The 114,243-nt window shown below is 37.2% G+C and overlaps 2 protein-coding genes across 2 annotated transcripts; both read right to left on the reverse strand.

Moving 5' to 3' along the window:
• Positions 1 to 2,083: 2,083 nt before the first annotated feature.
• CPA3 (carboxypeptidase A3) lies at positions 2,084 to 29,446 on the reverse strand. Its single transcript, XM_015072535.3, has 11 exons — positions 29,308 to 29,446; positions 29,134 to 29,209; positions 26,007 to 26,131; positions 16,903 to 17,005; positions 16,697 to 16,798; positions 15,301 to 15,402; positions 13,900 to 14,010; positions 12,668 to 12,758; positions 11,451 to 11,653; positions 9,533 to 9,617; positions 2,084 to 2,740 (listed from the first exon to the last, which is right to left on the reverse strand). Exons 1-11 carry the CDS (start codon positions 29,373 to 29,375, stop codon positions 2,553 to 2,555), a joined length of 1,254 nt encoding a protein of 417 aa, XP_014928021.1. The 5' UTR covers positions 29,376 to 29,446; the 3' UTR covers positions 2,084 to 2,552.
• Positions 29,447 to 33,766: 4,320 nt separating this feature from the next.
• Positions 33,767 to 67,244, reverse strand: CPB1 (carboxypeptidase B1). The gene is made up of 11 exons (XM_027061634.2): positions 67,089 to 67,244; positions 66,901 to 66,976; positions 60,238 to 60,362; positions 52,235 to 52,334; positions 52,046 to 52,147; positions 51,097 to 51,198; positions 48,373 to 48,483; positions 48,193 to 48,283; positions 47,123 to 47,325; positions 35,960 to 36,044; positions 33,767 to 34,139 (listed from the first exon to the last, which is right to left on the reverse strand). The coding sequence occupies exons 1-11, from the start codon at positions 67,196 to 67,198 to the stop codon at positions 33,952 to 33,954; spliced, it is 1,293 nt and encodes a 430-aa protein (XP_026917435.1). The 5' UTR covers positions 67,199 to 67,244; the 3' UTR covers positions 33,767 to 33,951.
• Between the last annotated feature and the right edge of the window lie 46,999 nt (positions 67,245 to 114,243).

Consider the following 114,243-nt stretch of genomic DNA (forward strand, 5'->3'; position numbering starts at 1 on the left):
CATGTCTTTTTATCTTAGCTAGCCTAGGGGATAAGACAGACAGAGCATGGTACCTTACAGTCAACAAGGCACGTTTCTGTTGCTAATAAGCTCTGCTCAGATCTGCTGTGGTCTATAGCTCTGTTTACCTGTTTACCTATTTTGGTCCTTCCTTCCTGTGAAAGCAGCTTTCTGCTATTGTACTAAATTGGGGGGCATTTCCACGCTGAATATCCAATCTTGTTTACCTAATCTTGGATGCTTTCATTCTGAGGCTTCCTATATGCCTTGTTGACCTATGGGTGCAAGCTCAAGGAATTCCTAAGCGTATTCCCCACGTGACACTATGCCAAAGCTGTTCAATTATGGTGAAGAATAGTCTTGTTAGGTTTTTTTGGTTTTTAGCTACTCAAATGATTTTTTATCTGATTGAGAAAAGAAATATTAAACTACATAATAGCTCAAATAGAATGGTATATAAAACTTGTATCTTTTATAATCTGAATAATGGATGGGCACAGAAGATACTCAATAATTGGGATTATCTTTCTTACCTCCTCCACCTAAAGACCTAATGGAATTAGAAATATTTATGTGAATTTTAAGGTTAGAATTTCTTTTAGTCTTTTTTCAGATGAGTAAATGAATGTGAATGAGTGAATAATTTCCATATGGTATGTTTGATGAAACAGATTTACTTCACATTTTTTCTTCTTCTAATTCTTTCTTTTTTTTTTTTTTTTGAGAGCGAGAGAGTGAGCATGTCAGTGGGGGAGAGGGACAGAGAGAGAAAATCTTAAGCAGGGTTCACACTCAGCATGGAGCCCAACAATGGGGCTCAATCCCACAACCCTGGGATCATGACCTGATCCAAAATCAAGAGTCGGAAGCTCAACAAAATGAGCCACTCAGACACCATTTTCTGAGCCGGTTTGCTAAATATTTAGGTATAGATATTATATTTTTTTTTTATAAGAGGCAATGTAATCTCATAATCACAGTTTTGCCTTTTACTTTCTTGAATCTGTCAGCTTTTCCCCCTCTGCCTGTAAAACAACTTTGTTAGTATATATTGGTTTCCTCTGGACAGTTTTGCATGGGAAACTTTTACCTATTTCACAACTATCAGAAATACCATCACCTTATAGATTTGATGGCATTCTTTCTTTTATGGACCCATAAAGAATTAATGAGGATGTCCCAGATTATTTATCTGGTTTCTCAAGATCTTTGAGGATCTTCAAAAATTTTTGAGAGTGTTATGAGAAGGCAGTTTATAGGAAGTCAAGCAACTCTACTTGTCTTTCAGATTCTGGTCAGGCATCTGTGTTCTGGATTTCTAGAAAGTAGATACTACTGTTGTCACATGATGAGGCATTGAAAAATCTTGGTTGGAGAAAAGATATTTGTAACTCTTATCTTAAACAATAGGAACTATAGACAGTATGAAAGTAATAAGTTACTCTCATTGTCCTTGGTCAACAAGACTTTCTCACTTATACTTGTACTACATTTCCAGGCTTTTCCCCCATCCATTATAAGGGGCAGGGCTCACAGTTGACCAGACTGTCTTGGCTGTGTCTATTACTACCAAGAGATGTTTTGGCAAGTAGTTTCCTCAGATTATGACAGGTTAAATTATACCATTTTGAAATTAAAAAAAATTTTTTTAGGTGTTCATTTATTTATTTTGAGGGAGAGAGAGCACAGTTGGGGGGAGGGGCAGAGAGAAGGTAAGACAGAATCCCAAGCAGGCTCTGCACCATCAATGCAGACCACAATGCGGGGTGCAAACTCAACCGTGAGATCATGACCTGAGCAGAGATCAAGAGCTGGACGCTTAACTGACTGTGCTACCCAGGTGCCCCTAAACTATTTTGAATTTAATGTACATTATGTTGATGAGAACTGGATTGTTTGTTTGAAGCTCTGAGATTCATCTCAGTATGAACCACTTTATTTCCTACTAGGATATCCTTTTGCTATTGTGAAGATATAAACAATGTCTACTTCTATTAAAAAGAAATATATGTGCAGGCAAAATATGTTTTTGAATTGAAGATATTATTTCTTATTAACAGACTGCATGAGACACATTAATGCTTGATTATTAGTGCTAATAGAGAAATATAGAGAGTATAGTTTATCAAAAGACAAGATGCATTTTGGAATATAATTTAATTTTAGTATATTAATACATGAAATGATGAAGCCATATGGAAAGTCTGATTCTGGAGAAACTGAAGGTTCTCATTTCTGTGTATCATGTTTCGCAGATGTACGTATATCCCGCTGTATATCATGTTTCAAAATACTCAAAATAATACTTTTTGATGGTTTCAAACTTTATTTGGATCAAAGAAAGGTTGTTGAAAGCTTTCACTTAAAGCTGTTTGTTAAGGTGCTATTGAGAGTAAATAAAAACAAAAAGAAGTAACATAGAACTTAAGTGAGCAAGAGAGGGACCTATTCAGGTAATGTGGAAGCTATATCTAGGTATAATTGAAGGTTGACTTTCTGGCAGAAGGCATAAAGAAACATTATTTGGCTTATTCCAAACTGAGGCCAATTCTTTAGGAAGTATGCTTGAGGATATGCTTCGCAATAAATTTAACAGCTAGCAAGGTCTCTTTACAGGTCGGCTTTATCTGAGATTCTGGAAGGAGAAAACAAAATTTGCCTTTATCTCGGAGCTCAAAGGCAAATGTGTGTTTGATGCCCAGGTTGTAAGCCCAGTCTAAAGAAGAACCTGATGTCGGGTCTGTAAAACATAAGCAATAAATATTTAATTAGAAACAAATGCTAATGTTTTTCTTGAAATGGAAATTCACTGGTGTAAAATTAGCAATAAAAAATAATTATGTGTACAGTTAATTGCAGTGAGGAATGGGAGTAGTGGTCTATATAGTATAGAGTGTAGAATAAAACATAATCATGGTTTTGGGATCCACCACTCATTTTAAATATGTGCTGCATTTTCAAAATTACATTTTGTTTGGGCCAGTACTCTAAATAAATTGAGTTTGTTTACTGGGCACACAGTGTTGCAGATGGAGGTGGTCTGGGCAAGTGCAAGCAGCTGTGTAAACCAACTAAAGAGGGGGTCACTGGTCACTGAAAACTCAACCAAAAAAAAAATCATGCATACAAGCTAGGCAAAATTATGTTCTTCCTAATAGTTCAGGTCCCTTTTTATTCATATTGCTTGGGTGAACTATTTTCTGGTTAGAAGACCAAGAAAGCTTAAATCAATTATTTTAAGGATGTATTTAATCCCCTAATCCAACTTTTCAATGTCAATTTTTATGAGATTTACTAAGAATGTTATTATTTGAAAATCTAAACAGACATCTAGAAGTTATATACATATAAGGTTTATACAAGTGCATGTGTATACTATAAATGCATTTATGTATATTTTCATTTGCGTAATAGAAAAACTACTTTTTTGTATATAAAATAATTTATGTTCCAGGACAAGTGATGAGTTTAACTGATATTAATATTTTAGGTTTGGAGGATGAAAACTCAAAGTTGTGATGAAGAAAGAAGAAATATTTTGGTAGAAATAGACAGGGTTGGCTCTTAAATTATTCAACAAATATTATTTTATTTATTTATTAAACAACTTTTTTTAACATTTATTATTGAGAGACAGAGAGAGACAGAGCATGAGCATGGGAGGGGCAGAGGGAGGAGGAGACACAGAATACGAAGCAGGCTCCAGGCTCTGAGCTGTCAGCACAGAGCCTGACATGGGGCTTGAACCCCCAAGCCACGAGATCATGACCTGAGTTGAAGTTGGACGCTTAATAAACTGAGCCACCCAGGCGCCCCAATTCAAGAAATATTATTAAACCTTTAATATGCATGGTGTACTATACTTGGTACTGTGGAGGGTGGGTGTGTTCAGGTTACAAAGGTAAAGATGATGTTGGTATCTTTGGGAACTTACAATTTAGGGGAGAGAAGTCAAAGATGCAAATCAATAGAGACAGGGAAGACTATGTAAGTACCATAAGAAAGGTAACAGTATAATCTTTATGTTGACTCTTATGTAGATTAAAAAAAAATTATGTCTGGTGAGGAGGTTGACATTTTATGCTCAATGCCTACTAAATACCGCCTTTATGATGGAGAACCTTGAAGAAAAGCTAGTGTTTTTCCAGATGGAAATGGAAGAAAGGCATTCTGGCCAGTGAGCTACAAAGATGGAAAAGCATGGAGGCCTTTTTATGATGAGAGAGAGGTTCAGCTGGACTGGAACAAATGGAGAAGTGAGAGTTTGTGGGCAAAGCTCAGAAAACCTGATAAATCAGGGCAAGGTGTTTTGTTTGGGAGGCAATAATAGTTATTTTAGTGCCATACTTAGGACTGGAAAAAGTAGAAACTGGTTAGGAGGTATTGTGAAATGAAAGCCTGAACTTGTGTAGAGTCATCACATTGGGCATAGCATTGAGTGGTCCATGTCACAAATACTGGAATGGAAGAGTCACAAAATCTGATCAAAATGATTGAGATTTCAGTCTGGATGGCTGAAGACAATCCACACATTATTAATAGAAATAGGAACTCAGAGAGGATAGTGATGAGGAAAAGAAAGGATAAAGGAGGAGAGACAAAAGGATGTTTAGCATCAACCACATTTAGGACGGAGCTTGAGAAAATGAATTTTGAAGTCATTGGGAGAAACATCATAAATGTTGTTTAGAAAGCAGCTCCCACACATTCAGGGTCATTATCTTTTCTTGGTGAATTGATCCTTTTATCTTTATTAATGTCCTTCTTTGTTTCTAGCAAAGTTTTTTGGTTTGAAATTTACTTTATCTGATATTTAATATGACTACTTCTCTTTTGATTAATGTTTGTATGGTATATCTCTTTCTAGCCTTTCAGTTTCAACCCATCTGTGTTATATTTGAAGTAAGTTTATTGTAGGCAGTGTATTATTGAATCATTTTTTTTAAATCCACTCTGCCAATCTGTCTCTATTTAATATCTTTGGTTAAGTTTTGATATGACTTAAGTCTACCATCTTATTTTTTTGATATTTGATACTGTTTGATATTTATTGTCTGATATTTGACTCTCTGTTTTTCATTCCTCTCTTTCTCTTTTCTTTTTCTGGTTAAATGAACATTTTAAGGATTCCATTTTGATTGATTTATAATAACATTTTTGAGTATATTACTTTGTAAAGTTTTCATAGTGGTTGCTCCAAGTATTACAATATACATACATAATTTATCACAATCTGCTGATATCAGTGTTTTACCATGTCAAGTGACATATAGAAATCTTGCACTTAGTTTCTTTTTATATTTCTACTTTTTAAATATAGCTGTCTTCAGTACTTCTGAATATGCATTGAGCATCACATCAAATGGTGTTATAATTTTCATTCCGCCATGATGAAAAGAAGATAGTCATTCATTTGTTCATTAATTCATTACATAATCCATTGTTCTTGTTTTCTTTCTACAGTTTCAAGCATTCTCCTATTACCATTTATTTCTTATTTGGAGAACCTCCTTTAGTCATTTTTATTTTGTTTTAATGTTTATTTACTTGAGAGAGAGAGAATTTGTATGAGTGGAGGAGGGACAGAAAGAGGGCAGAAAGAGAGGGAGAGAGAGAATCCTGAGCAGGCTCCTTGTTCAGTGCTGACCCTAACACGGGACTCAATCTCATGATCATAAGATCATGACCTGAGCCAAAATCAACAGTTGTACACTTAACCAGGGCTCAATCCCACAACTCTGGGATCATGACCTAAGCTGAAATCAAGAGTCAGATGCTTAACTGACTGAGCCACTGAGGCACCCCTCCTTTAGCCATATTTAAAGGGTAGGTGTTTGGGTGATGAAATTTGTCTGAGAATGTCTTTATTTCCTCTACTTTTCTTTCCTTTTTTTTTAGTTTATTTATTTATTTTTCGAAACAGAGAGGGAGCACAAGTGGGAGAGGGGCAGAGAGAGAGAAAGGGAGAGAGAGATATTCCCAAGCAGGCTTGTGCTGTCAGCAGAGAGTCCAACCCAGGGCTTGATCCCCATGAATCTTGAGATCATGACCTGAGCTGAAATCAAGAGTTAGAGACTTAACCAAATCAGTCACCCAGGTGCCCCTATTTCCTCTTCATTTTTGAAGGATATTTTTGCTGAATATAGAGTTTAAGGTAGATAGTTCTTGTCTTTTAGTACTAGAAAAATACCGTCATTTCCTTTTGGCTTTACATGGTTTCAACAAATCTATCATTTGAATTGTTTTTTTCCCCCCCTCTGGATTGTTTCTCTCTGGTTGCTTTCAAAAGTTTTTTCTTTGTCTTTAGTTTTCAGAATTTTAAACATTTTTTTTAATGTTTATTTTTGAAAGGGGGGGTGTGCAGAATGCGAGTCGGGAGGGGCAGAGAAAGAGGGAGACATAGAATCTGAAGCAGGCTCCAGGCTCTGAGCTGTCAGCACAGAGCCTGATGCAGGACTTAAACCCACAAACTGTGAGATCATGACTTGAGCCCGTCGGACGCTCAACTGACTGAGCCACCCAGGTGCCTCTAGTTTTCAGAATTTTAATTATGATGCACTCAATGTGAGTGTTTTTAGTTTATCCTGTTTGGCATTCACTCAGCTTTTTGATATATTGGTTTATGTTTTTAGGAACTTTTATAAATTTCAGTCTTTATTTTTCCATATTTTTTTTCCATTCTCACTCTCCTTTTCTTCTGAGATTTTGATGTTTTGAATGTTGGATCTTCTGTTATTGCACCTCAGGTCCCTGAAGCTTTGCTCATCTTTTTTCAATTTGTTTTCTCTCTTCAGATTGGCTTATTCTTTCTTTAAGTTCACTGATTCTTCCCTCCATCATATTCATTCTGCTATTGAGCCTTTCCAGTGAATTTTTAAATATTTTAAGTTTTTGTATTTTCCAGTTCTGTGATTTCCATTTGGTTCCTTTTTATGTCTTTCTTTCTTTTCTTTCTTTCTTTCTTTCTTTCTTTCTTTCTTTCTTTCTTTCGGTGAGATTTTCTGTATTTTCATTTGTTTCAAGGCTATCTAATTACTTGTTGAAGTATTTTAATGATGGTGACTTTGAAATTCTTGTCAGATAATTCTAACGTGTAAATCATCTCAGTTTTGGCATCTGTTGATTGTCTTTTCTCTTTCATGCTGTTACTTTCCTCATTATTGGTGTGATAGTGATTTTTGATTGTATTTGGACATTTTGGCTATTATGTTAAATCTTAAATCTTAACTGATACCTATTTTAGCAGTCAGTCACTGTGTTTAGGATTAGCATTCAGGCTCTGGTCTTCTGTGACTTGTGGTTCCGATGACAATATGGTTGTCAGAATCTTTGCATTGCTAATTTGGTCTGGTTGATTCCCCTAGTGCTGCTGTCTCCCATTGATTGCTGCAGGTAACTACTACCTGAGTGAAAAGTGATCCCCCTAACTTGGCCACTGGTGCCTTCCAGGTGACAAGTGCAGTCTCAAGCCTTTAAGGAAAGAGAGCACTTCCCTGATGGGAAAGAAGCAGAAGGAGGAGGAGGGGCCTGAAGAGAGAATCTTCTGATGTATGTGTGAAGTGTACCTGTTTTTTTGAAAATGTCAACTTTTAGAGGCAGTTGGCAGAGACCAAGTAGAAAAGGAGGAGGGCGAGGCAAACCAGGAGAGTTCATTGTTAAGGAAGGCCAAGGGATGGCAAGAAGAAGGGGTATCGACAGGGTCCAGCATTGTAGGGAGTTTGTGGAGTGTGTGAGCTGAGATAACTGTAGTGGCTTTAGTGATTAAGAAGGCTGCCATTTTTAGCTAGAGTTGGGTTTAAGTTCATTAGAAAAAGGCATATAAAAATAAGAGTTTGGTAGCAATGGAGTTAGGGTAAGTAGGAATTGTGTCTTGTATGGTGGTTTAGAGTATGTTAGATGTTTTAATAAACTTGGTCAATTTCTAGATGTACTAGTTCTCCATTTGCAGTTAAGTAAACTGTTGTGATGTTAAAGAGTATGGCTATTCTGTTTTGGCAAATTTATGTGACATTTCTCATTAAGATTAATAGTGGTTATTGAGAATGAATAGAATTTGTGATTTTTCATAATTATGTGATGTTACTAAGTTTAATAAGTTTTCTTTTATGATACCACTTTTTGTATCTTTAAAACCTTAAATTTCAAGCAAAAACTATATAAGGCATGAAATAAATGCAACACCGAAAGCTTCTCACTTTAAGAATACATTTTTCTAGGACTTAATCTATTGACTGTGTTACTTAGCCTTTTATTTGTGTACATCTGTACCTACTAAAATATGTATATATATTTATAAAAACCACTTGCTAAATACCAGGCACCCTATTAAGTGCTTTATGTATGTTAACTCATTTCATAAATTCCTATCACAACCTTAGGATTTAAGTACCATTTGCTGTTTTATAGAAGAGGAGACTTAGGCAAGGAGAGATTAACAATTTGCTCAAAGGCACTATCTAGTACATAGTTGAGTAAGGAATCAAACCCAAGCTGCATATCTTCAGTTTGTGCTATTAACCATTGTACTATACCACCTACTGTATGTCAATCTATAGTTCTCCCAATTGGAAGTCTTCTTGGACTTGTGCAAGATAATTTTTTTGTTGTTGACGGCATTTTCTTAATATATTGATATTAAAAAAAGTCTACTCCTTTCAAGGCACATTAGGTACAAGGAACTTACTGCAATACAGTCAAAACAAGTCAAAATAAAACAACCAAATTAGAAATCTGGTTTTAGTCCACAGGAGTCTACATAACATAATGCTTGTGGCTTAACATGTGTCTTTTGAAAAAAAGCATTATTGACATGCATAAACATAATGACCTGCACTTTTATGTCAATACTAAGTTCTATTTGAAACAAAAGCTAAACTAGGGATATGTGGGCATAAGTTGAAATTGAAGATGTGGTACTTAGACACTAAAACAAAAGCAACAGAACTAGAACCTTTACATCCTATTTCTTAATCCACCATATAGATTTCAGTTTAACACAATAGGAAGGGACTAGTGAAAGAGACATTAAACTGATTTTACGTGATCAAAGTGGCTGAAACTTTTGGCCAGCCCATTTTCCCACCAGGAGCTAGGGAGGAAGACTGTGTTTGCATAGGGACAAGGCCAAAAAAAGAGAGTCCAATTAAAAACAAAACAAAACAAAACAAAACAAAACAACCACAGAAAACTGTTGAGTTTGCCCCAACTAATTCTCATGAGTTCCAGTGAGGATAAATGTTGGTTGGGAACAGGAAGGTGGATGAATTAAATCGCAAACTTATCTTGATAAAACAACTTCCATTGACCTTGTATCCTTGTAAAAGTTCAGTATAATTTGTTTCTAGAAAAATCTTATCCCCACAAAAGGGAAAAATGTGTTCCCTAGACTCACATATAATTCAGAATCACCTGTTAAAACTGAGGTTTAAATTATCATTTCTAAATGTTCTGATTTACAAGTTCTAAAATTTTCTTTAATATATAGAAAAAAGAATTAGGGAAAATGGCACAGTAAACAATAAGAAAGACTTACAGATAGTTGATGCTATTGGGCCATAGATGTAGCGGGTTTCATACCGAGTTGATAGAACATCAGTGCCGATCTTTGCAACTTTGGCCTGGAGAAAAAGGGAAGTTAGTGTTGGAATAATAGGAAACTATGTAAATGCTGTTAATTTATTGGGGATTAAAAAATAAATTGTACTGTTTTTTTGGCAATTGAAGATGAAAATAAAATCAATGGTTGTGAGAAATTTATTTTTGGGAAGATATATTGTCATTGTAAAGACAATGTGAAGACAAATGTGAAATAAGTTATAAACAGTCATGTCATGTCTCATTTTGTATTTCTACCCTTTCTTTTCTCTGTCTTCTTCCTCTCACCCTTGTTTCCTCCCTTCTCCCCCCTCCCCCTGCTTTCTTGTTTTTGTCCTTTCTTCTAAAAATAATATTCTTTCTACTTCCTCTCAGATATTTTTTGGCTTCAGATATTTGTCTTTTCCAAAGTCAGTTTCTCCCATGTTCCTGTTTCCTTTGTTTTTATGGGCATCATATCATCGTAGGACTTTCTCCACATTGGATTTTAGCATGCCAAGGGAAGAAAAAGATGGTTGACTCCTCTTTAAAATAGTCGTTAAATTAGAGTTTCTCTTCCAGAGTTAATGCATTTCATGACCTTTAATACACATTAGTGTTTTGTGCAATGAGAATGATTATTGGAATGAATTTTAGTGGAATATAGTCACTAACGTATTTGTACCCTAAATGAAGATTTACTTTTAGTCTGTAATGTATGTAACCAAAAGATAAATTTTTTTTCTTAATCAGTTTAGTTGCTGTGTAGGAACTCTTTACTCAAAGTGGTTTGTTATGTGTATTTGTATTTTTAATTCATAATACCATTTTTTAAGGGCAGATTGAAATTGCATTGCCGTATATTTTTGTGAACTAATCAAACTAATGGAGTTCAGATTCTCAGCTATTTTGGTTCAATAAATGACTATTGGCCGCATATTGCTTGCATATTTTCTTTGTTGTATATATACAGATGGTTTTAATGACTAGTTTAAATCTCTGCTTCAACTGAAATTAAATGCTGTTGTGCTGAATACAATTGGCTGAAGTCAAAATGACAATTGTGACTTCTTTTAAAAAAATATACTTTTAAAAATATGAGGCAATATTGGAACCATCCATAGCTTTTACCAAATGTGTTATATTTATCAGCCCCCATGGGATCTGGGACACTGAACTTTATCTACTTTATTTCCTTTCTTTTACAGCAATTAACAATATCCCTTTTTATGGGTTTTTGTCTATTCATACTTCCAGTTCTTGTGACGCATTGGAACCCATATGCAGAGTTTTCGTTTGTTTTAAGCTAACATGATCAAATCAGTTTTTATGCAAAGGAAAAGGATACATAGTAAATTTTTGTTCTTGAAAGACAGTGCATTCTCAGTGAGGAGGCTTTACAAACACTTATAATGTTCTTTCTTTGGATAGTAAAAGAATTAATATTGTTTCCAAGTTGATCAGGAGGATAAAAATACAATGAATCTTCTTAAATATGGCATCTTAGGGACAGGAATAGCAGATATCTTTGCTGTTCTGTTAGACTTTTGCTGTGTGTGGTTTTATAGTATGACCCATGATGAATGTTTGGATAACAGTTTATGCATTCATGGAATTCTCCTCTGGATTGCCCACACATTTTTTCCTACTGGCTTTATCTTAGAATCACATTGAAAGATTTTACATCCTTTTATCACATGAAGAATTAGTTTAGGAATTATGATTTTAACTCTAAGGTAAACTTTATTAGTTCTTTTCTTTGGTATGAAAGTGTGAAGTTCTTTCACCGTAATGCAGTTGTTCATAAAGAACAGTTGTTCGTGGGAGTCAGTGGTGGTGTGTGTCAGTGCATAAACCATAGGTTTTTTCCTACATACCAGGTCCTTGTAGTTAGGTGGCAGTTTTGATGTATATCCATAGGGAAACAATAGCATCTGGGAGTAGGAATGGAAGGTGATATAGGCCTTGATTGATTTCAGGTGGCTTCGAATGAAGTCAGTGACAGCTTTGGTCTCTTTCTCGGACTCTGGTTCTGGGCCCCGATAAGTTTCTGCACATGGGTCCTTGGTGTTCGGAAAAGCTGCAGTGGATGTGGAGGATGAGATCGCAGTTTGCTCCCCATCAGTAAAGATCCTGTCTCTTCTGATGTGGACTTGCAAAATGTTTTAAATGTTTTCATTTCCCAGGTTTACAGGGCTGCCTCAATCTCTCTGGTGTCATAGTCATTGCAGACCAACTTTTTGTACATACAACTCATAGGGTGACAGACCCAGCCCAATGGAATATTCTTAGCCTTGTTTATTTTGCCTCTGTTTCCCAGGGTCACAGGAATAATACATCAGAAGCAGCCCAGGGCCTGGAGCCAGATAGACCCCAGTTCCAGTTCAACCCTACTCCACAATTTGTTGGGGACTGGTGTGAATTTCATTTTTTGAGCCTGAGTTTCTTCATCCTGGTTCAGCAGACAGCTCTCACTTAGGGATAGCTGCTATTCTCATAATTTTTATGGTAGAATAGAATTAAGAGCTGAGGTGGTATTTTCAACAAAATTAGTTACAGAAAAAATTTATGAATTGGGGTAGTGGTAATTTTTCCTTGACTGTAATGATGAAGTCATATTTGTCTAGCAACTGTCATCTGATGTAGCAGACTTCTGCTTATCATTGCATTTCTGTTAAGCCTTTTCACTTTCTTTGCCCCCAGCTGTTTCTTTTCACAAACATCTGAAGAGCTATCTCTGTGTTGGTTTTAACCACTGGTATTTCTTGGCTTTTATCAGACCAGGAAGAGGAGGGACCCGAGACCTCTCTTCAGATTATCTGAATTTTTATGCATCTGGATGTGTCTGATTTTTAGCAAGCTAGATATATTAAGTAAGAGATGGTTTGATAAACAACCCCATCCCTACTTCCTCCCATATAACAAAACATTCATAATGTTTCTAAGGTAGGGATGATTATCTTTATTTTTTAGATTAGAAAATTAGCACTCAGGGAATACATAATATTTGCTGAGATAAATAAGTGGTTTAACTGAGTTTGGTGTCTGAACAGTCTTTATAGCTCTTTTTCTTGAGATCAGGTCTACTACTCACAGTTCCATGAGGCATTAAAGTTCCTGTTGAGGTCAGTGCCGATGCAGTTGGAGTTTTGGTTCTTGGAACGATTTTTTCTCCACATGCGATTCTGCAGGATTGAATGATGGAAGTGTTTACATCAGATCAATTTGCATTTTTCAGTTTGATCATTTCAGATCCTCTCTGCAGGTGTCTACAGTTTTATTTGAAACATACCTAGTTAACTTGAAGCTCTTTATTATGAAGAAAAATATATTGTTTTCTTATAACTTGTAACATTTTCAGCAACATTGTTTTTTATATTAATATTCTAAGGCCTTGATAGGATAATTTAGTTAGCTTTAAAAACTGTTGATTAGTTCTCGGTACTAGAAAATTATCAACAATGTTCTGAAATTACCTATGATTTAAATTATAACTTCATTACATTCTTCACCATTTATAGATTTCAGGTATAATACAGGTCAAATTGTGACTGTTAGAGCATAATTTCCAGAAAATAACTGGATGTGATAGTATCTGTCTGAAAGTTCAGTATGAATCTTTTTTAACAGCAGTGAGTCAATAAAGGATTCCGTTAAAGGACAGATTATTTGTGTCAGTCTTTATTTTTTGATACAGTTATTCCACATCAAATTCTGTTACAGATAGATTGGAATACAGTGCCTTTTGCTTTGAGGTCAGTGTTCATAATATCTTTTTTTTTTTTAAGTTTTATTTATTTATTTTGGGAGAGAGAAAGAGACAGAGCATGTGAGAGGGAGCGGGGGAGGGGCAGGGAAAAAGGGAAAGAGAGTAGGCCAAGCAGGCTCTGTGCTGTGAGCACAGAGCTCCATGTGGGTCTTGATCTCACGAACCACGAGATCCTGACCTGAGCGGAAATCAAGAGTTAGATGCTTAAGTGATTGAGCCACCCAGGTGCTCCAGTGTGTTCATAATGTCTTTAAATGACTTTTATTTTTAGGTGGAATGTGCTTTTGCCATATCCTATGACATACATTTCCTTTATAATTATTGCTTAATTTCATTTTCCTTACCAGCTTCAGCAGCAAAAATTTCTTATTATTTCAAGGACACCTACTGCAACCAGGAAATCATGCTTGCCTTAGTCTGAAATTGAAATTCTTAAAAATATATTTTTCTGAATTAGAATTAACTGGCTATCCAACTTAATACATAGCAATCAATGTGCATTCAAGTTGGTAAATACTATATTGTCCAAATGTGAACAAGAGACCATAGAGCGTTACCTGTGTCCATGACCAAATATATCCATCAACATTGAATACAGGAAGAACATAGAAATTCATTCGGTCCAGGAGTTTGGTCATAATTTTGTTTTTGCCATAAGTTTTGGCTGCCTGTAGGAGTAGGAAAAAATTAAACTATTGGTGTAAAGTTTAACACCATGTGGAAAGCTGTGGTTATAATAGTAATAACTATCACTCCTTAAGTCATTTACTCAAGTTCACATGGTTTCAAACATATTTCCCCTAAATAGCATAAAAATAAGTGACCCATATAAAAGTCACTTATTCAGACTAGTGAAATTAATTGAACTGAACATTCTTTAAAGGATCATTTTGTCAAGGCAGTAGCATTCCGCATACAGCATGCAAGATGTTTTATAGGAAGAATGGAGGCCAAGTGAAAAATTAGCAGTACCTATTGTTCTAAATGGATTCTTTCCCTCACATCCTCTAGGTAAATATAGATTGAGTTTATAAACATAGGAATCTGTAACTATTGGAGAGAATTCATAAATTAATTATAAACAGGATTAAATAAAAATGTTCCATTAATAAAAGGCTCAAGCATTTAGATTGGCCAATCAACTCCTTTTCTCTTATCAGATTGAAATTTATCTAATTATCTGTACTTTCTATGGCTACCTAAAATCTCTCTCATTCCTGGAAAATCTCTTCCAGGTACGTCTGTTCCAGAGCCAAGAGATTTTTTGCAGCCCTATCACATGTATTCCTTTGTAGCTCTTGGCCCTCAGCTAAAACAAGTGTAGAGATAAATCAGTTCTCCTGGCAGATTCGTTCCTAGTGAAAGTATCTACGCCCAGAAAGCCATTGTCATTCATATTACATCAGCATGTTGTATGCAAACGCTGGCAGAAAAGAGAAAGTTATTTGATGGTGGGAGTCAGAATAGACTAGAATGAGAGGAACAACAACTTACAAACTGAATTTGCCTTTAAAAAAAGTGAGTTATTTTTCACTTGGAAAGGAAATTAACTATGAAAATTCCAAGTGCCAATTGATTGGCCAATTAATTATCTAAACAGGAGCTAGAGGTCTATATGCTTTGAGCTCACTGAAGAAAGGCAAAGATTGTAGCTTGTAATATGAAGATAGTTTCAGATCATCCATACTTCACTATAGGAGAAACCATATCATGCCCCCCCCATTCTTTTACTTTTATAAACTGTCAGCTGGAATTCAAGAATTTTGAAGGAAGGTGTCAATTTTATAAAAACCCCAACGATGAGTAAAATCCAGAGCATTTATTTCCTGACAGCACCAAATGTGGGCCCTTCTAGTTAAGTGGAACTGCATTCATTTGGAAAGGGGTGTTGCCACTCCGTGAAGTGCTGGAGATTTGACAATCAAAGGAGAATTGTATGAGCGTTCCGATTCACTTACCTGATAGACAAACCACTGGCAGAATGCTGGGGAGATCCATTCTCGTGCATGAATGCCACAATCCATAAAAATAGCCTTTCTCCTTTCATCCCTTTTCCCAATCTATTTAAAATTAAACTTGAGATATTATTTTGCATGAACTCACATATTGATCCCTTGTTGTCCAATAACTCATTCCTGTGCTCAAAGCAATTCTTTCCCCTGCCTTCTGTTGAATAACTGTTTATGCACATATTGTTTTCAGGGAGGATCACTTCACTCTATATCCTGAAGTGTCTATACATAATTCATAATCAATTATATAGTATATCTTGTAAAAAAATTTTTCCTAGTGTTAGAGTTGTTTTTATGGTTTTTAAAACAATCACAATATATTGTTTTTCTATTTTATTGTTAATATCCTTTGGTTTGAGAAATAGATGATAGGTTATTTTGTTTTGGCCATTTCCTTTTGTTTTTCTGGCGTCATAAATGGGATGTTTAGCCTGGGGTGGAAAAGATTTTGTAGTTGTGTTTGCAGTGGGGAAGAGGAATGGTGGCTGGATATTTGAAGGGCTGTCATTTTGAAGGGAATTTAGATTTGTTTTGGCTAGTTGGAGAGAGTGAATGGATGGGAATTCAGGGTAAGGAAGGGCTTCTCATTTATTAAGGGGATGCTTCAGGGAGCAGTGTCTCTGGATGTGCAAGCATCCAGCAGCAGCTGAATGGCAATTGTCAGCTCCATTATAGAAGGGAATTCTCTATTAACATAGGATTGAAATGCCTCACTTACTGTTCTGGGACCCTATGAATCTGTGATATTTAAACTTCTCTTAACTTAAACACTTAAACACACTCTGACTTAAACACTTAGTCATCAGTTTCACTGAATTTTAATGGATGGAACACTATTTTATACACCAGGCACATCATAAACTCTTATAATAAAGATATGGGACAAGGTATTTGTCTGAGTTTGTCCGTTGTGTCTCACAAATGGTTTATTCAAGGACTTTCTTGGTTTCACCTAAAACCACCTATCACTTCTATTTTTGAATGGACATTTAGAGCTTATATGTTCTTCAAAAAGATAAGACTTTATTGTCTCAAAATTCACTAGCTGTGTCAAAGTAACTTTAAAATTTTTTTTTATCGTTTATTTATTTTTGAGACAGAGACAGAGCATGAACGGGGGAGGGTCAGAGAGAAGGAGACACAGAATCTGAAACAGGCTCCAGGCTCTGAGCTGTCAGTACAGAGCCTGACGCGGGGCTCGAACTCACGGACCGCGAGATCATGACCTGAGCTGAAGTCGGCCGCTTAACCGACTGAGCCATCCAGGCGCCCCTCAAAGTAACTTTTAAATTAGTGTTTTTTCAACAATATTAAGAATCAGTAATTCTTGAATTATTTTTACCTTGAGAACATATAGTGGATTATCTTCAACAGTGGTTCCAATTTTAATACGAGAGACCATTTCAGGATGCCTATGCACCATTTTTTCAGTCCAAGCAACAATCTTAAGAGCAAAACCAATTTTGAGGAATTAGAATAAAAAAAAATAAATGAGAACAAATATTGAGGGTTACAGTTTTTTTGAAGTACAGGCATTTTATACTATACCTTGTCCCAGTTATTGTATTTTGCATAGCTGTGCCTGCCTGGGATATCTTCTTTAACATCAAACTGTTTTTCAATCTCTTCTTGTAGATCATGGATCAAGATTCTGTGTGACAGGGGAATGATAAAATACACATTTACTGGAGGAAAAAAACCCACAGTTATCTTTCATTTACAGAAATTTTCTCTTCCTTCTGCTCTATCTTTGATTAGGGTTGTCCTGTTTCTTCATTATTCTCTAACCATCTCTTTTATAAATGTCGTATGTATGGCTTCATATCGTCCCATTTATCTGGAGCTGTGCTGTTCAATGTGGTGGTCTGGGCACACATGGCTTTAGAGCACTTAAAAATGGGGCTTGTCCAAAAAAGAGGTTGCCGATATGTAAAATATGCACTAGATTATGAAGACTTTGTAAAAAAATTATGTAAAATACCTCACTAATGAGTTTTATATTCATTGCATGTTGAAAAATAATATTTTGCAGTATTAGATTAGATTTAATATTAGATTAAATAAAATATATTGCTGAATAAATTTTGCCTGTTGCTTTTTAACTTTTTTAATGTGGCTACTAGAATCTTTAAAATTGGACATGTGGCGTGCATTATATTACTGTTGGTCAGCCTTGATTTGTAATCACTCTCTAACTTTCTTCAAATGCACACATTCACATACGCACAATACAGGCAATAGTGGATATTCTTATGTACAAATTTGCTGACCATCCCTTATCACTTCACACTTCCAGAGCTGAATAACAACTTCCAGAAACTTGAATAACAATAATAGTAAGCACTTATTTAGCACTTACCATGTGCTAGTCATTGCTCTAACCACCTTATATACATTAACTCATTTAATTGTCACATGAAATTATTACCCCCATTTTACAGATGAGAAAACCAAGGTACAAAGTGTTTAAATAACTTGTCCATAGCTGTAGAGCTGGAAAATGGTTAGGCTGATAGGGAGCGGGTGAAATAAGATGCAGGAAGAATTCTTAGGAGGCTAATATTGGGGATCCAAAAGTCTTATACCTTTACCCTCTTCTCTATTTTCATCTTATTCCTGAGTTATTTCATCTCATCACCTCATTCAGTTCCGTGGCTCTAATGGTGACCTAATGGTTTCCCACATTTGTGTTTCCAGTTCTGGACTCTCCCCTGAACCTACCACTGCCCTAGCTCTTCCCCTGCCTCTCCCGGGGCTTATGCGTCCAATTGCCTACATGACATTTCCACTTGATTATCCATTTTTTTCATATGTTCCATTCTTTATTTTACATACATTGTTTTATTTTTATCTTGCTAATATTATTACATACATTTTTTTTACGTACATTACATACATTATTTTTATCTTGCTAATATTACTACCCTTTTACAGATGGGGTCATTGTTGCTTATAAAGCTTAAATACCCATAATTTGTGTATGTTGGGGTTGGGAATTTGAATGCAACCTTGTCTGACTTTAAGATTTATATTTTAAAAATGCCATTGTCATCTCATATGTACACAAATATTTTTGTATATTTTGTCTGTTTTGGGATTTTCTCTTGTGCTCCACTGATCTGTTTTCCTGCTCTTGTGTAAGAACCAAACCATATTAAATTATAGTTTTAATATTGAATTTTAATATTTAATGTAGTGTCTCCTTATTCTTGTTTCCAAATTTTTGAGTAATTTTACCTGTTCTTAATAAATTTTTTTTTCAGGATCATTTTAGAAATTAATAGAATTATTAGAAAAATATAGGCTCTTCATTAGAATATATTAAATTAAGAATAAATTTGAGAAGAATCTTATTAATAATGGACCATAATATAGCTATCTTGATTTTTCAGTAAAATTTTGTATATTTTGTGTATTTATTTTTATTAGCCTTGTGAGTGGCTTTTTTTCTCACTAAACGTTTGAACTGGTTATTATTCATATATTAAAAAACTTATTGCTTTGGTTATACTTATATATTAGCTACCTTATTAGTTAAAAAACTATGTTTTTACTTCCAAGGATTTTTTAGCAATGTCTTTATGGGTTTTATAAGGGTTTTAGGGTAGTTATTTCTTCTGTAAAAAATTATGCTTTGTACTTTTTTCCAGTAACTATTTTTTCCCCTTGCTTTATTGCATTGGCTAAACTCTGAACAATGGAAAATAATAGTGGTGAAAGAGGGCATTCTATTTTTTTTCCCGGTTTCAACAAGAAAATCTTTCACCACAGTATATAATGTTGACTGCCATTTGAGATTAATATGGCAATGTCTATTGATACGATCAAATTATTATCCATTGGTGTACAGTTGCATTGAATTTTATATTAGATTCCTTAATGTTAAATATATTACAGCCATAAGAGATTAACAAACACCCTCACATAAAGCTTCATTCTTCTTATTTAAAATTTTTTTAAGTGTATTTATTTATTTTGGGAGAGAGAGAGAGAAAGAGAGAGAGAAGCAGAGAGAAGCAGAGAGATGAGAGAGAGAAAATCCCAAGCAGGCTCTGCTCTGTCAGCACAGAGCCTGATGTGGGGCTCGATCTCAGAAACCGTGAGATCATAACCTGAGCTGAAATCAAGAGTCAAATATTCAACTGACTGAGCCACCCAGGTGTCCCCATATTATTTTAGATATAATTATTAAAAAGCTTATTTAATCTAGAAGGAATACATTGGACATAGGTAAAATGGCTTGTGGGAAGCAAGCATACTATCAGTCAGTGTTAGCTTAAGGAAAATAAACTACATAAATAGAAGGATTTAGCAAACATAGGTCAGTGGTCCTTTGGTGCAAATCCAAAGACCCAATATATTTTAATAATGTAAATAGCCCTTCTGGTTATCATCCTTTTATAGCACAGTGTGAAAATTTATGTTGGTAATGGTAATCCCTCAACTATATTAACCTACAGTATTCACTATATTTTACAGGGCCGATGGAGATCAATGGCTTATAATAAAAATACTTCAGTGAAATATTTAAAATCAGGGATGTTTTGAATTTGTACTTGAGAAGTTTCCTTATTTGGATTATCATATTTGCCATTGACTTCTTATAAAAGCATTACTGCTGTGGATGAAATGCATGTGTATTTTCCCTCTGTTAGCAGTAAGTCCTATATAGGAAGATACTATTTTTTAACATTCATTCTAGTAATTTAGGACAGTATCATGCACTCTTACCTCCATAAATCCTATTATGTATGGAAGTGGTGACCTGGTCGGAAGAGGCGCTATGGTCATTTCTGGGTTCCAACCCCATTGTGGCTTATACTTTATGTGATATTGGGGGAGGGAGGTTAACTATCTCTCTGAACCTCCGTTTACTCACTTTTACAATGGAACCAAACATCAGCCAGGATTGTGGTGAGGATGAAATGAATTGAACTGTGGGAAGCAATTGGCAAGCCATAGGTTCCCAGGGAAGTTGGGTCAGAAAATTGGCAACCAATTCACAGACTTAACGTGTCTTTAAACAAGGCTTTGGCGGTATGTAGTTGTTTGACTCTGATACTTTGATTTCTTACGATAATGAACTGTGACACCGTAGCACCAACTCTACTTGTCGGTTTCTTCTTGCTGATTGACTGGCTGATCTGAGTTTGGAGACAGAAGATAAATGAGGTATACTTCTAATTAGAGTTTATTTAGAACATGACACCAAGTACTACTCATGAATATTGATTCCCATTAACATTACTGACAAACACATTATTATGCACATTATATCTAATTCACTGTATGCTTGGCTTTTTGACTTATGATGAATCTGGGATTTCTCAGAAGAAAAATTGTGACAACAGATTTGGAGTCACGTTGCACTAAAGCTCATGAAGCCTGAGAGAACCATTGGAAATTACATTATGGGTGGTCACTATAGACAATGAATTCCTTTAATTAATTGTTTTAAGTTCTAAAGACGGTGTGAGGCTTTTGCTCTACCTGCATTTATGGAAGTAGAAGAACCAGGCAAAAGAGAAATTTTATGGTCCCAGAGGTTGATTCGTAACATAAGGCAGTATTAATTAGTCACAGGGAGCTCGTATCTAAGAATATTTTTAGACTTACACATATCAATTTAGCCTCTGTGATAACAACAGCAAAAGAAAATCGTGCGAGCTAAAATACGACCTTTCCACAAAGCAGCTGCATGAGGACATGAGAATGGTGCCAGATTGTTGCTGATAGGGACTAGAAATTAAGCCTAAGGCTGGAAATTAAGAGCCAGGGCCAGATGTTATTTTCATGAGCCCTTCCACTAACCAGCAGCCAGGCTTAAGCAGATGAAACCAAATTACTTTCTCCCAAATATTATTTTAGTGTTCCAAGATTTGCTTAATTTGTTAAAGAAATTCCTAAATGTAGATGAAAGGATAAATAATTATCCCTGAGGATTTAATGATGGAAATGGCTAATGTTTATTGAACCTGTATTATGTGCCAGACATTCAGCTCAGCATGGTATTTACATTCTGTCATTTAATTTTCAAATCATCACTATTAATTTGGTACCATTTTCACTCCCAAAAGTTAGATAGAGGTTTCCAAAGCTGACATAACTGTTAAAATGCAGAAGTTGGGATTTTAACCTAGAGGTGTCTGACCTCAGTGTTCTCGAGCCATTATACAACTGTGCCTCCAGGCACAAGGAGCGAAATTCCCTGGGTATCGCCCTCAGATCTGTAGTCTTAGTCTGCTGAGTACTATGCAGCATTCGCCCAGCTGATCAACTGTCCTGGAAGGCTGTTCTCCAAGGTCAGGAAATAGATAAGAAGTTCAGAGAAGAGGCAGGATGAATCCTATTTTGACAATTTCAATACTCCCTCCATCTGTTAGTTTTAAAGAGTAACAGAGAAATGGAGAATGGTAGGTCAATGTATGTGACTGCCATAGGCTCTGGTGTGTGTGTGTGTGTGTGTGTGTGTGTGTGTGTGTGTGTGTGTGTGTGTGTATGTGTGGTGTACATGCAGTGGGGAAGCGTGTTCCAGGGAGGCAGAGTCATTGTTTTGTGCCTTATAAACTGGTCTGGCTTGCCTCTACTCCTTCATGCCAATGTTCCATCAGGATAGGGGCTATTCAAATAGCATGATTTCATGTTTCCACAAGATCCCATTTGTCCCTAGTAGCCCCCTGAGTTACCATGTATCCAACTTTGCATTTACTGACATGGATTTCTCAACATTTGAGGCATACCTCTGTGTTGGATAATAAACTTTAAGGCACTAATTTATTCACTAGGAGGGAAGGGGAGCATGTGGTGATAGCCTTTAGTTATCCCTTATTATACAGTGTGTATGTGTGCATGTGTGTGTGTGTGCACTCATTTAAACACATGTATAAGTGGTCTTTCCCCCACTTACATAAGTAGAAGTAAAGGAACCAGGCAAATGGCGATTTTATGGTCCCAGTCACTCTTTGTGAAACCTCTATGAAATACCATTATAAAGATGAAGAAAATGAGGTTAAGAGAAGTTAAATAAATCATCAGTGTTTAAGTAGCTAATGTGTGGTTTAAATGGTACTTGACTTGGACAGCCTCATGGAGAATCCAAATTCTTATTTACCACACTCTTCTGCTTTCCACCATGACCAACATCTCTTTGCCATTTGTATCAGGTATAACTATACCTGCTTTACTCTTGGGCAAGTAATATATAAAAATGTAGAGAAGAAGGAAGAATGAATGGGACAAGACATTAGAATGGTTTATTTGATTGAAAAACTTATTTGATAGGACTGTGTATATACTTGGAATATGAATTTGTGTCTGACTAAGCTTTATTAGGTAATTGGACATTAATCTGAAGTGTTGATGAGTAAGTTTGATATAGAATAGTCAGTTCAATGTGGATTTCTTTTGCATTTCCCATATAATCTTATGTGCATCTTAGTAAGATTTCACTTAATTATATAATTTGAGTTTTACTATATTTGTGTTACATCATATATATTGATAGTTGTTTTCTGAATTACCTTTCATTACCAGTTCTTTATTTTCTGATTTTAACTCTTGGTCAAAGAAAAGATGTATCTTTTGCATATATAATCCTAGGTGTATTTTAGTAGGATTTCACTTAATTGTATAATTTGAGTTTTATTGTGTTTCTGTTACATCATATATATTGATAGTTTTCTGAAATACCTTTCATTAACAATTCTTTATTTTCTAATTTTAACTTTTGATCAAAGAACAGATAATCTAAAATGTATCTGAAATACAAATATCTAAAAGGTAAAACAATTAGTAAAAACATTAGGGTTTTTAACTGCTGACTCTAATAAATATGGTGTCTGCTCCTTTAGACTCAGTCCAATAGGTGTGCTTTTCTTTAGACATTTATTTCACCAGTCTACTCAGATTTGTTGGTATGTATATGTTGTTTGTTTTTTGGACTTGCTCTTTTATGATTTTGTAAAAGTATAAACAAAAATGGAGCAAACATGCTACTTTAAAATCAAATCTGTCTTAGTAATTTAATTTTCTAAAAAAAATTACACAGATACTTTAAAGAGTGGTTTATATGCACTGTCTAATGAAGGGTGTCTAAGTAAATCATTGTGTCAAACCAGCCTCCTAATATGGTTTTATTCAGACTGCTTCCTGGGTCCACCAGATGTTTCTGTTCTTAGAACACTCTTCTGTTACTGACTGGCACCAAGTAACACATATAATTAATATGCAAATAAAATTATCTATATAATTAGTACTTGGAGACAAGATTTAAGTAGTCCTTGTCTGCACAGATCACTTTACATATTTATATTTCTGAGGAAGGTAACTATCTAATTATGTGGCTTTCCCACAACTGTGGCTAATTTGGACCAATTTCTAGAAATCATGTCCTAATTAGATAAAACTAATTTTTATTGGTAGTTTAACACTTTGGGTCTTGAAGTAGATAGCAAAGAAGTATTTTGGCATAAGACAAAGTGAAAAGCACACTATATTTGTGAGGATCTGGATTTAGACCTCTGTTTGAGTCAGAATTGTTTCAGGCTAGGAGAGACCTGGAAGTCCAAAGAGGAGAGAGAGAGGTGCTACCTGCCTAGTTATCTTCTGTCACAGTGATTTATTCCACTGTCCATACTCATGTCAGGCAACTAGCTTTTTGTCTACATTACCAGAATATTAAGGAAGACATAATACTTCATTTTTCTGCTGCTATTCAAATCATATTAAACCAAATTGACAAACTAAAATTTATTTTAGCTTAGGATGGATACTTAGTAAGTATTAGTTGATCACAGGAATTTGTGGCAGGTCTATAGTAATGAAGTAAAATGAATATAGTAATTGAGGCACACATTTAAGAAGACTGGCTGTGAAGTGAATCAAGAGACATGGTCACCACGGGGTATCCAGGGTGGAGGGGTGATTTCTTTTAGATGCAAGAATGAAGACCATCTGAACTTTAGCATAAGCAGAGTCTATAATACAGTACCAGTTTCTGAGATCTTCGAGGTACATTTAAAAGTGTCTATTTCTAATTTTAATGGTGAAATTTTAATGGTGAATAGAAAAGTATGTATTGATACATTACAAAGGGTTAAATGCTTATATAAATTAATTTTGAATATGTGCTCCTCAATTATTAACTTCTACATTTGTTTCATAATCTCTTTAAACAACAGCAAAAACAAAGACAATGATCAACAACAATCACAGATAATGGCCTGCTAACTTTTTAATCCATTAAGCTATGAAAAAGAATTTTGCTTACTTGTCTTATATTTGTCTTTCCTTAATTTTAATTGAGTTTATATTTATTGAGGATACTGTAGCAATATAAACACAATCAAGTCATGATAAGCAGCAGTAAATCCTGCTCTGCAATGTCTCAGCCAGAAGAAGGCTTTTTTAGTTATTGCTCGATGTTGGGTAGCAGAGGCATGAAACAGCAATTCAAAAAGAAAGAGCTAGTGTTTAGCACTGTTTTGAGTGGTGAAGGTCTCAGTAAAGGGAATTGCTGGTGGGTGCCTGGGTGGCTCAGTTGTTTAAGTGTCCAACTCTTAATTTCAGCTGGGGTCACGATCTCACTTTTCTTGAGATTGAGCCCCATGTTGGGTCCTGTGCTGACAGCATGGAACCTGCTTGGGATTCTCTGGGATTCTCTGGGATTCTTGGGATTCTCTCTCAGCCCCACCCCCACTTGCCCTCTGCCTCTGTCTCTCTCAAAATAAATAAAAAATATATATATTTTAAAAGGAATTGCTGAGATGACAGGAGCTGGTGGAGTGAAAACAGGACCCCTCACTACATCAAACACATTTTTTTATGTCCCCTATGAATCTTTTTTTCTTTTTTTTAAATATGAAATTTATTGTCAAATTGGTTTCCATACAACACCCAGTGCTCATCCCAACAGGTGCCCCCCTCAATGCCCATCAAACACATTTTGTTTTTTATGTTATGTCTGGGTCTGTGATATTCATGTCTGAGCTCCCTTGTTCACTGCCCCAGGGCCTAGACTGTGCGTGGCCCATGGTTGGTGCTCAGTGAGTTTTAAGTTTCCCTTATTTCTCTGTGGGACCATAATGACTCATTTCTGTCTCTTTGGCCATTTGAGAATTCTCTCCTGTTGAATTTAAGTCTTAGTCAATTGCATTGCTTTGCTTTCTCTGAGGAAGAATTTATTTCACAAAGAATTATTTATTATATATCTTATATTCCCACATCTCTGACTTAAAGATGAGCACAGTTATTTGGGTCTCCTTTTATTTAGCAGGCGAATTCAAATTCTCAAGAATGAGGTGCTCACCATAGTGCCTGAGCTGTGTTGATTACCTGTCAGAGGTGATGAGTGTGGTTAAACCATCTATGCCTGCAGCAGTGCATGATATCCTTACTAGGGGATGGGTTTTGGAGATGGCGGATATAGGTAATTGCCCTTTTTGCAGATCAGAACAAAAAAAGATGGGAGTTGATTGGCCAAGTTTGATTTTATCCCCTCTATAATTAGGCCTCAATAGTCTGGAAGTAACTATAAATTTTATCTCACAGAGCTTTTATTTTCTTGGCCCAATTAAATATAATACTTCCCTCTCAATTTCAAGATTCCTCAAACTTTGAACATCTAACACATTGGAATATTTCATAGGACTTACTCATAGTGCATTTTATTTTGATCCAAAGAAGACTGGATGGACTGGGATTCCTTTTCACTAACTCGGAAATCTATTGTCATATTAGCAGCTACGTGGTGAGCGGCATCTGGATACCAGAAGTCAAGCTGTGGAGATGAGTTCAATGTTAGTCACAGTTCCTTGTTCACTCAACACGTATTTCTTAAGAAATAATTATGTGTCATATACTACAAAGAGAATTTGGGGTTCAATGTGGCTAAGGTATTGACTCTTCTCTTAATAAGCTTATGAGAGTTTGCAAATATACTGTTGAATATTAGGGAGTGAGAAAGAAACCATTTGTACTGATCACTTTTTCAGGACATAGATAGTATGTATAAATGCAAAAAAAAAAAAAGAGTAGCTTTTGGTTTATTTGTTTGATTCTACCATCTTGGGGTTGATTGGAGTTGTTTCACAACTGATTTAGCCATAGAATCTGACTCTAATTGGGAATATAGATCAAAAAATGGCTCTCCCACCCTGCCCCTGAGTCAGGCCTCAAAACCAGTTGCCTCTGTAAACTTTGAAATTCCTAGAAGGTTTGTGTCCAACAGAAGGCATAATCGCCAGCCCTGTCATTTTTCTAGCAATATGTTCTTGGGCAATACTAAGACTCCTTGGGTTTCACAGGCACCTGGGTGGCCCAGTGGGTTAAGCATCTGACTCTTGATTTTAGCTCAGGTCATGATCTCACAGTTGGTGAGTTCCAGCCCTGCATCAAGCTCTGTGCTGATAGCATGGAGCCTGCTTGGGATTCGCTCTCTTCCCCTTTCTGCCCCTCCCCTGTTCATGCTCTATCAAAATAAATAAATAACACTTAAAAAAAAAACAAACCTCTTGGGTTTTAAGTCTCTTCCCCAAAAATAGGGTTAAGAGGACTCCATCAGGGGTGTTGTAAAGATTGTGAAATGCGTATGAGGTCTGGGACATGCAGGCATTTAACAACTGTTGATTCCCTTCTCTTTTTCTTCCTTTAGCTGAGAATCTCAGAAATTCGGTGAATGGACCCAAAAGGATGACATTTGGATTAAAATAAGAGAAGATTTCAGTTCTTGTTGTTGTTCTTCAAAACCATGCTCAAGGAGTGCCTGGGTGGCTTAGTTAGTTGAGCATCAGGCTCTTGATTTTGGCTCAGGTCAGGATCTCACAGTTCGTGGGTTTGAGCCCCACGTTGGTCTCTGCGTTGATGGCATGGAGCCTGCTTGGGATTCTCTCTCTCTCCCTCACTCTCTGCCCCTCCCCCACACGCTGGCATGCTCTCTCTCCACAATAAATAAATAAACTAAAAAAAACCCATAATTGTGAAAACAAATGAAACACAATTCCCCAACTTGGGAAATGTGAAGGAAAGGTGCATTTTCCACCCACCATTCCAAGCTTGTAGACATGTCTAAGTCCACCTGGATATTTTGTAGTTGATTCGCATTCTACCTCTAGGCCAGCCAGTTATGTGCTAGTATGAGGCTGCTATGAACCAACCAATATTTATTGGTTTATTTTTATCAGATTCCTACAGCATAAATTGGACATATGAGGGATGCAGTATGGTTTAAAGTCATTTTTGGTGTTCATGGAGCTTGAAGAGTGAGGAAAAGGGTGGTGGAGCAGCAGACCGTAGAGCCTAGCAGTTTGGCAGGTTATGAAGGACTTCAAATGCCACACCAATACCAACAGAAACTTCTTTAACCATGCTTATTATGGCCAGGAGCCCTTCTGAACATTACCTCTTAGCTTACTTAGCCTTTATAACAACCTTAGGAAGTAGGTATGATTATTATCCTCAAATTACTGAGGAGGAGACTCAGATCCAGAGAGGTTAAGTAACTTGCCTAAGGCCACAGAGCTAGCGTATGGCTAGTATTCGAAACTCTGAAGGCCATGCTCTTTCCACACTAGGTGACATCTCACTAAAAAGCTTCAGGTGCAGGAATATAATAATCAAGTTTTAGAGCAATCAGGTTGCAGTGCAGACTTGGTTTGTGGGAGGCAGGGCTAGAGGCTATTGAAGGATAAGAGGCTATTGAAAGTGTCCTGGTAAAATGTAGGGCAGACATGAATTTGGCAGTGGCAAGGGAATGAAAAGTGTGGATTTGAAACACATTTGGGAATTAGAAGAGCAGAACTTTTGACTGGTTTGATGTGGTGGTGAGGGTGTGTGTGACTGGAATAAATCCCAGATTCAGTTCTGGGTTTAAGTCTGCTGTGTCGTTTAGGTCATTTAAGTAACTGTCTTTGAACTTCAGTCCTTTTGTTTAAGTGGGTTTATGCCACTGACACTGAAAATCTGGTGGAGAATTTGAAGTGACATGTATCAGGTGGCTGGCACAGTGTATGGGAGCCGCTGAGTAAATGATAAAGTGACTGTGTTAGCTCATTGGATTTTATTTTATTCTAAATGCTTATTTATTTGTTCTGAGAGAGAGAGAGAGAATGAGCTGGGAAGGGGCAGAGAGAGAATCCTAAGCAGGCTCCATGCCCAGTGCAGAACCCAATGTGCTGCTCGATCCCACAACTGTGAGACCATGACCTGAGCCGAAATCAAGAGTTGGATGCTTAACCGACTGAGCCTCCCAGGTGCTCCTAGCTTTTTGGATTTTAAAATAGTGATTGAACTTTAGGACTTGAACTTTAGATTCAATTTTAAATAGGATTGAACTTTAAAACTTTTAAAATGGACCTACTCTTGGGAAGGGTCACATCTTGGTATTATCAACCATTACTTTGATGTTATCAGTTAACCAGATACCTGTTATCATAATTTTAAGAGAAACTATGCCACTGGTGGAGATCAGGGTGGCAAAGAGGAGGGAGGGGAAAGAGGCCCCCATAAAGGTATCACAAGTGCCTGACTCCTTATTTCACAATTTTACCTAGAAAAAGCTGTTGTTTGCAAAGCTTTGGGGAGGGAAAACAGGACTGGCAATTTGGGAAAAAAATAAGCAAAAACAAGGGAAGTAGCGGCAATTGGCTGAATTATCCAAAGTAGCTCCTGCCACTTCTTCCATCTTTGTTTCGGGAAGCTCCGTGTGCGTTAAAAATAAAATACAAAAGAGGCAGCTTTTAGAGAACAGAAAGAAAAGATAAAATAACCCTCTAAATGCTTTACCTGGTTGGTTTGGGCCAAGTCCTTTATGATGTTTGCTTGTTTTTCATCCTGGAGCTTCACGCGGAGCACTTTCTCCCTTTGAGAATGCAAGAAGATGAAACACATGAACTGTAAAGCAGCATTCCTTCACCCTCATCCTATACAGAGCCTGGAACACAGGGTGGGGAGATTTACCTGTCGAAGCGGACAGGAGCAATTGCAAGGGTAGTAGCAATCAGACCCACAGGCAGGATGAACCGCATGGTCCTTCTGTGCCTGCCCCAAGACCCTCTGCCAGCTTTATGCCTCAGCTCTTATCTGGACGAGCAGCTGATTTCCTGTGAGGGTTCTCTGGTGGATGAAACGTCCCTCCCCCTGTGTTTGCTAGTTGGGGAGGGAGGGGTGAGAAAAGCACTAACACTAAACGCCCATTTTGTGGCAGATGCAATGTTACGCTACTCACCTACCTTTTACAATTGGGAATACCCATTTTACAGATGGCAAGCAAAGTAATTTTTTAGGAAATAACTTGCCCAATGTAGCAGAGCTAGTATGTTCACAGAGTTGAGATTTGAACCCAGTTCTTTGTTCTCAAATACGGCTTTTCCATATGTTTGAATTGAATGATGGAAGAAATCCATTTAAATTTGCACTTGGAACCTGAGGTGAATTGGGGATCTGGCTACGGAACCTTGGCGGGTGGTCCTTAATAACATAAAATATGTTTTTGAAGCTACATTGTAACTTATCAAAACACAGAATATTTTGAATGTATTAAAAATACTATAACCTCAAAAACATTGATGTTTCGTCATCTGTGAAATGGAGATGCAAACTGGATTCTGGCAAGAGGCTGTGAAGGCTAAATGCGATACCATCTGTGAAGGACTTGGTGGATGGTAGGTGCAAAAAAATATGCCCGTGCCTTCTAAGCACTTGGTAAAAAGACTTACAGTTGGCCACTATCAACTGGAGTGTCAGTAAATATCATGTGCTGGGTGAAAGTGATGGCTGTGTTTTTTAGAGGTGAAATATCTTTCTGTTTTTGTTTTACTGGGGGCTACTTCAGGAAAGTTTTTTTATGTTACAGCTTTTCTTTTTGGAGTTTTGTTTTCTGACTCTTCAAGTAATAAATTCCTACTGAAAATAATTGAGCAAAATACAGAAAATTTGAAGGAAGGTAGAAATCACCCTTAATCCTAGTATTCTTATATATTTTCTTAAAGCCATTTTGTGTGTGTGTGTGTGTGTGACTAGTTTTAAAACTGTAGAGAAGGCTTGTGTGTCTGTTTTTCAGGTTAAGTAGGAAGGATGCTTGTATTTTATTTGGAGGAAAGGATCCTGCCATCTCTCAGGCTAAGACTCTATAAATAATCTTGGACTTCTTAATATCTGTTACATATTTCTGTTCCCTGTTTCTAGAATAGGACATTGACATGTGATGCTTTTTTTTTTTTTTTAAGACTTCCAAATCCTCCCTGATTTAGTTAGCCTCTAAAGAACAGATACAATAGATGGATTTCAAGAATATTCTGGAGCTGTTTCTCAGAACTGCTGTGATTTCTTGGCAGGCATAGTTCTGTATAATCTTGTATTATCGCCTCAAAATTTACAAAAGATCTTGGCACATGCATGCTATAGGATGAATAGCTATTGGACAGCGTGTCATTTTAGGATTGACTGTGTAAGGTGGTGTGATGTTTCATAGATCAAATTAATCTCTTTCGAAAGATTTAATGTTGAATGCCTCACACAACAAAAATTTTCCACCCTTCTGGATCTTTGAACTCCGTGGAGTTTTGCAGTAGTATATGCCTAGCTGCAGTTTAAAATATTGCTTTATTTTTTAAACTATGTATTTTGTGCATATATTTAAACATTATCACAAAAAAGATGTATCTTAGAAAATGAAAGTGAAGATTCTCTTGTGATTTTACTAGAGTCTTTCAAATGATTCTCCAAATCAAATCCAAGACGCTTCTGGATTACCTTTAGATATATCATAAAGGATGTGTTGAAAGAAAAATGTGTTGCCTTTCATTGTGGATATTGAATATTGCAGCTTCCCTGCAAAATGCCGCAGAAATACTTGTCTTCATTCGTTGAAGGGAAGGTGGCATTTCTGGACAAAGATGTGGGTGTGTGATTCAGCCAGTGTGAGAGCTGGCTAGAGGGGGAGTGACCACCTGCTCAAATGAGGTGACCTAAGAGGCTCATCAAGACCCCATTTGGCCCCCAAATAACCTCATTGACTGTCATGATTCCTTCTGTTTTTCTTCTGTGCCTGAAATTTTCTTTTGATCAACTCATATAGGTTATGTGGCAAAAACCGGTGACTACACGGGATGTTATTCTAGATACGTAGAATTCCCATATTCCAGACATGCTGCTTTGGCAGGGTGAGAGCTTGGGACTGAGGAAGGACTCAGAGCCTCTCCTGGGATCTCAGTGTGGGAGAAATTTAAAGGAGGGAGGAGCAGAGGTGCCCTTACGGCCAGAGGCTTCTGGGTAGGCCGGTTTAGGCAGGAACCCTGGACAGTTTCTGGTCCACCTGGCAGGAGGTCATATGGTATTGCACTGGGAAGGTCTAAAGCAGAAATCTCTTTGTTTTTTTTCTCAGTTTAGCTCAAGCAAGTGGCACCCCTAGCCAGAGAGCTGTTGGCTTTCAGTCAGCCAGAGGTATAGCAAAAATGTTTCTGGTACGAGAAATCTTGGATACATGGGAATTTAAATGAGATCTTATTTGCGTATTTACTTTCCTAGTCCTTATTTGTCTTAAAAATTCCTTGGAATTTTTGACAATTTCTAATTTAAAGCACTTAATTTAGAGACTTTGGAGGGTTCTTTATGGTTTACACACATGACTTCTGAACTTTGGGTCACAGCATCCCTTAGTTTGAGGTCAGTGTTACTTGCTAGAGGTGGATTATGGGAGTGTTTTGTGGAACTACCTGTGGATTGAATGGTATACCTTCAGCAGTGTAACTTCACTTAGGTAACTCTGGCTGAGTTAGCTTTCTAATTCCCAACATGGATATAATTTAAACAACATGGGGGAAAGATAATTTAGCTAAATTGCATCTATGTTTTTATTACTGCCAGTAGTGCTTGAGAATTCATGGGAATTTCTTTTTTTGCACTTACGTGTCTGTTTCTCTGCTTCTTTAAATGATGTATTACTAAATTATTTTGCTGAGGATTGCTGGACGAATTGTAGCAGCAGCACTGCTACCACCTAGTGGACAATTAATGCAATTAATCATTCTTTGGCTTGACAACTTCGAAACACACCTCGGTGACTTCAAAGGGTTCTGGTTTTGAATAGAACAGTATCAAAAATATTTTAATATATTTTGCCAGATATGGAATCCTATTTTACTTGAATCCACACAGAAAGCAATTAGCTCATATTTTAAAGTAGAGTACTAAAGTAGATTATAAATTAAGAGATGCCTGCAAATTGTAACTAGATACCTATTATTATATTTTAAAATTTGAACTTCGCATAATACTCTCTAACATTACCATGTTCAGTTCCATTTCTGGGAAACTTCAAATCATGGAATAATTTTTGCCTCTTTTGTTTCAGGCCTAACAGGTGCACCCAGGGTTCCTGACACCCTCTTGTTTTATTTCCAACCTGCTTTCCACACCTTAGCTGGCTGGTGTTTTAAAAACTCTGGTCGTGTCATTTGCAATCTAATGTTTTCAATGGCTTCCCATTGTTCATATACTGATTTTTCTAAATCCTTAACCTCTTTGCTGTGCCTTATGGCCTTTACTTCCCTCCTCATCCCCTGAACAAGCCCTTCTTCGCTCAACTCTCTAGGTTCCTCCCTCTCTGACTTTCTTCTTACAGGTTCTGAATAGTCATAGGGTTTGGAAGAGGCACTCCCTTCCTCCAGCTACTTGTGACTTATTCTTCAAGTTCCAGCACTCCCTGAGAGAGCCTCCCCCCTGCCCCCCATCAGGGAGGTAGATCTTTTAAATGGTCTTTTTATGTAATTTGTCTAGCACTTACTTGCTTAGTGTAAATTAAATCATGAACTATTAAATAATTAGTTTAATAGGTAATTATTTCATGTCTGTCTTCCCAAATGTCCATTGAAGGCAGAAATGTCTTCCTTTTTCATTGCTCTGTCCCTGATTGCTTACCAAAGTGTTTGGCATGTAGTAGACAGTTCATAAAATAAATGAGCTGAGGGACACCTGGGTGGCTCGGTTGGTTAAGTGTCTGACTCTTGGTTTTGACTCAGGTCATGATCTCACGGTTCGTGAGATTGAGCCCCATGTTGGACTCCGTGCTGGCAGTGTGGAACCTGCTTGGGATTCCTCTCTCTCTCTCTCTCTCTCTCTCTCTCTTCCTCTCTTTCTCAAAATAAATAAACTTAGAAAAAAATAAATGAACTGAGATGAAATCTAAACCAAGATGGGGTCTTTCACCAAACTGAGTTTTCTTAAATTTCCCCTTATATTTCTCCTTCCTTATATGCCCTCATTATAACCTGTGCATGTCTGCAGTCTTCCAGAGTTGGCAAATACCCTGAGGACTTTTAACTCCTATATGGCTGATCCTCATCAACACCCTGTGTGGCTTGCTTAGTCATTTGTTCACATCATTTCTTTTTTCTAAAGAAGTAGGCAATTTGTCAGGTTTTATAATTACAATAGATTCACTTTTATTATTACAAGTATTAAAAGATCCAAGTAGTTTAATAGACTGATAGCATAAAAGAAAGATTAGGATCTGGAAAATTTACAGGGAAACAAAAATAAGAGCTCAGGATTGAAAATAAATGAAGAGTGAGCACTTGGAAATAAGGCTGTCAGCATTTTCTACTAGTATGGATGTTCCATGACGTATCTGGCAAGATACTTGATGGCTAGCATCGTTTCTTCACAGGTTGGCCGAATTTGGGATTCAGGGAGGACAAAGCCATATCTGCCTTTATCCCGGAGTTCGAAAGTAAAAGAATATTTGATTCCTTGGTCATAAGCCCAGTCATCAGAGCCCCCAGCAGCAGGATCTGCAATGTGCAAACAGCAGAAAAACAGAAAAACAAAAAACCAAAAAACTTAAAATCCAGGAAGAAAATTAAAAAAACAAAAAAACACACACCATCTTTCATTTGTAATTACAACTGTTTTACAGGGCAAAATATTCTAGAAAACTGGATTATAAAGGCTATGGGGGTGTTTTAAAAACTCAGGACAATCTTACCTTTACTCTTGATTATAGTGGGAATGACATGTTTCATACTCCAGGAAGTATGTAATTTATAATATAATATAAACTTCCCACTGTGCTTGTATGCTATAGTAGACTATAACATATGTAATTTGTTGACAAAATGTATATAGTTTCTGGAAAAAGAGTATTTGTGTCCTGGGAAAATAAGGTAAGCTTCGTGATGACTGGTGATCGGCAAGAACTCTAAATCCCGAGGAAACAGGGCTGAATGATGAAATTGGAGCATCTTGAGGGCAGTGCTGTGCCTTTATATTGGTTTCCTCAGGGCCTAGCATATGGTCTGGCATAGATTGGGCATTTATTCAGCTATTCATTCAATAACAGTTATGATGTTACTGCCACGTGGATTTTATATTTATTCAGTCATTAGCTCATTTGTTCATTCATTCATTGATTAATTCATTCTTTGATCTGTTTATTCCGTCAACAGTTGTACAGCCCTCACTGGGCAGCAGGCCACGGGCTGTACTCTGGAGGTGCCAGGATAGAGGCAAGATGTGACTTCTGCCCTCCGAGGTTTAGGGTATAATGGAAAAAGAACCTTCATTGAATTAGTCTGAATAAAACATGCAAGAAATTCACAATATATGACTAAGTGGGCTATTTCTGTTGGAACCCTGTAAGAAAACAGTATGCCCCATATGATTCAGAGCAGTTGAAAAAAGTCCAAGAGTACAGAGAACTGTATTCAACATAAAACCTAAAAGAAAACAACAACCCAGGATTGGAGCCTCTCCAGCTGCACAGGAGGCCCTGTGATGACAGGACTGGCCCTTTTCCCTTGTATTTTTAGTCCTTTCAGATCTGGGGCAAAAAGAAATCATGCACAGGCAAAGGAAAATAGAAGTAGAAGTGGAAAGTGGGGCCTGCAGGATGTGCCTTCCCAGTGACACTCAAACTCTGTAGCATCTAAGTGAAATCTGAACTCTGGGGTCCAGCCCCTACCGAACCCTCTTGCTGTGTGTCTCTTGACATTTGCTCTAACACACCGAGTGACTGGTCAGAGGGGCTCACATCTATCCCTGGAAAGTGGCTTGAGCCCGAATTAGCCCTCACACCTGCAGTCTGTTTAGTCAGGGAAACACTCCTTCTTCTGCTTGTCATCAGCAGTTGTCCTTCCAGGTAAAGCTTCTGAGTCATTCTCCTGGGTGGTCATCCCTGATACCATGGGATGGGCTATTTGGTCCTAGGTGGTGCTCCTTCTTTGCTCATCCTCTGTCCTAGCACTTAGCATCCCTATATTTAGTTTTCCTGCTTCCCTACTGTGGGTTCTTAGAAGACTGTGCTGGTTCCCCCCCACCCCCTTCCCTTTCTCCTTCTCTCTTGCCTTCTCTCCATCCTTCCTTTCTTCTCTAGCACCTAGTGTGGGCCTGGCACATAGTAGTGGGAGCTCAATGGATGTTTATAGAGAGCAAATGTTTTTATGGGTTGAAAGGGATATTTTTTCTGAACAGAAAACTGACGACACGTTGTATAAAAAATTCACTGTCAGGCAAAAGCCACATGCTTCAGATGATCTAAGGAAAGTCTCTGGGAACCATTTGTCGCCTTTTTAGGCATGCGGTCTCTTTGCACAGTTCTGAAGCCAAGACTCACAGATTGTTGTAGCTCCTGGGCCATATGTGTACTTGGTGCCATACAGTGTGGCAAGTTCTTTTACGGTAGCTTTAGCCAGGGCATTCTGCAAAAGAACCAGCAGTTAGTAAATAAGTGAAAGCACACACTGACAAACAAACAAGTATCTGTACATTATTTTTAAGACATTGAAGAGACACAAGACACAGTTTGGGTTCGTTTTCTACTTACTCAGGGCCCATTCTGAGTTTTTAGCTGACCTAGTCACGTGATCCAAGTCATTCTTGGGTGAGGATGTCTTACCTCATGCCCTCTCCAGGCACTCACTCCGAGCTTCCCTCTGTTCCACACAGAACGTGTTGTGTTGTGGCAACACCATTTGCTGGCCTCTGAGTTCTCAGTGATTTTTTTCTGTGTTTTATCTCCATGTCTTCAGGGTCCAGGCCAAGGCTTACCACTTAGTGGTTGTCCAGGAACTAATTGTTGGAACTCTGAGGACAATTAGCACTCTTGCCCTCTTATTTAAGAATTAGGTCCTTACATTTATTTCAAATCATTGTTGCAGTAACCGGCAATAAGTTCTATTTTAGTCGGAGGACAATCTTTTACTTTCTTTTCTTTTTCATTTACATAGAACTTAGTGTGTCTTTTCCCCCAGGTATTCTTATTTAGACTTGTTAAACTTTTTTTTTTTTAAACCTTAGTTCAGGCTAGAGAAATGAAGCTACAGTAATCTGTAACTGTCCCAGATATCACATTCATTGATACAGTAAAATGTCACTGTGTATTAAGAATTAGGCTATGTCTGAGGATTAGTGTGGCAAATCTGTATTGTCTCTGGTGCTTGTACAAAGAGAAAAGCTGGAGACAAGGAGGTCTTTGTGGTTGTGCAAAGAGGTTGTCTACCTAATGCAGGCAAACAAACAAATCAAATACGTGCAAAGTAACCCCAAACAAAACAAAACAAAACAAAAACTACCTGGAAATGTGGTAGGTTATAAAGTCAAGATAAAATAGTATTATATGAACTGGGGTATGAGTATTAAAAACTACACATATGAACGATTGGATATTCAATATAGTGTTTGCTGCCAGCATAGAGATTTTTAGGAATTGGCAGTTCCAGGGATGAGGGTGGTTCTGGCTTTGAAGATTTTTAGACTGAAGAATTAGACAACATCTATTTCAAAACGAAGAACATTCGAATTCCAGAATTTAAAAAAGTGGCAAGTATTAATGTGTGTGTGTGTGTGTGTGTGTGTGTGTGTGTGTGTGTGTGTGTGTTTTAGAAGCAGCATCGTTCTCTTCAAGGATCCACTGCTTTTCTGTTCCCCTGCACCCAACTACTCAAGGGCAAGGGCTCTATACCCCCAGTCCTCCCTAACTCCCTAACATCCACTGACATACTGCATATTTAAATGAATCACTTGAAAAGGAAGGCCTGACTTGGCTGTCTTGGGAATAGATTTGAGAATCTGATTGTTTACTACAGAATTAGCCATAATTCATTCTGGTTATGAAACTAGCCATATTTCATACTTTGGCATCATGATTATGTCTCGTACATATGCTTGGAAAGCTGTGAGGTTGGTGATGAAATCAAAATACTCCGGGTATTGCAAAGTAGGAACTTCCCTTTGTCCTTGTTCTAATATCAAAACCAGTTTAGTGGTATCTTATGTCAAATTGACCAGAGCATGGCTATAAAACTTCAGGGTTCCAGCTCCTAAATTGCTAATGCTTTATTAACCAAGTGGTAAATTGGAAAATTTAAAAAGAATTATAAAATAGAATAATTCTATTTTTTTAGTTTTTCTGGTTTGGTCCACTGAAATGGGGTAATCAGTTTCTTGGAACTAATTTATTGTTCTCAGAGTTTGGGGACAGTGACTTGAAACTTATAGGGTTTCACTTCCCTTTTTTTCCCCACCTGGTAAACGAATATATGCTTTCTCTTACTGCATGGAATCTTTCACTGTTGTGGTCTAAATGTGTAGCCCTGTTGTTTGAATCTTATTCTGACCAACATACTAGAGCCAGGTCTCGTCTCTACCCTCTAGTACAGGGCCTACTGCAGACTGAAATGAGAATAATCTATTCACAATTGCATAATGCTCAGAATAGATTTGAAACCATCTTTTACAGATGTGAAACATGGTGAGGTACTAATTATTTTTGGTAAGTAAATTGTATATTTTCTCCTCCTCTGTAATTTCATTAACTTGCATTCATCTGAGGATGTCTGTAGTTATTTTTCTATAACGCAGAACCTCAGATCCTAAAGAACTCTTATTCCTTCCCTACTTACCTTTCTTAGGCTTTTCATCTGTTCTGGGTTTTTTTTTTCCCTGTCTTTAAGCCTTGAATTATTACTTTTAGCTAGAGATACAATTCTAATAAGTTCTGAGGGTCTCAGGTTCAGCATTATGACTATGATTAACAGTACCGTATTGTACTTGAAGGTTGCTATGAGAATAGAGCTTTAATGTTCTCACCATAACAACAAAGCAACAAAATAGCAACAGCAACAAAATGATAATTATGTGAAGTAAAGGATGTATTAGCTAATGTGGTGTCCATTTCTCAATGTATATGTGTATCAAATCAACACACTGTACCCCTTAAACCGATACAATGTTATATGTCAATTATATCTCAATAAAGCTGGAGAAATAAAGAAGTGTGATTCTTCGGGATTAGTTCCAAACATGAACAGTTATGAAGACTAGAGGAGATTTAAGACAAGAAGGTCACTGTCATTATCTATTAAACTCCTGAGTGCCTGTTGACCTTCAAGTCTCTTAATAAGGTTATTGGTATGACATAATATTTGAGTTATCTGACAAAACCGAAGGGGCCTACTTGTGATCTGTTCTCTCTTTTGACTTATCAACTTACCATTGTAGTCATAACTACCATTAGGGCCACACAAAAATGTGCAGTTTACCTTTCCTCAAAGTGATAATAGCCAAGTGCTTTCTAAGACTTCGTAAGCATCTTCTGGAAGCGGTTGTTCTGCCTTTGTTGCAGACTCCAATATCTCAGATTGATGTTAGTTTAAAAAGGATGTTAATTTGTTCCTGCCACTGGTGCACATTGCAGGAACCTTTAGTTTGTGTCAGCCTTTGCTCTCCTTGTCCTCAGTTGCTCTAACCTCTTGATACCTACTCATCACTCATCTTCTGAGTGTCACCTCATCACCACATCTCTCAGTGGCTTTCTCACCTTCTGTTGAAGTCCGGCCTCCTTTTGGGCATAGAGTGCGAGCTAGGCCCTCCCTCCTCTCCCAGTCTGCACCCCTTGCTGTGCATTCCTCTTCCTTCCGAGCTAGGTTTCCCTGAGCTACTTCTTACCTGTGCCTGCCTCTTCTTACCCCCATCACATTGGGTATCCTTCTCCCTTTGTTGAGGTTCTCTTCTCATCTTTGTTGATTTGGAGAATTACTGTTGTCCTTCCAGATTCAGTTTTAGTGTCACCTTCTCTGTGAAGTTGCCCCTGACTCTCTTAGAGAGCATTGATTCACCCTTCTTTTGTGAAAGCTCATACCACTATCAGAGTTCCTGTCACTCTATTCTATAATGAATTGTTTTTTTGCATCTATTTGCCCCACCCCTCAGGCAAGCCCCCCTGTGGAAAGGGATTCTTGGCTATTTACTTTGTATCTGCAGCAGATTGTATAGCATCTAGCACATGGTTGGTTGATTGAGTCTTATCCTAGGACTTTGGGGTGTTACAGATGGGCCTGATTTGGGTGGGTGTGCAGGATGCTGAGCTCTGTAAAGGCTGGGACATGTGTGAGTGGAGATTGGGGATGTTTGTGGGGAGGGTGGTGGTACCATGTAGTGATAGTTGATGGGTTGCCACAATTACACGATACATCTGCTGTGCATTTTACTTATTTCCAGTAATTAAAAAAAAATGAAGTGTGTGGACCCTTTCTCTCAGCCTCTCCAAAGCTAAGAGACAAAAAAAAACCTAGAACAGACATTAATTGACCAAAATATCATATTTTAAATTCCAATGATCTTAACAAAAATCCCTGGAATCAGTGTGGGTCTTTTCTTTTGAAGAGTTCAAATACTTTCACAAATGTTACTCATTTATCTTTCCAACACTATCTGTCCACATTTCATCAGCATAGAATTTTCTAGCAAAATGGAATGCCACGTGGGGCAGCACGCTCAGTGGGAATGTTCCAACCAAGCTGGGTGACTGACCCCAGCCAGGAATGGTAAAAGAGAGATAATTCCTGCATTCGCTAAAATGTTAGAGTGGTAACTCCTTTCCCTTGTACATTTCTGTAAAAAGGGACTAAGACAGCTGACGAAAGACCCGCAGAAGCAATAGCACATCAGAAAGCATGATCCACATCTTGAAACTCCAATTAAAGACTCTTTCTATACAACCTGTTATTTGAGGGACATCTTACATCCTTGCTCAATGGGTTCAAAATAAGAACTAACATTTACATAAAACCTTAGACTTTACAAAGAGCTCTTGATAAGAGCTAGATATTTTTATCCCCATTTTACAGATAAAAGAACTGAAACTCAGAGAGGATAAAAGAACTTTCCCAAGGGCATGCAGCCCCATAAGTGGCTGACTTGAGCTAGGTTCTTCTTGCTTTAAATCCTGTGCTCTTTTTCACTTCTCCTTGTGGCCTTCGAATACTTCAAAAGAAGTGTTGCTGGAGCTGGTTTTACCAATTGTAAAGAACAGAAGGAAGCTAAATATAAATCAGCCTCAGAGAAAACTTTGCTTTCAGTCAAGGCCAAACATGGCCAGCCTTTATTAATCCTTAGATATGAGTTTCCTACCATGTCTTATGCATGTTCTCTTTTGTCACCTGTTTTCTTAAAAAGAGGCCTTGGTCATAGAGCAAAAGACAGAGAGAGTCTAAAGTGTCACATCTAACTCAAAGCCCAAGAGACAAAAGACCAACTAGTGTAATGTTTCTCAGGCTCTGAGCTCCAGGGGGCTGGTAAGATGAATAAGGCGAGGGTGTTCTTTTCCACTGACCTGCGTTCCCAGATAACATGTGATCAGGAAGCCCCTGTCTCATGGCTGTGCCCATGGTCTTCACTGCAAGCCAGAGTCATGGGAGGCGGGGGGCTGCCTCTTCGGGTCTTCCGCTGGTCCATTATTCCAGTACAAGGAAACAAAAGTTCCAAACTGACTATGGGGTATAAGCCAATTCGAAGGAAATTTTCTCCAGAACTTTGTTTCTAATTGGAAGTTCTGAGTTTAATTATTCCTCTGGGTGAATACATGTGATAATGGAAGCATCAAAATGATCTTTAACTGCCGTTTCCTTCCTTCTGTTCTGTGATAATGGGTAACTTACACCAAGGGACCAATGAGGAATTTAACTTTTATAATTTTGATGCAAGAGGAGAAGCCTGCAAGGCCCATAGGCAGGCACTGAGGAGAAGGCCTTTGGGACTTGAAAAGACAAACATGTTTCTGAGAAAAACAGGAGGGTAAACAAGTGCAGGCTCTGGTTGCGAAGCCCGAGATTAGAGAAAGGCAAGGAGTTAGGGGAAAGGCTTGGCTTGGGAGAGCTGGGCCTGCCCGTCTTGGCAGAGCTCATGGGGAGAGTGGGAATGCTTGCACTGATGTAAAGCAGTTTTTTCTTTGGCTGATCTACATACATACTTTTCAGCTCTTTAAAATCAAGGAAAATGTGAAGGGTGAGTCAGCTGAAGTTGCAAAGTCTAGAGTGTGTGTGTGTGTGTAGGTGGTACTTCTTCCAAATAAATATTAAAAAATAAATGCTGTATAATGAGAATGTACTGTGTCTTTTGCACTTCAGATTTGCAGAACACTATAAACTATTTGTGAGGAGGGTGAAAGCCAGGGGCCTTGAGCCAGGAATGTGACTTTGTTCTTATCTTAGTTTTAAAGCAGGGTTTCTCAACCTCAGCACTCTTGACATGTGGGCTGGATGATTCTTTGTTGTGGGGGCTGTCCTGTGCATCGTAGACTGTTTATCTGCATCCTCTGGCCTCTGCCCACGAGATGCCTGTAGCACTCCTACAGTTATGACAACCAAAAATGCCTCTCCAGCATTGCCAAATGTCTCCTAGGGGGTCGGCTGCGGTGGGGGCGGGGGGCGCAAAACTAGGTTACAGGAAAGTCAGATAAAAGACATAATTATGGTAAACACGAGTGTATTTTAGAGACAAAATTGAAAAGGAGGACAACCATTTTGAAGGTTCTCCGAATGCCTATCTTCTTTGCTGATGATAGTATAAGTGTCTCTTAAACACTGCTGCTAGGTCAATGCTGCTAAAATATCACTTTTACTAGCCAGGTTGCCAGATTTAGCAAAAAATACAGAATGCCCCATTAAATTTAAATTTCAGATAGAGTGAATACTTCTTCAGTATAAGTCTGCAATATTTGGAAGATAGGTACACTAAAAATTGTTATTTCTCTGAAATTCAAATCTAACTGGGAGTCCTGTATTTCAGCTGGCAATCATATTTACCAGGTTACAGGCTCTAGGGCCTGCTATGACACAGGACTCATTGTGACATTTAAGTCCCTCCAGAATCTCCTTACCTCACTCCCGCTCTTCCTCCACAAGAACACTTGAAACAGGCTGATCCTTCTCCTTCCCTCTCCATTTTTCAGTGTCCTTGCACATTTGTTGGCTCTTCTGTCTGCCTAAAATGCTCTCTTCAGCCCTCTGTCCCCCAAACCCTGCCCATCCTTCAAGGCCCAGGATAAATTGTTTCTCCTTTCTATAACTTTCATTGAATAGCTTTATCACATATTACCATTTTCCTGCCCTGCATTCCTACTACTGTGCTTAGTTTGAAACTCCACATTCTGTACTTCTCTTGTATGGTTTCTGATATCTGAGTCTTAACATTTCAATAAGATCTGACGTTTCTGATAGCAAAAACCATGGTTTACGCTGAGCACTTGATAGGTACTCAGTGAAATTTTTGGTAATTACCTGATGAGCCATGTACTGACCAGGCCTCTGTAGGAGAACTTTAATAGGCCAAGAAGTCACTTAAAGTGTATAGTGATAAAACAACAACCAGTTTCTCTAATTAAATAAATTCTGCGGTTGTCATCTAAATTTTTTTTTTTTTTTTGTATTATAAGTGAAATTTAAAAGTTCTGAGAAAATACCTGAAGTGAATATTTTGTGTCTCAGGTCCTGGTCTGCCTTAGCTGCTGGTGGCCTGCCTGACAGTGGGACTATATCCTTGTCATTTTTGTTATTAGGCAGGGATGTGGGGACAGCTGTGATTGGGTATGCACATGGGCCTGCAATTATCCACCTTCTAATCACAGCATTTCTTCCCTCTGATTTTTATGTTTATCTCTAATCATGGTCTTGCTTTGTGCTCACATGCTTGGGTGGAGCAGTGGATTTCTATCTTGGTAGCTCATTAGCTAAAACTTTACTTAAGAGGTAGTGAAGTGCCATTGGACTAGAAGGTGTTAGGCTTTAGGAATGGATTCTTCTCTTTCGGTCAAGTTTAATAATTTTTCAGAAAGACAGTCATCTTTCTCCTGGTTAGAGAGTATATGCCCATGAAAGTATGGGCTAGAGTCATAAAGACTGGGCCCTGAGGTTAGGCATCTCAGCTGACCAGTGTAAATTCTTAGCAGTATCCAGGCACAGAGGTAATAATGTGTTTGTGGGAAGAAAGGCAATTTGATGAATGTTCTGCAAAATGGCTACATGGGCTACCCAATGTGTGGGTGTCTCTGGAAATTGGGGCAGTCTAGGAAGTCCTTCAGGATCCAATAGCTCTAGGCCCAAGGCTGTCTCTACTACTGGTGTTGGCTTAGCAAAACCTTCATTATTGCAGCTGGTAAATGAGAAAGCAGAACCAGAGAAATTTCAAGATTTCCAGCTGTAAAGTTCCATGCTTCTAATGTAGAAACGTGGTGTGAGAGGTATGTCCTGGTACCTTTGTGTGGTGCATATCAGTTTCCAGTTTGGTCAGTCTGGGGAATGGGTCAAGATACTTAGTTGACCAGTTATTATTCTGGGTTCCTGCTTTTGGACTTAGAAATGGTATTATGATAATAATAATAATTATTATTAATAGTGCCACATAGGCCCTTTTGGGGGGGGGGAGATGGACCAAAGATTTGGAGTTTCTTCCCTGCTCAGTAAATGCAAAGATATAGATAGTTTTGAAAACCTTTTCAATTAATTCTCCTAGTTTTTATTTACTCTGACAATAAAGAGGTCATACGATCCAGCATTTCATTATCTTTTAGAATTTTGGAAATGTAATTATATTCTTTTTGTGGGCCTTAAAACTTCCTTTGATGATAGTGATAGCTTCATATTGAATAAGTCAACACCGAGGAACTGGATAGTGTATGAAGCCATTGGAAACTCACAGTGCACTTTGTATTCTTTCTTTAAATAATATAGTATGTGTAAAAGCAGTTAGCAAACTGGAAAGCATTATACATGTAAGATATTTTTATGATTCTTCATATTTTTTACTGATCTGTAGACATATTTTTTGGTAGCTTTCTTTGTAATTCATGCTATTACTTCTCTTGTTCTTTTACTTCATTGGTCTTGTGCATTCTCTGAAGGTTGTCTCATGATATGAATAATTGTCAGGCAATCACATGTAACATCTTTCAGAAATGAAGCCACATACATTTTTATCATGACTCAGATATCAAAGATTGCTGTGTGTCCTAAATTTGCGCCAAGAATTCTAATAGAGGTACAGGATAATTTCCTTCAGTTTACAGTCTTATTCTCCTTGAAGCATTTTTTTTTTTTTTGCTACAAACATAATCTTGTAAGTTTTATAAATGTAAAGATAAGTAAGAATCATATCCATATCTATGCACTCAATTCTGTGTAAGACAAAGTCCACTTTAAGAAATTCTAAGTTATTTATAATGTGGTATGCCAAGAATTCATCTTGTTAATCTTTCCCTACCTTTAGTTTTCTACAGCGGGATCACATTTTTTTCTAGCTGAGAATTAATTTAAAAGCACTAGATTTGGATGGAACATTTACTGTACCCAGATCAAGACTTCTACTTTTTGTTCTTAATATCCTCATTACAAATAAAAACTGTGAAAAAGCCAACGTTTTTCTTTATGAGAGACTCAGATTCTTTTTTGGCTATGTGTATTTACTCATTAACACTACAGTTATGAGTTGCTCTAGCAGAATGTACTTAAGAAGTTAGTGAATTGGAATTATGCAAAATAAGAAAACGATGGAAAGGATCTCTAGTTACTCAAAAGATTTGTTATTTTGGGGTGCTGGATTAAATTCAGATTCCCAATGAATCAAATAATCAAATTAACATTCACTTTAGATTTTACTAGTGACACTTAAGTATTTCTTTTAAGACGCTAGGCAAAAGCTTAATCATAGAAAACAATGATTGGAAATTAAAGTAACTTTTAAATCAATTACTGTGATATAAGTACAATTAAATTTGCAGTTCAGCCACCTATCTTGTCATGCTCAGAAAGGGTAAGAAGTAGCATATACTTTTTCTTGAATTTATTGGTTTTGTGAATATAAAAGTAAACATCCAACATAAGATTATTTTATGGTTTGTATTTTTTGTATTATGGTTTGTATTTTTGTATCCAGATTATGAATATTTTACTGGATATAATTCTGTTTATTCCAATTCTTTGTTAATTAGAATTAACTTATTCCCCAATAAGAAAAAGTATTGATGATTTGTGAAGCAGCTCATTTCCAAAGAACACTTTAAAATTTTTCTGTTAGCATTAGTCCTTTAGAATTTGGGTTTAAAACTGGATATATTAAGCAAACTGGATATATTGATTATTGTTACACTTAATATGGCTTTGTCTTTTTCTTTTCTGATGTGGCACAGTTTAAACATATTCACATGAATAAAGCAAACAACATAGCCCCACCTTCTTTCCGCAGGGACTGAAATCTGGGATTGAAATGAGGATCTGACCACACCCATCTCTGGGATAGCAGGACTGTGAGCACCCACTGGGAACACTTAACAGATGGAGCATAATTGGAAAATTGAAATAGTTAATGGTTCCAGCTAATGATGTTTTCCTTTGTTTTTTTGGCTGTGGACAGGGAAAATGGGAAGCTTTTTGAAAAATAGATTTTTTTTTTTAATGAAAAGGATCTAGTTTTCTAAGAGGCTGAGTTATTTTCCCGTTTTGCTCTTCACAAAATATTTATAGTATTACATATTTTATTTGGTCTCTGAAAGACTGAAAGTACAAAACAACAGTTTCCAGTTGTTAAAGTCACTGGCTCTTCAAATTTATGCATTTAGGTAAGCCAAATATCTATGTCATTGTCTAAGTGGGAACCCCCCCCCCCCTTTATTTTTTGGCATAACTCAAATGCTTTAAATCTTACACTTGTTCTTAAGGTCATTGGTCCCAACTTATGGCAGCCAGATGTTTCATAAACTAGAAAATATTGTTTGAAGGATTCAAACCTGCTGATTTTAAAAAATTATGCATTGACATGTGATATTTGTTAATGTGAATGTTATAAAATTCTTATATTATTTGACGTTTCATGTGGTTATATCATGATTTTCTAACAAGATTGTGTTTTTTTGTGTCATAGACACTTAAATATTTTTTTGCATTATTTCCTATATCTAGGAAGTACCCATTCATACTATTCATTCATTGATTGCTTTACTACTGTGTCTCATATAATCAGACAGTGGAATAAGCAATTTTAAGATCTTATCACTTAACCCAGTATCAACCAAATATGCCAAATTCCTAATGACATCTGCCATGCTCTGCCTATGTCAGATCCAGCTCAAGGCAACTTGACAGAATTGACTTTCTGTTTGTGTGTGAGATGAAGCAACCTTGTTGATTATACCAGATGCATCTGAAATCATCATGTAGTTAGTATTGTGGTGAAGCAGGAATAAGTGTAGCTATTGTCATTTTGACAATTAGTGACTAAACTGGTTTAAATGTTGGGAACTGTTTCCCCCCATTAAAATCATATCTCTTTTAGCCAATTTATCAGCCAATTCCAGATTCCTTATAAATCTGTACTAAGTTTTTTCTTTGCTTCTACTGCCAAAAATTAATGGAACTTTTAGAAATTGGTTTTATAATTTTTTTTCTCAGGAATAGGATTTAAAAATTTTCAACAGTGAAATACCATATTTACTACCACAACTACTTACCAACTCAGCATTATTCTCTGTGAGTTTATAGTCATAGGAGTAAGGATAGAGCATCATTTGGGAGTATGAGTGGATTGTCACATATGCTTTGATGGAAGAGAGGTTGCTGCGGATGAAATTAGCCAGGGCCTTGGTCTCTCTTTCGGACTCTGCAGCAGGTCCACAGTAAGTGTCATCACAGGGCTTTCGAGAGGCTCCGACTTCTACAAAAACATATGTCATTAATGGAATGGCCACCTACTAAAGTTCTTACAAAGCATGTTTCAAACTTCCAATTTAGAGAGTTAAAAATAAGCTGTTTTTGGGGCTCCTGGGTGGCTCAGTTGGTTGATTGCCACGATTTTGGCCAGGTCATGATCTCGTTGTTTCGGTTTGTGAGATCAAGCCCCACGTTGGGCTCAGCGCTGACAGTGTGAAGCCTGCTTGGGGTTCTCTCTCCTCTCTCTCTCTGTCCCTCCCCCTGCTCACCCTCTTTCTCAAAATAAATAAACTTAAAAAGAAAAGCTGTTTTTATAGGCGCCCTCGTGATCATGTAGGTATATAAGGCATGCACATACATTTAGTCATGAGATTAGGGTCTTATGTTTTTAAGCTAATGGGGTAAAAAGTTGCATGTGAAATTATCAGTGTGTCTTTGTGTAGTATTATACAATGAAATCTCAATATAGTGCAAGAAAATTAATAAGGGGGAAACTAACATACATGAGAAATTTTCTTATTACTTGTAATCATTTTCTGAGAGTTGAATCACAAAATTGTAATTATATCACATTTTAATTTAAATAATTATTTAATGACTGTCTCCTCTAGATGATACATTTCAGAGTAGTAGAATTCTGTCTGGATTGCTCAGCCTTGTGTTTCCAGCATCTAGCACACCTGGGAACACTATACAGCACATAATATATTTTTTTGAGTGAATAAATAAACTGTGCTTTCAGAAAGCTAGAATTCTAAAATGTAAACCTTGACATTTTTTCTTATTTTAGACACTGTTTTGTTTTCCTATGTTGTTTGTCCTCCCAGGCTTTTCAATAGATGCATGGCAAAATGGTCAGCTAGATACTTACTGCACCAACCAGCATCAAAATTTCTGTTGGGGTCTGTGCCAATGCAGGTGGTTCCAATCTGGGTGGAGCGAGTCTTTCTCCACATTCGGTTCTGAAAGTAGATTGTGTGGTTAGGTCAAGTATAATAGAAAGTGGGTTGGTTTTAATTTCATCAGCCCCTCTCAGTATTGGTTCATATACCTTGGTCCAGGTGTAGATATAGCCATCAATATTGACCACAGGCAAGACATAAAAGTCTAACATGTTGAGAAGTTCTGTCATGTGGCTCTCATGTCCATAGGTGCGAATAGCCTGTGTATGAATTAGGAAGAGAATTTCATGAAAAAATGGAATGTGTGAAATTTACATAGACTGTATGAATATTGACTTTGGTAATAATATCTACCTACTGAGGTAGCTATTTAATATTTAAAAGGCAGTTAGCAAAATTTTACCCATAGTTTTGATTAAAATAGTTTTTAATTCTTCTCTGTTTCCAGGACATTCTATTACATCCATATATATAACTCGAATAATTATTTATTTAACTTTTCACTTTAAAGATGAGCAAAGATTTAATAAAACTAGACTATTAAAAAACATATTCATTTTCTAATAGTAACTGCAGTAAATTTTTTTCAAAGTGAGTAGGATATGAAGGTAAGACCTGTTTTTAGTAAGTAAGGAATGTCTATGGGTGGCTATGGGTGTTTCTGCTATCATCTAGAAATTTATTTAAGTTTTGTGAAACCTCCTGTAGATAGTCTCACTGGAGAGAATGTCCAATAAGGAAGAGGAATGAAGAAGCCCCCCTTTATGAAGTGAGCTCACATTGGTAGATTTTGGGTGGCTCTCACCAAAGCCTGCATAAAGATGAAAGTCTCCTTCTTACTCCTCTGTATTGAGAAGGGAACCCTGTTAAGGGACTAGCTACCCCTGCTAAGTAATGTGGACATTCCTCTATGAATGAAGGACCTCATACTCATTTATTATGTTCTTTTAGTCATAGTTCCTCAGCCCCAGTATCATGTTAAACTTCAATTCAACTCTTCCCTAGGCTTTTTTGAGTAGACTTTAAAATAGTTAAGGCTTCTATGTATTAATAGTTTTAAAATACTTTTTGTGACTCTACACATTCATTATAAAAACACATGATAAAATATGTAATGTTTAGTTTGGAGGAGCTACAGAACCGTGTTCTTTTTAGTGGTCTAATCTTAGAGATAACCAAAGTAATAATAAAAGTTTTTCCCTTCCAGAGGGCAGATGGCGAGATACCCACTGAAGTTAAATGGTGACAATTGGATACATAACATGTCTAGAAACCAAGACCATGACAAATATATACACAAGTGTTTCACACAAAAGACCATATATGGTATATAATAATATTCTTAATTTTAAAAGTACTTAAATATTTTAAACTTTTAATTCTGAAATAATTTTAGACTTAGAGAAGAGTTGCTAATGCAAAGGGTTCCCGTATGCCCTTTACTCAGCTTCTCCTAATGTTATCATCTAACTCAATCATGGTACAGCGATCAAAGTGAAGGAATTAACATTGACACAGTAATATAAGTTAAACCATAGGTTTTATTTAGAGTTAGCCAGTTTTTCCACTATTATTTTCTGCTCTAGGATCCAATATACAATCCCACACTATGCTGGTTGTCATGTTTCCTTTGTCTCCTCTTCTCTGTGAGAGTTCCTCAGTCTTTGTTTTTTATGACTTTGACACTGTTGAAGAGTACTAGTCTGGTTACTTTGCAGAAGCCCCCTCAATTTGGATTTGTCTCAATTTTTCTTTATGATTAGAGGAAGGTTCTGCATTTTTAGGAAGAATACCATAAAGACATTGTGTCTTTTCCGTACATAATACCCGGTGGTACATGATACTGATTTTGTCTTATGCTGATGATGTTACCAGTGATGTTAACCTTGATCACTATTTGGTTAAATAGTTTCTGCTGTTTCTCTACTGTAAACTTTGTCTTTGTAATTTAATACATATTTTTGGGGAGATACTTTGAAACTGCAAATGTCCTATTTGTCTTTAAACTTTTACTCACTAATTTTTGCATCCATATGTAGATTTTCATGAAATGATTATTACTGTGGTGTTCTAATGGTAATTTTCTCTTTTGTCCATCCTTTGTATATCCATTAGTTATAATTCTTCTTTAAGAAAGATTGTTCCTTCTTTCCCTTTTATATATTTATTGAATAATTTGTTTATATCAATATGGACTCATGGATATTTAAAAAATTTCAGTTAAAGGGATTTCACATATATCTTATTACAATTACAAGGAGTGAAAAACAGTATCATTTAGAGTAGGGACCACTATTCATTGTTGTTGTTTTTTTGTGAAGTATACGACAGTTACTGTCCAAAAGATAATGACGAAGCTAGTGGTTTATCCACATTTACTTTTAAATGACCTCTCCATTATACTACCAGTTAGTCTCTCCACCAAAGGTGGGTGAGAAAGTTCTGATGAGTCCAATTTAAATAAATCAAATTTGATAACTGTTTTAAAATCTTACAGGGGTTCCTGGGTGGCTGAGTCAGTTAAATGTCCGACTTTGGCTTAGGTCATGATCTCACGGTTCGTTCGTGAGTTGGAGCCCCGCATTGGGCGCTGTGCTGACAGTGCAGAGCCTGCTTGGGATTCTTTCTCTCTCCCTCTCTTCTCTCTGCCCTTCCTCTGTGCACTCTCTCTCAAAATAAATAAAGTTAAAAAAGTTTACAAAAACTTAAAATTTTACCTTATAAATGTTCCCTAAAATTGGGAACTTGTAATTATGATTTTTTTTTCTGTGTTACTACTCTTATTATAGCCTGGTTATAAGAAATTGAAGTTTTTTGTTAAATAAAAAAACACTTTCTACTTCCCTCCGCCCAAAATCATTCTATATACTGACCTCTTTCACAAACCATTGGCAAAATGCAGGGGAAATCCACTCTCTGGCATGGAAACCACAGTCCATGAAAATGGCAGGCTTATGTGGTCTAGCTTTGCCAACCTATTGCAAGCAAAGAAAAAGGGAAACGGTGATTCATCACATTCAGGGGTTAACATTCACTACCAGTGTGGGCTTTGGATTCAACAGGTGAAACTTGACAGCAGCAAGAGATATATCCTGTGATTAAATTAAAACACAATACTAGCACAGTATGTTCTTGCCTCTAGACACTCACAGTGTTTGAACTGAAGGCTTACATGGCTGTTTATTATTTTTATTAAGCTTGACAAGCTCATATTTTTCAGAAGATGCTGATTACACTGCTTAATTGTACTCACGTGGAGGTTATTTTCAGCTGCTATTATTAGGTGACATGACCAAGACAACTGGATGAGTAATTAGAAGTAATCATGATTGTTGCTAATCTTGTAAGAATTTTCTTCTCTCTCCCACTTACTCCTTGTCTTTTTATTTTCTTCATTAGAATTACATGACAAAAATGGCATTAGAGGACGACAGAAACAAATTGTTGCTACGCTTTGTAATGTTGCCTGATAGACGTGAAGTTTATGAACCTCTTTAGCAAATGGATTTGCAAACAACATCTGGGAGAGAAGAATTTCATCAAGGTAGGTGATCATTTACATTGCTTACAGGAATGTGGTTAAATTTATAGGACTTCTCTTATTTTATTGCATTTTCCTTTCGAATAAATCAAAATAATGATTTAAAAATCCACATATGATAAAAGAAGCTAGGGAATCTGTTTGATTCCCTGGGGCATATAGACAGGGAAAGAGTTATAACAATGCTGGGATGAGCATGTCTGTGTAACAGATGTTAATGTGTTAGAACTCGTTGATTTAAAGCCCTCAGACATGGCAAGGTCATGGTTAAAAATGATTACCTTGAGGAGATACATAGTGCGTCCTTCAAATGTGGTTCCGATGGCTCTGCGAGAGATGAGGCCTGGATTCTCAGTGGCGACTTGTTGAGTCCAAGCCTCTATCTACCAATGCAACCATTTGTGGATTAATGTGCCATTCTTAGTTCAGTTCCCAAAACAATGTCTGTCTAAATCATGTGCACATCATACCGTTTCCCATTTGTTGTACTTCTCATAACTGTGTCCAGTGGCACGGACCTGGCTGTCAAACTGGCCTTCTAACACAGATCTCAGGTTGCTTATCAATACCCTGCAATAAACCAAAGGGGAGGCTCCTGTGAACATATGAGTATTTCCCAGTGAACATGTGCAAAAACTTAGAGTCACTGTGTTAGTAAATGGTGCAGTACATTCTCCACGGAGTCGCATGTGTCCTCTGATCATTCCTGATGCCCTTCAACAGAGCTGCTCATCACAAAGAGTGAACATATCGTTGGAGAGTGCAGGTAAGGCAGGCTCTTTTCTCAGGCCAAACTTGAGATATTTACCTTTCCTTGGACTCTAAATTCAGAAAATGGTTTCCCCTGGTACCTGGGGCATTCTGGATCAGGGCCTTGGGCAGCCACACAAAAGTATGCATTTGAGCCCTATCTATGGTCTTTCTTCCCCAGGACTTCCCTGGTTTTAGCACTAAAAGTCACATGTCCCAGGAACCAGTCAGTCCCAGGTAAACTGAGACAGTTGGTCACTTGAGGGCCTTTCTCTAGGTTTTGAGAAAAATGTCTTGATGGGTGGAAATTCAGAAATATTAATAAACTAAAAATTTATTATTAGGCAAAAAATTCTGGGGTTAAAGAACTAGTTTCTGCTTGCCTATTTTTGGTTGGTTTAAAGTAATCAAAGAATGGCTCTGTAGCAAAGTATTATGAAAATTGGTGACAGACCTTTGAGGCCTGCTTATTTCCATAAATGTTTGTTCAGGTGAAAGTTCCTATTATAAAAGGCAGGCTGGAAGGTGTGGATTATGTGTGACTTCATTTGTCTTTGCTACTTACTGTTGAATGTAAAAAGTATGTTCTGAAAGGACAAAATTTTATGAGCATTAATGTCCTTGATCACAGCACTGTGAATATTATGGACAGAAGCTAGTTTGCAGAAACTTGTATCATCCACAGTGAAGCCTTGAAATGTTTTTATCTGACATACAGAGAATTGCAGCCACATATCAAAAGTCTACTTCTCCTGTGGCTGCTCCAAGGGCTTTCTGATGAAGTATGTCAGGGACATCCTCTGAACCTCCCTCCTAGTCTCTTCTTCGTTTGGTTAACTTGGGAATGAACTTGTGTCTGTTTATGGAAAATGCAATAAATTAATACTAAATATTTGCTCCCTAGCAAGAGGCAAATACTGTCATTTAAAATGTTTTTAAATGTTTATTTGTATATTTATTTTTGAGAGAGAGAGAGAGAGAGAGAATGGGGGAGGGGCAGAGAGAGAGACACAGAATCCTAAGCAGGCTCCAGGCTCTGAGCTGTCAGCCCAGAGCCCAAGCCAGGCTCAAACTCACAAACCTGAACCAAAGTCAGATGCTTAAGGACTGAGCCACCCAGGTGCCCCCAGGCAAATACTATCTTAAGGTCTTAACTGTCTTAAGGTGGTATTGAAAAGAAAAGGGAAAAGGAGCAGACTTAAAAATTTAGCTTGCAGAAAGAAAGTTTCTCTTTGAGCAGCCCTCAGTACTTTGTTAGTATACTCATTTTTATGCCTGCTGTAAATTACCACAAATGTAGTATGGTATAAAACAACATGAATTTATTATTTTACAGTGCTGTAAGTTAGAAGTCCAACACCAGTCTCAATGGGCTAAAATCAAGGTGTCAACAAATCAAGGTGCTTCTTTCTAGAAGTTGTATGGGAGAATCTGATTCCTTGCCCCTTCCAGCTCCTAGAGGCTGCCCACATTCCTTGGCTCTTTGCCCTTGTCTTTGAACTTTGAAGCCAGCAACAGCAACTCAAGTCCTCTGCATGTCACATCACTCTGACCTCCTCTTCTGCCTCCCTTTAACACTTGTAAGGACCTTGTGATCATGTTGGGCCTATCTGGACAATCTAGGATAATCTACCTATTTTAAGTTTCGCTGTTTAGCAACTTTAACGCCATCTACAACTCTAACTCCTCTTTGCCATGTAATGTGACATATTCAGGTCTTCTGGGGATTAAGATGTAGACATTTTCGGGGTGGGGGGCCATCATTCTGCCTGCTACAGTTAAGAATAATGTTTATAGTATGTTCTATAATTATATTCAACACCCAAATTGGATTGTTAAGGGATAGGGCAGAAGTAGGAAGAATCCAGAATTAGGAATCAAAAGGTCAGGGGTCATAGTTTTGACTAACTTGTAAGTTGACTTCAGAAAAATTATTTAATATCTGGGCCTAATTTCATAATTTTGAGAAGGGGGCATTTGATTAGCCGGTATTAATGTCCTTTTCAGTTGTAAAATGCAGTGACTGGACTCATAGGCCTTGGTCATAGATGTCTTTCAGGGTTTATGAAAAAAAAAAATTAAGCTAAAAGTGCCAGTTACCACCTTCATAACTCCAGGAAAACACTTAAAGTGGATAGTTTAGGAAAGTGATTTTCAAATATAATATTTATAAAAACCAAAAACAAACAAAACCAGAGCAAAGCAAGCAAAACAAAAACTTGAAAACAAAAAATAAAATTGGCCAAAACCTTTAAGAAAACATCTATATTCCATTCTAAGATCATCCATTTAAAGGAACACATCCTGTGTAACAAAGATGAACTTCTCTGACTGAATGGCAAAGCTAAAACTCCACGAGGAAACCGTAAATGGCATCTACTTTCACTGTAACAAGATTTTTCATCGTCAGTGAGCGAGTACAATATCATCTAGGTCACATGGCTTGTTAGTGGGTGCCCAGAGAAAAGAAATCATCACTGAAATGCTCCCAGGCATTCCACAGCCTCAAGACCTTCAATAGACAATTGTGTCTAAGACCTTAACTGTGGCCAGCTCTGATCTATCAGCAACTAGCTCTGAATAGAGGGACAAGAGACCTTCCCCTGCTTATGGCTATCCTTTCTCTGTACCTAATCCAAAAATTCACATTATTTAGAAGACTTAGTGACTATGTATGGATTAGTGTTTTGTTTGGTAGTTAGATGAGACATTCTGGTAGAGTTATTACTATGTTAACTGTTAAACGTTTTCATCAATATTAAGGACAAAGGAGCATTAAAAAACTGTTAAATTTAAGATGACACCCAAGAGTAAAAGTACCTTCTAGTAAGTTGCAAAAGAGCATCAGAATGAGGTTAATGTGGTGCTGACTTTTGCCTGAAGGCAAGGGATTGACCTGAAATGATCCTATCCAGCCTTGTGATTATTTGATTTTATTAGATTTAGGACAAAGCACTACTTTAGCTGTATTACAAATATTATTACCAAATAATGAGCTTCTATTCTAGGAGATTAAAATAATGCCTCTTAATGTAATAGGGACTACGTTACAGCTCCAGAATACAGGGGCATGTACACTATTTTATACTTTTCTATGTTCCTTTTATAGTGCCACCCAACTTCTTCTATACAAACATGCAAGCAAATTAGATTACAGGGACTCCCAACAAAACAAGGAATGGAATGTCTGAGAAGGAGAGACACGACTAACTTTTTTCCCCTTATAGATTCTTGAAAAAGGAGTATTTGGTTAGTTCCCATACTACATGCCCATTGCTCTTGAAGAACACTGTGAAGTACCCATTGCTATCCAAGGACGTTCCTGTCTTAATCTGAAATACGCAGAAAAATAGCAGTATAGGTAGTTAGTAACAATCAGTTTCTTCCTAGGTTGGATAGGGGAAAGACAACCATCCTGCGGTTTGTAGGAAGGTATTCTGTGAAGGGCTGCCCACCAAAAGGTCTGTCAGCCTGGCTTCAGAACGAAAAGCTGGAGATTTGCATCATCTAATTCCTGGTTTTTCTGTACCTAAGTGTACAGCATAGGCATAAAAATAGTGATTTTTCTTGGTGTACACATTGTGAATTTTTTCCCATGGCAACTCAGAAACTGATTAAAGCTGCCAAAGTGATACGAGTCTTGGTGAAGAAGGTTTGGAACCATGGAAAAAATCTGCAAAGCTTTTTTGTTGGAAGTTGTACAGTAGCTGGTTCCTGTCGCATGTAAACACAGCTACAAATTCTTGCCGACAGGAAACTGTCTAAACACAAATTAGTTACCATATGAGGTAATAATGGGATGCACAGGGACTGCTTGCAGCCCCAGCAAGGATATTGCTGGTGTGCTTCTCCAGGATTTCTAGGGACTTATTATTATTTAATATTTAGACAATTATATGCTACAAATGTGCTAAGCAGCAAACAGAAACAAAAATTAACAAGAGCTTAGCTCTTGGGAATATCCTATGTTCTAGATGAGACAACATTTACATCCAGTTCCCAAGAAGTTTACCCACTAAAAAAGGATTGAACTTTCTGTCTGATAAAAGGAATGCGATTAGAAGCCATTTTACTGCTTTGGGATATAGGTAGAATTAGGACATGATTCAGGTAGCTAGGGTTAGCTTATGGTCTCTGATATTCCTTTGTTTTTCTTAAGGAATTATAAAGAATCTGTCACTTAAAAAATATTACTGAGGACTACTAAAGGTTAGGATTTTTGACGTTCTTCCTAGTGTAATAAGAAGAGCAAAAAGTCACAGACATGAATCTTAATCAAATTTTGAAACTTAACTGTGTTATATCTTTTTTTTTTTTTTGAAGAGTCAATTCTTAAGGTCACATTTTGACACTTCCCTCAGGCAGAAGCAGATAGCTAAGCTATATGAGCCATGATAATGGGGTTAAGCAAAACAGTTTCTGTTGACCTTTAAACAATGTATCATCTCCCTCTTTGTACAATAGTAAACCATAGCAGCGGTCACAGCAGTAGTAGTATCAGTTGCAACTTATTTGTGTATTGTTTTGTTCATCTTCACAGATTTTTGAGAGAGGCATAATATCTTCACATTATGGATTAGGAAACTAAAATTCACAAACATGAAGCACATTATCTAAGGTCACAACCAGGAAGGTGCAGACCCAGGATTTGGATCTGGTCTGTGTTTTACTGGAACACTTGCTTGTTGTGTTAGGCCGCACCACTTCTGATGATGTACAGACCTCATAGTTAACAATTCTTACGTCTTCACTAGCATAAATACTATTCTATATTTTTAAGATGTCAAAACAAGAGAAGATTTTTTGTGAAATTCTTTAAGGTATATTTACCCAAAATATAATGAGGACTTGAGCTTGTGGTAGGCTGCTCTTGGATAAACATTTGAATGTTCAGGACTGGAGCTTGACAAACTGCCTGTTTGCTTCTCACTGACCCACTCCCTGGAGGAATAACTGTTTGGGATAAAAGTCCTCATTTCTTTCTTCCCTCTAGTGCAAATGCCTTCGGGTCAGCATAGTCTCTCCCAGTTATAAGGTTACATATAGGTTATATAATCTGTTCTCTGCCTAGAGTATGATTTTTTCTTTTCTTTGGCTAACACTGGCTCATCTTTAAGTTCTCAGCTGAAGCCTCATTTCCTCCAGTGGCCTTCCCTGACCCTAGAGTTGGTCATTTCCCCCCTATATATCCAGCTCTTTGCTCTTCTTGACAGCTGTTACACAATTTTGCAATTCTTTGTTTAAAGTCTGTTTTCCTCTGAAGGGAGGAGGGCCATATCTGTCCTTTTTTGGACTTGGTATATATAAGCATTTACTATCTATTTGTTGTATCGACAGTGGACAACTGCCTCTACTTAGGAAGACATTCTCATCTGGAGAGGCTTAGATGGACCAGTGTGGTATTTGGAGACAGGAGATAGGGTCATCAGCTTAGCCAACTCTGTATTAGGCCTTTGAGGAATCACTTTTCTTTCTTTTAGTCCTTATCATCACGACTTCTACCGTTAGAGATAGTGGTGGGGCCTTGAGGTTGCACAGAAGAACCATTCAGTCTGACCCTAGTCTGGTCCTTAATCTTAAAGGAGCATGAGGAAGAAAAAAAAAAAAAAAAACAACTGGAGATATCACAATTCCAGATTTTAAGATATATTACAAAGCAGTAGTAATTAAAACAGTATGGCACTGGCATAAAAATAGACACATAGCTTAATGGGTTAGAACAGAAAACCTAGAAATAAACCCACAATTACATGGCCAATTAATCTCTGACAAAAGAGGAATGAATATACAATGGGAAAAAGACAGTGTCTTCAACAAATAATGTTTGGGAAACTGGGGAGCTGCATGCAAAAGAATGAAACTGGACCACTCTCTTTCACCATACACAAAAATGATCTCAAAATGGATTAAAGATGTAATGTGAGACCTGAATTCATAAAAATCCTTAAAGTGAGTACGGGCCGTAATCTCTCTGATACCGGCCATAGCAGCATTTTTCTAGATGTCTCCTGAGGCAAGGGAGATAAAAGCAAAAATAAACTATTGGGACTATATCAAAATTCTTTCTGCACAATGAGGGAAATAATCAACAAAAGTAAAATACAACATATGGAGTGGGAGAAGATACTTGTAAATGACATATTCGATAAAGGGTTATTATCCAAAGTATATAAAGGACTCGTACAAATCAATACCCTGAAATGAATAATGCAATTAAAAGATGGGCAGAAGACATGAAGAGACATTTCTCCAAAGAAGACATCCAGATGGACAAAAGACACATGAAAAGATGCTCAATGGCACCCATATCAGGGAAGTGCACATCAAAACTACAATGAGATATCACCTCACACCTGTCAGAATGGCTAAAATAAAAAAAAAAAAAACAAACAAAACACAAGAAACAAGTGCTCACAGAGTATGTGGAGAAAAAGGAACCCTTTGCATTGTTGGTGGGAATGCAAATTGGTGCAGCCATTGTGGAAAACAGTATAGAGTTTTCTCAAAGAGTTAAAAATAGGACTACCTTATGATCCAGGAATCACACTACTGGCTCTTTACCCTTCAAACACAAAAACACTAATTCAAATGGATACATGCACCTCTTTTTTTTTTCTATTGCAGCATTATTTACAATATCCAAATTTTAGAAGCAGCCTAAGTGTCCATACACTTTGATATAATGGATAAAGAAGGTGTGGTGTATGTATACCATGGAATATTGTTCAGTCATAAAAAAGAATGAAATCTTGCCACTTGCAACAACATGGACAGAGCTAGAGAGTATAATGCTAAGTGAAATAAGTCAGTCAGAAAAAGACAAATACTATATGATCTCACTCATATCTGGAATTTAAGAAACAAAACAAATGAGCAAAGAAAAGAGAGAGACAAACCAAGAAACAGATTCTTTTTTAAAAAATTTGTTAATGTTTATTTATTTTTGAGAGACAGAGAGAGACCGAGCACGAGCAAGGAAAGGGCAGAGAGACAGGAAGACACAGAACCCAAAGCAGGCTCCAGGCTCTGAGCTGTCAGCGCAGAGCCTGATGTGGGGCTTGAACCCATGGACCATGAGATCATGGCCTGAGCCGAAGTCAGTTGCTTATCCAAATGAGCCACCCAGGTGACCCAAGAAACAGACTCTTAAAGAGAAAAAAAACCAATGGTTACCAGAGGGGATATGGGTGGGGGAATGGGGAAGAAAGAGGATGGGGATTAAGAAGTACACTTTTCATGGTGAAGAAATTTAAAATGATAATAAAATAGGAATAATTGGTTAAGTTGAAATAAATATTTATTGAGTCCAGTGTGCATACACAAAAAGTCAGGAGCATAAGAGTCCTAATTCATAAGGACTTCTCACTTGGAAAGAAGGCTTGGTGTAATTTAGGTCTAAAACTGTCTAGCTGATTGATAATAGAGTGTTCATGATTTGACCTGTAGTCTGTGTATCATTTGTAAACCAGTAGCAGGTCAGGTATCTTGCTGAATTGGAGTTCAAAAGTGAAAGCCATTTTTATTAGAACAGTAACTAAAAAAAAATCTACTGGGCTTAAAGTCTTAAGATTTGGAATGTAGGGCCAGTTTTGCCATGATCTATTTTTTGGAGCCCTAGGGAAGCCTGTTCTTGGTCTTAGTTTTGCCTTCCCAGGGTTATTCAGAGGCTAAGATGAGAACATACATGGGAGAGAATTTTAATAGTTATAAAACATAAACTTACTCATATTGTAGTTCATGTTGCTTCAGAAAATCTTCCACAGTGAAAATATCTTCTGCTTTAACACGGAAGTCAACTGTACTGTGAGGTTTAATCTGTGTGACAGAATCTGGTTTCCAGAAGTCAATCTGAATAAAGAGTAAGATATATTGTATTTGACACCTATAATTCAATGAGTGAATTATCATCAAGCACGCTAGTACTCTTCTCCATTGAGTTATTTTTAAATTCAAATCATCCATGAAATTTCTTAAAAACATTTCCTTTGAGTGAACAAGTTGGAACCAAAAGTTAGATGTTAATAACAATGTTTACACATACATACATGGCCTTAACTGATTATCATCAAGCATGAAGAACATGTAATTGTTTCCCATAATGCTAGTTAGTTGCAATATTTTCTATAATGGTTCTTTTCTATTTATTGATTTTCTGGAGCAGTTGCTTATTGAGATAGTGGTGTTTGTGGTAATGGATAAATGTGCTGGAATGAATGATGATGAATTAACTAGAACCACAAAATTTAATAGAAAGAGATTGAGCTTTCCTTTTTACTTTTGAATTGATGTATTTTGTTCATTTGTACTTGGAACTCAGCACTGTTCTTGCCACTGTAATGTGCAGAACCAAGATCTACATCTCTGACCTGTGGCGGATATATCAGAGAGGAAAAATGCCTCTTTCCACAGTGGTCATCTTGGCATCATGGCCAGAAACAAAGTGCTCTCAAAGATCCAGACATTTTCATTCATTCAATTATTCATCTGCTGTTACTAGGGACCTATTATGTGCTAGGCTCTGTGCCTGAAACTAGGAATATATTAGTGAGCGAATCAAACATAGCTTCTGTCTTTACCGGGAAGGTTTTAGAGACATTTATGCACAAAAATAACAGGATGACATATTTGAGAATTCTAATGTTTTTCCTTTTGGATGTATGGTTTCAAATCTCCTTTTTTTTTCCCCATGGAAAAACATTAACTAAGGATGTGTTGCCTCTCTCAGGTGTCTGTTTTCCTGTTTCTTCCTTGAGCTGAGAAAAGACCTTGAAGCTTGAGGTGATCCTGACAGTGGGTCTTTCTCTGCCCCTAAGTCTCACCCAGTCCCTGTTTATATGTTTACGAGCTAGTCTCCAGCCTGAGACAGGTGATATTTAGGATCACTGCTTGGAAACTTAGAAGGGAGTTTGGGCAAGACTTAGAGGTTGTTCAATTGAAACTAATTAGGTAAGATATTAACATGACTCAGTTTCAGGTACACTTGCCTATGGAGAATCCAATAACCTATATCCTGTCCTGGTAATCTTGAGACCATTGTAGATGTCTAGTGGGTGCTGAGTCATGAGTCAGGACCACAGGGAGTGTCAGGGTAGTAGGAGGCAGAGACATTAGGACAATATCAGAAGGGATTCCAGAAGAAAAGTGTGATTGTCAGTAAGGTGTTGAAGGGAGACAGTACTGATGATTTGATAAGGATTAGCTACAGAATGTGATCTAGTGAGTCATAGATGAGAAAATAAAGATCAAAGTTAAAAGATAGTGGGGGGAGGTATAAAGGCATGTCATGATAAGAACAGAGAAAACAAGGGTCTGGTGATGAATTCTAGCTAGCCAAAATGGTAAAGAGAAGGGCAATGAAGATAAGCACATTATAGGAAAAATTATATTTTTAAAAGTTAACTCTGAATTTGTGTTCCTAAGAATGCTTGTCATTCCAAGGTGGGATGGGAGAGGGATGTGTATCTTTATTATAGATACAGAGGTTTTGAATTGGTAAAGCACACAAAGTCTTCCAGACATCAGTAGGGAACTTGACAGTGCCCCACCCACACATAACGCTGGGACCTTTTAGTGTACTCAGGGGACCCCTTACCGCCCCGAGCTTCATCTCTGTGAAGGCTCTTTCCCCTGGAACTGGAAAAAGCCAAGCTAACAGGTTGCAGCAGCCAGGAGGTGGCAAAGTAATAACTCTTTACAGAGAAGCACTCAACCAGTGAGCCTGGGAAGTGGATGTGTAAATATTCCAATTCTCTCATTTCTTAGGCGGGATAATTCTGAGGTGGGCGATTTTACCCTTTCTTGGAGTTTCTCTGTAGGAGTAAGCTCTAATCATCGTCTATGGTAGTTGTCTTAGTAGTATCCCTTTTGTTGTCTGCTTTCCATTCTCTGCATCACTCCTCACTTCTTTACCAGTGTTCCTTGTACTTCCCAAACAAAATCTTGGCCCCCAAATCTTTGTCTAAGATTCTACTTTGAGGAACCTATATTAAGACACTAGCTTTTCACTTAGAGCAGCATGTACCTGTATGATATCTTGGTGATGGTTCTGATACAATCTTCAATACATTCAGTGCCAATTCAGAATAGCCTAATTGCTTTATGAGTGGGTTTTTTTTTTGTGATATTAAGTTGAAAGCTGCCTTTCCTAATCTCTTACTTCTTACTCATTGGTCTTGGCTCTCCGGAATATTGGGAGATCTCTCTCTCTCTATCTGCCTATCTACACACATATCTGTATCTATGTGTCTATATTTATATCTCTATATCTATCTGTCTGTCTATCGAGACTGAGAGAGACTGAGAGAGATAGAGACTTTTAAGATTCTGCAGTGACAATGATAGATTCTTTAAAATGGAGGTAGAGAAATCTCATGAATATGTTTTTACAGAAAACTTGAAGACCTAACCTGAGGTACTATAAATTTCAGTCTGACATGGGGAAAATTTGTCAGCAAATATACCAGCATCCAACGCTATGAAGTTCTCCAGCTGTGATGCAGACTTACTATACTGGAGTTAGTTGCTAGTGCTTCTTAGGAGAAATGGAACCAAAAATCAGGAAGAACTCTATAGCCTCATAGATGTTTACCAATGAATCAAGTATGGATAAAATTAATAAACTCAAAATATTCTCACAAGGAGATAAATATACATTTCAGTAATCACCAAGACCATGTGAGCGAGATCTATGTCTGAAATATGGAAATAGAGTAAAATATATGATGTGAGATATGGGGAATTGAATTATATGTTAAGAAATTGTAAAACTGAGGTTATAAAATTATAAATCCAGGAAGCTGAGTTAAAAAAACTGTGAAGAGCATTTGTTGGAGGATAAAGGAATATCTTTAACTGATAGCACAGTGGGAATGTTAACTTAATAAGCCAGCTAGCTAATAACTGAAGAGTCTTTCTTAAAATATCTTATAGAACCAGCACAAAAGCAAGATTAAGTATGTACACTGTAAATTCTTTTAGGCTTTTAAAAGAATAAATAGTGGTGTTGGAGATCTTTGGTCTTTACAAATTTACAGTTTGTTTCTTCACGTTGCATTTGACTATAAGTTGAACATCTGATAGACTATTTTATCTTGATGGAATTTTCCTTTCCTGTTTGGAGGGTTGACTTCTAATCCAGGCATAGTTCCAGACAGTAGGGAGCAACTTAGTAGTATAGTGGGAGTGATGAGAACACTGGAAGACTGTAACCATGTTACTCTGGGCATATAGACGAACATGGACCTCATCATAGAGAAACAGAGTTCAAGAAAGCACAGAGCAAAGAGGATAGGTTTTATGGTTAGTGCCTGCAATAAAGGAAAAAGTGCAATTCTGATTACAAGGAGATAAAATAAACCCCTTAGTATATAATTACAGATGAAAAGGGGGAGGCTGCTAGAGTCCTATGTCATCACAGATCTCTCTAGTGTATTCAACTTGTGAGAAGATGTGTTTAAAAGCTGGGAGGAAGGACACATAGCCAAGGATGAATACAAAGACTAGATGCCCTTGTAATGATCTTATCAGGAAGGCTATAGTACAGAATATGCTGCACTTGCAAGATTGCTAAGGAGAAAAAAATATCTCCTTTTCATTCATGTGGGAAACAAAATGAATAAAGAAGAAATGTGCAGTCCCATTGCTTAGAGATAAAGCATGATGCTTGCAGCAGGAAGAAAAGAAAGTTTTCCCGTTTAACTGTTGTTTGGCTTTTGACTTTTCCCAGGGGTATACCATTTCTTGTTTTTTCTACTTCCACTGAGAGATGAAATTGCCATAAGTAAAGAATTTTTCACATGTTACAATTTTTAGTAGAAATGCCTTCTTTGGAAAGAGAACATAGAGGCCCAAGATAGATGAGGAGACAGGGGATTATACTGGCCATGTAAATTGCATTTATATTCCAGTTGTAGTAATGATAATAATAACAAATACTTAAATAGTTATCACTATGTTCCAAGTGCTTCACTGATATCAAGTCTTTTAAATCTCATAACAATCCTATAAGGTAAATACTGTTATTCATCTCATTTGGCAAATGAGAAAGTTGAGATCCAGAGAGATGTCTAAAGTCCAGCTAGCAAGTGGTAGAACCAGGAATTGAATCTAGGAGTCTGAGTCCAGATTCTCTGCTCTTGACTATTGTAAAATCTGAATTTTAGGTAACTAAAATAGTAAAGCACATGTGATTGCAGAACTTCTTCAGCAATCTTGGAGGAATCAGAGCTTGAAGGAATCACTGAGGAGTGGAGGGGGTAAATCTTGGATTTCATAAGGAGGAAAACAGGTGAATTCCAGAAGCAGGAGCTCGTGGGGTTTAGCATGGATTCTGGCAAAGCTGTGGAGTAAACTGGAAACAGATGGATTGTGAATGCTCAGAAAAGGAAGCTGTGATCCCTGGGAGCCAGCATAGTTTAAAGCAAGAGTAAGTCAGGCCTAATTAACTTCATCTTCTTGTTGAAAGAGACCACTAGCCTGATATAATGCTGAATCTAGATCTTAGCAAAGCATTTGTAAAGTCTCTGCATTTATATTCTTCTTCACAAGCTGGAAAGCACAGTGTTAGCTGGAGCTGACACCCCAGTAATGTGGGTAATTGAGCAAACATCTGAGGATAGTTGGTTAATGAATCACTTTCGATACTTAACATATTGGAGGCTCTTGATAAATATGTATTGAATGAATGAACCATGAAGGAGGCCTCTAATTCTGTGCTGACCCCTGATTGACTTAATATTTATCTTTATTAATGACAAAGATAAAAGTTGGGAAGGAGTGCTTGTCAAACTTGCTGGTGATGCAAAGCTAGGGGGAAGAATTATTTCCATGGATGACTGAATTAGTTTTTTAAATGATCTCATCATGCTTCAAATAAACTATAAAGATAAATTTTAACACAGTAAATCTAAAATCCTGCATTTAGGTAAAAAATAAATTAGGCAAGAAGAAATAATACCTTGTCTAAGAATGATTCATGTGAAAAAAGAATAACCTACTGGTTTCTATTGGCCATAGGCTTATTATAAACTAAGAGTATTCTTTAACTGTTCAAGATGTTTAAAAGAATCTCAGACCCCATTAACAAATGTCTGTTTTACAGATGAAGACAGGCAATTGTCCTGTAGACTGTATTAATCAGAGCATACCTAGAAGTCTAGTGCCAATTCTGAAAGCTACATTTTAAAAAAGAAATACAGACAGATTGAGCTATATCCAAAGGTGACCAGGAATGATCAGTGTAAACCAGTGCTAAGAGAAATGATAAAAGGCCTGGAAAAGGTAAATCTTAGAGGTAAGACAATATTTGGCTCAACTAAGTACAATGGGCCAAAGTTAGAGAAGGTAGCTTTCAGCTTCATGTAACAGTTGACTTGTGAGGCAAATGGGCTACTCTGAAAAGCAGCATTCCTTCCATCCTTAAAAGTTCTCAAACAGTTTTTATTAAGGCTAGCAACCAGAGATGGTATTTCTATGGAGGAAATTCCAGTTTGAGTGGAAGGCCGGAATACATGACTACTTATTTTCTTTCAATTCTAAACTTTTGAATCTATTTATTTCAGATTATGACACTGTACCTTCTTATTCCTCTTTTTTTTTTTTTTTTTTTTTTTGGTCCATACCTTAAAAGCCAAAAGAAAAAAAAACCCTATAAAAAGATAGATAGATAGATGGGTATTTAGGGGTCTAGCAAATTATTTTGGTTTATATTTCATGAAGAAACAACTTTGGCCCAAGTGAACTATTTGTGGTCAACAATAGCTTCCTGCTACACTACATATATAATTAAAAATATCAGTTCTCATCCCATATTCAGTGGATTTACTTTAAGTAGCATAGAGATTTTGGTTTCTTGAAAGTAAAAGAAAAGTATGGAAATCATTCATGGCTTTTTACCTTCTTTGCCCCCAACTCCTTCATGTCATATCATTAAGAGGACCTGAAGCAAGGTCATGAAAACTCAAGCTGTTTGATTTGGAATGAAAGAAAATCAAAGGGAACAGATGATACATGGGATGTGGAAATGAATTTCAAGTTGGACAGAAGCCCAGTTTTTCAGTAATATCCAAGTTGATCATTTTTCACTTTTGCCTTAGAAGGGAAGTGACTGTACATTAGATGTTCTGTGACCTTTGCGACTGTTCCAACTCATCCAGTTGTCATGTCCTGTCAGCTCCTTCAAAAGTTACCATGGATTTATAATACTATAGGGCTATGGCAATCTAATTTAGGCAGGGGAAAAAAAAAGGTATTGTGGCATTAAATGTTTTTCAGGTTATTTCTTGCTATAGTTAATATTTCAGTCATTCTTCCTTTGATGGAGTCACAGTGCAGTCTAAGATTTTAAAGTAATTGTGAAGCAAACCTATAGTATTGGATCATTATTTACCTGGGTGGTGCTGGCCAACTCATGGAGTAAGCTGATGTGATTTTCATCTTCAACATTGACACGGAACACCTTCTCACTGAATGGCGAGGTAGCAGAAGAAGAAGAGAAAATGTAAAATTTGGTAATGCATTCAAATTTGGGGGATAGCAAGGAAGAGGACATGCTCATATAAGGAGTTGCTTACTTACCCTTCAAAGTGCTCACCAGAATGGTGAGCAGATGCTAGGGCCACGGTCACAAGAAGTAAGAGCGCCAACATTGTGACTGACTTGGTCCTTTGTGTGTGTTTAACCTGCATTTATAATCCAAGGTGTTGTTTGTTTTCTTCTTCTGATTGCAGATAGGCACTATCAAATCTTGATTAATGGTTTTCCTGGCATTGTTGCCTTGGTAGGTGTGTAAAGTCTGAGAGGATATCTCTCTCAACACCTGTGGATACAGAGCAAATAATCTCAAGTTCAACCTATTTAATTTGGATGTTAGGCCTTGAATAGTTTGGAGGTAAATGAGTTTTAAATAAAATCTATTTTATAATTTAAATTATTCGTTGTCAATTTGTATGCCTTTTATTTCTTTTGTTGTCTGATTGCTGAGGCTAGGACTTCTAGTACTATGTTGAACGACAGTGGTGAGAGTGGACATCCCTGTCATGTAAGAAGTCAAACTTTCACTCTTCACAGATGACATGAATGTGTGGAAAACCCGAAAAACTCCACCAAAAAACCTGTTAGAACTGATATACATGAATTCAGCAAAGTTGCAGGATATCAATTCAATGTATAGAAATCAGTTGCATTTCTATACACTAATAATGAAGCAGCAGAAAGAGAAATCAAGGAATTTATTCCACTTACAATTGCAGCAAAGCCTATAAGACACCTCGGGACAAACCTAACCAAAGAGGTAAAAAATCAATACACTGAAAACTATAGAAAGCTTATGAAAAAAAATGAAGAAGACACAAAGAAATGGAGAAACAGCCATGATCATGGATTGGAAGAACAAATATTATTTATGTGTTGATACTACCCAAAGCAATCTACACATTCAGTGCAATCCCTATCAGAATAACAAAAACATTCTTCACAGAGCTAGAACAAACAATCTTAAAATTTGTATGGAACCAGAAAAAAAAAACCCAAATAGCCAAAGCAATCCTGAAAAAGAAACCAAAGCTGGAGGTATCACAATTCCGTACTTCAAGCTGTATTACAAAGCTGTAATAACAAGACATAGGTGCTGGCACAAAAACAGACACATGGATCAATGGAACAGAGTAAAGAACCCAGAAATGGACCCAAAGATGTATGTGCAACTAAACTTAGACAAAGTAGGAAAGAGTATCCAATGGGAAAAAGTCTCTTCAGCAAATGGTGTTGGGAAAACTGGACAGGTACATGCAGAAGAATGAAACTGGACCACTTTCATACACCATACACAAAAATGAATTCAAAATGGATGAAAGACCTGAATATGAGACAGGAAGCCATCAAAATCTTAGAGGAGAAACGGGCAGCAACTACTTTGCCCTCAGCCACAGCAACTTCTTACTCAACATCTCTGGAGGCAAGAGAAATACAAACAAAAATGAACTATTGGGACCTCAGCAAGATAAAAAGTGTCTGCACAGCAAAGGAAACAATCAACAAAACTAAAGGACAACTGATGGAATGGGAGAAGATATTTGCAAATGACATATTGGATAAAGGGTTAGTATCCAAAATCTATATAGAACTTTCCAAACCAAACAAACAAAAAATAAATAACCCAATGAATAAGTGGGCAGAAGACATGAATAGACACTTTTCCAAAGAAGACATCCAGATGGCTAATGGACACATGCAAAGATGCTCAACATTACCCATCATCAGAGAAATACAAATCAAAACTACAATGAGGTGCCACCTGCCACCTGTCAGAATGGCTAAAATGAGTAACTCAGGAAACAATAGATGTTGGCGAGGATATGGAGAAAGGGGAATCCTTTTGCACTGCTTGTGGGAATGCAAACTGGTGTAGCCACTCTGGAAAACAGTATGGAGATTCCTCAAAAAATTAAAAATAGAACTGCCCTATAACTCAGCAGTTGTACTACTAGTGGGTATTTATCCAAAGGATACAAAAAATGCTTATTTTAAGGGGGGGGGAACATGCACCCTAATGTTTATATCAGTGCTATCAACAGTAGCCAATTTATGGAAAGAGCCCATATGTCCATCAACTGATGAATGGATAAAAAAGACACACACACACACACACACACACACACACACACACACACACACACATCCACACACCAGACTATTACTCAGTGATCAAAAAGAATGAAATATTTCCATTTGCAACAATGTGGATGGAGCTGGAGTGTATTATGCTTAGTGAAATAAGTCAGAGAAAGACAGATATCATAGGATTTCACTTGTGTGGAATTTAAGAAACACAGTAGATAAACATAAGGGAAGGGAAGGAAAAATAAGATAAAAATGGAAAGGAAGGCAAACCATAAGAGGCTCATTTTTTTTAAAGTTTATTTATTTATTTTGAAAGTTTATTTATTCAGAGAGAGAGCCCAAGTGGGGGAGGGGCAGAGAGAGGGGGACAGAGGATCTGAAGCAGGCTCTATGCTGAGGGCAGAGAGATCCCAATGTGTGGCTCAAACACACAAATTGTGAGATCATAACCTGAGCCGAGGTCAGACACTTAACAGACTGAGTCATTCAGGTGCCCCAAGAGACCCTTAAATACAGAAAGCAAATGGAGGGTTGCTGGAGGGAAAGTGGATGGTGTGGAGGGGAATGGGCTAAATGGGTGATGGGCATTAAGGAGGGCACTTGGGCTGAGCGCTCGGTGTTTTATGTAAGTGATGAATCATTGGGTTCTACTCCTGAAACCAGTGCTACACTGTATGTTAACTAAATTGAATTTAAATTAAAAAATATATTTTATAATTTGTTGTAGTATATTCTTCATTTTGAATTGAGAATTATATGTAATAAATTATATAGATATAAGTGTAACGTTTGATGAGTTTTGACAAATGTATATATACTCATGTAACAAACATCTCAATCAAAGTTTAGAGCATTTTCATCAGAACTCTCAAAATAACTAAGAAGTTCTTTTGAGAACTTTCTAGTATTTCTGTATTCCCCTCAGGCAACCACTATTTGGATTTTTAGCTTCATACATTGGTTTTGCCTGTACTAAAACTTCATATAAATGAGATCATACCATAAATATTCCTTTGTGTCTGGCTTCTTTCATTGAAGATAATGTTTTTGAGATATATTAGTTTTTTGTTTGCATTATTAGCTTGTTATTCTTTAATAACAAGTAATATTTCATTGTGTGAATATACGACAATTTGTTTATTCATTTTCTTGTTGATGGATACTTGTGTTGTTTCCAATTTTGTGTTATTATGAGTAGAGCTGTCGTAAAAATTTTTGTACAGACCTTTTTGTTGACATAGGTTTTCACCTTGGGGGAGGTAAATATCTAAGAGTGGAGTTGCTAAATAATAATGTAGGTGAAGGTTTAACCTAAGATTCTGCCAAACTTTTTCCCACAGTAGTTGTACCATTTTAAGCTTGTACCAGTATCCAGTTGCTTGAGTGAGTGTGCACTGGTATCTAATTGTGCTTTTAATTTGTATTTATTTCCCTGAAACTTATGATGTTGCGTATCTTTTCATATATGTATTGACCATTTATAATTCTTTGTTGTCAAGCATCTATTGAGGTCAGTTGCCTTTTTGAAAAAATTTGGTTATTTGGCTTTTTATTATTGCTTTGTAGCGGTTCTTTATATATTCTGCATAGAAGTCCTTTGTTAGAAATATGCATGACAAGTATTTCTTCTCAGTAGGTGGCTTTCATTTTCATTTTCTCAGTTTTATCTTTTTATGAGCAGAAGTTTTAAATTTTGACGAAGCTTCAGTTTATATATGTTTTCCTTTTAAAGTTCATGCCTTTTACATTCTTTCCAACAAATCTTTGCCTATCCCAAGGTCTCAAACATATTTGCCTGTTTCTTAAAAGAGCTTTGTCATTTGGGTTTTATGGTGTGAAGTATGGATCAACAAACTTAAAATATGGATCTCCAGTATATCTATTACTATATGTTAAGAAGACTTCTTTCCCCATTTAATTATTTTGGTTTCTCTGTCAAAATTCATTTGACCATATATGTGGAGTGTAATTTTGGACTTTCTATTATATTCCATTGATCTTGTCTAGTTTTATATCACTATTACAATGTCTTGATTATTATACTTTATAGTAAGTCTTAACATGAAATAAGTCCTCCAACTTTATTCTTTTCTAAGTTTGATTCCAAGTACTTCACATTTCCATTTATATTTTGGTACCAACTTGTCAATTTCTATGAAAAATCTTGCTGGGATTTTGATTGGGATTACATTGAATCTATAGATCAGTTTGGGGAGAACTGATATAATTACAATATTTAGACTTTGAACTTATATGCATGCTATCTCTGTATATTAATCTGGGTCTTTGTCAAAAAATGGAAGGGTCTGAAATTTTATCCTACTTAAAAGATGATAAGCCGTCCTTCCACAGTTTCATAGAGGCTGGCAGAAGACATGAAATTCCTGGGTCAGAATCAAAGAGCATTATTATGCATGACATAGCAGACGGCATAGACTTTATGGTTGTATCGGTCTTTTAATTTTCCAGTCCCATAGGGAAATGTGAAGGTGTCCCAGTTGGATGCTAGGTACAGAGGTTTGTGTCACAGTTGAGGAATATTGAGTTTAGGAAACTCTCAACCTCATGAGGGACCTGCTAGCAAATCTGCTTTTGCCTTTGACATTTGCTTTATTATCCTGGAGGGCAAACAGAACTTTCCTTTGCCACAAAGGGAGATGTCACTTCTGTCTTCCAAGCTGTTTGCTATTTAAACATCTTTGAAAAGATAGTCCAGAATAAGAGCTGTCCTGGGATGTATAGAAACAGAGGGATCCATGGAGAATTGTCTCTCAATACCTACCCTTTTCTATACCCTCTTGATTTCTGGTGAGTTTCCTCATGAGTATGCTACTCTGTTGGTCACTCTGATCAATCTGACTGACAGGGGCTAGGACCGAATCCATTCAATTTATCTAATGTGGCATTTAATTAAGGTTAATATCCACAGGACTCTAAGCAGCTTGATGAAACCAATCTGTAACATTGACCTCAGCCATTCCTCCTCAGGGTATGAGACCCAACCAGCTGAAAAAATTCCATAAGCCATCAATGTCTGCTTTAGAAAGCCAGGTGGCTTTCTTCTTCAATTTCAGTATTGACTGTTTTGCTTCACCTGAGGCAATAATACAGTGACAACAGATAACTACTGAACAAACTCTATCATGGCCTTCAAGGAGGGAATCTATGGGAATTCTATCATGCATAACAACCCTGGTCTAAACAATAAACTAGCTAAATGCAAGAGAAAACTCATTCATGCAAGTGAAGTGTTTAGCAATAGTGCTGGCTTCACAAGTTCAGTTGATGATTTACACGTCTCTCTTTTTGGTGAATTCTGCCATGTGATAATAGGCCACTGTTAGGTTCAGTTTCACATCCTACTGAATTGGCAGTTCTATTGGAAAGGTAGTTTCTCCTCAAAAATCTAACCCAGATTTTCAGATTGAATCTTAGTGGACTTACTTGGCACATGCATCTGCCTATATTTGAAGCAATTCTGTGGTCAGGATGATGGGATGTGCTGATTGGCCAGGCCTAAGTCATTTGACCACTCCTAGAACCTTGGCATACACCCCATGAAAAATTTCTAATACAGCTATTACTGCTGCTATTGCCACCCTTCCCAGGATGAATCTTGAGCAGTCCTCACTTGTATCTGTTACCAGTTCCCAAGTCAAAGTCAAGATCTTAGGTCAGTGTCCCAGTTTCAAGAGAGGCTGGGAAAGTGGGATTCTGAATTTTAACTTTCATAGTGGGAGCCTTGTATGGCTCTTTAGCTAGAGTAGTCTACAAACTTAGAGAAGCAGTTCAGATCTGTACAGTTAAAAAGAATTACAGATATACACTAAAGGAGGGCATAATCATTTGTGGATGACTTGTGGTGTTGTACTTGGAACTTTAAACATACTAGAGAATTTATTTCAGTTGATGCTTTGTGAATGCAAGTAGAGGGCAATTAGGATTTCCAGTTAGTAATTAAAAATTTTTTTGTTAGTTGTAATAGTTTGTCCATAGATATTGAGATTTCTGCTTCCTATCTCATGTTTATACATTTAAATTCTTATTTTTTATTCACAGCTTGGTGACTAATAAGTCCCAAAGCACCTTTGTGTCTGTGTTTCATGTAATGGTGTGAGATTTTGGGAGAGTGTGTAAACTGCCCCATGGTGTTATAATTCATCCTGTATGAGGTCTCAGTTTCTGGAAAAGCGTTTCTCCAAACATATTCCATGGTGTTAAATAGGAAGGGGTTCTGAGGTCAGATGTGTTTGCTTTACGCTAAAAGAAACAAGCTCCTTTAGTGTAGGGTTCTTAGAGTCTTTAATGTGTATGGTAAATCATCAAAAAGGGGGCTCTGACAGCATTTCCCCAAGTATCTCACAGTAGAGCACTGGGTTGGTTAAGTCTGGTTGAAATTGGAAGACTTAGGACGTTTGCTGCATTCTTGTATGTTTGGTTGTGGTACATTTTCTTCAAAAGCATCACTTAGGACCAGTGATTTTGGGAACACATTTTGGGAAACTTTAGACTGAGATCACAAATGGAATCACATTAACTAAAGAGTTTGGTTTTGTGGATTCTTAGTCTGTTTTGTTCAAGGACAAAGAGTTTATTGTGACTTCAGCATTAAGGTCACTAGGCTAAGTGCTATGGAGCATTCAGAGATGAAAGGGACTTAATTTCTGCTCTTCAAGCCTTGTTGTGCCAGGCATGCAAGTGGTTAGGCACAAATATTAAAGGAGTAGTTTTCTTGACATCTTCCTTCTTTGTTTTAGAGTGTGGATTTAACAATTGGGTCAATGGATGATTCTGGGTAAACTGTTCTCTCAACTTGTGTGCTACATAGAACTAGTGGGTGAGGGCTCTTCTTCACTGTTAAGGACAAAATGATATAAGGGAAGAGAGATAAATTAGGGAATGTGTAATTTCTGTTTAATCAGAGAAAATAGTTCTAATGACTTGGACGGGTTCAAGTATTTTGTGCATGTATTTGTGTCTGTTGATATCGAACAAGAGGAATTTAATTTAATTTAATTTAATTTAATTTAATTTTTTATTTATTTAAAAATTTTTTTAAACATTTATTTATTTTTGAGACAGAGAGAGACAGAGAGAGACAGAACATGAACGGGGGAGGGTCAGAGAGAGAAGGAGCACAGAATCTGAAACAGGCTCCAGGCTCTGAGCTGTCAGGACAGAGCCCGACGCGGGGCTTGAACTCACGGACCGCGAGATCATGACCTGAGCTGAAGTCGGACGCTCAACTGACTGAGCCACCCAGGCGCCCCAGAACAAGAGGAATTTTATATAAAAATTATTTGTTTGTAAATCTTGTATCATCATCATCATCATTATCATCATATTCTATCATCAATTGCTAGACCATTTACTATGAAAGGAGAACTTTGGTGCTTTGATTCTGATATTAAAAACACAATAGGATTTCAGATGATAGAGGCGAAACTCCTAAATGGAGAATTATTTCTGAAAAGTTAGTTTTTTTGTTTCCATCTAGCAAAAGAAATGATTAGTTCAGTCAAAATTCTGCTCAAATCCTTACCTTAACTGAATTGTCCAGTTGTTTGTGAGGCAGCCAGAATTTCCCTATAACTTGATGGGTGTAACTGATTGATGACCCAATCTGTTGGTATTGCTCCAAGGAGGGCAAAAACAACCAGAAATGTTATCCAGGTGCACCAATGGCCTGTTAGCTTTGTGTAATTATATTTAATATGCAAATAAGCTGGGTTTTTTTTTTTTATGGATGTGAAGAAGGAGGCTTGTAAACATTTTCTTGGCTGGTTTTTCTCTCTGGCATTTACTGATGTTGATGTATGTTTATACATATGTTTTTAAACATGATTATCATCATTAATGGATGTGGTCTGCATATCTCTGGGGGAATGTTGTTTACTACTGAATTGTAGACCAGTATTTTTGAAAGCTGGAAGATAAACAGGACAACTTCACCCCATAAATCTTACCACCTGACTCATCAATTTGAGGTTCCTTGTTGAAACAAGGAAAACATCTTTAATCAAGCAAATATTTGGAAACTGCAAACATATCTCTATTTGGAATTTGGGAGATAATTAAAATGGACAAGTTGTGATTGATTAACTCTTGAAGAATGGGTTAGTTTGAAGGCGCTTCGTTCTCCTTCTATCCTTGTACCAACACTCCATCAACCGGAATTAAGAAAACAGCATAACTAGGCTCCAGCTCCTTGCTGAGGGAAATTAATCAGGACAGAAGAGTAGGGAGGTAGATTGGAATGGTGCCAAATAAATCAACCTGTTTTTGTACCTACATTTATCTTTGTTAATTCTTATAGGCCATCTATCTTAATATTTTGATACTTGATTTGTGTGTTAGATTATGGATTTTAGGAAAAAAATCCAAGGTATTTTGAATTATTAAATGAATAAATTAAATGTTATATTTCCATATTAACATCTTTACTTTATTGGAAACAAACTCGTAAGAAGACGTACATTTATATCTTTAATTCAAATATGAGAAATGTTTGTTTTTTGCTAGTTTGTAAGGTAGTGGGGAATTATCTTTATTCTTAAAATGCCGTAACAGAACATCAAATTGCTTAAAACCTTTTGAGGAAAGGGCAGGTTTTAATAAATAAATGTTAATTAAAATTCTGTATGGGTAGAGAAATAAAAGCATAAAATCAATTCCAAAAAACAAAATGTCGATATTTTCTGACAACCTGTTTAATATTTACCTGATATGAATCTTCAAAAAGGTCTGTGTTCTATTTTGTATGGCTCCAGTTCAATTTCAATTTATTCTTAAAATTAGCTTAGAAGGGCAACCTCCAGGCGCACAGATAATACAGCTGATGCTGTCATTTGGCAGTTTACTTCTAACCACCAGATTGTTTTTTCTGTCCTCAGATTCTGACTCATTGAGACTCTTGTGCTTTTTATTATATTACTATGAGGTCATTTGATAGGCTAACCTATGATGGCCAGTCTGGTTGACATGGTTGAGGGTAACAGGTTGACCACAGATTCTCCTCGAGTCATTTGAAAAAGTTGACATTTAAGTGCTTAAAAGATGATGAGTACAATGGATGTTAGCACTTGGGTGTTCACCCTTTGGGAGGGATATATTTTAACGCTGGAATGTTTTACAGTCCCTTTGAAGAACTAGATATTTTATCACCATACTTTAAAATAATAAGATCCTTCAAAAGACTTTTGAGAATTAAATAGCTAAATTGACACCTTGATTGAGATTTAAAAGAAGATTCAGAATCTTTGATTGTTCAGTTTCCTTTTACCTTGGAAGTTTTGGTCTCCAAATGCAAGGAGGGTTGAAGTTGCTTCACAATTAATGACCTAATTTTGCAGCACTGCATGCTGTTCCCCAACATTGATCTGACTTGGAGGCAAGTCTGTTAAACATGATGTCAGCAGGAATTATTTTGACAGCTGCCAGAAGCAGTAACATAAGGCTCAAGAGGTTTTCATTTTAGAATGTGGTAGCCCAGAATATTCATCTGTGTCTATACTAATGGGCAGTCAAAGATGGTAGCAAAGTGTTCAAGAGAAGAAGCCTCAAGGAAAGGTAATCCCATTAATCAATCCAAGAAAACATCAGTTTTCTCAGGAAACATTGGGAGGTAAGGCTGAAACACATGAAAATATCCTTCCTAATTTCAAATCAGAACAGCAGTATCAAAGGCACATTCTTCCTTTTGATGGTGTCTGGTATTGCTTTATTGCCATGAGTGGTGATTACAAACTGCATGAAATGCCATCCCCGATACATGGAATATTGGCTGTTGACAGGTCCCTTTTCATCTGAGAAGAGTGCCTCTGTGGATGGGCTACAGTTTTCATTTTCAGGATTGATGATCAAGCATCAGATTATATGATAAACTTGCTCAAAGCATGATCTTGTGTTTTCTAACGGTGTTAGAAAACATTCAGTGTCTGCATTTCAGAATGGTAACGCAAGGATAAATCAAATAGCAAATTAAATTTAGGTATGCCATCTGCTGCCTTTGTTTTATGAATTCTAGCCCATAGGACATTGACTGGGCATGAATGTATAAGCCATTGTCTTTTATTGTTGGACTTACTACAAATATTGGACAAATGTTCATCCATGCTGTTAGTCTTCTTGGAAAGAGTAAAATTCAGCAAAAGTGAAAAATTCTTTTAGTTGTTGTAGGTTTCTTGTTTTAATAAAAATGAACCACAACAGAAGAAAAAACAGCATGCATTCGTTTCTCCAAGTGCAACATCTCAGCAGGCTTTAGGAACTCATCCACAAGGGGTAAATTGTCTAATGCGTAATTGTAAGCAGAACTGTAAAAAGCCATATTAGGCTTCCATGATTTTATTCTCTTCTTCTGGTAAAAGGTCATTACTTCTCCCTGGGCCCCTAATGGTTAAGCCTTTTACAACTTTTTCATTTCCAAGAAAGTTCTTGATTTCTTCTGATGGTGACTCTTATGCCATGTCTTTACTTCACAGTGTTTTCTGTAAGCCATTATGTTTTTTCCAGAGTTTCTGAGGAAATTTTCTTAATACTCCTTAAAAACTTAAATTTTGAAAATTCTCCACTTTCTTTGAGCACTTTAATGTAAAGTATGAATTTATAGCCAATGAAATTACCTTTTGGTATTATCATTTACATGCATTTTAAACTTTTGATGTCTATGGCTAGCTAGTCTGGTTCTCTATCAGCATTGGCTGAAATTCAGTGGTTACCAGGACCAGTAAGAGCTGCTTTTCAAGGACTTTCGTAGATTTTTAGCTAACACCATAAAATGAGTTCTCTATTTCTGAGGCTAATAAAAGTCTTAATGATATGTGCATCCAACAGATGGGACAGAGGGCTATTTTGGCAGTGGGCAGTTGAAATCTGCCCTCAGTTTGTATAAGGCTCTCACTAAAGTCAATAAAAGGTAATTTTCACACACAATTTAATTCAGAGTATAAAATGTGGGAAGAGTAGCTGGTTTAAGTCCAATGGGCATAAGGGTAGCATTTGGTAAAAGTTTTGTTTGATGGCAAATTTTAACTGACAGACAAGCTGATCAAAAATATAGGATCAGGTCACAAATTGTGGACAATGGAAGGGCCTCAGAGGCAGAGGAAGGACACAGCTGAAATAATCATCCCCAACATCTCTGGCATAAGCAGTGATGATTGGGGGGGAAAAAAAGCTCTTTCTCTCTCTTTTTTATTCTTAGTATTTTTTTCCCCTTTTCGAAACCCTGCATTTGCTCATGTTTCTACTTAGCATGTTATCCAACAAACAAAATGTTCACATAAACCAGTAGCATGGTGTGGGAGCATCATAATGGGCATCAGGCAGATCCAGAATATATACTCCAGCCATGTAGGGTCAGGTCTGTGGCTCAGATCGCCTGATGTAAAAGAGAGACTCCATACATTCTTTCTGGTTATGGTGAGGGGATATCATGTTTAATGCAGGTATCATGTTTAATGCAGATAAATGAAAATTATGCATAGGAACCATTAGTGACTGCTTTTTCATGAATTTATTAAATGACTTATTAATGATTTATTCACATTAATAGCTTACATGTGTTTTGGGAATAATAAAAAAAGTCAGTGTGTTTTTAACATGCATTATTTTATCTGATGGCTGGTGATCTCTGAACGTGGTTAAATGTATGCATGGTAGGTATGAAGAACAGGCATTCTGGCTCATTCATTGTTAAATCTTTGAAGGCAGATACTGTAACTCTATATACCAAGAATACATGTCAAATGAAAAATGACTTTATAGTCATGGAATTGGTAACATTTTGTAGACTACTGTAGGTTTTCTCAATATTACCACTGTTGACATGTTGGGCTGGATAACTGTCTCTTGTGCAGCCTGTCCTGTGCCTTGTAGGATGTTTAGCACTTTCCCCTGACAGTGCTGATTAGATGCCAGTAGTAATCTCCCTTACTGCCTCTGACAACCAAACATGTCTTCAGACATTGGGTAATGTCGCCTCAGGGCTAAGTTTCTCCTGTTGGGTCCACTGATGGGATTAGCTTGCTTTCAAATCTAGCTATGGCTTACTTGAACTTTAGTAAGGCTGTAGATGGAGAGGCAAATCAGGAAAAAAGCATATGTGTAGTAGGTTTAGATTAGACATTGGTTTTGGCTTTTTGATGTCTGTGTCGGCCTACGTAAGAGCCAATAAAGCATTAAATAACAAGATGGTGTCAGCGACAATAAGGTACTTACATGATGCTAGCATGAAAACTATGCTTGCTCCAGTAGATTATTCTCTGGAACTGTGCAGAACAGAGAGGTTGGCAGCTTCGTAGGCAGCTGCAGTTTTGTGAGATGAAGTGGGACAACTTTACCCAGGACAAAAGAAATTTTAAGCATGGCTTGAGGAGTGGAAGCTGAGATGTGACAAGTGGCCTACAAAGAGGGCAGCAGTTATGAAGTGGGGGGGGGAGGGGCTTTTCTTGAATAGAAGTAATTTGATTTCTTTACTGTTCCATGCATTTGTTCCTTGTGAACATATACAAGGGCTTTCAGGCCCTTAGGGAAACTGAATTCCCTGCACAGTCCAGCTGAGCATAGAGGCTGTGACCATAGTAAATGGGCTGGATGCTTCTTATTGTTCCTCATCGTTCCTGAGCTCTAGTCCCTCTATGTTTTCCAGGTGAAGACAAACTAGAACAGGAGGAACTAAGCCTTGTGTATTTATGTCTCCTTTTTTTTTTCTTTCGTTATTTAGTGATGATACTATCTCCCAAAAGTGAAGTGAGGAAGAGGGACTCATTTCTTGCTAATTCTTGTCACTTTATGATCCAGGTAAATTATTTTTGTTATCCTTGACATTTTCCCATTGACTGTAGCACATTCTGGACTTTGGCCTGCCTGTGCAAGTACTAGACATTCTTCCTTATTGATGTGCTTTTTTTCTTTCATTCTTAACACATATATTTATTTATTTTTTTTTTAAATTTATTTATTTTTTCAACGTTTTTATTTATTTTTGGGACAGAGAGAGACAGGGCATGAACGGGGGAGGGGCAGAGAGAGAGGGAGACACAGAATCAGAAACAGGCTCCAGGCTCTGAGCCATCAGCCCAGAGCCCGACGCGGGGCTCGAACTCACGGACCGCGAGATCGTGACCTGGCTGAAGTCGGATGCTTAACCGACTGCGCCACCCAGGCGCCCCAGTTAACACATATTTTTAAAAGAAAACTCTTTATTTACAATTTATATTTATTCATTTTGAGAGAGAGAGAAAGAGAGAGAGAAAGAGAGCGAGCGAGCACAAGCGCACAAGTGGGGGAGGGACAGAGAGAGAGAGAGAGACAGAGAGAGAATCCCAAGCAGGCTCTGCGCTGTCAGCAGAGAGCCCATTGTGGGGCTCGAATTCACCAACCCTGAGATCATGACATGAGCCAAAATGAGGAGTTGGATGCTTAACTGACTGAGCCACCCAGGTGCCCCTCTTTATTTAGGATTTTTAAAAAAGTAGAAACAATCTTAAAAAGCTAATGTAATTTGCTAATTTCTGAGTTACAGAATTCTTAAAATGTGTAACTCCTTACTAGGTAATTTTAAAAGAGGGTAGTTTCAGGAATGAAGTGAATGGTGCATTTTCATTTAGAACAAGACTGTGCTTTGGTGAGAGTTTGAGTGTGGATGCTGAAGTGCATTTCAGGGTTAGGAGATTATGATAATTGTTGGGAGCCTGCTTAAGTGTTCATATATTTTTGATAATAGATCTGTTTCAAGTTGTCTTTCGTCATTCCAGATGCCATAGTTGTCCAAACATCCGTGCCTTTGTTCAAGCTCTGCCAGCTGCTTGAAATATCTTCCTTTCTGAATTCCAGCTGAAACAATCCTTTACCTCCTTACTAGAGTTCATTGAACCCAGGACACAGTGTTCCCAGCAAACCAGCGCCTCACCCCCCGTCCCCCCACCCCCACCTTTTCATATGTCTCAATTAACTGGGGTTCTTACAATGAATAGAATGTCATCAAATTGGTGACTTTTTTCTTGTATACAAAATAATGGTTTATTTTATAAATGATGGTGATTTAGATGTGATGAAATACATTATGAATGTAAATGCCAATGTGTTATCCAAGTAGAAATGTGCAGTAGGCAGTTGGAATTGATGGGGCCTTTGGAGAGGTGAAGGTGCAAAATCTATTCACCCGTTCCAATAACTCCCCAAATCTCAATGCATTATAGCATCAACCCTAAGACCTAAACTGCTGAGAGGTTATGTAAACTAAGGATTGATGAGGAAGTAAATTTACAAGGTTGTGTAACTGTAACCAGAATTCAATTTTAGAACCTTTCTGTTACCCTAGATAGATCCTTAGGTTCCTTTGCAGGCAATCCTTGCTCCCACCCCTAGTTCCAGGTAGTCACTGATCTGCTTTCTATCTCTTAGGTTTTTATTATCTAGATATTTCAAATAAGTGGAATAATAGAATATGAGTCTTTTGCACCTGGCTTATTTCATTTAGCATAATGATTTTGAGGTTCATCTATAATGTATCATCTATGACTAGTTCATATCTTTTTATTCCTGAGTAATATTTTATTGTCTGGATGGGCCACATGTTTATACCTTCACTAGTTAATGGGCAGTTGGATTGTTTCTACTTTTTGGTAATTATGAGTAATGCTGCTAAGAACATTCATATATAATTCTTTATGTGGATATGTGTTTTCCTTTCTCTTGGGTACCAACACAATAATTTCTTGATCAAACTATGGATTTTTGTCTCAAGAGCAGGATGTTATTCTATAGACATCTTTGAAAATTTCTTTTTACATGGGGTTGTATTGAGACCTTGAGTTATATACCTAAAAATTAAAATACTAATGAGTATGTGAATATGATAAGTGCAGCTAAAAGGCTGTTAAAATTTACTTGGCATCTGGTACAATTTACTGTCATTCACTGGTAACTACCTCCAGTCTTCCTGTCTGGAATAAAAATGACATATACATTATATTTACTACTCTGCTAATACCATCAAAAAGCCTAGCAATTGTCATTTCCAGACTGTCTGCTGTGAGGTGATGTAGCAATCTCATTCTTTAAAACTGTGTCCTTGAGTGTATCATTTCATCCCTTCTCTTTTTGTCCTTTTATGGTTGAAGGGCATTTCACATTTGAAAACTGGGATGTAGGTTGATTCTTAAAGGGGCCGAGAAGAAAAAAGTAATTTGTTTTAAAACCTTTCTAAATTCAGAACAACATTCAGGGTAGTTTATTAATTTACCAGAGAAGTTAAGAGATTGGAAAATTTTCCCCATCTTGATTTGCTCTGTTTCCTGACTTCATACACTGCAGAGCAATGTAGAGCATAATTCCACATTTGCACATTTTTGACAGTATGAATAGGGAAAATGTTAGGATGACAAATGTTAAAATAACATTAAGAACAACAATACTTCTCAGGACATTTCTACTAAATAGGTAGTGAGTGATTTAAGATTTAGGATATGGTATTCATTCATTCATTCATTCATTCATTCATTCATTCATTCATTCATTCATCACTAAACTAGCCTTTTCTTATTTCCAAAGATATTTATGTAGCATTTACCATGTTCTGGGCACTGAGCTAGGCACCTAGATGACAAATGTGAACAGGTTTATATTGTACATGGTAAAGAAAGAAGCTATTTAGCAGATGATTTTCACAACTAATTAAAAAAAAACTTAATTTGCTTTAGGAGAAGAAATGGCAACTTTTGGTTAATTGATTTAAAGATCTTTGGGACTTCCCTTTGCTTGTTTGTTGGAATAAGTTGGTGGGTATTTTTCCTGAATCACCTGTGGGCTTGGTATTTAGCAGCTTCTAAAACTAGGAAAAAAATGACCAAGAACTAGAAGAATCATTCTCTAAGGTGAAAGTTCCAAGACCTCCAAGAGGAGCTCTTTTGAACACTATGTCTCTTGTTAAAACCCAAGTAGAAAGGTGTAAATATTGTTCAAAATAAAAATATTAGATTAATTATAAGCACTTTATATGGAATAAAAAGTATGTGCTGTGTCCTACACATTTAAAATTCTTGCACATTTTCTCACACTATTGATATAGTACAAGATGCTTAATGTTTGCTTTAGTTGAATGGGATATGATAATTACTTAGTTAAAAATGGCTACTTGCTTGGGTACCAGATTCCCAGATGAGGCATGATTTAATTTTTAAATTCAGACTTTCCTGAATCACAATGAGCACTCATCACATGACAAGTATGGAATGAAATTTCTTATAAATTAGAGAAAATGCTAGTTTAAGTATTGAGAAGAAAGTCTAGAAACTAATGATCCTATCATCTAAGAGAAAAGCCATTTTCAACATAGGTATTTATCAAGTTATACTTCAGACTTACAAATTCTAATTCAAAGGGGTATGGAGTTGTCCAGTGACCTTGCAAAAACAGTCTTACCATAGTACAATATATGTATTTTCCAAAGTGTTGACATACATAATCATGGTTGAGCCATGATTGGTATTTAGCAGCTTACTTTTTTTTTTTCTAGATTTTTCTTATATAACATTAACAAACATCAAGTTCCAGTAATGTGATACTGTGATTTATAATAAGAAATATATATTTGGTCTTTGTCCCTGTTCCTGGCACAGAACTCCTAAACCATTGGAATTGCCTAAGATAAGGGTGATAAATATGTCTTGATACTCAAAACAAGCCCCTTTCAATCTGAATTTAAGTTAATGAGGTGGCTTTTGGAATGCACCTAAGGATGGGGGCTGGTTGCCAGGGGGTTCACTAGAGGGTTGGAACTTTCAGTCCCATCTCCCTGACCTTTTTTGGAGGGAAGAGAGGCTGGAGGTTGAATCAGTCTCCAATGGACAAAGATTTAGTCAGTTGTGCCTTTATAATGACACCTTCATAAAACCCCAAAGGGTTGAGGTTTGGAGCACATGTGGAGATTCAGGGAGAATGGCCTGACCAGAGAGCTTGGAAGTTCTGATCCCTTTCCCACATACCTTGCCCTATGTGTGTCTTCCATCTGGCTGTTCCTGAGTTATATCCTTTTATAACAAACCAGTAATCTAGTATGTACAGTGTTTCTCTGAGTCCTGTGAGCCATTTTAGCAAATTAATGGAGCCCAAGGAGAGAGGCATAGGAACCTCTGATCTATAGCCAGTTGGCCAGAAGCACAGGTGAGAGCCTGGACTTAGAATTGGTGTGGGGCAATCTTGTGGGGCTGAGCCCCTAACCTAGCCTTGGTTCTAGCCCCCTAGGACCACAGTGGGATCTGATGTTATCTCCAAGTAGATAGTGTCAGAATTGAGTTAAATTGTAGGACACCCAGCTGGTGTCACAGAAAATTGCTTGGTGGTATTAGCAACACACGCACACACACACACACACACCAGAAATGTCAACCAGTGCCAAACTAGTAATTGCGCTTTAAAGATTCCTTATTTGACAGTATAGCTTTTAAATAGAAAAAAATTGCATTTGGTACTGAAATATTAGAATAGAGATACAGCTATGTTCATCGTCTTCTGGGAATAGGATCAGAGAGATCGGAGCTCCATAAATACGCCTCTACAACCACAGGCCCATTGGAGAAAGTGGGGGTTTTGAATACCAAAGGAAACAGGCCCTAAGGAACACTCAGTCTCCTGTTTTCTCCTGGTGCTGTGCATATGCTGATGGTGGCCAGGTGGAGGATTTGGCTAGCCCAACTAATTGCTTCTGTCTGGAGGAATAAGCAAATAGTGCAGTCCTAGTGTGCTACCCCTAGATACAAATTAAACAGCACTAAAGTGCACTTAGAAGAAATTAACAAAGCTCCAGAATGGAAAGTGACTTTAAAAAATTCATTCTCTTTTTATTTCAATGTTACGATTAATGGGAAATGAATAAATGAAAAGACCAAGGAGAGAGAGGAAATAGTAAGGGATTATTACCACAACACAAAGCTTTTATAGATATCATATTTGAATGGGCTAAGTAAAGGAGATGGGAATTTAAACATTTTTTTTGCAGTTTTAAAGATTACTATTACTTTAAAAAAATATTGTTTTGGAAATCCTCAAGCTAAGCCAATATGCCTAGGATTTCAAATTACAGAAATTACAAAATTTAACTTATTCTCTAATAGAAACAATGCTATAGCTGTTTTCCCTCTACGTGGATGTGATTTTTCTTTCTGTGTATCAAGGCAGATGCTACAGCCCTAGGCACAATAAGAGCTGCTTACACTTGAAGTTAAAATCATACTTCTACTAACTTTGATGTATGAAAAATAGCACAGCATTGGCACACCATTGGTATATATTTCACTAAGTATAAGGAGAACAAAATAGATTTCGATACAGGTAAACAGCATTCCATATTATATCAAATTCAGCTCTGCTTCCTTTTCATAGTTTGAAAATATGATCTTGTCAGTTGAGTGGGTCAGATACAAACTCTCATCATATTATTTATTGAGAATTTCTTCTATGCCAGGCTCAGTACTAACAACTTAATGTGGATTGCTTATATTGATTTTCATAATTGCTCTTTGAATTACTCTATATTTGAAGAAACTGGGGCTTAGGAAAAGTAACTGCTTAAGGTCACACAATTGGTCAGGAGAGTCAAGATTTGAATCAGAGACATCATGTTTATTTGAACTTGAAACAACAAGCAGGGAGACTTTATGTTGTCTGGGAAGGGATGAGTCATATGAGAAAGAAGTGTGCAAAATTTGGTGTGACTTTGACACAGATGCTTCTTTCTACCTGCCTCCTGATTGATTAGCTCTTCTTCATGGGGAATTATGAACAAAATAATGCAGAATGCTTCATGTCAGAACACTGAAGTAATTGGAATAGTTCTCTCTCTCTCTCTCTCTCTCTCTCTCTCTTTTTTTTTTTTTTTTTTTTTTTTTGGCTAGACGGCATAGTATTAAGTGCTTTTTCCCAATTGGCATTCCTATAAATTATTGTTATTTTTTCAGTTTTCTACCCAGGTGGCTGATTTTTTTGTTGCAAAATTAGTTCAGATGGTCTTATACAAAATTACAGGAAATGTTGTTACACGTGCTTTATTGAAGTGAAATATTTAACATTTAATGAATTCCCTTGCCTCATTGCTAACTCTATTCAGTACAATTTAAAAATAAATTTCATTTATGAGTCTCTTGTTTTCCTATTGTTTCTGTGTTTATTCAGTATTTTAATTTAGCTACTTATTGGAGGACTTAATGGTTTTCTAGATTACTCAGCAGTGGTCCAGAACACCGACCAGATAATTCAGTGGCCTCTAAGAGAATAGTCATATAAGATGCTTCTAGAATATTATTTGAGGAGGAGGGTGGCAAGTATGTATGTGAAATATGATTACATTTTTGAGTACCAGTGTATAGTTGTGTATTTGAGGTATATGGATGATAGTTTTAAGTGTTTGAGCTTCCTTACAGTCTTTTTGACTGTCCAGAAATGTTTTTAGGTTTGCTAATACCACTTTCTATAATGACATGGGATTAACTAACTAATGCAACCTCAGTTTTCATAGGAAGAACTTGATATTTAAGTGATAAAACTTACGCGTGTAAATAGTCTACTTTGGAGATTGGATAACTTTGCTGGTTGTATACTGAGCAAAGTGAGCAAATGATTGCTGATTTTGTTCTGAACTGTGTGCTCCTTTCTTTCTTTCACTTATGACGAGGAGGCCTGGCCTGGAGCAAGCTGTATCCATGTCCTACTTTGGCTGCAGGTCATGGTGCATTTCCCTCTTTGCCCAAACTTCCACTGTTTGCTATGAGCAGAGCAATTCAAGAGCCTGTTCCTGGGGAGTCTGATCATATGCTGAGTGTACCGAGAGTGGATTATGGAAAGTGAGAAAAGAAAGTGAAGTGCAGGAAGAGAATGGGAGGAGATAGTAAGGAAAGACAGGCTAAGAAAAAATAGAAACTGTAGGAAAAGGGGACAGAGAAGGGGATTAAGAGATTCAGAATAAGTCTGGAGAAAGGGAGGAATAGAAAGAAACAGAGAAGATACATTTTTTTGTACCTTTCTTCTTCTAAATGAGGATTCTCAACCTCAGAACCATGGAGAAATTTCAAGGAGTTCATGAGTTGGGATTTGAAAAAATTACATCCTCGTTTTCTCTCACTTCCCACTGAAATTTGGCATTTTCCTCAACTGTGATTATACGCCAGAAATCATTGTAGTTTTAGCAACATGTTATTTCTTTAATAGAAATAACAAATATTTTCATATCACAATGGAATTATCATAGATATCTTGAAATACTACTTACATTCTCAACTACTTTGAAATTACAGTATTTACTAGAATTGCCTAGATCTTTTTTTAATGCTTTAATAAAAAGCACATATACTATATCATACATTAGGTTTTTAAATATTTTATAACTGTATTTCAATATAATCAGTTTCCTTTTCAATCATTTTCAATTTTATTTTATGTACTTAAAAATATTATTCTGAGTCTATAGACATCACTGGATACTAAAAGGGTCTATGGCCCAAAAAAGGTTAAAAATCTCTGCTGTACAGGAAAACTTCACACGTGAATAGTTCATAGCGTGCCTGGGATGTTTATACTCTCAGTCTCCAGGGTGGCAGGGCCTCAAACAGCCTTGTCTGTACAAACATTAACTTTATGTATACTATGACATAAGAAAGGTTGGGGAACACTGATCTAAATTACTAAAGAGTGATTTCACTCTTTTAAGACTCTGGTCGTCTGAAGACATCTCAACTCAATTATAGCAGACATGGTGCTCGTGTGGGTGACTGTTGAGGACAGATGGCCGGTTATCCATGTAATCTGTATATCTCATAGAGCGTAATGCTACCAGTCTCTGTAAACATAGGTAGTTACAAAAGGGGTAATTTCTTATTAATGCACAAAACTTTTTGTGAGAGGTTTGACTGGTGACTTTCTCTTCATGTAGTCCCCCCCCCCTTTTTATGTAATACATAAGGTTGAATTTTAATCCAGAGTCACACTCCAGATGTCACTTAGTCGTCTCTAGTCTAGAAAATGTTTGCAGCCAATGTCTCCTCAATTTTTGAACAATGAAATTATTAGAAAAAAGGACATTCTAGTTGATTAGATCATTGGGTCCTTTTATGGGCTCCTGAATTTTTCTCTGTGCCACTTGGTGTCTGAGTCCCCAACTTTGCCAGTGAAAGGCTTTAAATAAAATGGAATTTTTTTCTCTTTAAACCGTAACCAACAACGATAGTCCAAGGACTGTACCGAAAGTGTCATGCTCAGATGAGCAGTACTGAAGTGTAGAACAAGATCACTAACTGGCCATCGATGACATATCTTGTTTCTTGGTATCTAGGAGACTGAAAATCATTTGGTTTGCTTTATCTAGGCCACAGCTGTCTTGGGCCTGATTCCAATCATTTTGATCTGGTGAGGATTCTTGTTGGCAACATAAATGCAGTTGAAGAGGGGCTGTAATGACACGGTAGTGACAGCTGAAATGCATTTCCTCATTTTGATCTACGTGAATGTTCTCAATACTATTGCTGGAGACCATATGCTTATTCCTCTCACACGTCTAGGAGAAGATTTTTTTTAAAGGAACCAAAAGGTATTTTTTTTTCTTCATTTAAACTCTGGACAAAGAGCAGTTGTGAGCCAGTGTTGGTTAATCCATCATATCATAAAGTATGAAAATCAATAAATAGAAAACCTCAAATGCCCCTCTGTGTCTCCCCTTCCCCATCTCCAAGGATTTCATTCATCAGGAGAGGCAGCATCACAGATTTGTTAGCCTAATTATGATGTATTTTCTTTTAACCAGTTTGTATGCAATAATTGATCAAAAGTCTTCATAAGAGGCTTCCCAGAGCAATTCATTAGTTCAGTAAAACAATGTGAGGAATAGATGGAACATGCTTGCTTCATAATCATTTTGTTAGAGGGAAAAAAACCCACAGCAGCTGTAGTTCAGTGTAGATGGCCATCAGAAACCGTTGATTTATCAAAATGAATTGATCTTGGCAGTTTCCATTCTGGGGCTTAGATAGAGCAACACAATTAGAGTTCAGTGCTGTTCACATAGCCAGAACAAAGTAATGTTGGCTCATTTTCCACTACTAACATTATGGGTTACACCATAGATTGAAAATTCAGAATTTATCCAGCTGTACAGATTAATCCACAGAGCTAAGTGATCAATAAATGGAGTAAAAGCATTCCATGCTCACCTTCCTTTGGAAAATGGCAGGTCAATATCTTCTTTTAAACCTGGACCTGCTGTCTTATCCCAAAGCACAGAGCATCAATAGTGATGTAACATACCCTGGCATACCAGGAAAACGATGGATTGAGACAGTTGAAGCTAAACTTGCAAAATGACTCCCCACAACATTCCCCCAGCCTCTGCCCTGGAAATGGATTATTGCTCTGACCCTCCATAAGATAGGGTTGCCCTTTGGGAAACCCTCAATTAATTAGTGCATATAATCCTGATTTTTAACCATAGATCATAGCCTTGTACAGTTGCATGCATCCATAACTTCTGTCCTTTTCCAATACACATACTCTCTCTTCTTAAGAACTATGGTTTGATTGATTTGGTTTAGCAGCTGCCTCCTTACAGCACTTGCCTCCCAGATACACAGATTATATTGATAACTGGCCATCTGTGCTCGACAGTCACCCACACCAGCTCCAAATCTTTTTGGCTTCTATTTCTAAGCTGTCAGTGGGATGCTTGACCCTCAGGTACTGGGAAACAGTCAGAGATGCAAAGAGCTTTGGATTACACACAAGGGATGCAGAGCTGAATGATGCCATGAAAGTAGCCTATATGGTAGTATCACACCCCCCCCCTTAAAATGCAGATAGATTCTGCAAATATGTTAAACTTATTTTCATATTACCTACCTTGTCTTGCCTAAGAGGAAGCAGATTTTCCAGGCCAATGCTCATTTGTTGTTGCCACCAAGCTTTTAAGATCCAAATCAGGCTCTCGCTCACACTGCCAGGAAGAATGCTCAGCTGAATATATTATCTGCTTCCAACATTTCCTCATTCTGGAGACTTTGTGGTCTGCCTAACTGTGTTGCCTTGGGTGCCAAATCTGTTCTGTGGAGACCAATTGGGGAACTTAGCAGAGAGGCAGTGAACTTACTCACTAGGAAAGTCATAGTCACAGGGCTAAGGGAAAACAAACCAAATTCCCACATCCCACAGTGAGAAGTCTGTGGCTTGCTGCTGAAGGCAGGAGTAAAAAGTCTTAGCCATGCTAAGACTGCTTTGAGGTTGGTGTGACTGAAAGAAATTTCTTGAAGGTCCAAGTCTGCTGAGTAGTCCTAGGCCCTGCCTTGACATCCATTCTACTTCAGGTTAAGCAACATTAACTCCCAAGAGCTGCCAAGTTCTTATGATCAGATGTATTCATGAACCATATTGCACTGGAAATAGTATCGGAGATAAACAGAGTAAAGTCTAGAGATTTGATTTGTATACTTTTACTCTGTTTTCTATGAGAAATAGCCATTATTGCACCTTTCACTGTGCAAAAGGCAGACTGATTAAACAAATAATTGAGGACTAAGAACCTAGGCTTGGAGTCATAGCCTGCCTCCAGAGCTAATCTGGGATATCAGCCTCCTCTTTGTCCATGTTCTTAGGATATGGTACACAGGGATTGGTGATTACTGAGCAAGGATGAATTCCTCTCCTTAAAAGTCTTCAGATCATGTGATTTCAGGGTATTTTCAGCATTTTCACCAAATCCCCTGTAGTTAATTAGTAGCTCTTGTTGCTGATTCTCTCTACTCATGCCGTTCCCCAAATTGAAATGTCCTCATGGATCTTGTTTACCACATATATAAAGACATCAGTAATGTCCACCAGAGGAAGGCCAGAGGGAGATAGTGTGGCTTGGGGACAGAGCATTGAGTTGAGGGCAAGATGCAGTGGGTAGCTTCGCGATGTTACACAAGGCACTTTACTTTTCTGAACACAGTGCGCTGCTCTGAGAAATGAGAGGCTTCTTTTGACGGTAAGGTCCTATTGTGACCCTTAGAAAAAGCAAACAATGCCTAAAGCTTCCAAGCATATATAACAAGACTGCATTAGTGTTTGTAAATATAAACTACACCTGTTAGTACCAACATGGTATAAATAGAAAATAAATAGTGTATCTTGCTTGGCACATATTTAAAAAGTCAGTTTACTTTTTTTCAAACATTTTCTCATGATACTTCAATTTATAGTTTTGCTGTGCTTCAGGAATTTTGAGGATATTATTTAAAATTAGCAAGATTTGGACATAATTGGACATTTGTAGTATGGTTGTCTTTAGCAGTTTATGAGAAGCCCTGTCCCCAGTGATGTGCTTCTGATGTTGCATTCTCATCATAGCCCATGGCTTTTCCTCACCTCGTCTGTTTCCTTCTCCCCAGAGCCCTGTGTCAGAGGCAATGAATGCTTAAGTAGGCTCTGTCAGGAAAACTCTTGGTGACCTTGGAAACGCTATTTAACCTTTCCATGGATCAGCATCCAAGTTGCAAAGCAAAAATGACAGAAACTGCCTCTTTCACAAATCTATGAGTTATGACTAAGAAAAAGTATTGTAAAACACTCTGCAAAACTGAAGTGCGACAGTCATGTCTGGTAATGTGAATAATTTACCAGCTCATGCCTGGCAGCCATGACTGGACCATTATAGCAGGTTGCTTTGTGGAAGTCCAGGTCACTGCCTACTGGAAATGGCAAAAAAATGGATGACAAAAACTTTCACCAGTATTAGATGATTGTCAACAGGAGAATTGTGGATATTCTGAAGTTTATGTGAGGCATATCAGTGCTATAAGAAAGTGTTTCTTCTGTGGTTATGGTCAAACACTGTTAGTGTGGCTTCTTTCACTTGCACTAATTTCACAAAAGTCTCTTTATAACAAAGTGTTTTTTTTTAAGAGAAGAAAACATTTTGCATATGACGTATGACAGCCACAATGAGGCTTTCTTATGTATGAAAGACATTGACAATCAGCCCCACGGGGTTTATATAATTTGAGAATATAGTTTTAAAAATCATATTACAGGCGGCAGTACTTAAGATTAATACAGAGGCCATTTACCTTTTTTATTACATGTTTTAGTAGCGCTTAGCAGCTTGGTTTATGAAAGAAAAAAATTGAATATAATGTGTCAAAAGAAAAAGTCTTTGCTATAAAAATTAACATAAGAAGGTGACACTACACTTCTGTTTTAGGAGAGAAAGTTGTAGAAAGTTTTCTGCAGAGTGTAGCTTATCATCTGGGAGTTGATCTTCTGCGAGAGGCTACCTAGAGAGGAATTAAGAAAGAACTTCTCTGGAGGTGGCAATTGTGGGAAGGCCAAAAGGAGTGTGTTTATAACGGGGTGTGGGGAGACCACTGGGAGACCAGTGAGAGACCAGTTTACAGAGGTAACAGCACATGCAAAGGCCTCAGACAAGAGAGAGGTTGACATGTTTTGGGAGCTGGTCGAATAGTGTGGTTGGGGCATCATCCATAGGGCGGGGCATGGCAGAGTAGAGTTTAAGAGGTATACAGTTAAAAATTAAAAAAAATAGTTTGTAAAGTAAAAACTTAATTTACTTATTCATGCATCAAAAGTTATTGTGTCTACAATAATCTGCATAACTTGAGCCACAGAACTGGGCAGGTATGCAGTATGGATTGGTGAACTGGGGGAGAAAAGCCATGAAGAGTAGGGAGCTATTTTTGGAGAGAGGACAGAAAAAGGGGAAAGGGGGGGTGCAGCACACCAGGTTCATGCAGGAAAAGCACTGGAGAGAAAAAGCAAGAGTAGAAACACTCACAAGGGACTGAACAAGAGGTCTGTTCCCGAAAACCGTTGATGGGTAGAAAGGAGAGGGTTTCAATACCACTAAGATTCTATAAATGGTGGAGCACAGAGTAGAAATTTCAGAGCGCAATACCTGATGGTGCACTGTTGAGGAGCAAATCCCCAGGAGCAGGCAGTGAGGTCTGAGGGTCCGTGGGCCACACAGGGAGAAATGTTCCCCTGCTTGGAGTGCATTTGGTAGAGGCCATACGGCCTCACCACAGGCAAAGTTCCCAGCAGACCCCAGAGAGCAGCCACATTTGCTGGTATTGGGACAAAGGCACCAGAGTTCAGTGAAACCTGGTGCTGGCTGTGTGTTGTGATTTACCATCATCTCTGAACCTATGCTGCTGTAAGATCTCATGAACGTTTTCTGGGGCAAGCTGGCACCAGGCCATTGCTTAGTGAGACCCTTCCCCAGAGAGTTGGAGCAGGTCCAAGCCACAAAGTTCTCTGAGATGAGGGGTTTGGAAACACAGCCCTATCTGAGATAGAATTCGGGAGGAAGGTTTCACCTGGCAGGCTGACAGCTTGGACACAGATAGAATAGAAGTGAGGAATGGATGGAGATAAAGAAGGTGTGCTTGGGGTGCTTGATTGCAGGTCAGTGAGAACGCAAAGTTCCTGTGCCAGGGAATAGGGTGCTGAGTGAAGACATTTCCACCACTCCCGCCCATGGACATGCACTCCACAGAGATCCACTCCAGTAAGCTAAGCAGTGCCCCCTAGTGGAGAAGGGAGCCATTACACCAAACCCCGCCCAACTGTTACCTCCAAGCACATCTCCCTAGAAGACCAGCACAAGTCACTCCACCTCCTTAGTGTACAGAGTGTAGAGTGCTTTATAGTTTGGGTCCTAGGGGAAATGGGATATAACTTCATTTGGGTTTCATTCTGTTTGCTCGTTCATCTATTTGTTTTTGTTTTTTGTTTCCATGTTTTTGCTTCTGTGTTTAAATGTTGTTTTCCCCTTTTTCTTGGATACAGAAAGAGAAAAATTTGTTTTTATTTTCTTTAAAAATTTTTTAAAAATTCTTTTTACTATGTTTTTTATTTTTTGTAAATCTTTTTATTCTTTTTCACTTTCTTCATTTATTTTATTCTATTTTATTATATATGCTTTTTTTACTTTTTAAACTTTCTCTTACTTTTCTTTTCTCCCCCCCCTTTTTCTCTATTCTATCAAGCTTCTTTCAACAACCAGATGAAAACACACCTAGAATCTAGCTTCATTTATTTGATTTTTGTGTTGTTTTTGATTTTTAATTTTATTAATTCCTTTTCTTCCTCTAAAATGACAAAATCAAGGAATTCACCCCAAAAGATAGAACAGGAAGAAATGACAGCCAGGGGCTTAATCAACACAGATATAAGCAAGATGTCTGAACTAGAGTTAAGATTTAATTTTTAATTCTTAGCATTAAGAATTCTAGAAATAGAATTAGATGGGGTTAAAAAAAAACCATAGAATCCCTTTCTGTGGAGATAAAAGAAGTGAAATCTAGTCAAGATGAAATAAAAAATGCTATAGTCAAGATGCAATCTCGAATAGCTGCCATGGTGGCAAGAATGGACAAAGGAGAATAGCGAATCAGCGATATGGAAGACAAAATTATGGAGAATAATGAAGCAGGGAAAAAGAGGGAAACTAAGGCAAAAGAGCATGATACAAGAATTAGAAAACTCAGTGACTTATTAAAAAGGAATAACATCTGAATCATAAGAGTCCCAGAAGATGAAGAGAGAGAAAAAGGGGTAGAAAATTTATGAGAGCAAATTATAGTGGAAAACTTTCCTAATCTGGGGAAAGACACAGACATCAAAATCCAAGAATCACAGAGAACTCCCAGTAGATTCAGCAAACACCGATCATCAACAAGGCACATCATGGTCAAATTCACAAAATACACAGACAAGAAAAGAGTTATGAAAGCAGCAAGGGGAAAAAAAAGTCCTTGTCCTATAAGGGACGGCAGATCAGGTTCACAGCAGATCTATCCACAGAAACTTGGCAGGCCAGAAAGGAGAGGCGCAGGATATATTCAACATGCTGAATCAGAAAAATATGCAGCCAAGAATTCTTTATCCAGCAAGGCTGTCATTCAAAATAGAAGGAGAGATAAAGAGTTTCTCAGGCAAACAAAAACTAAAGGAGTTTGTGACCACTAAACCAGTCTTGCAAGAAATTTTAGGGGGGACTCTCTGAGGGGAGAAAAGATGAAACAAAACAAAAGAAGGCCAAAAGCAACAAAGACTAGAAAGGACCAAAGAACACCATGAGAAACTCCAACACTACAGGCAACACAATGGCACTAAATTCATATCTTTCAGTACTCACTGTAAATGTCAATGGGCTAAACACTCCAATCAAAAGACATAGGGTATCAGAATGGATAAGGAAACAAAATCCATCTATATGCTGTTTACAAGAGACCCATTTTAGACCTAAAGACCTTCAGATTGAAAGTAAGGGGATGGAGAACCATCTATCATGCTAATGGTCACCAAAAGAAAGCAGGAGTAGCCATACTTACATCAGCCAATGTAGATTTTAAAATAAAGATGTAACAAGAGATGGAGGACATTTATCATAATTAAGGGGTCTATTCACCATGAAGATTTAACAGTTATAGACATTTATGCCCCCAAAGTGGAACACCCAAATATATAGATCAATCACAAACATAAACTCATTGATAATAATACCATAATAGTAGGGTACTTCAACACTCCACTTACAACAATGGACAGATCATCTAAGCAGAAAACCAACAAGGAACCAATGGCTTTGAATGAAACACTGGACCAGATGGACTTAACAGATATATTCAGAACATTTCATCCTAAAGCAGCAGAATACATATTCTTCTAGAGTGCACATGGAGCATTCTCCAGAATAGATCACATACTGGGACACAAATCAGCCCTTAACAAGTATGAAAAGATCAAGATCATACCATGCAATTTTCAGACCACAATGCTATGAAACTTGAAATCAACCACAAGAAAAAATTTGGAAAGACCATGAATAATTGGAGATTAAAGAACATCCTACTAAAGAATGAATGGGTTAACCAGAAATTAAAGAGGAAATTAAAAAGTACATGGAAGCCAATGAAAACTTCTGGGATGCAGCAAAGGCTGTCATAAGAGGGAAATATATAGCAATCCAGGCCTTCCTAAAGAAGGAAGAAAGGTCTCCGATACATAACCTACAAAAAATCAATGATATTGAAATCAAAAAACAGTAGAACAGATCAATGAAACCAAGAGCTGGTTCTTTGAAAGAATTAACAAAATTGATAAACCCCTAGCCAGATTGATCAAAAATAAAAGGAAAGGACCCAAATAAATAAGATAAATAATGAAAGAGGAGAGATAACAACCAACACTGCAGAAATACAAACAATAATAAAAGAATATTATGAGCAATTATATGCCAATAAATTGGGCAATTTGGAAGAAATGGACAGATTCTTAGAAACATATAAACTATCAAAACTGAAAGAGGAAGAAATAAAAAATTTGAACAGACCCATAAACAGTAAAGAAATTAAGTAATAAAAAATCTCCCAAAAAACATGAGTCCAGGGCTGGATGGCTTCCCAGGGGAATTCTACCAAACTTTTAAAGAAGAGTTAACACCTATTCTTTTGAATCTGCTCCAAAAAATAGAAATGGAAGGAAAACTTCTAAACTCATTCTACAAGGCCAGCATTACCTCGATTCTAAAACCAGAGACCCCACTAAAAAGGGGAACTACAGACCAATTTCCCTGATGAACATGGATGCAAAAATTCTCAACAAAATACTAGCCAATTGGATCCAACAATACATTAAAGGAATTATTCACCACAAGCAAATGGGATTTATACCTGGGATGCAGGCTGGTTCAATATTCACAAATCAAACAATGTGATACATCATATTAATAAAGAATAAACACCACATGACCATCTCAATAGATGCTGAGAAAGCATTTGACAAAATACAGCATCCTTTGTTGTAGGATACTTTCTTGTATCCCTCAAGAAAGTAGGGATAGAAGGATCATACCTCAAGATCATAAAGGCCATATATGAAAGACCCACTCCTAATATCATCCTCAATGGGGAAAAACTGAGAGCTTTTTCCCTAAGGTCAGGAACACAACAAGGATGTCCACTCTCAACACTGTTACTCAACATAGTGTTGGAAGTCCTAGCCTCCTCAATCAGATAACACAAAGAAATAAAAGGCATCCAAATCGGCCAGGAGGAAGTCAAACTGTCACTCTTCACAGATGACATGATTCTCTATGTGGAAAACCCAAAAGATTCCACAAAAAAACTTCTAGAACAGATCTGTGAATTCAGCAAAGTCACAGGATATAAAATTAATGTACTGAAATCGGTTGCATTTCTATATACCAATAATGAAGCAGCAGAAAGAGAAATTAAGGAATGTATCCCATTTGCAATTGCACCCAAACCCATCAAATACCTAGGAATAAACCTAACCAAGGAGGTGAAAAATCTATACACTGAAAACTATAGAAAGCTTATGAAAGAAATTGAAGAAGACACACAGAAAAAGGAGAAAAGCATTCCATGCTCATGGATTGGAAAAACAAATATTATTAAAATGTCAATACTACCCAAAGCAATCTACATATTCAATGTAATCCCTATCAAAATAACACCAGTATTCTTCACAGAGCTAGAGCAAACAATTCTAAAATTTGTATGGAACCAGAAAAGACCCGAAATAGCCAAAGCAATCCTGAAAAAGAAACCAAAGCTTGAGGTATCACAATTCCTTACTTCAAGCTGTATTACAAAGCTGTAATCATCAAGACATTTGGTATGGCACAAAAACAGACACATAGATTAATGGAACAGAATAGAGAACCAAGGGACTCACAAACATATGGCCAGCTAATCTTTGACAAAGCAGGAAGGAATATCCTATGGAATAAAGTAAATGGTGCTGGGAAAGCTGGACAGCGACATGCAGAAGTATGAACCTGGACCACTTTCTTACACTATACACAAAAATAAACTCAAAATAGATGAAAGACCTAAACGTAAAACAGGAAGCCATCAAAATCTCAGAGGGGAGTGCAGACAAAAACCTCTTTGACCTCAGTCGCAGCAACTGCCTTACCAGAGACAAGGGAAACAAAAGCAAAAATGAACTATTGGGACCCCATCAAGATAAAAAGCTTCTGCACAGCGAAGGAAACAATCAGCAACACTAAAAGGCAATTGATGGAATGGGAGAAGATATTTGCAAATGACACATCAGATAAAGGGTTAGTATCCAAAATCTATAAAAAACTTAACAAACTCAACACCCAAAAAACAAATAATCCAGTGAAGGAATGGACAAAAGACATGAATAGAGACTTTTCTAAAGAAGACATCCAGATGGCTAACAGACACATGAAAAGAAGCTCAACATTGCTCATCATCAGGGAAATACAAATCAAAACCACAATGAGGTACTACCACACATCTGTCAGAATGGTTAAAATGAACAACTTAAGCAACAACAGATGTTGGAGAGGATGCAGAGAAAGAAGAACCCCTTTGCACTGCTGGCGGGAATGCAAACTGGTGCAGCCACTCCAGAAAACAATATGGAGGTTACTCAAAAAATTAAAAATAGACCCAGATATTGCACTACTAGGTATTTATCTAAAGGATACTGGCTGGTCCTTTGGCACTGGTGTGCTATTTCGAAGGGGCACATGCACCCTGATGTTTATAGCACCAGTATCAATAATAGCCAAAGTATGGAAAGAGCCCAAATGCCCATCTACTAATGAATGGGTAAAGAAGATGTGGTATATTTATATACAATGGAATATTACTTGGCAATGAAAAATGAAATCTTGCCATTTGCAACAATGTGGATGGAACTAGAATGTATTATGCTAAGTGAAATTCATCAGTCAGAGAAAGACAAATATCATATGACTTCACTCATATGTGGAATGTAAGATACAAACAGATGAACATAAGGGAAGGGAAGCAAAAATAACATAAAAATAGGGAGGGGGACAAAACACAAGAGACTCTTAAATACAGAGAACAAATTGAGGGTTGTTGGAGGGGTTTTGGATGAGGGGATGGGCTAAATGGGCAGAGAGCATTAAGGAGGACACTTGTTGGGATGAGCAATGGGTGTTCTATATAAGGGATGAATCACTGGACTGTTTGTTCTCGCTCTGTAAAGAATGCTGGTGTCATTTTGATAACATTTCAATTTTTAACTTTTTTAAAAATCTTTTTTTAAATGTTAATTTATTTTTGAGAGAGAGAGAGAGAGAGAGAGACAGAGTGGAAGTCGGGGAGAGGCAGAATCTGAAGCAGGTTCCATGCTGTGAGCTGTCAACGCAGAACCCGATGCAGGGCTTGAACTCATGAACCATGAGATCATGACCTGAGCCAAAGTTGGATGCTTAACCAACTAAGCCATCCAGGCACTCCAACATTTCAATTTTTTAAATAAGAAATAACTTCAAAACTAGGGAAAACTTTTAAGAATAGGATAAGGAACTTTTTTTCCTGACACATTTACGAGTAAGTGATACCGTATTACATGATTATTTCAATGTGTAATTCTTATAGACAAGAAAATTCTCCTCCATAATCACAAGCAACCCAACCATCAAAATCAGGAAATTAACATAGATGCATTACTACCATCTAATCAGACTCCATTCCAGTTTTGCCAGTTGTCTCAATAATGCCCTTTAAAAAAAAAGTTTATTTATTTATTTTTGAGAGAGAAAGGAGAGAGAGCAAATGCGAGCAGGGAGGGCCAAGGAGGGAAGGAGACAGAGAATCTCAAGCAGGCTTCATGCTGTCAGCAGAGAGTCTGATGCGGGCCTCAAACCCACACTCCATGAGATCATGACCTGAGCTGAAACCAAGAGTCAGGATCTCAACCAACTGACCCACCCAGGTGCCCCGATAATTGCTCTTTATAGTAAAAGGGTTGAATGTGCAGTCATGTACTGTGTACAGTTTTCAGATCCCTTTAGCCTTCTTGAGGTGGAACAGTTCCTCAGTCTTGCTGGACTTTCATGTTGAAACTTTTGAAGCTTCTAGTCCAGTTGTTTTGTGTAATGTCTTTCAGTTTTGTGTCTCTGATGTTTCATCATGGTCAGGCTCATATGTATTTTGATAGGAGTATCACAGAAGTAATACCATATTCTTCTCATTGCATCTTATCGAGTAGCAAGTGGTTTTGATTTGCCCTGTTATTAGTGAATCATGATCATGATTAAGGTGGTATCTATCAGGATTTTCCACTGTTAAGGTACTGTTTATCTCTTTGTAATTGATAGGGATTTTGAGGAGAAATACTTTGAAACTATATACATACCCCATTCTTCATTAAACTTTCACCCAGTAGCTTTAGCCATTGATGTTTCTTGGCTGAATTAATTATTACTCTGATGGTTATGAAATTGTAGCTTGCTGATTTGTTTATTCTATCTCCATTTATTCATTGGATGTCTACTGTAAGGAAAAGCTTTATTTTTTCCACATTTAGATATTCAATTATTTATAGCAGTATAGACTCATGAATTCTTATTTTATTCTGTGGACTATAATCCACTGCAATAATTCTTTATTTTGATGTCAAAATTGTCCAAAATTTGGCTAGGAATTTCTTTACACTGATGTCTCTGTCTTTGTTATTTCCCCATGATTCTTTGAGCCTTTTCTTACTTTCTGTCCTAAAGATGTTCCAGACTCACCTTATACTGTTTTTTGCCATTGTCCTTGAAGCAGCCATTTTTCCAAGGAACCTGGCTCCTTTCAGTGGAGAGTGGTTATTTAGAAACTAAGATCTGAGTGTTAGGTATAATCATTGCCACTATTCCCAAGTTCTATTACATTCTCTCTCTCTCTCTCTCTCTCTCTCTCTCTCTCTCTCTCTCTCTCTCTCTCTCTCTGTCTTCATTCTCTGTCTTTCCATGTACATAAATCAACATATGTATACATACTTCTATATTTACTTCCCAAATTGTCTATATTGACACCAAAGAGTTTCACTGATACCTTCATTTTCAATACATTTTATTTTATTCTCTTTCCGCATTTGCCACTACATTCTCCAACAGGGAGGAAACTGACTCCCATTATCCTCAATATATTTATTTATTGCACCAGTCTTACCTGTATGTAGCCCATTTCTCATTGTAACTGTGCCCTCCACTCAGTGATCTTTCACAGACACCCATTTGCTCAGCTGCACTGACTTTTGAACTGAAACATTAGCACTTAAAAAAATTACATTCATCATATATTTTTATTCCTAGAATCTCTTTTAAAAAAATCTCTTAAAAAATCTGTGTGTGTGTGCATTTAGTTTATTTAAAGAAGGGATTCTTGGGAATGGGTGTGGGGGCACTGGGGAGACCAACAGGCAGAATGGGCAAGCCAATCAGAATGAATCATCTGTTTTTGACAGTTTCTATTGTTTTCTCTATTTCTTTGATCATTTGAAACTTACTTTCATATTGATTTGCAAGTTTATTATGGACTATTATCATCTGTTCTTAGGGTTCAGATTATCCCATTAGTTGCATCTGCCCATTCTGCTTCAGCGTAGCTCATTTCTGTTTAGGGCTTATCATTTTTACTGTCAGCAGTTCTTTAATACATTTTGTTCACACAGAAGTCCTAGTGTCCTGGGTTGTGGACTTGTTCCTGTGGAGTCATTCCTATGGAATGATTTTGTATTTGTCTCTTCCAAGAATTTATGAGTTTTACAGGTTGGGACAAAGTTATTCTAGTTATTTCTCATATTGGGATTTCCATACCCAGAGAATATGACCCTCATACCCATGAGTGACACAGCTTTGGTGTTCTGCTTTCCTGCCAGTGGTTCCTTTTCACCCTTATTATACATACATGGCAAACTTCCTTATAGCTCTCTGAGGCTGGCAGGCAGAACTTGTAGAATAGAAAGCACACCGGGGTTGCTGGGTGGCTCGGTGGTTAAGCATCCTACTCTTGATTTCAGCTCAGGTCATGTTCTCATCATGGTTGGTGAGATCGAGCTCTGCACTGACAGCATGGAGCCAGCTTGAGATTCTCTCTCTCCCTCTCTCTCTCCCCCGCCCCTGATCATTCTCTCTCTCTCTCAAAATAAATAAATAAACACTTAAAAAAAAAAAAAAAGAAAGCACAGCCTTTTATGGCTCCTGGTTTTATGCAAAGCTTAGTTCTGACTCTTGTGGGTTTGACTTCTCCTCTCCTATCTCCTAACATGTTAAATTCCAGCTTCCAGCCCCTATAGCCTATATCTGATTCTGATACCCCTGGTGAGTGGTTTCATCTCCTCTTTATCCTTAGTAGTTTTAGTTTTCTCTTTGGTTCTGGCACCTAGGAATTTTCCTATCTTGTACACTTGACTATGTATTAAAATAGCTTTATATTTTGATTTTTTGTTATGTATTAGTACACATTTTAATGTTTTGAGTAGGGAAGTCTGTATTGTTTTCAGTAATGAAATATTATAAATGGCTGTAAAATGTTTAACAGTAGTGGACTACTGAAATAAATTATAATGTAGTTGTAAGATGAACTAATACATAACTATTACAAATAATGTAGTTGAAATACAATAAAGTAGATAGGAAATGCTTATAATATTAGGTTAGGAAGCATGATATAAAATTATAGGATGTTAATTATGTAAAACAATAAAAATGTGTAAGACAAATATCAATAAGAACATACTAGAATGTTAGTATGGTTTTTGGGATTTTTATTGAATTAACTTTATTTTATGTAGAGATAACAGAAAAGTAACTTTGACAAACATTCCTAAAAATTCCACAGAATTCCTTAATAATAATAATAATAATAATAATAATAATAACAACAACAACAACAACGACAACAATACTGGTGGTACTTTATGACTCTAATATTAGCTAATTATCTGGATATTGGTTAAAATAAAATACTCTGATGTTGAGGACTAGGGAAAACTAAGCAATTAAAATTGTGATTTCGGAACTAACTGATTTTATTCTTTCAGTTTTGATATTACTTTAAAAATAAAGAAATGCAAAGAGTATTCAAGGACTGTGAAGACTTTATGTCTTGACTGGTTATACCTTAAAAGTAAAAATAGTTTTTAGGAGGTTTAATTGAATGATTTTCCCTATACATCTGGGATTGAATAAAAAGTTTTGAAAATGAGGAAAGTACTTTGATTTCCAACCATTGTAAACATTCTCAAAGGTATTTTACTGTTTGAATTAACATTGAATATTAATAAGAAATAACCTTCATATGATTATCTAAATTAAGCGTAAATAAAAGTCTGTAACTTAGCCAATCTTTTGTTTTCCTTAGTGCCCCAAGGACTAAAATTTGAATTTTATACTCACTAAAATAATAAATACTACCAATTATCAGTTCATAGAATAGTATATATATTTGTATTCAAGCAGATTTTTATAGTTACCAATAAAAAATAATGCATTTTAAAATCTGGCTGTGTATATAATTAAAAGCTGGTTAACTGTGTCCGGTTAGTGGTTTCATCTTAGGGTACATTGAAATATATGCAGTTTTGAGTTGTGTAGTTGCAAGAAAAAGATCCAAACTGAGCCAAACCAAAATATGCATCTGCATGTATCCCAGATGCAGACTTTATAATAAAGTTGTTGTTTCAGGCACTTTACCATCATTAGACCATTTGATGTACTTTTATGCCTGTTTAACTCTTCACCCCATTATTTTGTCTGGAAATGCTCACAACTATAAGTTATATTTCTAATCGTTGTGTTCTTTTGAATTGGCTACATCTCTATCATTACTTGCAACTGGTTTTCCAGTGACTTTTTCTGCCTTCTATTTCAAATCATTCTTCTCATCAATGTTTCTTCCATCTTCACTGTTGTTGTTTTGATGCTTTCCCATCCTTTCTCATTCCTAGAAAATTATAGAATTTTTACACATTGGGGAAACCAGCAAGGTTGCTTGGTCCAGTAGCCTTGAGGCTGAGAGGCCACTATCTCAGATGACCTGTGCCCTGCTGGCACACCTGTACCCTTGGAAGTGGCGTGCTAATTGGGCAGCCTTGCATTATTCTATCTTGTCTCTGTTTCATTAGGATTTCATCTATAGGGTCTGAAATTCTCATATACTTCAGCCCTTTTTGCATTTATTAAAACTTTTGAGTGAGTGAACCAACACTTAAAATGTATAAAATTATTTGATTAAGTACTGAAATCCTCAAATGCGTATAGCTCTTAAGAATGGTCACAGCCTGCATCATGTCACTAGTCCTCATCCATGTTTATAGGTAAATAAGTGTGACTTTCCTGCAATCTCTGGGTGCTTGTGGGTGAATTGTCTTGAGTAGTTAGGGGGAAAATATTGTCAACTGAATCTTGAGATCTTGAGGAAATTTATGTACAATTTTGTAAATATGCACACAGGTGCTGATTTTATATAATTATATTCTACTGTCCTCTCCTTCCATTCCTTTCTCTCCTTTTCTCTTCCTTTCCTCTTTCTCTTCTTATTTAAAAAAATTTTTTTTAACATGTATTCATTTTTGAGAGTCGGAGAGAGACAGCATGAGTTAGAGGGGTGAGGAGTGCAGAGAGAGTGAGACGAAGAATCGGAAGCAGGTTCCAGGCTCTGAGCTGTTAGCACAGTGACCAAAGTGGGGCTTGAACTCACTGACCTAGAGATTATGACCTGAGCTGAAGTTAGATGCTTAACCAACTGACCTACCCAGGTGCCCCATCCTCTTTCTTTTCTTAAATCTAGTCCTTTGAGCAATTTAAGGTTATTAGGAATTTATCCCTTATTTTTTGAATTTTGTCTTACATATAGGAGTTAATTTACTTATTTTAAGGAAAGAACTGTGTTCAGGAACAATTCCCTGGAGAAAATAGTCTCAAAACCATATTATTTGAGAAGGGGATAGTACTCTTTAATCTTGAATTGGTGTGAAATAAAGAAAAAAGACTCCTTTAAGGGGAGGCAGGAAGAAGTTAAACGTTTACCAAGCAACTCATTTTATGTTAGGCACTACCTTAGCCTTTCATATATATAATATTGAACCATATATGTTATATATAGGCTCTTCTCTTCACATTATTATATAAGATAAATTGTTATATGCAAATAACACTTTCTATTTTTGCCTTTGCTGCCAAAATGGAGCCGATAAACAAGTACAATTATGATCTTTTCTTTAGTCTCCCGATGATCTCTTACCTTCCTCTATGTGGTTCTTATTTATCTCTTTATCTTTAGTGTTCTAGTTCATCTGTCTTTTTTGTATGTTCTTTCTTTCAAATCCTTTTTCTGAATAAACAAGCATGTATCAATAAAATAAGGATTGGGGTAGATGATTGTGAAGGTACCCTTGGACCAGGAGTATTCTGTTCCTTTTTAGTGAGAGTAAAAAAAGTTACCAGATATTCAAAATTCTCATCTTCATCTTTCAAATTGAGGGTGATTTCTCCAGTTCCTTATATCTGAATCAAAATACCTATCAAATTTCTGTTCCTGTGAGATCATTTCACTTCAACCTAGAGAACATCTAATTTAAGATTTTGGCATATAATGAGCATTTCACAAATTCCAAGATCTGTGGGCGCATTTTCTTCTGAAGGAAAAATATAGTAATTTGTAAGAAATAATGCTAGATACAATTTGATAAAGGAAAAAAAAGTCTTAGAGAAGATCTTTGTTCCTTGCAATGTTTTTGTTCCATCTTAAAAAAACTTGTGCATACCCTGGCTGTGAAATAAGATCTTGGGAAATAAATTATTTCTTTTTGGGTAAAAGCAATAAATTATAAATAGTGGAGGGAACAATAGACTGAGTGAGGCACAGGGAATAATCTGAGGTGTTTGGAAGAACATGGACTTTGGAGATAGAAATATATGGGTTCAAATCCCAAATTCCCAGTTTACTGGCTACCTGGCTTCATGTAATTTCCGTAACTATTGACTCTGATTTTCTTATCTATGAAAAGAAGAAAATAATACTCACTTGGTTGGGTTGTTCTGAGACATCAAGTACCTACTTCTGTGCCTGGCATCTGGTAGGCGCCCTGTAAATAGTACCTGTTATTAATAATCAACAAAGCCCTGGTTTAAGTTCTGGTCTTGGAGCTATGTGATCTTGGGCAAATCATTTTGTTTTCCTAATGAAGTTTATAATTCTTGGCCATATCTCTCGGGGAGAATGTTGTATGATGAATGTTGAGAATCATGGCTCTGTCTGGTACATCCATCTTTAGTTATGGTCAAGAACACCTTGGATGAAACTTGAAGCTTGGCTGTCTGGATTTGAATTTGAACCTTGATGCTCACCAGTCATTTGACCTTGGGCAAAACTGTTGGTTAACTTGTTGGGTCTCAGTGTTCACATTTGTGTTATAAGGATGACAATAGCACCTATTCCACAGATTGTTGTAGGAAATATATAAGTTAATGTATGAAAACAGCTGGCATATTATAAATAGTAAATATTAGGTATTAGTGATATTTGGGTCATTTTCAGAATAATATTAATGCTGATATTGAAATGAATCACAAAGAAGTATGGTTTAGAGGAGGGGGGCATGAGCTTTGGCATGAGACACAGTACAGTTCAAGTTTTTACTGTTTTCCAACCTTTCAGAGTTTCAGTCTTTTAAATGTAAATACTATTATTCACCTCTTATGGCAGTTGTGAAGGTTAAGTAACCTCTTGACTTCTTATTATTAGTGGCGAGAAACTTAGTAGGGGGTAATTCCATTTTCCTGGTACTGGAAGAGTGCAATGGGGATAGTAAATCAACTAGGAACTCATGGTGACGGGGGCTGTTTATAACCCAGGATTGATCTTTAAGCTCCATAAGATCACCCAGGGCTGGACATTTTATTCTTCCATTTTCTCAAGTTGAGGAACCAGGAAGATGCTCTCTTTTGAATCTCCCCTCTGGCACTCTTGCTTGAAACAGACAGCTATCATTGATATTACTAACATTTACTGAGGGCCTGATACCTACCACGTTCTTTGCTACACATTACTTCGCTCTACCTTTCCAATAACTCTGAGGTTGAGCCAGTATTTCTGTTTGACAGATGATTAAATTGAGGCTCAGAGAGATGAAGTGACTTGCTTTAAGAGTACATGACTCATGGCAATTGAACAAAGACTTAAACCACCCATTCCGCTGCACCCAGAGTCCTCCCTGTGAACCAAACATGAACCTCTCACTGTACCTGTGGGAAGACTGTGTCCATCAGTTGAGCCTGCCAGGATAGAAAAATGGAACTCTTGCAATCCACTCTAGCTTGAAGTACACAAAATTGCCCTTTAAGCTTGGAATCTAGACAGCAGGTTTGCAGAGGCAGACCCTTGATCTGGTAACATTTTTTACCTTGACCTATTTCAATCTGTTCCCATCTGGTTCTGGAATAGAACTAATGGCAAGAGTAATCTCCATGGGGGCTGCATGCCTCTGTGGTAACCAAACCAATGGCTGATGAGATAGTGGAAATAGAGGTTACAAATTCTTGATTTATACAGTCAGATGTCTTCCCTTTAGGATAATTCTGTTAAGTTTTACCATAGTATACTGTTGATACTGTTTTCCGAAGCAAAACTTGCATTTTGTGCATGTGTATTGGGTAACTGATTCTTTATCTGCTCAATTTGCATACTGGCATTTTTATGTGTAATAGACATGACTGTCATACCCAGGAATACTCACGCAATTTCATAATATGGGATTATGATAATAACACAAATGGTAGACCATTTTGGCTATGCACAGAGTTTTGCAAATAGTGACTTAGGAAAAAGTGTGACTTTCAATGACTTATTATTGGTTGAGACATCTTCCACAGAAATATTAGAGTAGAATATTGGTGATTTATCTTATGTTTTCTGATCTACAGATTCCTGAATGCATATTTGTGATATTTTTTTTAAATACAGTTTTATTTATTTTGAGAAAGAGAGAGAGAGAATGAGAATGGGGAAGGGGCAGAGAAAGAGAAAGGGAGAGAGAGAATCCCAAGCAGGCTCCATGCTGTCTGCATGGAGCCCAACATGGGGCTCAGGGCTCAATCCCACAAACTGCGAGATCACGACCTAAGCCGAAACCAAGAGTCAGATGCTTAACTGACTGGGCCACCCAGGTGCCCCTGTGATATTATTTCTTAATAAGACTATAGGTATATTCATGTGTACTAAGACAGGCATAATGAGGAATGCATTTATGAGACAGGTTTACCTTATGTCCCATTACTGGATTCCTTGAAGTATACTCTAAATTCATGTGTTCATAGTTTATGTCATTATTTTGTGAATAATGTAATTACTGCATTTCCTTGTTCTTATAAGGATTCATTTACTAAATATAATGCTTTAAAATATACCACAAACAAAAAATCTGGTTTGGCATTTTTAAATTCCAAAAATTAGGTGTCCTGGATTCCTGAATCCTGGATCCACATCCTAGTTTCCAGAACCTATATTCTTGTATGAAAAATATATTACCTTACATAGCAGGGGACTTAGGATAGCAGATAGAATTAAGGTTGTTTATAAGCTGATGCTGACATGGAGATACAGGATTATCTGGGTGGGCACCATGTAAGCATATAGGCCCTGAAGAGTGGGAGAGAAAGACAGAAGAGGTCAGAGTGATGCAGTGTGAGAAAGACTCCACCTGTCTGCTAGCTTTGAATACAGAGGAGGGGGCTACAAGCCAAGGAATGCAAACACCCTCTAGAAGCTGGAAAAGGCCAGGAAACAGATCCTTCACAGCTCTCATAGAAGAATGCAGACTTGCTGACTCCTAGATTTTAATTTTAGCCCAGTGAGACCTGTGTCAGACTTCTGACCTCCAGAGCTGTAACATAATAAATGTGTGTGGTTAGACCACCAAGTTCATGGTAATTTATTACCGCAGCAGCAGAAAACCAATACAGCATTTAATGTAATTATTGACAGGTGAGGGCTTGTTTTATTTATTTTTCTTCTGTTGGTTCTATGTTTTTTATTTCTGCTTTCCTTGACTTCTGTGGACTATTTGCACAGTTTTTAAGAGTTGTATCTTACTTATGTATAGTGTTTTTGAGTGTATCATATTGTTTAGTTTTTTTTTAGTGGTTGCTGTAGGTACTATATTTTGTGTACATAAGTGCTCACAGTCTACGCTAATGTCCTTTTACCTTCCTCCATTTATAATTGGCTTAATATTTCCTCTATATACATTTAGGGCCACATCAGACAGTTTTATACTTTTTCCTTCAACAGTCAAACATAATTCAGAAACCTTAATAGAAGGAGAAACTATATTGTATTTACTTACTGTGTTTTTTTTTTTCTTTTTTTTCTTACTGTGTTTTCTTACTATGCTTTTTTCTTCTTTTATGAGATTCCAAGTTTGTTCCTTTTACCATTTCCTTTCTGTTCAGAGAACCTCCTGGAGCCATTCTTTTAGGATAGGTTTGCTGGTGTCTATAAGTTTATCACTCTTGCCAAAATATGGAAAGTGTTAAGCCATTTTGTCTTTGAGTACGTTTTCAGCTCTGCCCGCTCTCTTTCTGGAGCTCTGGTGACACGAATGTGAAGTTTTTTTAATAGTCTCCCAGGCCCCTGAGGCTCGGTTTGTTTGTTTGTTTGTTTGTTTGTTTGTTTATTACCATCTGTTTTCTCACTTTTTCATATTGGGTAAGTTCTATTGTTCTTTCATTTCTCTGATGCATTCTTATGCCCCCTTCATTTTGTTGTTGAGATTATTCGCTGAGACTTTTATTTTGGTTATTTTCTGCTTCTAAAATTTCCATTTGGTTCTCCTTTATATCTTCTATTCATTTGCTGAGACTTTGTTCCTTTGCTGATGCTTCTAATTTTTTTGTTTTGTTTTGTTTTAGGAGTGTTCATAATTACTCAATGAAACGTTTCTATACAAACTGCTTTAAAATCATTGCCAGGTAATTTTAACATCTTTGTCATCTCAGTGATTTTCTTTTTTATTCAGTTTCAAATTTCCTGGTTCTTGGTGTGATGAGTGATTTTATATTGGAACCTGGACATTTTGAACATTATATTGTGACACTGTGGGTCTTACTTAAGCCTTCTGATTTACCTGGCTTTCTCTGACACTACTCTGTCAGGGGAGGGGACAGTGCTACCTCATTGCTGCCAGAGGGAGTTAGAAGTTCAGGTTTCCCACTTAACCTCTTCTGGCAGCTCAGTGGAGGGGTTGTTCTAACCTTACTGCAGGGAGGGATGGGAGTTCTGGCATACCATGTGGTCTCTACTGAGACCACAGTGTAGGTATAGTGAAATTCCTTACTTTCTGCCAGGCCTTCTGATGCTACCCCAGTGGGGAGGAAGTGAGGGGGTGCCTTGTTACTATTGGAAGAAGGTAGAATTCCAAGCCTTCCAGCAGTCTTTACTGACCTTATGGGAGGAACTTATTTCTGGCCAGAGGAGATGAAAGTCCCAGCTCACTACTTGATTCTCACTGACTCCACCCTGGCAGGGCTGTTGGGGCACCTCATTACAGCCTCATGAAGCTGGAAGTCTGGTGCTCTGTATTGTCCTTTGCCTGGTGGGTATGGGAGTGAGGCCATAGTTTTTTCTGTGGTATTTATCTGGAGTAGAGCAGTTATTATCTAAAAGTGTTATTTCTAGGCTGCCCTTTTCCTAGTCCTTTGATTAGGGAGAGCGAGCTTTCATTGGGGCTTATTTTGTTTGTGTCCATGGATGTTTCTGGGTTGTCATATTATTCAACTTCAGAAAGAGAACCCAGGGACTCACCATCCTATCTTTCTAGGGTCCTGAAGTCTTTGTGTAGTCTGCTGCCTCTCTCCATCTTTCAGTCTTCTTGTTTTTATCTTATATATAATGTCCATGGTTTTAGTTGCACTTAGTGGGAGTGATAGGGAAAAGCACCCCTATTCCATCTTCCCTGAAGTGAATATCCTCAGGGGCTATATTTTTATTATTCCTTTGGTATCTCCAACTGTTCCAAATGCATATATAGAGTGCCAGACACTTTTAGGAAAAAAAATATATTTAGGAAATAATTTTTAAGAAACAATATTTGATCTCTTGTGAAGCACTTAGCTATGTTCATTCATTGATTTGACAGATATTTTTCTAGGTATAGAGGCCACCACAGCAGCTTTCTAACTGGTCTCTCTGTGACTACCCGTGCCCTCCCTAACATTTATTCTCCACATAGTTGCCAGAGTGAGCCTTTACAAAAGTAAAGCAGATGATGAACTCTTCTCCTTACACTGCTCATGATTTCCCACCATAATCAGAATGAATTGAGAGTGTTTATTATGATTAATTCAAGTAAGAGAAAAATTCCAGAGTGAGGACCCCTGGAGTTCTGACCTTGGCTCTGCCACCCAGATAAGGGTGTGACTTTGAGAAAGCATTTGATCCCTTTAGGGCTCCTTTCTTGGACTTAAAAATCAGGGAGTTTGGTGACCCATCCCAAACTTCCCACTATCCTTTAATATTCTGTGAAGGTAACAGACATGAACACTTATGTACTTATGTATATAGGATTTTTCATATTTGTGTAGATGTATATCTCTTCTTGTTTCAGAAGGAGTCCAGGAAGATTGTACTCTGATGTCACTAAGAATATAACCCTTAAATAACCTACATAACCATTGCAAACTTTGCACATCTTCCCCACTTTGATTTGCCATTCTTTCTTCCTGGAAGTCTTCTCTCCCAGATATTACTGTGACTGACTTCTCATTACCTTTGTTCAAGGTCACCATCACAATGAGGTCTTCCCTGATACTACCCTATTTGCAGCAGAATCCCTGCCCTACCTCTAACCCTGGCAATCACTATCTTTTTGTCTTCTTTATTTTTCTCATAGTACTTACCACCTATATGTTCTATGTATTTTATTATTTACTTATATTCTACTTATTTTACTTACCTATCCCATTAGTTATCTTCTTACTTCTTCTAAAATGTAATTTCTATGATAACAAAGGTTGTTTATTATTTTTTAATGTTTCTTAAGTTCTGTATATCCAACAATTTTAGGAGTGCTAGGTGCTCAAAAATATTTGTTGAATGAATATTAAATTCATGTCTGGTTGTGCAGTTTAACTCTACTTTGTCATTAACAGTGACAGAGAGAAAGAATTGACACTCTCAGATTTTTCTTTTTGTCAGCCTTCAGCTTTGCTTTCATAGATCAGTTGCCCAGTACGCTGAACCAGGCTTCTAAAGGTACATTTCATTTAAGTGCAATATCAAATTATTGCAAGGAATCAGATTTCAGCACCACTTGGAACATGTGAGAACAATATTTAGGCCAACAAAATGCACAACATACTAATTGTCTACTGAACCTATCAAGATTGTGTATGTTGGAGTGTGGTCTCACACAAAGGCATTGATTGACACGGTGCATAGTATTTGTGATCAAGACTGACTCGGATATGTGGATATTTCAGCTTGTGATTACTTTGCTAAGTGCAGATGCTGAGCTATGGCTGGAGATGTGGGTGGGCTTGTAGAGTCCTTTTCAGCATGTACATACACACCTGCATTTTTATGGACCCCCTCACCTTAGGTGGTGTCTTATCTGCTCTTTTGCATCTCCCCTTAGAAATGATTTTCTGGTCTGGGGAACAAGAATGGCTCAGAGGAAACGTTGGAACTATTATCTTCTTAATTTGCTTTGAGGTGACATTAATCTTTCTATTAATAATGCTAAAATGCCAAATGAAAAGGAGCATTTTGTTTAAAAAACTGAAGACATACGTGTTCAAGTTTTCAGTTTGGCCACCAGCTTTGAGTCTGGTGAACATCTAGCTTAAGAGTGTAAGGAAAAAATCGCTTTTAAAATAATAAATCTTGTTTTTTTTTATGCCAGTATTTTTTATGGGCTTAACAGTCTTACTTAGCAATGACTAGCCAAATCCTGGGTCTTATTCTGAAGATGCGTAGAAAAAATAAACAAGCCTGAAGGAGAATCTTCAGTTTATTTGGCGCCTGCACCTTTGGCCTCCTTCCAGTTATTCTGGGCCTGTGTAGGTTTCTGCCGAGTTTTCAGTAACAAGTGGGGCCTGACATTTCCTTAGCTTATTCATGAGGTCAGTTTTATTTCTCAGGCAGACTATTTATCTTGTTCATTACATTAACAAACTATTGGGATAAGAAACAAATTGGCCTGGACAGAGGTGACTTTCTTAATTCATGTTAGTTTATGAGACCAAGATTGCAGCATCGCCACTCTGTACAAAAAAACACAAAAAACAAAACAAAAAGGCTCCAACCACCCACCCAACCAACCAAGAAAACTAAAAGTCTTCTCAACGGATTTTGCAGAATCTCCCAAGTTGTTTTATGCTCTCCCTCAGTCAGAATGATTTTGCTCATTATGCATTGTAGATGGTGAAGCTGTTGGTAAGATTTACCTTCTTAGGTTTTTTTTTTTTTATTTTATTGAGAACCAGGGTCTGCACAAAATGCTATACATGATTGGAAAGAAGATAGATTGGAAATGGAAGCCATTACTAAGTCCTGAAACATGAGATCCCGAGCCTGAATGGTGGCTTAAAAATTCATTCCCTCCAAGATAACCTGACTTGATAAAGCTAGATTGGTGAGAATCTCATGTACGATACGGTGTGTTTATAAAGTTACAGATCATTTCCTTTACTTTCCTGAACATGTTTTTCACATTGGTTTCAAGTTGGTCCAGCTGCCTCTAGCAGAGTATCTCAAAGGCATAACTGCCCTAAATATGATAGATAGCTAGCAGCTGTTGTTGCAAAACTGACACTGCATTGGAATGGGCTCGACAGTGAAGCTGTGCTTTTGCAGAAGCCACACACTCTGAAATACTTGTCTTTGTGATAAGCTTTTGCATGAAGTCTGTCTTGATGGTAACAGTGAGAAGGTGCATCCTGCCCTCTTCGGATTTTGTTATAAATCTTTCCAAAAGAGCTAAGTAAACAAAGGTGTTATATACATTTATCAACTGAGATTCAACATTTTTTACACTGATTTCACACGTATTTTTGTTTCCTATACCCTACACCACAAATTGAACTCTCTCCCCCTTAGCCATTAACTATGTACATTTGGATTTACTTTATGATTTTTGCACTGATGAATGCATTATTTCCGTGTAGGTAGAGAATATGGCAATACATAATGTTAAGTGGGTCTTTGGGGAGGAAATGAAATTTGTAAAAATCATCTAATCCATGTGGGTATTTTCCAGCTCATCTTGGTAC

The sequence above is a fragment of the Acinonyx jubatus genome, chromosome C2 (genome assembly GCF_027475565.1).
Source record: "Acinonyx jubatus isolate Ajub_Pintada_27869175 chromosome C2, VMU_Ajub_asm_v1.0, whole genome shotgun sequence".
NCBI lineage: Eukaryota > Metazoa > Chordata > Mammalia > Carnivora > Felidae > Acinonyx > Acinonyx jubatus.

Excerpts from the sequence above, each read along its gene's own strand:
- CPA3 (XM_015072535.3), bottom strand. The coding sequence starts at position 29,375 with ATGCGGTTCATCCTGCCTGTGGGTCTGATTGCTACTACCCTTGCAATT. Across the intron at positions 16,799-16,902 it reads AATACAATAACTGGGACAAG|ATTGTTGCTTGGACTGAAAA; the intron begins GTATAGTATAAA and ends TTTGCTCTTAAG. Across the intron at positions 14,011-15,300 it reads GCCAGTGGTTTGTCTATCAG|GCAGCCAAAACTTATGGCAA; the intron begins GTAAGTGAATCG and ends CTACTCCTACAG.
- CPB1 (XM_027061634.2), bottom strand. The coding sequence starts at position 67,198 with ATGCAGGTTAAACACACACAAAGGACCAAGTCAGTCACAATGTTGGCG. Across the intron at positions 66,977-67,088 it reads TCTGGTGAGCACTTTGAAGG|TGAGAAGGTGTTCCGTGTCA; the intron begins GTAAGTAAGCAA and ends CTCGCCATTCAG. Across the intron at positions 48,484-51,096 it reads GCCAATGGTTTGTGAAAGAG|GCTATTCGCACCTATGGACA; the intron begins GTCAGTATATAG and ends ATTCATACACAG.